Source organism: Anabas testudineus, chromosome 11, assembly GCF_900324465.2.
Source record: "Anabas testudineus chromosome 11, fAnaTes1.2, whole genome shotgun sequence".
Classification (NCBI taxonomy): Eukaryota; Metazoa; Chordata; class Actinopteri; order Anabantiformes; family Anabantidae; genus Anabas; species Anabas testudineus.
Genome location: NC_046620.1, coordinates 20,209,190 through 20,323,373, shown reverse-complemented (window position 1 = coordinate 20,323,373; position 114,184 = coordinate 20,209,190). Strand labels below are relative to the sequence as shown.

Sequence of the window (114,184 nt, the reverse complement as noted above, 5' to 3'; positions counted from 1 at the left end):
TGCAGTCTCCATGTTAACCCATAAAACATTATTATATATATATTTGTTTCGCAGCAAGCCTTGTATTCCGCTAGGAGAATTGACAAATGCGGTTTCACACTGCATTTAAAGGCTTTTGGAGCATTACTTACCTGCTACAGTGTCAACATTTGCTCAGAAAGTCGCTCCGTCTGACGCTACGAGCTGAACTGCACACTTCCGTGTTACGTTGTTTGTTGAGCAGCAGGGGGCGTCATCAGCTGCGCGTGTTAAAGGGGAACGACCAGTTCAAAACATATATTATATTATATTATATTATATTATATTATATTATATTATATTATATTATATTATATTATATTATATTATATTATATTATATTATATTATATTAAATTATATTATATTAAATTATATTATATTATATTAAATTTATGATATTTATATATTATTATATTAGATTAATTATTATATTATTTATTTAATTATATTATATGATATTATATTATATTATATATCTTTGTTATATTCTTAATTATATTATATTATATTATCTTATCTTCTCATTCTCATTCATTCCTCTTCATATTATCCTTCTATTCTCTCTCTTTATCTTATAGTCTATTTCTCTTCCCTTCTCTTATCTTTCCTTACCTTCTCTTCCATTCCTTCTCTTCTACATTTATTACCCTTCTCTTATCATCTTCTATTCTCTATCTTACTTATATTATCTTCCCTTCTCTTCCCTTCTATTCCGTTCTCTTCCTACCTTCTTTCCCTTCGCTTCTCTTCTCGCTTCTATCCCTCTCTTCCCTGCCTCTTCTCTTCCCTTCTCTTCTCTTCTCTTCTCTTCCTTGCTCTTCTCTTCTCTTCTCTTCTCTTCTCGTATTCTCTATTCTATCTTCTCTTATATTCTCTTCTCGTCTATTCCGTTCTCTTTCTTGTCTTCTCTTTCTCTTCTCTTCTGTTCTTCTCGTTCTGTTCTCTTCGCTTCTCTTCGCGCCCGTGCACTGCCTCATCCTGGTCCTCATCCCGTTCCGTTATTCTATGAAATCTGTCGTGCACCGACACCTCCCGTCCCCACTCATAGGTCCAATCAGCCTCCGTTTGTCTCTGAACTCTGGTGAAGTTCAAATATAAAGTATTTATGAAGTATAAAGTATTCATTTTGGCTACAGTGTATATCTCTCATTTATTCATTTAAAGCAGTTTTATAGTTTTCACAGGAGACATACGAACAAAATGATTTATTATAACATAAAGCAGTTGAAGTGGACTCCACTGACCTGCTGCAGCATTTGAATATGAAGTATAATATATGCTAATGCTTCTGTTATAATAACACACAACAGTGTACATGTAGTAACGTCCTACTGACATTATTGTAAAAAGTGATAATAGCTGATGACATTTGCCAGTAGTTAGAACTCTGAATTCAGGCCTTTTATTGAATGATTCAACATGGTTGTAATATACTTACACCAATTCAACACCATATGAGGATTAGGTCTGTAAAATATGAATAGAGTTACAGGCAAGACCAAATGAGGCTCTTTAGCACTTCCATGAGTTTTATGATTCATAAAAAGCATGATTTGACTTAAGATTGGACATTTTTAATTCAGTGTCAAATTGCTGCAATGTCTGGGTGTATGACTATTACCTAATTTAAATTGATTTTATAATGTATAATGGCTGAGTTATATCTACAATGGCTTCACTTTAATAGACGCCCATGTACCATGACCTATAACATAATATTTCTTAATAATTTAATTCCATAGTTAATGTTACTTTTTTCTTGCTCAAATAAAGTTAATGACAGTGCAGTACTAAGTAAATGTAAATTCATTGTGTGCTTACACTATCCACAGACTGGTGTATACTGTAACTACAGGAATGACTGAGTCCATACAGTTTAATTTATTCTATATATCATTGCTTTTCAGTGGCTGTTAATGTGAGCTTATTCACTGATGTTCAGTAGGTTAAACCTGAGATGTACTGGTAACTGAACTATATATAAAATGTAACACTACCTTATTTTAACTCCTAAATATCATCATATAAATGTAAAATATAAATTGTGATTTGTGTTGTTTAAAGATTTGATTATGGAGTGTGAGCACTGAGTCTGCAACCACTGCAATTAAAATAATTTGTGAAAATGAACGCTTGTGTCCCACATGAGCCAGAAGACGAAGCTGTGACAAGTGTGAAAAGCTGAGCTGCTTTCTCAAAGCAAAGAAAGTACATGTGTAGCCAATCAGGGACAATACGTCAGAGGGTAACAACCGTAGTTTAGATAATTTAAGGTCACAATTTAAAAAAACATCCCATTGCAAATGCAGTTTACCATTCATTACGTGTATCATATTATGGTGATTATTGCAACAAAACACTGATGTGAAAGCAGAGAACTGTTTTCTTTTATATTTCAGAATAAATCAAAAGCTTAGGAACATGCGGGCCATTCAAACATTTTTATTAAGTCTATTCAATGTAGGAACGGTGGAATAAACAATCTCATTACCCAGGACCACACGGAGAAGGGTACTCAAATGAACACCCCCTCAGTGATTAAAGCTATGATAGAAATGAGATGGATGAAAAATAGAATCTTCTCTAATAGTAAAAAACAGGCGTAATGTTGCCACAAAGCATGAAAGCTGGATATTTTTCAGGAACATATAATGTAAACTACAGTATGTACCTCAATAATGTATTTTTCTTCAAAGGAAGGAACAATTTGTAATTATCTAATTTTGGCATTTGCTCATTTGTCTGTTATAATACCTGGTCCGTAATATAATAACTGGTCCATACACCAGCTATTACCCATCTAAAAATCTGCATAAAAATGCGTTATTTATAATTTATTAACCTCTTTGTCATTTTCACACACCTTCACAAAAGCTATACTTGTATTTTCCAGCACTGTGGGAGTCAACAGATTACTGAATAACTGAATAATTCACATTTTCATTTTCTATTTCTCCCACACAAGTCAGTGTCTTTGACCCGAAATTGCTTTAGACTGGAAAAATACACAACCGATATAAAAATGAGATTTTTTTTTCTGAAGATACTGCTGTAATAGGTTTTCTTTTATGAATAAAAAAACAGAAGCTCAGCTGGATGGGAAAAAAATCAAATACAGTACAGGGGTGTGACACATTTGTAATTATGTCTGAACATTAAATAAATACAGTTAAAAAATCTTCAGTTAATACTAAGTCATCAATTCAGACAAGTAAAGGACAAATCAGTTCGTGTTAATACAGATACATGGTGTTGTCCACTAGGTGACAGTGTCCCCTGCAGAACAGCCGTACATCTCTGTGGCAACAGTTTATACTGTGTAGTAGATGGACGAGAAATCCTGTGGTTTCTCTCCTTGACAGCCTGCTCTCACACGAAGAGAAAAACAATCATGAAAACCCTAACTGGGCAAAAATCCCGCTGTGTTTCAAGGCACATGGAGCAAATCATATTTATTAGATAGCCAAGCTTAACTCCTGATGAGTAGGGAAACATTGACAACATTTCAGATCAGACGTGCTGGTGATGATGATGAGAACATGAAGGCAGGGTAAGTGATGCTGCGTTTGCTGAAGTCGTATTGTGTTCAGCATTCATACATCTATTCAGAAAGTTCAGCAAATGTAGCTAATACATTTTGCAAAAACATAGCAGTGCGAAAGATGTTGAACTATTAGCTACTCAACGTTTTGTTCAGTGGCATAAAAATAGGTTATGTGCAAATGGCTGAAGTGTATCTATCATGCAAAAGATGATCTTTAAAATGTACAGTTTACACAATAATATCATCTTGTAAAGGTTACTGACAAACGATAATGATAATGATTACACTACAATTTCATGGTATAATTAAGTCTTAAAACCCCAATTAAAGGCACTTAACACCTACTTTTCATTGAAATGTCACAAATATCCATGAAAACTGTACAGTACATTGATTTTATTTGTAAGGCACCACTGTAAAGGCTGTATCCTACTGCATGTTCACTGTCCATGATCAATCACTGTACAACTTGATAAGCAACCCGCAGTTTGTGTTACACCCTAAGCATGTAAAAAAAAAGAAAGAATTAATTAATAAAAATAAAAAATGACACTGAGAGATAAGAATGTGACTGACTTCTTCACTATAGAGCTACTATTAATGAATCACTGACTGCTTACTGGAATAGAATAGACGTGAATAAATAGAATTGGTAATTGACACAGCTTTAGGATTTGTCATCATTTCTTACGTTGTGCAGATCTGCTTCTACAGACTGCTTGTTCTGCTGTCAGCTGCCAGGTCGTGGGTAATCAGGACTTGCCACTAGCTACCTTTAAGGTCACTGAGGTCATGTCCTCAATACTGCTATTTTGGGCTATTGTAGCACCCTGAAGGGGTTTACATAGTACTATTTAAATCAAGTCAAATCGAGTCTGCAGCTACCCTTGTAGATCAGTGCGGCTGTACTTGGGCACAGCAGTGCTTTAAGCTAAATGCTATTGTCATGCTAACATGTTCACTATAGCAATGTTAATGTGGTGAAATTATTTTGGACTGTTAGGGTGCTAATGTTTGCTAATTAGTGCTCAACACCAAGTCCAAGCAAGGATAATTACATTTTCAGGCATTTGGTCACTAGCCAAGGTGTATAATTTGACAGCAGTTGTAGATAAAAGATTCAGTATTTCCCAACTAGAATTTCATATTGAGAAATATAATTTGTCTAATTTCTTTTTCAAACAAATTGATTAAATAAATATGGTAAATTTAGAGGTCTTTGTCGTGGCATGTGACCAGAGCGTTTAAAATGGGACTGTGTGTTACTTGGAGTCAGTTGGAGTCATGACCTCGGTATTACAAAACCCTCTGGGTAATATACAAATGTCACATTACGGTAAAATACTGTCTATTCTTCTGGGCTTGTGTTGGCTTGATTTAAAGTGTCCCTGGCCCCGTCTGAATATATTTTAAAGCTGCAATCATGCAAGCGAGAACTGATTATTTCTCATGCTTGTCATGGTTATAATTTTAAACCTTCATTGCTACATGGTAAATATAGTTTATAGTTTCAATATGATATTTATTTTATAGTCAGTGTGTTTGTTGTGACTTTCTTTAAATGCCTTTACTGTAAGTGTGTATCCTGCCAATTTTGGCTTAAAACAGCTCCCAGTACACAGCAATTACTGTACATCAAACAGCAAGCAAATCTTTCCGTAAAAATGACAATGATGAATTTTCCACAACCGTCTGTACAGGACATCAACACTGTAATTATGGCACTTTGACTACTGCTGTCAACAGACAGTACTAAAGCTTTATATATAGCATGCCTGCCCAACTGCTCCTATCTTCTTGTCTGTTCATATCTGAGTTGGGATTCCAGATTCTGAACCATGTGGCAGTGTTGACGATCTCTCCTGTTCCATGTCCGGTTACAGTGAGAAACTCTTGGTTTGTTAATATGATTGACAGGTCTCAAACTGTACTGTAGCTTAAGTGAGGAAGAGAAAACTGGACAGACCACAAGAAATCAGGAAAAATATGCTCTTTACGTGAGGCAAAGGAAATCTAAAGATCAGAATACTACTGAGGGTCATTTGGTGGTCACCCCACGTCACATGTGGGCTTGGTATCATCTGCCTTTAAACATGTGGATTTTATGCTTGTCTGCCAGCAGCAGGGTAACATTGTATTCATAATCTCCATCGTGGACTCCTGTGTGTCTAAAAGCTCCAGACAAATGGTTTTCCTCCCAGTAGTGGTGCCAGTTCCCGTACCGGTCTGCACCAAATCCAAACACACTGACCTGGAGCGGAACAAGGAGGACAAGCATGTCATGTCATGAGACACAAATTGTCATGCACATAAGCTCTATGCTTAGTTAATTGGAAATTTTGGTCAGAGTCACATATTTGTGATTCATCACTTTTCAAAATACATTTCAGTATTTTTTCCAATGTTTAAAAAAAAAAAAATCAAGCAAGATGTCTTGCTCGATTGCTTGTATAGTTAGTTAGAGTACATGATATTGAAATGTAACACTTCTCATCAAGGTGAAAAGCTGTCCCACAATATTGGTACATAACAGAACCAGAGCGTCAGCCAGCCAAAGGGTGACATTAGCATAGACGATGCCACTGCCACTTTATAATTGCTTATGTGGCAGCAGTTTAGGGATCCAGTAGAAGCTACACACACAAATACATGTGTGGCTAACACGAACATTATGCATGGAAGTGAGTCCAACAGTTCCTCTCTGCCATTTCACTGTGACTACTGTAAATGTTCAATTTGTGGGATGGCATTCAAAAGTGCCCCTGCATTGTTTTGCATTTGGTGACTTTCAGTCAAATAAAGGACTACTTTTTAACTGACATAGTTAATAATTGAAGATTTCCTGGTGGTAGAATTGAATTATGGTTCCCTACACTACATCCACAATACTTTAACTACTTCTCTGAAGAATTTTATTAACTTTTGTTTGTATCAACTTTAAATAAAGCAGTTCACTTTACCTTATCACATATGTGCATAGCGAGCAGCAAGCTGAGAAAGCCAGTGGAGGGGTATCTTCCATGACCCTCAAGCCAAGACTCGTAGACGTATTTCAAAAACGTTGGACTGTAAATTAACACCTGTAACAGAATTGGCAGAGAAAGATTCAGGTTTTAAATGTCTTAACACGCTGTAATTTTACTAAGCATTGAAAAAGCTGATTCAATATAAGCTTTATACAGAGTCAAAGTTTACTTTTAGCAACCTTGGTCAGGTGCTGTTTGGTTTGAGCTGAGACCATTAGGTTAAATTCAGAGACATACACAAGTACTGTAGTAAGATCAAAAAGTAACTGATGCTATGGCACTCTTGTTTTAACTCGCTTAAGCCATTTCCTCCATGAACTCCAGACAGGTTTACCTGGAGTTGCACTCCAGCATCTGAGATTGTGTCAGATGCTGGAATTACTTTGTTTGGCACCTTTAGTAGATTTGTTTGTGTAATTTCATATTAAGTTTGTTTTTATACATGCAATTCTTTAGTAAATCAGGCCCTTAATGGTCATGCTAACACTAGCTTTAAGAAGTAAAGGTGTGTCAGTGACCTCTGGACATTGACCTGCTCTTTTTACATATGCGCTCAATCAGAAATTAGAGGGACTATGTAACTGGCGGGGAAACTAATGCCCAGTCCAACTGCTTGGGACATTTCTGTTCCATCTCATCTGGGTAGTGGCCAGATAAGTTCAGGGTGACAGTGCGTGTCTGGAAACAGCTTTAGTGGTATGTCACTGGTGCACTGCTGGCTGATAACTCTGCTCACCACCATATGGTGATTCTTACTGGCATACATCTCTCACGTGGTACAGTTGTACTTCTAATAAGTGCCATCACTGTTCTGTTTGCTTCTGTTCTGTTCATTTTCTGCATTCGAGTATTTTATACTGCCATTTTCTTAGGCGTCAACTAAATAAAATATTTAATGCACCCAAATAAATCAATTTATTATAATAAATTGGATTTGAAATCAAATGAAGTGACTGCAATTAAAATTAAGTAGGCTACAGATTTAATTCAAATCTCTACTAGCTACAAGAAAAGTCTAGTTTACTGTATAACAGCTGCACACAATGAATAGTTACTGGTATCTTCAGTTAAAATGTATCACACAAGCTACAATTGTTTCATTGCATATGCCTGTAAAAGGGTCATCTGTGAGTAGGAAACAAATGGCATTTCATTTTTATGGAGCACAGCAGAGACAAACTATATTAAAGAACTGTCATATTTTCAGGGGAGTGTACGTGTCAGTAAAAAGAAGTGGCCTACTGTTTTAATGTGCCATATGCCACTTGAACTGCAGCAACATACCACTTGTGAAAGAGAAAAACGCAGTGCTGCAAGAAGTACTTAAATGCTTATGCAAAGTAAACTTAGCAATACTGTACCACACTCTACCCATTACAAGGGGAATCATGTGTTCAAAATATTACTCAAGAAAGAACACAGATGTTTCAGATATTTTGTGCACTACTTAACTGCATCACATATAAAACTGTATTATTGGATATACCACAAGTATTGTGATAGATTTTATAAAACAGAGTGCACTGGCAGACTAATAGTTTGTGCACATGCAACATAACTGTAACATACTCGGTCCAGCTGAGAACCTTTGTTGAGCCCTGTGAGGTCTCCAGGATAGTGGGATAGATGGATGGATGTTATGTATGTGTAAATTATGACTTTTGACTCTTACTCACCTTATCCTTGTTTGCCTTTATCCTTGACATCACAGGTACATATGTGCTGTAAAACAAAAAAATAGCAGGGACTTCACATCTGGCCTGCAACTGCAGTCTGAAATGTTGTTTTGCTGAACACAGTCCTGCTTGTTTATCTACACACAATAACAGAGAACATGTCTAAAAATAAAAGCCCAGCGCCAGGAAAGCTGATTAAATATCATATGCTCATGGTCAAATTTTTGCAATTTGCATCATCCATCACAAAAGGGCATGGAGTGTGGAGCTGTTTGTCACTTCTGGCTGGTGAAGACAAACAGTGCAAAGGTAAAGTATAAAAATGGGAAGTGGCAGTTTGAATAAAGAGCTGTGCAGCTCCCATAAGGTGACCATTCAGTTTGCATATGAAAGTGTTTTTAGATTAACTCAGAAGCTGGAGCCAGATTTTAAGGGAGTGTTCCATTCAAAACCTTTACCAATAAAGGAATTTGAAAACAAAGTGGTAATTTTAAGACTATGCATAAGCTACACTACAACTGTGTAGACTTTTTAAAGCAGTGACATACTAATGGGATGAAAAAAAAGAGGCTGCATAGTAACAGACAATCCAAACTAATGTTATCAATTGAAGAATATTTGGTTATATCCTGATTTCTAAGATATTTCTGACATCTTATTCACCAAATAATAAAACAAATTCCCAAATTCCCCTCTGCCCTCCAGCAATTGTTCGGGAAGCTGTTCATGATTACCTACTCCAGATTATTGGAGGCGTGGCTCTTAGTTTGCCCCCAATCAATCAACATATGACCTGATGAATAATGCTAATTCCATGACAGTGGGATGTCCAGCATGCTCTCATGCCAGAGCGAAAGAGAAATAGTGGTGTGAAGTGTAACAGTTCAGCAAGCATATGTTTATTCAGAATAAATGAAAACGGTCTGTCTTGTGTCCCACGTGCTACAACATTTTGCAACTTAATGGTAAGAAGTACACCTTTAACCCACACAGGCTTGACAGCGTGCACAGAGAAGTGTTTAAGTTTCCACACTGTTATTATTCAGGGTCAGGAGTGAACGTTCACCCTCTTCACACAGTCCTGAGCCCCATTTTATTTAACAAGGATAGAAAATGCAACAAACAAATTAACAACGCTGAGTTAAAATTTAATAGCTGTTTGGGCTAATGCTGGCAGTCCTGCAAGTAAAGTGAAATTTAATGATGCAGAATGATTACTTTGGCAGAGTTGGAAGACAACTCACTTATAGGAAACATTTGTTTGGATTTACTCTTCCTTCTACCGTCTAACATGTTGGCGTGTGTGAGTTATTGGCAGCGACATTAATTGGCAGTAGCTTATTTTTTTCTCAGAGTCCAGTAATCAAGCTAATGATTACAGGTCACTGAGAATGAAGAAGCTGAAGGTGAAATTTACAGGATGGTTAAAACCAAGTGATTATCCTTGTTAGGACAATCTGACAAGAGCACTGAGTGAATGGGATTGCTATGATCATCTGGTATTTGAAGAATGTAAATGAATCTGGGAGGGCATCATATGCATGATGCATCTTAATGCAGTTCTCTCAATCTCTCTTACATTTCAGGAACAAGAAAAAAGTTTTTTAAATTCTGAATTGAGTTGACACCCCATTGACAAATGGGGTGGTAAATGAAGCATCTCTTCTTATGTCTCCAAATGAGGATAAAAGTACATTTATTTTTTATAGTTTTGCCCAATGATGACATTTAATCAAAAATGAAAAATATAAAAAACGAGTCTCTTATTTTGAATGCAGAATTAGTGCAACTTGGTACAATCCCAACAAATATTTATTTAAAACTTTAAAAGAGGTCTTCTTTGAAATGTTTAATTCAATTATAACTTTAGAAACCATGCATCTAGTCCTGGGTGATCACTATGCATTTACTGTTGCTCTCTGTTCTTTTATATGATTTATTTAAGCTCTGTGCTATTTAATTTATGTTTTAATGCTGCCTGTTTTCATAAAATGTGTTTTCATTTGCTTTTGCTTTACATACTGATGAACCACAATGTTAAAGCCACCTGTTGGTGATGGACACGGCTCAGCATGGCCACTCACATCACAAGCTGTGTACAATCTGACACCTGTCAGTCATGGCCAGCATATAATTTTACCCATGCTGACCTGAAATATAATCTTATTAAGATGTTAGCAAATGCAACTATTTACAGTACAGTAGTATGTTGCTATGTGCGAACTTTATTTATTGTTTTGGTCTTAAAAGCTAATGTACAGTAAGTTTATATCACGTCTTATGCTCAAAATAGCTGGAAATTAGGTTGTTAAGAACAATTAAAGTCAAACAAAAAGGCAGAACTGTTCACTTTAAAGCCAAAACAACTTACAGTAAATGCTCAGTGCTACTAAAGTGATTTGCAGCATACCAGTAATTATTTATCAAATCTTCAATAGAAGTGCCACCTTCAATATTGAACATAGTCACTTCATCCATTTTAATATAAAAATGTTGATTATAGCAGCTTTAATGTTCAGTCAATACACTTACTGTTTAATAGTGCCTGTGGTCAGGGCACTGATGATCCACTGCAGATCCAGAGTCTTGAAAGGGATCAGAACCAGACTGGTGTTGTTGTCCAGATCTATGGCACTTTCTGGATACATGACATGATGAGTTGTTCTGGTGCCCACATCTCTTTCAAAGCCAGTAGTGGGAGCCTGGTTCATTCTGCAGGAATTGAGACGCAGAAATATTCGTTTCTGAGTTTTTGTTTTTTTGTCATTTCCTCCTTCCCAGGGTAGCTCAATTGAGTTTTTGTTTCCCCCACATATAGCAGAAACAAAACATTTTTTGTTCTAATAATCCCCATAATCTATAGCAGGGTTATAGTAATGGTCCAAATGTTTTGCTTTCACAAATCCCTCAACTCAGCCAGACCACATAGCAGCGAGACACGCAAAACCAGCTACAATAACTATTTTGAGAAAGACATTATACATAAAGAAAAAGAAAAAGTATAATTTGTCCAGCTGTTTGGACATCCAAACAGCAATTTAGAACAATCCAGAGTCTGTTTAGAGCACAACAATTACCACTTGGCATGCTGGACGAGCCATCCCTATTATCATGTCCAACAACACTCACTCAAGCTGGAGCAGTAATTGGCAGGGATATACTTTGACAGTGGCAGTTGGTTTCGGTCAGTGGAAGGGGGTGACACATGATAGAAAAATCATGAGGCCGACCTCCCGTGACTAGCATCACCTGTTTGGGTGCTCCAGTCTGAGCAATATCATCTTCCTCATTACTGACTCTGAGATGACAGCTATATAACAAGTTGACATTTTCAGCCTGAGCCTGTCAGGTCTCACAGTGACCTCCTGCACGAAGCACTTTGTGTCTGGGATGTGTTACAGTTGATGAGATCTTTTTTGCTATTTCATGTTACATGCAACTTAAAAAATAAGATGGAGCCAGTTAAAAAAGACTATGACCTTGCATATTTGGAAATAACTCCATATCTAAAGATAGTCTGAAAAAAAAATTTTTTTTAAAGTGAAATGAAACATAATTAGACATGTGGATAGACAGAATGATTAATAATCAATTCCTCAGTTTCCAGATGTTTGCCATTTGCGCTCTGAGCTAATTCTAAAAAGTGTTGCAGTGGTTCTCAGGTCTGTGACTCACCAAGCCGACCGTCGGCTGTCAGCCAGTTTTAGGCCGTTGGTGAGCATCTGTCGCCCTAGCTGTTGTGGTGTGTTCTGCACCACTGGCACTATTTGGACCTCCTTCTGCAGCTTTTCAGCTAATTCAACATGTTAAATCAGCAATGTTCCAAGTCAGTAAGAGAGACCCCTCTGATTGGCTGTTCAGCTTAGCGAATCAGAGCACAAAAAGGGAAACAGATGTGACGAAAGTAAGCAAGCGACGTAGTCAAGAGGGCACACACGGAAGGCTCTTCTCATTTCTCATCTTCATCTCATCGGCACGTTCTGATGTGACAACAGCTTGAATGAAGAAACTGAAGAGACTCGGGTGAAAATGTTAACAAATGGTTTGTATATGCAGACTCAAGTCTTCATCTTTCACTTATTGAAGGATGAATACAGACCACCAGCTGCTGTTATGGAGAGTTATTTCTCACACTGTACATATTATTTGACCGCTGGCTGTCGTCTTAATGCTCTGTTCCAGTGGCCACTCTTTGGCCCAGACGAAGGTGAGGTGAGCCGACCTACGAGTCTGACTTCATCGTCAGCTTGGTGTGTCTCTGGCCTTACACCATGAAACAGGTCACTTAGGATGGAATTTGCACTCTGCTAGTTCCTCTCATGCAATACAAATCCCATTGTTAACTCCAGAAACCCCATAAAAGCTAATATGTTTAAACTATGTCTCACTTTACTGAGCACAGTTAGACAAAAGTATTTGTGTATTTGTGAGTTCTATGATTTTCTACATACAACACTTTCTATTTATGGACTAAATAAGTACAAGTAACAGAATTAATAAGGCATCTTTAATAATTTTCAGTTGTTTATTTAGAAATGGATATTTGATCTTCCCAACTTTCTCTTTTAACCTTTCGTCTTCAAGTCAAAAAGACTGAATCCAGCATCTAATTAATAAAGAGACATCAGTGGGTTGACAAGTTGACAATCGGACCGAATTAAGCACCTGATTCAAAAACAGATACTGCATTTGTTCAATTTTATAAAAACAAGAGGGAAGTAGAGACATAATGTGGTTATTGGAACAGCTAAAGCAATGCTACAGCTGTGAAATGATAGAAAAGCCAGTGTCTCCCACAGGAGAGAAGTGTTGTCAACAGTCATAAAGCTGATGCACCAGATGTGTCTGTGGTTACTACAGACACCACACTAATTATTATGATGTGCCATCATCAGTTGTTGCATTCTGCAGTAAGTATCAGACTTTTACACAATAATCATGTGTCATTTTATGTGAACACATCTACAGAGCTCACAGCACAGCCTGTTCTAGCCATTTACCATCAGAAATGGAGAGAAAGGGGAGAAACAGTTATTGGATCCACTAACAAGTCAAAAGTGCTGTTTCTTCTGTCAGATGTTTGGGGAAGTTAAGCAAGGTTTTGCTCCTGCAGCATGTGGCTTTGTTGTTTTAAAAGATGAGCGGGTTTATCCAAACAAACCAGTTTCATGGCTTTGACTGAGCTAAAACTGCAATCCATAGAGGAGGAGACGGTTTGGTAAGAGGTTTTAGGGTGCAGTATCTCAGTAGGAAAGATTTTGACAGGACTGCATTGTTGGGTTCATGCCATAATAGTAACTGAGGCTTCTTGAAATATAACAATGCCCAGAAAGTGGATCTTTATCATCTACAGCAAATGAAACTAAGGCAGTGAGGGCAGAGGAACTCCATGGCACATATCAAATGGTATATCCATCACTTCTGTGGTGCATTAAGATTTAAATACTCAGTCTGTTGTAAAGAGTTCAGGTCACCTTTGTCCGCCTTCTGACCAGCACGTTCTCATCTTCCCATAATGTCAAATGTCACTGCCTTTTGTTACATTTGGAGTCACTATTTGACCCTGTGAGAATGATGGTGGCTGTTTGTAGGATGTGTCATCATGACAGCAATTAGAAATGCTTGGTAATGATTCTGGAAGCATCAAGGTTTGGTCGAGTTTAGGCACAAAGACAACTGAGTTTGAGTTAGACAAAAGAAAATCAGGATTAGGTTAAGTGAAAAGATAAAAAGTACCTCCAGGAACGGTCTTCGTTGTAATGCATAACGCGTCAAACCGGACTTAAATCCGTTGTCTGTAAGGTCCTGAGTATTGTTGACCTATTCAACCACTCTGGTCTCCTCCCAATGTCCCAGCTGAATGTTTGCCCTCCTGATTGACCAAACTACTGTAATCTACCATTTAACATCTTGTTCAACAGCCAAAATGGCAATTTTCCCTAACTGAACAGCACAAGCTGTTATTTTCTATAAAAGAACAGATAGATTTTCAGGAACATCTTGAGTTTCTTTAACCAGTTACTCGAAAGTTCCTCAAGAGATCTGTAATAGACTGTAAAGTTCTTGCCATTATTCACTGCACGGGTCAATGCTATGATAACACGAGTCTTGTAGGGGCACTTGACAAGTTAACTTGAGTTGTTAAATGGATTCTGTGGGCTGCTTGTTCATTTAATCATGTGGAGGTGTGTGGTGTCAACTGCTCAAAGATGGCGAATATTTCAGATTGGTCTAATCAATATTCAGCTTCTGCTCTCACTCCCCCCTGGCACTGGAATCTGTACCAGATGGACTTGAAACAAACTAAAGCAGATGCATCAGGTCTTTGAAAAGCCCATCTCACCAACTAGACCATTTGCTCATTCATTGGAACAGAAAAATAATTCTTTACTCGCGAACAACAGACAACAAAAGATAGAATAAGAATAGAATAGAAGTCTGTAAGTGGAATGATGTGTGCATCACACATCAAGCAGTGCGTCATGTAAAGATTGTGATGAGTCTCTGTGTTATAATAGATTTGGAGACTCGTGATTTAGACAGAGGGACACACAGGTCCGTAACATCTTTCCACACAAAGCATGAAACCACAGCAGATGACTCGCTCTGGATGGAGTCTGAGGATCACTTTACTGATCAGTGATTTCTTGGCCAGAGATATTTGGGGGCCTGGATAAAGTGCCGGTACTTTAAGCGTTAATCAAATTCACTTAACTTGAGGGACTGTTTAAGGCTTTAATTGCCGCTCAGGATAAAATATAGAAAAGGCTACAGCATTGATTTGAGAGAGTTTTCCTCCAAATGTTTTTCTGAGTTGAAGTATTTCACTGCAAACAGACGCACTGTTCTGTCTACATTTTCAGACGGAGCTTGACCACAGATAAACTTTCAAGGTGAATAATACTGAAGCTCTGCGTCAGATCAGACAGAGTGTACTAAAACATAAGTGAAAAGGAAAATTCAAGTAATGAAACATAGTTGAGGCGGAAGTTTGAGTTGTTTATTATCTTTGACATCAATTGATTATGGCTCGTTTTAGAAGATCCTTGTGAATCAGGCTAATCTCAAGTCCCAGAGAAACTCCTTCATTTGGAGCAAAAGTTACATTTAAGAAGGATTTAAAATTAAATTGAAATCTGAAATTTGAAATTCCGTAATCTACATCGACTGGTGCAAAGATCTCAGGGGAGGTCATGATTTGGATGATGTCCTTTTCCCTGCTTCTCAGTGTTTGAATCTAGTTTTACATTGGCAGCAGCTTTGCAAGCAATACTTAGCATTTGTGAATGCAGCTTCTTGCACCAGCACACGTGTACCAGAATGCATCTATGAACAGTGTCCTGTACAGCGATCCTCACCATTTTCACTGACACATAAACACACGTGCTTTTGTCACCATACCTGTGACCTATGCTCATATACATAATTGCAGTTTGTAGCAGTGCATGTTCACTGGCACAAGACGAGTGCCATTTACAACAGCATTTAGAAAGACTACTGACAATGTAAGACTAGATTAATAACACTGGTCCAAAACAACAAACAGCAGGAAAAAAGAGCTGTGTCTTTGGCTTTCCATTAAAAGGATGTTTTAACTCTTTTTTATCAATCTAGCATGTAAATTATGTGGTTTTGATGGCAGGTAGATCAGGGAAATGCTTATGGTTACTGGTCTATAAGCATTTGATGAGTGAACACATTTCCTTGCTGCCAGTTCCCTTCTGCCAGTGAAAGCAAGAACTGAAAGCCCTAACACTATCCACCACACACACCACTGATTAGCATAAAAAGCAAATCCATGAAAACAGACGAGAAAGACTAATTGTTTCATTGTAACAGATTAGATACAATATCTCACATTTGGGTTTTTAAAATATTTTTATTTCCTCTCATCCTGAAGCTGTCCATGGTTAAGGCACATTTTTTTTAACAACACCTCAACAAGCTGAATACTTGAATTTCATGGCAGTGTAGTCTGTTTATCAGTCCACTGAGTACTAGATGCAGTCTGTGTTGGCTAACTAATTAATGAGAGTTAGATTACAAATATCTAATCAAATTGTTAAATTGCAAATTTTGCCATTAAAACATGATCAAGATCAGAATAGATTTAGACCAACATTTATGTGTTCAGCGTTCTCTCGGAGAATGTCATCTTCTTTCTTTCCTCTTGCAAAACAGTGCAAAAAGCCAGAATGAAATGCTGATAAATGATTAATAGCACCTTTAATGTCAAGGCTGTTTGCCTACCAGCAGGTTTCTGGCCATTATTAGTATAATTATTCACTAGTTCTCAAAAAGCTCAAAGCCGAGAAGCTCAGTATTCCACATGCTTCAAGGTGCAGCCAGATCACGCAGCATGTAATAGCCCACTAACACGTTAAAGGTCACTGATATTTCTGTTCTCATTTCTTCACATGCTCTGTACTTCACTGCTCGCACTTACTCACCTCTGTGCAAGCTTGATTTTGAAAATGCCTTTACAGCCACAAGTGACTGACCATCACAATGATGTAAAACCTGTGTATATTTGTATTAAGTGAGGCAACAAATAAGACAGAGGCACTGCTTTAAAGCTTAAGGCTTTGTAATCAACTGACTAAATACTAAAGTTATGTGATGATCTGTGTGATACTCCTTCCTGTGAGCTATGGCTGATTTGAACCACAGCTGACATTATTCATCTGTTTTCTATGTGTGGACAGATGAAATACCAGCACCCTTGCTCTGTGGGCCAGAGAGAAAAAGATTGTCTAACATACTGTAAGCCTTGGAGGTAAAAAGCAGGGTGTTGCAATCAATTCTTGATCTAAAAGGTATCCAGTGAAGAGCTGGAAACAATAAAGCAAACCCACAGCAGGTTAAGTTCTTTGTCAGACTGCCAAGAAGGATAGGCAACAACAAGTGGCCCTTACAGCCTTTCTTCTTATTTCTGAGTAAACACACATTTGCATCCCTCACCACCCCTTACCTTAACCAGCTCAATAAAGGAACCCTAACCATGTACAATGTAGAAACACATTTCATGTGCTTGGATTCGTAAAGCGAGTGCTGAACAGTGCTCACTCATCTTGTAAGTTACAATTAAGCATTCAGTTAATGAGTAGGACGCTAACTTTGCTCATATTTTGGTTTCAGGTTCAAAAAAGTAATTTACTAGATGAGGTAAGACCTAGGAAGACTTATACTGATCCCAAAGGTTGTCGTAACATCTCTAAGGCCTGACGTGGTCACTCATGAGTCAAAGAGGATCATCATGAAGGTCCAATAAACAGACATTACCAGGACCTCATCTAACAATTTGGAGACATAGGGTGAGAAGCCAGTTAAGATTGGGCCCCTGAGTGTGAAAGATGCTCACAGCTATGGGAGCGATAGAAAGGAAGAGGAAAACAGCTGTTCGCAGGCTGGTGGAGGCAGTGGAAAAAGCCAGTTGTTGACTCTGGAACAGTAGGGAGGGAGGAGTTGAACAGGAAGCAAGCATTATCACTACCTGATGACATCTTCAGCAGGCTGAAAGCTTCAGTCATTAGAAGGTGACTGAAGTATTATTGTCTAGATGTATCTAAAAGTATACAACAAACTGTTGGTTTACTTTGTATTTTGTCATTATGAAGTCTTTTGGCCTGTAGCATTGGGTATTTGACAATGCTGAATCACATCTGTTACTTATTTTTAAGCACCGATTAAACTGTTTCCCACTTATTCAGACACATCAGAATAAACATTATTACAACAGCTGATGTCGCAGATGACATTTGATGTTTATCTACTGAAATCTTAGTGTGAAGCAGGCTGCTAGGCACTGACAAAAACCAACACCTGGTGCAACTCATGCCTCCCCACATCCAACTTACAGATGAAGGACCACTCTGGTGGCTGGATGTGTAAGCGTTACAGTATAACAATACAAAGATCTACATAAAAGTGCAATAACCAGATTACTGCACTCTACTGTTTAAATCCGTAGATTAGTAATTACATTTCAACCCTTATTTTGGAAGTAGGGTTCACAACTGTGCAGAACAGTATAAGAAAGATATATAAGAACAATGCTTCTTGGCTTTTTTGGAGTATATGTGTGTGTTCAGACTGTGTTGGAGCAGATTGACAGCACCATAAGAGAAAGACAGACAGGCCGAACAGCTCCTTTTCACAGTGCAAACTGTCAGAATTGAACAAATACGCAGTGGAAACCAACTTCTTCAGACTTCTAGAGTTTCAGGTTTAGTCTGATTTTGGATGAACTGATTTTAAATACAAGAAGGAATTGCTCCATGTAATCATCTCTCCTTTCATCCAGCCGCAGCACTCTGCTACCTTTCCTGAGAAATGTGCTGTACCTGGGTAAATCAGGTTTCTCTATTGCAATGCCCTGATTCTGTAACCAAATGTCTCATTTACAGTTTATGACAGTTAACTATTCAACTTACTGGAGAAGCTGATTGTAGTCTGGTTCCTTATGTAGTCACCAACTGCATAAATGAGAGAGCAGCTTCAAAATCTAATCATTGTACAAGGTTTCATCCACTTGATGTGCACTCACCATCCTACCTCACTCCATGTACAGTACCTGTGCTGTTCAGGTCAGTTGCATTTCAGAAGCAGATATTATTCACAGAAGCTACTGTGCTAAGCCTCCATGTTTTCTAGGACGTGACTGTAGAGAAATAAACATGGGCCAGTTCATTTTAATCTGTGAGAACCAAACTTTGAGCTAGCTCTTGTGAAGTGTGAACTTGCACAGCGCTGAAGCAGACGGAAGAAAGCATTGGTTAGCTCCTCTTTTTCAGTAACAGGGAATGAGTGAATGTAAACAAGGAGAACGCACCACAGTCATCTGCAATTCACTCTAATGAGACAAGGAGACACTTCACATCATCTCAAAGTGTTACAAATGGTATAAATGCAGTTACTGTGGGGATAATATTAAAACATGATCTGTCTACTTATGGTGCGTTGAGTGAAGTCAGACTTTGAAGTTTGAATAAAAAGCTGCACTGTACAGATATTTGACTCCCTTTAACCTCCTTTTCATCAAGTGTAAGCCCACATTAAGTATCTAGTGTTCCTCTCCTTTACCATACCTCATTTTTCACTTTGAAATGCTCAAAGCAAATTTTCCATGAAACGGTGTGGCATCCTTTCCTTCCTAACACCTCACCCAGAACATATCAGTACAAATATCCAGCATGATATTTTCCCTCATTGAAATCTTTATTTGAGCAGTGTATACAGTATACTGTGAAAGAAATATACTGTGTCTGAATTCATGACACAAAATAGACATTTGATAGATGCTCTTAGGTTTCTTACAGTGCTCTGGTGAGGCACATGGTGTGTGGGTAGCCCAAGAGGCACTCAAAGCCCTGAACTCCATTGTGCTTTCTGTCACACGAACAAATAGGTTCACTGAGCAGAGGACATGATTGATTGCAGAGTGGATTGGGTACACATGAAAATGAAGTATTAATTAGACACGTTAGGAAAGACGGATTTTTGAAAGCGCTATTTCCATCATGCTATAAGATGAATTACAATAAGCAGTAATAATAATTTGGAAAACAATCACATCCAATACTACAGCTCTGTTCAAACCTTAGGGGAGTGATTACAGACACAAATCTGCTTGTCTGTCCTTACACAGAGGTGGTTAATAGGTAAGAGGCACTTGTACCTGTGTGTTCTGGTTATTTGTGATTCCTCAGTATAGTAGTAGAGTACATCATTATGGTAATAACACTCACACAGAGAGAGAAAAGAGTTCACTTTCTGGATCTTGTGAAACGACCACCATTACTAGTTGCTAGGCAAAGTCAGAGGACACCTAAAGCTAGAAGGCTTGTGTATTAGTTGTGTGAAAATGCCTGTTTTAAAGCCAATTTCAAACAGGGATTTTGAGTCACAAATGTGATGTGCCTACTTTATTATATCTGACGACTCTAAGATCCATCTTAATGAAGTTATTTTCAAGGGCTTACATCATCATGTAGAATATAAGCTTGACTGATCCTCAATTCAACAGAGTAAATATGAATGATGAGACAATCACACATCCAAGGCAGCCCAATTCTTTTCGAATGAAATGTGCTGGTGCACCCATGGAGCATATAGGAGTACTGAGTACTGGTCATATTCAATATTCTGTGCTCAAAAGAGATGTGAGTTATTATAATATGAATCCGATCTGGATCTTGAGAGGCTCACATTTCATATTGTGAACTATGTATCCCACACCTTACCTCACCTTAACAGTGCTTGTTTTCTGCTGTAGCTCAGGTGACCTTTTGACTCATGCACCACTGTTTCCAATCAAGCATGACTCCAAATGTGATGCTCAGGCTAAAATAAAAATAATCATAAAAAAGAAAAGAAATTTCCACACAACGCCTCTGTGGCAAATGATTCTGCTAATAGCGAAGTAATAACTCTTGTCTTGGTGATATCCCTGTCATCTGATAATTGAATTGGTAGACAATGCCATGCTGCTGTCACAGCAGGAGCTGGCAAAGAAGATAAGTGCAGTAATGTAGCTTTATACAGAGGCAACATTTCACAGCAGGTTGATTAAGCCGTGCTGTGATAAATTAAGTTCAAGACTACTGCATGAAATTTGCTTTTGGACATTTATATGGCGGTCTGGTTCCTCTCTTAATAAGAGTTTCCAATTTTCCCACAATATCAGTTAGGCAAGTTTTGTTTTAGTCCCCAGGGTCATGTTGGTTTATCCAGTGTTGAGACAACACCTGATTTAATGCAGTTTTGCGTTGTATCATTTCTATTTTGCTTCTGCATTAATGCAGTATATTCAGTGTGGAAACATTTTGATGTCAAATTTCTGCACTTTGTAGTTCCCCTTACAATGATCAAACATCAAACTTAACGAATTGTGTCCATTGAATGAAAATGAACACTATGCCTGTCAGTAATGATGAAAAATGATCTCTGCAGGCGCCTGAATTTACTCTAATAACAAGGGCCAAAAACACTTTGTCAGCAAAAAAATAAAAAATAAAATAAATCAGCTACCATGGATACAGTAGAAGTTTTTATGGCAAGATTAGAGGTAAAGGAACTTTAGACTGTTGATCCTCTTCTCGAAACTCTTTTTGTTTGTTGTTCTTTTATAACTAAAATAAAAGCATAATTTTGGTCTAAATTCAGCTGTATCTCTCTTTCTGCTGTGTAAAGTGTAAACCTTTTTAACTTTGCCTGTATATTAGCCTGCTTGCTTATGGGATTTGTTCCAGATATCTCCACTATTGAAGACTAGGCTGGAATTGACCAAAAAGTACAGAAATGAGCCTCAAAAGGTTTTATGGACTGATGAGACAAAGATGAACCTTAACTAAAGTGATGGAAAGGCTAAAGTTTGGAGAAAGAAAGGATCTGCTCATCAATTAATTACATTTATTTGATAAAATCATTGACCATATGTCTAAAATGTCCTTTATTTTCACTGCAATGAGATACAAATTGGAAATTGATAGAGTGTGCACTTTTAGGATAAAACTTCAAAAAAGAAATTCCAAAAATGGACCTTTTAGCTGCCGTTTGTATGCTTTAGAAGAATAAACAACATCATTGAAATCTAATTTTAATAACCATGATAACTCATTAGGGCTCCAAACAGCATCTCCTTTAAAATCTCCTTGTTCGCAGGGCACAGAACTTTCTTTTGTCAGTAAAAGGCAGATGCAACGGCTCTTTTTATGATTTAAATCTATCGTGCCACTTTTGTCTGCTGAGCAAACAAAAGGCTTTAGCCAACAGGCCAGTGCTGTTCAATATTCATAATAGTCTATAAAGAAGGCTTTAAAGGATCTTTAGAGAATTGCATTGTGGAAAGCCACTGGGTTTTAGTCTCTTCTCACAGCTACAGGACCGTGCTCCCACATATTTCTGAGCTGATATCCTATCAGTGCCATTGCTTTGAAACATTTAGGTTAAAAATGACTGCCCTGTGCTGTTGCTCACATTGAGTTTACGCTATAAAAAACATTTGTGTGCAGAAACAATCTTAGGATACTGATTGAATTTTTATTTCTTATACTATGCTTGAAATTCATTGGAATGCCACTCCACTCTTTACTGCACAATCTACAGATCAGTATTTTTAATGAAAGACAGCCAAAACTTGAACCTGCGATTTGTCCCAGCGTGGATGCCACATGAACATTGAATTGAATTTTGAAAGACACATCCAAATTAGTTAAAATATATATTTTAAATGATTAAAATTATCATAAAGCCAACAGTTTTGCAGCCGAAAGCACTTGCATGACCCCTCGGAGGAAGTCTTTTTGTCATGTTTTCCATCTTTTTTTTCTATTTGTTCTAAGCAGAGCTGCAAGTGGTGTGACAGATCACAAAGTCCTCTCTTGCCTCCTGCTGCCCTTAGGCATGGGGTAAACATTTGACTACTCAAATGTTTGTTGTTTTAATCTGCTGCTTAGTCAAGATAATTTTCTCAAATGTTTACTGAGTGCAGAAAGAGGAGCTGTGAAAGCAAATTAACCAACCAGCTGATGGAAGGCTGGGATGCAGCAGAAAATAGTGTGGGAGAGAGACAACACCGAAAGAAAAGAAAAACCTTGTTTAACACCGAATTAACAGGTTATTTAAAAAAAAAGGTTTATATAGTCACTACCACTGCGACAGTACACAGACAAAAAAGAACCCCACACACACCATCAAGAAATACTAACTATAACTGCAGAAAGCCAGGCTCAGTAGAGAACTGAAGTCATTACCTGATAACTAGACTACCATCTTTTCCTGTAGCATCAACAACTCAGTCGGTCTTCCATTAATTATTTTCCTTTTCACTTCTCCATCTTCATCCATTTACTCTATAAACCTGTTTGCATTTGGTGGTAAAATGCATCTTAGTTGATACACATCACTGTGTAAACATGTCCACATACATGGATCTCCAAGGTGTCCAGCAGAGCCGTTGTGTTCAGATTTCATTACGGCTGTGTCTCTTCTGGTAACATATGACTTACAGTTAGTCATTATGTAATGTCCTTGCATCAGGATGCATTAGCATTTACAAAACATATGTGATTAAACGCGTCCCTGATCACCTCGGCACTTCCGCCTTGGTGGTTGTTGTACACTTGCATTTTGTGCTGTCCACTTGTGGGCTGATAGATAGATGAACATTTACACACACATTCACACTTACTGTATGAGCAGAGTAACCAGTTAACCAAGTTACATGCCTGGACTGTGAGAGGAAGCCAGAGTATCCAGAGAAAACTCATGGAGGCACAGGGAGAACATGCAAACTCGACACAGAAAAGCACGTGGTCAGTTAGTGGATTCAAACCTGGGTGAACCACGGTGCTCAACAGACTAATGACATATCTACATCCCAGCTTCCCAACCCCCAATATATTTTTGATAACCTAGTAAAAATGTTGTTTTCACCCTTTTTGTGTCAATTCAACTACTGTGCAACTACAACCAGTATATACTGTATTTTTTTTAATTTTATTTCATCCATTGAAGTGGTAAACTAGATCTATCTTCACTAGATTGCTTGGAAAATCTCTTTTAGCATGAAATAAGGAGGTTTAGATAATGTGGCCAAAAATGTGTAAAAGGTAGCAGGATACTTTACAGTGATGTTTTCACTGTAAATGTCAGAAGTATGTGACTGTGACCAAAGACTGAACAAACTAAACTGACCTTATGATGAAATCACAGGCATCGATGATGCTGCCGTACTGGGAGCCCTTCAGGTTCCCCGAGTTTCCCACCACAGCACAGGTCCTGCAGCGCTCGGGTCTGGAGTCCATGTAAAGCACCTCATCAGGGATGACTTGGAACAGTTCCTCCACCACTACATTGAAGTCAGCCGGCTCCCTCTCCGACTGCAACCACTGGTGACACAGCAGATACATGCCTCAGAGAGAGCCACGGCTCCAGGGCCACTTTAAGTAGAAGTGATTGAACAAGGGTAGTGGAGCTCGAGACACCGAGCACATTTCTGAAATAACCTAAGGGGCGGCTTAGCTCTGTCTGCGGGGGCTCGTTTGGCCTGGCCTTCTTCTGGTGGTTTTGAACTCGAAGAGACAGTAAATAAATGCAGCAATGTGTGTGTGCACTGTAGACTGTTACATAGTGTGTTGTGGCAGCTGTAAACAGAATAAATGTTCAAAATGTTCTGCTAAAATCTCAAGTTTTAGTGACTCATGGTCTAAATGTCAATACTTTCCTTGCATGTCACTGGAATTCTGGGGGAACCATTCCACATTTTAAAGCTTTTACAGTGTTAATATGGACAATAAGCAACTACTTATAGAAATACAGCTTTTAATCAGACTATCAGCTTTTAATCAGACTAAATCTCTGCTTTCGCAGCAGGATTAAAAAAAGTGTACTTCTCCTTTACTGAAACATGAACATGTATGCTTTGAAATCTCGTTGGAACAAAGAGGCCTGGTACACCTGGAGGTCATGCCCTTGCCTCGCAGCAGTGTGGGCCGAACCATCTGGCCAAGTTACTGTTGATATCTGACACTTGCCTCATCAAGCTCCCTGTGAGAAGCATTTCCTGGAATGAGCAGTGACAGGAGGCAACCTTGCAGTAATTTTTCTATTCTTGTCTCTAATTGGACATGGTGTGAGGTGAATGTGGGAATACGTAAGGCACTGGATGCCTTCCAGACATCTAGACAAAGGTAAGATAATTGTGTGACATAAATTTAGTGAATAGGCTTTTCTAATTTAGAGGGCTGTAATCTAATAATGGGATATGCCAGTAATACAGTATATAATGCTTTGAAAGAATTAAAAAATGTTCGCATGTAATTGGGTACATAGCTGATATGGCATCTAACTTCCAATATAGTTGATTTAAACAAGGAATCCTCCATACAACACTTTAACAGCTATTCTATCTAGTAGGTCATTTGCAGTTTCCGTTAACCCTGACACTCAAAAAACACCCAAGTGACAAAATGCATCATGAAAGAGAAAGCGTTAACCACTTCCTCCTTGACTACTGTGTCAATGGGTAACACTATTTTCAAGCCACTTGTTATTTTTATATTCACCTATTTAAAGAGTGTATTTACATTAAAATATTAAGGCACTCCACCTAATGAGTTTTGTAGTTCCATGAAATTAAGGGACTTCCAGGAAACACATTAAATAGGAAGGGTCCACATGAAAGTAGCACAGGCTGAAATAACCTGACCCCTGGGCCTAAACATGTGTCAAGCTCCAAAACTACACTTCCCATAAATCTAGCTGATTTGGATAGTTGGTTAAACCCTTCCAGACAAAACATTAGTAAACTGATCTTAATGCATGACTGATAAGTTCTCTCTGTATGTTCTGTATATCCATGTATCAACCACATCAGATTATGCACTGAATGGCTTACAGTACTTCAAGCATCGATAAAGCTCATTATACCATATATACAATATTAAAACTGTAGATTTATTTATTATTATAAACAGTGATAATGTTATTTTAGTCTTAGACTGAATCAGTTGATTGATTGATGATTTTCCAGTCATTAGTAAGAATATGCCAACGTTATACCACCTTCTGAATATGTTGGTGGCCCAAATTAAAGATTGTTAAATTTAACTGGCCACCCCTTCCCACACCTCTGCCCCACCCCTGACCTGGTTATTGATTTAGAGCAATAACCAAACTAGTTGGTATTCTGTAAATGCTAGTTGTTAGTTGGTGTGTGTGTCCTGATATAGAATAAGACACCTACCAGACAGTTAGTAATAGTATTAACTGGCAATTATCATGGATTATCAACGGTGTAACAAATGAAAAAAAAAAACAGAAAAAGCTAAATACTGTAAGAAATAAAGGCAAGATAGGTGGAAGCAGAAGCAGTTTGTGTGTTGCATTATAGATTGGAAAATGTTTAAGGTCACTAAAGTCTACATTTTATTCCTTAATAGACATGTAGGAATAACTGTGGTCAAAGCACATACTGTACTGTACATGAACAGAACCTGTGTAATGTTTGCAGGAGGAATGATGCAGCCGAAGGAAAGATTTTAGTAACCTATACATTTAAGTTATGATGAAAAAAAACTGGCTTCAGTCACAGATTCTGGAGAGATGCTGAGTGAAAAGAACAATTTCCATATCCACCATCTCACTGGTAAATGTGAACAAATTGTGCGTGGGAGTTTGCATCACAACTTGATCCTGGTGAAGATCCCTTGGATCTGAAACAATCAATGTGGCTAAAACAATCCGCTTCATGGAAACATTACTGCAGCCTGTGATCTCTGTTCTACATTCATGATCTTTCTTTTCAGAACCTCGTCTGCTCTCAGAAGCTGAATGTGCACGTTTCTTTTTTTTTTCGTTTTTTAATCCGATGTGGGCATAACACTGCAAATCCTCTAAACCCAAGCTCTGAATCTTACCTGCCACCATTTAAAAGTTTCATCAGAGAGGATGCTGTTGTCCCTGGTCATCAGAGGGTGGATGGACTGATTGAAGTGCTCGGCAAACCAGGGGTCGTCCTCCAGCTCTGTCATACACTCTTGACAGGCGCACAGGCCTTTGGTGAAGAAGTTGTCAGACAGGCGCAAAGCGTACTTGAAGAAATAGAGTGAGGGGATCGGGCAAGTGTAACTGAACAGAAGTGTTGTAAATGTAATGATGCAAAAGAGCACAGCAAAAGTCCTGATTTTCCTCCGCTTAGGTAGAGACATGTCGTCACAGTCAAAATCAGTTGGCTGCAAGTTTTCTGAGTGCAAACGACAAAAATAGCATCACGATAAATCTAAAGTTCCCAAAGTGGGAGAAAAAAGGAACCTTGCTGACCACGTAGCAAAAGTGGTTCAGGTATATATCTGCTATAACTGCTGTCAAATGAATATGCCATGGTGTTCATTTGCAGGAAACACAGTGTTTGGTTAATGAATGCCCTTAATTAAATCCATCCATACGACGTGTTTGGAGATTTACATAAAGTAGGTGGATCCACTGTGTAGTCGTGTCAGCTCGGTGACTCCTGGTTAATCAGATACAAACTGTTTTTCTGACTCCTCAAATGTCAGTGACTGAAGTTTCATCCATTCTTTTATGATCCACCTAGAAAGCAAATGAAACGACATGTTGGTGACACATTCTGGGGAGTAAACAGACAATGAACTCTGAATACTGTTGAAATACACAGGTTCAGTGCAGCTCGGCGTTCTGAGTAATTTCACAGTACTAATTGTTCCTAGATGAACGTTCTGTGTTTGTAACATGCCTCTACACCTTTATATGATGGTTGGTAATTTTCAGTGTTTTGTTTATTGCTTGTTTCTTTTCTTTGAGATTTCCAAACTCTCAGATCCTAAAGAGACGGTGACACAACAGAAATTATTACAGCACTAACAAAAGCAACGGCTTCATCCTCCTCCCTGTCCAGTGTTGAGAAGTCAATAATTGAAAACAGCCTTTGTTAATTGAGACACGATGACAAATACAAATGCACAAATCAATAACAGTTTGCAGTCATGTTGATCATTCCTTTGGGCTCTAACCCAATCAGCCACTTCTAATACAGTCATTTCAGGTGAAGAAGAAGAAGAAGAAGAAGAAGAAGAAGAAGAAGAAGAAGAAGAAGAAGAAGAACAGGATGCAGATCGTCTAACTAGTCTTGTAAGATGCTCCCCAACAATAGTAGGCTGTGTAGCTCATCCCAACCAATTCCCAACCAGGAAGGTGCTTCTGTAGCTACGAGGGATATTGGAAAGATTGAGATTAAAATGTAATAGTTTAATTAGATGTAGGATAAAATGAGCCTTCACAGTGTTGTGGTTGAGACAGTGTTCAGGAATGTTAGTAAAACAGAAAAAAATGCAGTGAAGAAGAATTAAGCAGCTGCTTACATACAGTAGTTGAAATCCATAGCTAAAAATAATAGTTACATTACTGATAGTCGACCCACCTTTCACTAGCACACATGTTGAAATCATGGATAAGTGGTTGAAGTAGAAAGCTAACGTATTTCATGCGGCAGGACTGTGGGGACACATCGGGAACCACAGGCACGAAGCATGTTACACCTTCTATAGAAGCTATAGAGTTAGTCAGAAACCTACTGGTGAAAAAAAATCCGCAATAAAACAGAGTAGGGGGTTATTTTTTCAGAGCCCAGCTTTTCACAACTGACAAAGCAGGCACACCTCCTGGGGTTTCATTTTCAACATGAAAAGGCCACCTCTGCCTTTAAACAGGGTCTGGGTTTTCATTTTGAAGTGCAGCCGTGTTTAGGACTCCGTGAACACTTCTATATTTAGCTAAGCGCAGCTCCACATTGGAACTAAAGTCCTATCATAGCCAGGATGAGGAATATCTCTCAAAAATGAACCCCACAAACACGCTACCTGCCCTTTGATCTGAGTGAGTCGTCCATAGAGAAGATTTGAGGGAAATTCCGTTACTACAAGAGAAAGGCTGCAGGTCCTTGCTGATTAGAAATTGATCGGGTCATTCAAATTCCACCCTGGAGGGAAGCAGAGAGGATTGGGTTTAAGACGGGCTGACAAACACTATGCAGCGACGCAGGTTTCCTGTTGAAGTCATTCTTAGTATCAGTGCAGGAAAAAACAACCTGTACAGCCGTTTATCAGTAATACTGACACATGCCAATGCACAAGAGGGATTAAAGTGATCCGCACTGCTGTGTGGAGCTGCATCACTCACGGCACACAGTGAATTTGCATACAGTCCAAGGTTGGTTAGCGCACCAGGTTTGACAAGGATACCTGGGGACACTTATAACGGACATTTCACTGCATAGGTCAGCTTTCATAAAGCAGGCCGTTGACTCCACTCAGTTTGAAGCGTTTTGGCATCAAAGGTCCAGGTAGATATTGGAGCACGCAGAATCTATTCTCAAACAGGTGGCCACTTGCCCACTTTTGACAACAAACCGACCATCAGCTCATTCTCCTGACCTTGTCCGACAGAAGGCTGAAACCCTGCGCTGATCAAAGTTTGCCACGCTGAGACAGCAAAGCGTCTGTTCACACTTCACAACTTCACAAGGGAACAGGAGAGGGGAGATGGCAAGAGAGGACGGGGGGGTGGTGAGGGCAGGCAGCAGCGTGTGAGCTGTGAATTTTCACCCTAATCTTCAGTTTTGAGAAGTCATCAACTTCGCAGGGTGTAGTTACAGTAAAAAGGTTTTCAGTTTGTGTTGTGCGGAAATTGTTTTTCTCACCGGATTACTTCTGCTACTTTCAAGCAATTTAAGAAATCAAAATTCTGCAGTTTTGAAGGCTCCTATGTATTATATACTTGAGAGAGGTGCAGTGTCTGTGCGGCGCTGAGAGAGCACGGCAAGCCTCTCAGGGGGAGTTAACTGTCAGAGAGGAACCTTGACAGTTAAGACACGGCGTTACATTAATGTGGTGGCAATTTAACATGTCGGCATCATGGCTGAATAAGTGGCACTTCTACAGAAAAGTCACAACACCATCTTACCACGTTGTAGCTCGCAGCAATGCACGCCTCCACTGAATGCTGTCATATTACTGGTAAGAGCTATAGCAGCATGAGGCAGACGCACCAATAGAAATGACACGCGTGTCTTAACAAGAGCACTCAATAAATATATATCCCAGAAGACAAAATCTTCAGTAAACCACTAAAAGGATCATCTTCTCATGTTGTCAATTCATTAGTTGTCCTCGCCATGCAGGTTAAAAATACCTTAATAATACTCTCACTCTGTTTATAGTTCAAATTGAAATGATTCATATGCAGCATGTGAGGAATGCATCAAAGTGATCTGTTAAACAATGAAATGATTGTGGGAGCAAAGCGTGAGGTCAGCTTCTCTGACACACACACACACACACACACACACACACACACACACACACACACACACACACACACACACACACACACACACACACACACACACACACACAGTGGCGATCGATTAAACAGTGCAGTAGGATTTCTAATCCATCAGCTGATGCAGGTTGTCAGACAAAAGAAAACACTCATCTTCATTCATATCATTACTTTTACAGTTACAGTTTACCATTCCTGTCACCATTTCCACAACAGGACCTCAAACCTAAGTAACCATATATAGCAGGGGGCATCAAGTGAATTTTACCAGGGGCACTATCTATCTATCATCTATCTATCTATCTATCTATCTATCTATCTATCTATCTATCTATCTATCTATCTATCTATCTATCTATCTATCTATCTATCTATATGTCTGAACATACACAAGATGGCATAAATAAGAAAATACTCTAAAGGCAACCAAGGAGGAAAACAGAGAGATTTTCAGTGAAACCTCTGCTCCACAACTAATAATATCAAGCAGAGTGTAAAATAATAATAATAATAATAATGAAACAGCTCCAGATGTTACATCTGATAGCATCACATCTATGACTCTTCATGCTCTAGTCTGTGGGCTTTGAAGAGGAATATTTCATTTTCACTGATATTGGCTTCAAGTCAGTGCTTTATTTTAATAAAAAAAAAAGGGAGACGTGATTATGTTTCCTGCTCAAGCACATAAAGAGGATTCTAGTGAGAGTGTGCCGTAAGATTGAAAGGTGCAGGCAAGGTCCCCATGCATGATCCACATAAACGGAGAAAAGTCAATTCACGGATATGAACGTAAGACTGGGTCAGTTTCCAGATGTACTTTAGCGAATTAAAGGTGGACAGTATGAAATACAGTGGGAGCACCATTACTTTTTCTCTGCTTACAGACAAACTATCAAAGAGCAGTCTTTTATTTTTATGAATAACAGAGGGTTTATGTGGCTTCTGGAGACCTGGAGACAGGTCAAAACCAAGTAAAAAAAAGAAGAGATGCAATGTGGTCAAGTTACAAATGCAGTTGTTTGTGTAGCTTCTTGTCTGTGTTATTTTCCCCATTTGTAAGCTGAAATGGAGTATGTGCTTTTCTAGGTACTGAGGCTCACGTGTCCTGATCTGTGTGTGTGTGTGTGTGTGTGTGTGACCAGCATCCTGACCCAGGTTTTCAGAGGGAACAGTCCAGCCTTTACATGCATGATCAAAAACACGGACACCGCATTTGCTGTTGTTTCCACTGACATTTAGACTGAAGACCACTGCAGGTATCTGGTTATATGTTAAAGATAAGAATAGTATTTAAAAAAGGCTTCTCTTCTATGCAACAATTCTCAAGGACGGATCAAAACAAATAAAACTTTGATGCCAGTAACAAGTACGGTCTTTGTTTCACATGGGTAATACAGCGTATTCCTCTGTGCCAGACGAATCGAGCTCCATTGTTGTCCAAAAGCAAACAAAGACTGAGGGAGTCATGCTTGCAGTTTTATACGGCTGTAATTAGACTCAGTGGTGCTTTGGACCAGTGGAAACCTCTAGGAAGACAAAATGCACATAATGCAAATGTTAAACTGGGAGCATGTAACGTTTCCAGTGTGCATGATGGGGCTTCCTACAACATACTGGAGTATAACACTAGCATTAGCCATCGTACAGATGTTAAGTCATTGGTCACACCAGACCAACTCCAACTCCTGTAGCCTCACTGAAAATGACTGAAAGTAACCTGTCCACATGAAACAGGTTAGGAAGATGCAGACAAACACAGAAATGAATTGAGAAATGACAAATGAACATATGAACATATGAAGCCCAACACTGCTCTGTGACATTTTCAAAATGAGACCACGCTCTCCCTAAGTGCATACATATACTGTATATGGTCACGTGTTAGACATGCTAATACCTCATAGGCTGAAACTATTTGTGGTTTTTGATGAATGCATTTTTGTCATGTGCAACGGAGGAGGTGGGGGCTGTGTGCGCTCAAACCCCTGCCCTTTTCACAAATTAATCAAAGGTGCCCCAACGTTAATTAACCCCAGAGGGTTAATTAACGTTGGGTCATTTTTTTCTAGTGCTGAATCCTCAACTCTCTTGCTATACACCTTTTTAAATTCAGTTCTGTGAGCCACAAGCAAGTGACCAATAGCTGTTTTTTTCATCACAGCATGGGTTATTTATATATGTTTGCTATAGTAATGTCACATTGCATAGTACAATGTGAAAAATGGAGGTAGGTAGACAAATAGTAACTTCAGACACTTTTTTCCAATCATATCACAATCAAGGATGTTTCCTAATCTATGAAAGAGATAATAAGAAGTATTTCATATTTGTCAATAATTATAATATTGGAAAATAGTTGAAATCAGTTCTGTACTGATAGGTGCCCCTTTTAAAAATGTGAGCCCCCGCCCCAGAGAAAGTCTCTGCATGTCCCTGCACAATACTGCACACCAACAGCAGGTTAGTAGTTGGTTTTGTGCTCCTCTCTAGATTCTCCATTTACATCACTCTCTGTTTCTTTTTTGTCCCTGTTGCTGTTAGTTCAAATGTTATTAGCATAATTCTAGTGAACCTTTGCTCATTTGCTCTGGCTTTGCAGCTGACTATATCTCTAATTTCATTATTGCAAAATTGTATTATCCACTAACTTAGACATCGTCTCATTGCATTTCCACTGATTACTGCAAACTCTTATTCGTCACGTCCTTCACACCCATCCATGTACCTGAAGTTGCCAGGAGCAATAAAGTTAGTAAAGCTGCCTTATTCACTTCAGGCTGATGTCACTGAATACAAGCACAGAGCAGTGCAGTCTGACACAAACCTTTACATTATTATTCTGAGCAATTCCCTCAGCTCATGCTTAGCAGTTTGAATCTTACTTGTTTTCCCTTCATCAGCTCTAATATTTGAGAATAACAACACATCACATATATTCTTCATCACCTGGTTTCAGCTCTAGGTTTATGATGTTAAGTTTCCCACATTCATGATACACGACTCACTGGAAGACCAGTCAGCTCAAATGTCAATAAAAAAATTAATCTCAAGGAAATGAAGCCTTGAGCTTTCGTCAAAGTTCTAATTCAATTTTTAAATCACGAGGGCTGTTTTTTAAATTGCAACTTAGGCAGCATGATTAACAAGCTAAAAACGTCTTACCAACGGAAGCAAGTGACTGGTTCAATCAGCAACTGTTGCTTTTTTCCAGCTATAATTATAACTGTCACCAGCAAATGTATTAAACTGCAGCAAACATTAACATTAATTCTATGATAGAGCAAAGCAACAACAAAAAAATCAATTTGCATTTTTTTAACCTCTTCTGTGTGCTACTGCAATTACTAATTCACTATTGTGTTAATTTCCACCTGAATACGTTTTCTTCTGACAGCACTTGGTTAAAGTCAGTGTACAGTTGTGGGCTGACTTAATAAAGAAAAATGCACTTCCCACGTAATGTCTTTATTAAATTTAAACAAACTTTTTCTTGCCTAAACCTAACTACACATGGGACTCTGGAGCTCAGGCCTGCGGTTTATATGCTACCTCCTTACACATCGCTTTCCCGTAATAAATGCAAAGATTTATTCATTCAGAAATTATTGTTGTATACATAATTATTACATTATCACATTTACTACAAACAAAAAGAATAGGAATGTAATTATCACAATAATCATAATGGCATAATGGCAGGTACAGTATTTCAATAAAGGTAGCTGCAGACAAGGTCAATACAACAGTCTGTGCTATTGTTGTGATGATTCAAAGCTGCAGAAATGATTTGATACTGTCCCACTGGTCATATGCAGGACTGTATTTCATGTAGTATTACTCTCTGATGATGTACCCATCCACCTCCCAAATCAATATACATGTGCAACATAATGTCAGTTAAAAGTGAGTATATCCCCGGCCTTTCCATGTCCACCACCAAATCCTGTATATAGACCACAAATACCACTTTAATTAAATTATAAAATACAATGATAATTTAAATTGAAATCACTATCTTGGTCAGGAAAATCTAATTTCTCTACTGCATTTTAATTTTTCTTAGTTACTTAGCCCAACTTGTTGTTAGGTATTCAAAAGAAAGGCATAAATACAACACAGGAATATGGTAATGAATCCCACAGATGCATATAATACACATGATCCAAGGTACAGCGGCACAGTATGCTCTTCTCAGCTCAGTATCAGCCAGCTGATGATTTTCAGATTGGAAAATCATTGAAGACCATGATATAGTAAAACTAAACTTAGGTAAACGTAGCTGCAGCTCCAGCCTCCCTTGAAAATTGGTTTTGATGTTTACTCTGCAATAGAAAAGTCATTTTGCATGCAGTCAAATTCCAATTTTTTCCTGCACTTCGACTGATAGCGAGGTGGACAGAATGTAAAGCAGCGGTGATTATTGATGTGTGTTGTCGAGCATGTTCTCTATCCAAAATGAAACGCGTCTCCCATTAATCATTAACAAAGCGAAAGGGCTGGGGTGTCTTCGATGGTATGAAATGAGTAGCCCATTTACATGTTTGTTTATGCAGAATATGTGTTCACATGACATTTGTGTGTGTGTGTTTTTCCATTTCCTGTGTTTTTATCTCTATTTTTTGATGAGGTCATTTTGCATGCAGACAAATGTTTTCCTGCACTTCCACTGATAGCTAGTTGCAGCCAGGAAGAGAATGTAAAACAGGCCTCATTATTAATGTGTTTTGTCAACGAAGTTCTCCATCCAAAAGGCGATGTCTGTCCCATTAATCATCAACACTGGGGAAGGTGTGGGAAGCCTGGAATGAAATAAACCAGTCCATTTGCATTTTTGTCATCATAAATATTTCTATGATGATACTCATGATTCTCTATGTTCTGTGTTTGTGAGCATAGAAGATTGTTTACAGCACTTTCACGCAACAAAACATTTTCCTCTTTGTGTAGATTTGAAAATATGAGTCACATAAGGAGATCAGATGCCGAGGCAGTGTGCTTATTGAAGATCAACTACACGTTGCAACAAGGTAGTTTAAGTGTGGAAGAATCCTCCGGGGATTTCGAAATTATGGCACATAGCCAGGAACCACGTTTCACACAGCATATCTCCAAGTACAAGTGTTCCTATTCAACTGCATGTCACAATGATGCCGTCTTTGTTTAATTTCTGAGAATCTTTATTCAGGCATCAGCCGTGATGACAGAACCGTCAGCATACTAACATCAACAGGGCTTTTTCTGTATTGGATGATTTCTCTATCAATGAGTGAGCCAGATCCACTGAGGAGTTCCGTCTGTCTCTGATCTTGTTCCAGATCCACTTGTGCGTTTGGAAAAAATCCACTTCTGTCAAGAACAACATGAGAAGGAGACCGTCCTCTCAGGAGATCAACAGCTTTGGTTGCTTGTTCAAACCTATATTTATGTTCAGCCGCACAGCACAGCAGGAAGTGGTGTCATGTCGTGATAGCACATAGAAAATTAAGCTTGTGGACGTCTGGATGGATTGATTTTCAACTCAGAAGGCCATGTTTGTCTTCTACCAACACTAAGTAATGCCTCCCATGGTAACACTTTATGGTGAGGGTTCATATATTTTCATAAACTCATGCATGACCTGATCCATGATAAATCATAAATCCATGACTTCGATCAACTATCAAAGTAAAGCTTTGTCATACAGTGTGACGTTCATAGAGAAAGGCCCAAGATATATAGAAATTGTGTGAGATGGAAATTTTGTTGAATTCCAAGAGTTGTAATCATGATTAGCTAAACATTACTGTATCATGACTCCATCATGTTTGTGGCACTTGAATCTGCTTATAGACCACTGAAGAAGACATGAACATCACTAATAACTTACAGTAGAAGTCATGATGATTCAAATACCTTAGTTGTAGCATTAATGAATGTATTGATTTAGCATTAACACATGCAGGAGATGCTGTTCATTTTTTTGAGTCTGCGTAGTAATATGTGCATGACTTCATAATTTGATGATTAACACACCATAAAGTGTTACTCTTTCTAATAACTACAGTTTATCCCTTAACTCTGACCAAAGGGTTTTGTTGCCCAAAGGCTAACCACATGGATGGCAGATCAGAAATACAGCTCATGGAGTCTATTTGCACGTAAGCAGTCAAGAGAGTCAATCAGTTAATCCTGTACTGTATATCTGCAAGGAATATACTGTAAATCACTCTAATCAACACCAATCAATACAAATTACTACAGCTTTGGCTCTCACTGCTCAATTTCTAACATTTCATCTGTTCTGGAACAAAGGCTCTTTTCTACCCATGATCCCAATCTCCTGTCTCAGCCTACTAGCAGCTCCACACTGGGAGAGTGGACATAAATGAGAAACACATCTGTAAAGGTTAAACAGCTTATAAGACCTGGCTTGTGTGTTAAATTCAATCATACAATGTGAACCCACTGAGGATCCACTCATACATGCATTCCGTCAGCCACATTTTAGATTTTCTAGGCATTGCAGCGTCGGTCAGTCCATTAATTTGGTTGGACAACCAGCTCGGTCCAGACTGAAATATTGACTATAGAGCTGAGACTTAATTAGTTCCACCATGAACTTGACATTGACATTTTAAGTTTGTGAAATATCTCAATATTTACAAGACAAATTGGCACAAAGTTTTGCATGGTCTCCTGACAGTTATAGACTAATGACCATCATAAGGTTGACGTTTTTTGTTTTATAGGAAAAATGTATTTACTTGCTTTTGCTGTAGTTTTTTGTTTATGCTAATTGGTTGATGTTGTAATGCTAACACATTAAAATAACATTGTGAGCACCCTAAAGGCATCTGCATGATAGCATTGTGAGTTCGTGTATGTGTGTGTGTGTGTGTGTGTGTGTGTGTGTGTGTGTACAGTATGTGCTTGTTAGCTTTTATGTTCAAAATACAACTGGGCCTACAGTAAGTACGATCTAGTAGAATGTAGTAGTACAACAGAGTAGAATCAATGATTCTACAAAGTTTTGTTATATTAATACATAATCAACCTACTACCTACTACCTTGTGCAAACAATGAGTGTTTATTAAGGAACCTGTGTTATATCTGCATTGTTTTGTAACAGTAAGGTCTGTTATGCAGGTTGGCTCCATACAATGCTGGTCTTTACATAACATTTTATGACGTATGGATCCTGGGCCACAAAAGCAAACAGCAAAACAGTTTGAGTTGCTGTTCACTGGAACGTTTGGTTGAGCCTCTGTGGGTAACTAGCTTCTTTGTCTCTGTTATGAAAATGTACACTTAATGTGTGCCAGTAACAGAGGGAGGGATGGTGGAGACAGTGTGGAGGCTTGTGTAGGTGGAGATATTTTCTATTGTCACAAATTGTATTGTTCCCCAAGAGAAACTGATGAAAACCATAAAAAGAGACGTTTTCAGTATATTGACCATATGTTTTGAGAATTCAAACTTACTTGTGGCAGACTTACTTACCTCATTGTAGAGCCATTAATCTCTAAAGAAACACAGATGCTCTTTTTATGCCCCTATTCAAAAACATGAAAGCACCCCAAAACTTCATAAAGTCCCAGAACTTTACAGATTGGAGTCGACTATATGCAGGGAACAGATGGACTTTTTTGGCAGACTTTTCAGTTATAGTGTGTGGGATTAAGACAGGCTGCATTAAATAACCTAAACCTCCTCGGCAAGAACAGCCAGCTCTGCCCTGTCTAATCTATTGCCACAGTGTTATCAGACCACTGCAGGTTGTTAATAATATGAACCCCCCAAGTAGTTAGGAGTAGGGCGCCATGTGGACTATTGGATGGACTTGGAGCCCTCTGGCTGTGTCAAAAATCTACCAGCAGCTAGTTTGTTTTAGTCCCAGCATGACAGCAGTGCTGGAGACAGTAAGTGGTGGAATCTGTCTATGTCGGTCGGTAATGAAATCAGTTAGTCAGAGTCTAATGAACAGCTCATTAACATCCATTATGACATCTGCTGATCTTTACCGACGAGTACAAACCACAGCAACAATATTCCATTTTATCCAACTTGTATCCCCTCTTCTGGGTTAAACATTATTACAGCAATGTACTTTATCACTTTTAAACCACTGAATATTCTGAGGTATGTACAGTAAAGGACCTCTAAAGGATTTCTTTTAATTTCAATTATTGAAAATAAGACATGCTGCACTATTATTGATAAAGATGTTCCAATGAACAAATGAAAACACTCAACCACATACATAACTACACACAGGTCCTGTACATGCAGGATGCACAGTACTGGAAAAAATCTCCAAAGATGCAGAAATAAAAAATATGCTAAAAATGCTTCTTTAACCTAAACAAATTCAAACCACACATCAGCACTGCAACCTGAAATCATTTTCTGCTTACACATGCAAAATGAATAAAGCCTCTCCAGGTAGCTGTTACTCAAACCCAAAGCCCTGACACATCAAAATGGCCCCAGATTAACACAATAAAGAGTGATTCTGTCTGGACTATTCTGTGCTCTGAACATCTATTACGTTACTGTGCAAGTACTTTTAGAAGATTCATTGTTAGGGAAACGCCCATTGAAATGTGTAATTAGTTCTTTAATCATCAAGCTGCTTGGAAAAGCACAACCAGATCATCATGGTTGCTAATGAGCATGATTACGGGTACGGGTTGGCCATCTAGGGGACAAATGTTCTACCACTGAACATATTTTAAAAAGATTCACAGACTTACTAATTCGTTTTAGTATTTAGTTAAATATGGATCTTCTAAATGAGACTGTGTCAGCTGGTATAAAGTCTACAGTGTCACATTTCTTATATTGAGTTCAGGTTCAGAAGTGACTGTTGACTGTCAACAACAGACACACTATATCTGGTATTGTGGTAAAAAAAAAATCAATCAGTGAGCCCAAAAGGCCTTTCCTGGAATACTGTAGAGAATAGTAATGGCATAGGGCCTGACGTCCACGTCTGAAAAAACAAAGGACAAATAATGCATGGACTCTGTAGATATTGAATCTGAGCTGCATAACCTTCCTTCTTCTACAAGCTCCTCTCAGCCCACGAGTATAATTTGATAAGGCTGCCGCGAATGACTGTCATGGCACTATATTTTGTGTCACCACAATCTTGGTGTTTAATGTGGCATGTACTGAAACTATAGGACCTTAACTACATTTCACTCAGTTCACATAAAGTGCTGCTAAAAAAAGTACAGTTCATTCACTACTAAGTATTTATTATTTATCTGTTCTTCTTTCACTTCCAAAGGTCACCATCATGTTTTGTAGTGCAGTGTGGAACATGTCTCATGCACACAATTAAATAGAACATGATTTACTTTTACTCGTAATCTTTTAAAGTTTGCAAATAAGACATTACTGGAACTGAATTACTAATATAAAACAAAGGATAAACTGTAACTGAGTAAATATTAAAACTTTGAACACTTCTGATGAGATTATTGCTGTATTTTTATCTACTTGTCATATTGCACTGCTCTGAACTGCCTACACACCATTAAAAGTTGGTATTCATGCTGGTGATTGAAACACAACTTAGAGGTAACTTTATAAAACATCTGGAACATACTTTCATTCTTTGACTCATCATTCAGCCCATCTCATTTTTTCCTTCCACAGATCTAGTTTGAACCTTCTCTGTGTATAGAATAAAACAACATTTGCTGCTTTACTTTCATTTTACTGGTGCATAAGCTTCTTTAATAAATAAATGATAAATAATACAATTTGACCATTCAGTAAAAAAGTTTAAAAAGGGCTGCAAATGCAGTGCTGCAATCACTATTATAGTGTTTTTTTAAAACTAAAATCATTTGAGGGCTACAGTGACTCATCCTTAATCACATTTTTGTTTGTCATAAGTCATGGTGCTTCCATAGAGACAGAAAATACTTAACTGAAAGCAGACTTTAAGATGCCATTCAACCATTTAATAACCTGTCTACTGCATTATTTGTAATTGTGACATCTTTTCCCCTTAGATGCTACTATGAATGTACAGAGACACCGCCTAAAGGCACCCTTGTTCTTATCAATGTTAAATCCTGTGACTGAGGTTTTATTAGGTATCTTTAAGGTGGGGTGCCATAAAGCTCAAATCAGAGATAAGAGGACAAATGACAGATAACAGGATGCCACCTTGAACTGGCCCCTGAATTCGAACCAATTGTGGCCACTTGGCAAAAACAGTCTGTAATCCAGGACACTGGGGGGGCAGGCACCTGCAACGCCTGTGGCTTATCCCCATACATGGCAGCGGTACATTGTTAAAAGCACAGGGAGAAAAAGAAATGATCCATGCAGTGCTATTACAGTCATCTAAATTGGAGGAAGAACAGTGGGGCAGCTGGGTGATGGCACCATCCACCAGGGAATATGCTTGGAAGTCAAACTAAAGGGGTGGTGCAAGAGAAATGCACCACTGGCCTCCAGTTGCTGGGTGGATTTACATACACTCAAATAATCAATACCAACCTAATAAAAGTCTGACTGCAATATCATCATTTAGAATTCTTTATCTGATTAGCTTAATTAGAGTAAGCGTTCCATTAAATTCACAACTTCGTTTCTCTCAGTCATTAAATACCCAACAAGATAGGAACGCTCCTTATTAATTATCCCTACTTTTCTGTAATACATCTGTGCAATGCTATGAACAAAAATAAAGGAAAACAAAGAAGAGAAAGTCCTGGGGAAGCTGATTTTACTGTTTAATGTCTTTTCAGACCTTTAGAGCCATTACTAGGACACATTAGAGAACCCAGTCGATGGATTAGACATAACATTGATCACAATGATTCCTTCTAATCCAATGCTGTGCTTGTATAATGGCACTGATGGAATCAATAAAGGTACCTAAAACACTGAGGATGTTTGACATATCTTTTTACAGAGCGGTCTGGTTTCATATGAGACAACATGAATAAGAGGTTCCTGATGATATATTTTTAAAACTACCAATAAGAAAAGCCTCGGATGCAACAGTCACCCGGACATCCACTCGTCTATCTTCATGCACTGGGTCCATTTTTGCCTGAACAATATGTGTCCCTGTAGCTTAAAGTTCATTTGTGAGCATATTTCAGTGCAGATATTTATTGGCAACTGGCACGACATTATTATTTATTGATGTGTTTCATTTGTCACTGGCGTATCTTTATAGACACGTACCACTCCTTGTTTGTTTGTTCTAGTTCTCTTCCAAAGTCCATAAAGAAGGGGATTTTTTTTCCTTTGATAGTAAACACAAGTCAATAAATATAAAACGTGAAGACGTCATGTTCCTCACAGTAATCAATACAGTGCAACCACAAAACAATTGTGAACAGTCTACTGGCACTGTATGTTACTGGTAAGGACTTGGAAGGACTTTTTGAAGGTGCTATACTTTCTGATGTTGAATGTTTACCATGCCCACCATCCTAGTTTAGCATGTTAACATGTTACGTTTGCTAATTCACGCTTAAAAACATGATGTAGCTAACGTTATTGCTCTTTAATTTTGCAGGTACTCAATCATAAACCAAGTAATACAGATGGTTACAAGTCCTTCTGATTGATGATGACATTAACGTCTGCAACAACTTTCATGACAGTCCATCCAACATATGTTATGATGAAGGATGAATCAGAGGATCACTAAAGTCACTACAGTCAGGAAAGCATCTTGGTATTGAACTGTGTGTAAATGTATCCAGTGTATTTTTAATTTGTCAGTCTGGACCAAAATCCACCCAATTAGCTGTAATCCCTAGATAAGCATGTCTAAAAGTGCTTGTATTAACTTAATAGTTATGAATTTGGATCTCCAGTGGAACAGCAGTATTTCACACTGCCTGAAGTACACAAACACTCTACAGCACATGGAAAATTCCCTAAACTGAGCTGGTGTAACAATGTATAGCAAAGATCAGCAAGTGCTACAAAGTGACTTGCCAGTGAGCCACGTCAGCCCATGTGGAGTGGATGAATATTTCTGCCTGTGTTTTTCTCCTTTCACCCAAATTTCTTGATTCCCCCACTCAGCTCAGATAGAGTACTTTGCATAAATGTCATACCAAAAGTCAAATAAATGTATTTCATTCTGTAGCACAAGGAAATGTGCAAACAGAACACTTTTTATGGTTGCGCTGTGGGACTGTGAGTGGGGGCTACAGGATACATTTTCACCCATTTGATTTCTTGAGAGGTCTTGTTTTTTGGCAGACACATGTCTCGTAAAATGGAGGATCGGGACAGGCTGATAACTAAAAGGGCATCTAAATGTTGCATGTGTTGAAGACCAGTGTGCTTTTTACACATTTCTGTTTTACACTCCTGTCCTCTTATTACTTTGGCTTACAAAATAATTCATGATGAACAGAGAGTGAGTTCATGTTCCTTGGTTTTGACTAAGTAATATTTAAATGTCTTGATTTCATAAATGTTCTGACTTTTCTCGTCCTTTAAACTTTCAAAGTGCTCACGGCAAGACGGTGCCGAGGCTTTATCTGCTGTGCACTTTCAAAACATTTTCTTCTTTCTTGATTGTTTTATTGCTCTTTGAATTTTATTGCTTTATATTGGACACTTATCAAAGGTGACAAGGCTGATGTTGATAAGCATGGATTATAATGATGAGCATATAAAGCTGGTTAATAATGACTGAGAGCTGTGTTGTTCTCTCTAATATCTAAATACAGTAGCTTCATATGGCTGACACTCATACTGGTTACATGTGAATCAAAGTCTAACTATCCATCCATCCATACATTACCATCTATAAACATGGGGGCACACTCATTTTAAATCTCTGCTCTCTAAACATGATAAGGATTTTAATGTGGAATCCACAGACAAGCAAATAAATAATAAAAATCCTTCTTTTTCACCAGATTCTGTGGACATACGCTCATCTCACACCTTCTTTCAGCTGTAATTTAGCTGGAGCAGAAGCATAGAAAGAACATCCAGCATGAAGCCACAGTTCTATCAGCACCAACCAGGCTTATATTTGATCACAACATAAAAATACCATCACCTGAAGTTGAACAGAAATGGCATCACCCATCATTACATGATTACCTACGATTTAACAACAGGCACTCGGTTGGTACTGGAGCTCCCCAGGGCAAATATAAGGTCCCTCCTGACTCCCTTTCTTCCTACTTTGTACTTTCCATTTACAGTCTAACACCACTCTATGTACCCATTCAGCACCATCGACACAGCTGACGCTACATGGCAGCTTTAATATATTATATTACTTTTGCTAAGTGTTAATGCTAATTTTGATACATAGTTGATTGATTAATCCTTGTATTCATATGATTCATATCAAATATAATTGTAAAAATTTTGATGATATGTGGTCCTTTCACAAGAAACAAGCTCATGTTTATACTGTAGTCTAATCAATACTGGATTTTTAACAATAACTCTATTATTGACTAATATGTTACTTTTTTAAAATTATTTTTCGTTTTCTTTGCTTTATGCTCCAAACTCTATTGTGATGTGAAAAGGTGCTGTCAAAGCCTCCTGTGATCCAGACTCCCTAAAGATCACTACACGCAGTGCAGAGAAATTGGTGCTGAAAAAGTTTTAAATCAGACTTGCTCTTCTAACTGGTGGCACTAAAGAAAAGGATTAGGCATCACCAAAGGATTCACCCTCTGGAAACCACGACAGTTCTGTACAAAATCTTTTCTGGTAGCTTTTGAGATAGTTGAACAGAAAAGTGAAAATGTTGATCAACTGATGGAGCTAGTGGAAAATAATAAGATCAGTAGGTGAAGTCAGTTGAGTAGACCCCCTTAGGACAATGACTACTGAGCAGCACTTTACGACAGTCCCCAAAGTTTGTATCCCATATGCTGTATCTATGTTCAGCACATTAACTTGTCGAGAGAGTCTTAGCTGAAGACTTGGGTTTGGAGTGTGTTTATTTTACCTCCTGTAGTCTGTATCCTCCAGATAAATGTAGAGCACAGAGTGGGAGGCTGTCTTTGTTTGGATTTTTATTCGTCACTCTTTGCTGTGCCTGCAGGGGGTGCTATTTTGCATAAATCTTACATAACATATCTTTGAGCTGAAAAAGGGAATTTGTGGGGATTTCTTCCAGCAACAAACTATCAGCTCTTATCCTCTGGAGAAGAGAGTTTTAATATTTAGAAGGAAATTTTATTTTTCCACTTTTTTGTAAGCAATCTCTGTTTGGCATGCTGCACCTTTCCGGAGCTCATATACTCTGTCTAAACGTATCCCTCAGTGTACTCTAAATAAGTATGATGCTTTTAGGGTGCTTCAAAGGTTTTTGAGGGCTTGTGAAGGTTCCAACAGGAATCCTCTGAGGTAGCTCTCCAGTTGTTTGAAGAATAGCTTGCCTTTCTCCTTACCTTTCCACTCACATTAACTTTTAATATAGCTCCAAAAGGCATAGGAAATATTTTTTAAATATATAGACTACAGTTTATTATGAGTCTTCAGCACTGAGCTGCATCAGTTTCACTGTGATGTACAAGGGTAGGGCATTTTCACATTAAATTTGCATCTGTACCTGGGTTTTAGGGCCTTCAAAAATCCTGTCCAACTAAAATATTAACCACACGGATGTATGCTGTAATTTTATATTATGAATCTGCTTGAAAAGGTGTTAAGTTGGATTCAGCACTTGAAACGCTGCGTTAATGTGAATTTAGGGCACATTCCTGCCACATGTGCTGTATGCACAACAGTCTCATTTTATGCATCCACTGACAACACTTCAAACCCCGTCATGTGCATCCCAAACTCATGATCAATACAGTAAGTAGTCACGAGAACCAGGGAGCATTTGACAGGTTTTGATCATGCTGTAATATTTGTCATCAGGCCTCGCGTGTGAAAAGAAAGGATCAAAACAGTAGAGTGTCTCAGTATCATTAAGGCTTGCCAAGTGTCTAGCAGCGACAGGAATACTTTAGAGATTCTGATGGATGTAAATGCTGCTCATTAGTTATAGAGTCTGTATTAATGAGAAAATGTAGAAGCAATTTATTTTTTGTCATAGATTAATCAGTTAGTATCAGTTGGTTCTTAGTTGAATTCAAAGATGAAGCGAGGCTGAAAATTGATTAATGTTTCTTGCTCTTGGATCAACATCTGACCTCTGTGTGTTGATGAATCTGATTAGCAGCACTTGACACTATACGGTATGCAGGTTTTTTGTAGTGCTATAATGCATTTTAAATATGGACAAGCCTGCTAAAGAACTTGGTATTTTAAACTAGGCCGATGTTGTAATTCATTTTATTAATTTTGTACTATGGAATTTGCATGCTAAATACATGCCAGTTGCATTGCTCGTTTTGGTCTTTTCATGGCAATTGTTGCCAATAATGAAAATGGTGAAAGTTTTATTGTTTTAATTTTACACCACCGCAAATCCTGTATTGAGTCAACACTTAAAAATATAGTTTCTACAATACATGTATCTGTAAGTATACAGTACTATGATTAGGTGGTTATGATTAAGGGTAAAAAGGACACTCTGCTTCCTGGATTGTCACTGAACATTGACATTGAAGGTAAACTACATTTAGAGCAGAATGACTGGATTAAATTTAAATCTTGATCCTTTTTACTACTTTAGTAATAAAAATTGAGCAATATATTTCTGTCTTTATTATTTATTTATTTTTGCATTACATATTGTCCTTATAAAGACAAAACAAACAATACCATCATTACTGAAGTGGAACTGTCTGAACTATGATGTGAACATTAACAACTTAAAACAAATGGTTTTCTGTGTGTGTGTGTGTAAAACACTGGAAAATAGATGTTTTCTTGGCATCCCATTTCTAGTTTATAGTCATTCAAGGCTAGTGCTAAAAACTGTTTGTGATAGAGAGAACGGAAGACATGGTATCATTTACAAACAGGGATAAGGACGCATATTTTCATACAACTCTCTCAGTGGTTTACGTTAAAAGTGCCACAAACGATTAAGTAACAAAGTACAACGTCCTGCTCTCTCACCTATGTCACTTGTTGAAAATGCTTATAGGGGGAAAAAGCTCTTGGTTTGACGCAGCAGATTTCACTGCTAATACAAACTTTAACAGAATCACTGTCATCTAAGCTCAGTGAATCAAGATCAGTTCTGACATAGGTCACATGGGAAATCCAATCACAACACTGCTGACACTATAAGAAGACCTACCAAAGATTCAGACTTGTGGGAAAGCTGATTGTCAATCTCATTGACCATTCAAGCAATAATTTAGATGATGCTCAGTTATGACATTTTGTTTTAAGACACTAAACTATACTATGCTGTATTGGATTTAATCCACAAAACACACTAATGACATGCCACGACATTCATTCAGTCAGCCCCACATGTCCACTGCCTGATTCTATCACTGTCAGTATATTAATTGTCACAGTTATTACAGCATATTGTATAATACAACAGTAATTCACCCTCATGTCATGTTTAAATGGGAAAACATCTTTCACATGGGGGAGGTGAGAATGTCCACGCTGCATGTTCAGGCAAAGCCCAGTTGATTGATGATTTTCATTCTAGCGAATAACTACAAAATATTATGTCTGTTCATGTTCTCAGGAGGAAATGGGGACAATAAAAGAAGTCAATATAAATTTGTAGACAGCAACGTGAATTCATCAAGGGTGGGTACAGGCGATCACTATCCAATGGAGATAAGGAAAAACCCAATAACGGTGGCATTATCCTTTAAGCTGATTACTAGCCCCTATGTGATGGCTTGACCTAATCCGACACAGACTGTGTGTGTTTACTTGGATGAAGAGAAAGTTAGAGGTGTGGTTCACATCTTTATTGATCCAACAGTAAAGAAACATATTTTCTTTTTTCCTTTTTAAAGGGTTCAGGTCATTTGATTAACCGGGGGTGAGGATGTGTCTGTTTCATTTCATTGGCTCTGTGTCCTCTTCTGCAGCTTGGCTTTGATAAGCAACATCTGTGACACGAGCTTCACAGACAAATTTAGCTGTTTGATCAACGAAAATGAAAACTTCACAGTTTAAAAGCCACACATCCACTAGTTTGTGCTTCCATTTGTAAGAAATGAGATGAAGTCTCTCACGCTGTGAAGCTCAGTGGGTGAGTCCAACCCAACAGTGAATCAAAGGTGTAGAAACGCCTGCTGCAAATTTCCTCACTTACTTTCTTACTTTGTGTCTTAAGAGTGAAAGTCGGAGTTTTTGTTCACATCTTGCGGGTATAACATTTTTGTATATATATATATATATATTTATATATATACACAGTATAATTATATATATACTTTATATAACTAGCAAAAGCAAAACAACAACAAAGGCGACATAACAAGCATTGACACAGTGTAAAATGTGTAAGTTCTTGTGATACTTTCATTGTACAACAGTTCTACAACAACAGTGACATCTTTGCACTGATGAGTTAACACACATGTCCAAATTGAGTTCAAGTTCAAAATTTAAAATGAGTCCATGTTGATGTTTGTACCAGAAGTGCTGAAATTCCTTTCAAGCAGTTCTGAGATACATTATTAATGAGAATGGGACATACATGAGGTCACAGCCACCTTGACCTTTGACCACCAAAATCAGTTCATCCTTGACCCCAAGTGACAATTTATGCCAAGTTTGAAGAAATTCCTTCACATATATATCTTCACATAATTGGATCAATGTGAAATCAGTGTGACCTTGACCTTTGGACACCTCATTTTCACTGATTCATCAACGAGTCCAAGTTGACAGATGTAGGAAATTTGGAGGAATTCCCTTAATGCTTTCCTGACATAACGGTTTACAAGGATTGGATAAAGGGGTAGTCACAACAACCTTGACCTTTGACCTTTGGCCACCAAACTCATATCATACATAAAAATGTACCTTTCTAATATAAATTATAAATGTGGTCACAGCCGTGGCCAAAAAATCTGACACTACATAGAAAATATTTTTATTTAAACATGCAACTTATCAGTTATTTGAGGATTCAGAAATTAGCTTCAGAGACACTGGTTATGAATTGAAGTTATATCACAAAATGAAGAAATGAAGAAGAAACATTTTGAGCTATTTATAGATCAGCAACCAAAACACTCAGACTGATTTAATCAACTCATCAGAAACTAAATCAACTTACAGCTGTTGATGATGAAGTTTAGATTATAACAAGGCCCAAACTATGTTCACATTTTACATATTGTTTTTAAAAGGCTTTGATTGACTGAAGATGGGAATTAGAATGTTTCTAAATCCATTAACAGTGAAACACAATAAAAACTTTAATCACACACTCAATACAGCAGTTCTGAGGTTCCCCTGAGAGGGATGACTGTGCAGAAAGAAGTTCACCAAGCAAAGAGGCCAGCAGCAATATCAAGAGCTGCGGTTCGTATGGTGTGCTGGAGCCTTCTCGCTTCATGGACAGAACAGCTCATTTGCAAGATTTCTGAGCTGTGTGGTCAGGTGGCCAGACAGACACCACTTTCCTCTAAAAATAACATACAGTTTGTCTTAATTATGCAAGAGGATGCACTCAGTGTCTCAAAATGATGTGGAAAAGTATCTTATGGTCGAATGAAGCTTTGACTTTTTGGTTTTAATTCCAAAAGATTAAATGGTAAAGCCAATGTTGCTTTTCACTTTTTCAAAGCTGTCTTCAAACATTATTATTATTATTATTACAATTGTTCCTACTATTAATTTATTTAATTTTAAGCATGTGGTTATAGTCAAAATCTTTGGTCTACTTACAGTTGTTGAAGCACCTTTAGCACCAATTACAGCCTCAAGTCTTAGAGTATGATGCTAACAGCTTGGACCTATTTTTAGGCAGTTTCTTCCATTCTTTTTTGCAGCACCTCTCAAGCTACATCAGGTTAGATGGGGCTCATCGGTACACAGCCATATTCAGGTCTCTACAGAGATGTTCAATCAGGTTCAAGTCTGGACCACTTAAAAACACAGAGTTGTCCCATAGCCACTGCTTTGGTTTTCTTCAAGTACTCTATATCTCCGTACATTGCTGCATTCATCTTTCGCTTTATCCCCGTTCCTGCCACTGAAAAACATCCCCACAGCATGATGCTGCCACTACAATGGTTCACTGTAGGGATGTTATTGGCCATACAGGCCTGATTGGTGGAGTGCTGCAGAGATGCTTGTTCTTCTGTAACGTTCTCCCCTCTTCACAGTGAAAAGCTGGAACTCCCTGACTAAGGCCCTTCTCTCTCCATCACTCGGTTTGGCTGGGTGACCCGCTCTAGTAATAGTCCTGGTGGTTCCAAACTTCTTTGCTTTATGGATGATGGAGGCCACTGTGCTCATTGGAACCTTCAATGCAGCAGAAATGTTTCTGTACAGTTTCCCACAAGTGGACTCCAGTGTGAATACTTATGTACATGTGATTATTTAGTTTTTAATTTTTAATACATTTGCAAAGATTTAATAAAGAAAAACGTTGCCCTTGTCATTATGGGGTATTATTTGTAGAATGTTCAGAAAAAATAGATTTTTTGACAACATGACAGAAAGTGCTGGGAATCCTCTCTGGATGAATGTGTGTTGCTACAACAAATAGCTGAGTAGGGTTGGAAACAGGTGGAAAAGATTGACTGGCTCTGTCCAAAAGTAATCGTATCCACCAAGCAGCATCTCTTTAGCCCACTAATTAACATGTTTAGTGTAGTTTGTATCTTGTATCTGTTTAAAAGTCAGTTTAAAAATGACATGAACTTATGTGCTGGGCTATTTTGACATACTTGACCCGAGTATAAACATAAAATTCTCAATTTAACTTGTAAAACATGCTTGAGGTTGCGAAGCCACTGTTACCTTGTTAATTATGAAAATCCCAATTAAACTGTGGCATTTGCAGTTTGACCATTGCGCTGAGTCCAGATTTGAGTAAAGATCCAGTTGATTGTTCAGCCCCAGGGCTTTCATCCTTTTATTAAGCTACTGTAGGTTTGACAGTGTTTGTTCCAAACAGTGATGACATACAGTATAATGCTACAGACAGCAGGCGCACTACACACTACGCACACACAATGTTGCAAAGAGAGGCTGTGTGAATGTCCTTGATTCAGTGTGTCATCTATAGACTTCTTCGAACGTAACTATATAAATGGGCGAGCTAACAAATGAATGATTGCATGAAATGACTGAGGATAATCAACTCCAACTCCAGACACCAGTAATCAGAAGACACTGGTTTTGTTCAAGCATGCTGCTGCCACTGCACCACGCTACAGTGAAAAGCTGTGGTCAGGGAAAAGGGGAAGATAAATGGCTCCAAATACAAAGATATTTTGTATGGGGAAAAAATCAGCTGCCCCTGAAAGAAAAACACAACGCTCGAGTCAAAGAAGAATTCCATTTTTCAACTTGACAGCACACAAAAGTGCACAGCCCAAATCAACCCAACTGACCACCAGCCTAGAGCCTGGATTTCTGCTTTTGTATAAAACTCTATGGATCAATCTACTGAGAAGTGTGCATAGAGAAATCTCTTTCAGTCTAAAGATAGGAATGAGCGACAATTCAGATTGCAAACACTTAAAAGGTCAAGGGTGCAGTGACACCATTACACAAGCAGACGTTTCGTTTTCCACTTTAAATATATTGTCAGAATTAGTTGCTTCTATTTTTTCCACCTTTTACTTTTTACTTCGGCATGTCCAAATGAAAATGGAAACATCAACTTTGATTTAATAGCTTTTCATTTCAGCCTTCAGGGCAATAAAAACTAGAAAATTAGAAAGAGCCTGTAGACTTCTGATATTCATGGTATATCCACACAGAGGCCAGCCACATGCAGTGCTGATTAAAGAATTACAGACAGCAATTATTCATAACCATTACAGAAACCAACTAGCATGTGTGTGGTGCTCTGATGAAGACCTAACCCCATTCTGATGTGTTTCCAGGACTGTTATTGGAGGTTTTAGCAGAATACCCAAATAAATGAAATGAAAAATGATTAACTTCTAATATGTTTCTGGGTAGTTTGACGTAATATTTATTAGCAAAGATCTGAAAACAACGGCCTCACTGCAAATGGGTATATAAGATGCATTCACAGATTTTTGAAACAATTATTTCCATTCATCCAAGAGTGAATTGAGAAAATCAATATCAATCTGCCATCAGTGCACTAATCGATATTTTCATATTTTCAAGAGATCACATGACTCCGTGTACATGGGTTCAGTGGTGGTGATGATGAACAGAGCAGTATCACATGACTCCACAGTTCCTTTTAGCTCAACACGACCATTTAGCTTTTAAATCCACTTCAAACAAACAAAAGCCAAAAGTCAAAAAAGCTTCCACAGCATTTGGGAAGTCTTCTTCTTCTTCTTCTTCTTCTTCTTCTTTTGATTTCAGCTGTTCCCTTTCTGGGTTCGCCACAGCTAATCACCTGCCTCCATTTAACCCTGTCCTCTGCTTCCTCTTCTCTCACACCAACTAACTTCATGCCCTCTCTCTCTCTACATCCACAAATCTCCTCTTTGGTCTCCTCTACACCTCCTGCCTGACAGCTCCAACCTCAGCATCTGTTTACCGATATGTTCACAGTTTCTCCTCTGAACATGTTCAATCCACCTCAGTCTGTCCTCTCTGACTTTATCTCTAAAACATCTGACATGTGCTGTCCCTCGGATAGACTCATTCCCGATCCTGTCCATCCTTGTCAAACCTAAAGAGAACCTCACCATCTTAAGCTCTGCTACCTCCAGCTCTGCCTCCTGTCTTCTTTTCAGTGCCACCGCCTCCAAGCCGTACAGCATCGCTGGTCTCCCCACCTTCTTGAACACCTTTCCTTTCATTCTTGCTGATAGTCTTTTATCACACAACACGCCTGATACTTTTCTCCACCTGTTCCTTCCTGCTTGCACATACCTCTTCTCCCTTTTCTATACTCTCCGTTACATCCATGGCATTTGAGAAGAAACTGTTTAATCAATAAATGGATGTTGCCTCAGGTTTTGTACATAAACTTTTAAAATTAAAAATAGAGACTTCACAGATACATTTTAGGATAAGAAAGTTGTTTTAAGTTAAGTTGTTTTTGCTTTTTTTCTAAAAGCCCACAATACATTAACTGCACAGCATCACTCACTGCATGTTATCGCATCGTTCGCGTTAAGATAGTTTAAATGTGAAGCTCTCTCTATATGTCGCCTTTATATTTTTAATGTAAGTGTAAAACAAATAAGATAGAATTGAACCCTTTCTTGCATTTCCCCTGACACTACAGAAAACACATGCAGCTGAAAACTACACTCAGTGAAACATCATTCATAAAAAAAGATTTTGTGGCATGAAAAGTCTTATTTTCACTCCGCTAATGCCACTTACATTATAATAAGCTGCTCATTATGAGGCTAAATCGCAAATGTGGCTTGTCTCAGGTAGTCTAAATGCTCCAGCAGTGAAGGAACAAGGGGTATTTACATTTCTCTGGCTCATTATTCCTAGAATGACCTCTAGAGTTATACTCTGTAACTGTGCTGGTCCAGTCAAGGAGAAGTCCCTTTCACAGAGCAGAGCTACTGTTTTCCATAGTATGTTTAATTAATGAACTGTTATTAACGATGGTAGCAGTGGAGCATTAGGGGAAGTAATGATTATGCTGTCAGTAATTACAGCAGTGAGAGGCCTGTTTATTATGATTAGTCTGTATAAACCAGTCATCTGCTATTTTTAATATTCTTCAAGGTCTATCTATTATTCTCTCTGTATCTGTTTAACAGTCATTTGCAACTCAGTTATTACTTACTGCTGCTGCCGAAGTGCTGATTAAACTCAATCTGTAGCTGAAAAAAATGACTCATTTTCTCTTGGGTAATATATACTGTACTGTCTATACTATATTTGTAGGTTGGAATCAGAAAACACATGCTGCTGAGGCTCTGGGCCAAAACACAAATGGCAGCAGCAGCAGCAGCAGCAGCAGCAGCAGCAACAACAACAACAAATCACACAGATCCAGATCATCCCCTGCTCTGCTCTACAATGTCAACACATTCTGCCTAAGGTTGCTAATACAACACAGTCACAAACCACTGCTGTCTGCCCTGCCCATCAAGATACAGTGTGTTTTCCAAATCCCCTTTACGTTTGAAAGTCCCATTGTGATCGGAAAACAAAGGGTCGGCACATTTGGGAATTAGTGCGAACTTGGGATGCTGGAGAGACAAAACAAGGCCATTGACTTTGTGGTGCGAAAAGACAAAGCTCCTTTGTCCTCCTGCGCAAAGCGATGCAAGGCACATTTTGTCTGCGCTCTGTTTGTGTCATGCACAAGGCACACCTGCCTCACGAACGAACAAAACATGAAGATTTTCATTGGACGAGTTAGTTAAGCTCCGTGCTGGATCCCAACACGTGGGAGACTCTCATCTCACATTATTTAAGTTACTCTGTGAGTTCCCAGTGTTAGTTTCCAAGTCATTGTGAAAAGCAGCTGCACTATCTCTTGATTAAATCACCGCCCTTTTTCTCCACAGTTCCCAGCTTAGTGCTATAACTGCACTGAATGAAGGACTTAATGTGGATTCTCTTTTAAGGGTGAAAATCTTTAGCCGGAGTCCATTTGAGCATTTAAATCTTCTCTTGAAAGGCAAAATTAGACTTAATCAGATGATTGTCTCATCAACATTTATTTAGGCCGTATAGGCAGATGATGAGGCCAACACGCCAGCCGCTCCTCACATTCATAGCTAAACTTCTTTTTCCCACAAAGTGCAGGTAAACAAACCTGCACAGGCTGTGGAGTGTTGATGTGCTGCCACCTCACATCCCCTACGGTATTAGAAATGTGAAACAAAGAGGTGTGATGTATGACTATGTGTGTATCAAAGGATTACACTAATTTCTCTGAACCTCTTTTTCGTCATGCCGCCTTCAAAAGGCTTGTTTAACTACGTAGCATGAAATAACCTTTTATTGCTGTTTTGCGGTGCCACCATTTCGGCAAAGTTGGCCATCGTGTCACACACACAAACGCGCGCACACACTTCTTTTCTTTTCCCTTCTCACTTCTCCCCATCTCTCTCTCTCTCTCTCTGTCTCTCTCTCTCTCTCTCTGGCTGTCTGTCTTATTTTAACAGGCCATACCCACATAATGCCAAAGCCGACGGTTTTGCTGGGAGCACCTGGTGAGTTAGAGGCTAGGCCAGGTGGTACACAGCTTTGACTGCCAATTAGAGCGGTGACCATGTGAGAGCTGCCCGAGATAACTTCTAATTACCAATGGACCTCTGAGGCATAACAATTAGCCTTTCCTTCAAAGAAAACCACAGAATGGATGCATGTCAAGCCCACTGACAAAATCATTTTTCCTTTTCCGCTGCCAAATAATACCCTGCTGGAGACAAACAAAGCAGCTAAAAAAAAAGCACATGCGAGACGTAACACCAAGCTCAGCAAAACCCTGTGGAGAGAGAGCGGTATGTATGCAAAGCATATATACTGTGAGTCTAAATGTGAGGTAAAGAATGAAGGCGTGTCTTCTGACAAGGTCGTAGACGCGGCAGGCCTGTCAACGTGAGTATAAGGAGAATAAAAGGTAAAGAAGGATGCTTTCCATTGACGATTGATGCTGAAGAAGTGACGCACATGCTCAGATTAACACCACAAAACCATCAGTACAGCGAGGGGACAATTTGTGGAGAACAGCTCAGGTTGACAGTAACTTGATGAAACTTAAGGAGGATGCATGTGCTCGTCACAAATGGGGGTGGGGGTATCACCACAGAAAGTGGTGATATGGAGATGTATGGTCATGAACCTGGGAGGAAACATCTGCTGCACACTACAGTATGGTTTTACATAATGCACCCATCCCACTTGAAATGCAGCAGCTGTGGATTCCCCTTCCCCTGCTCCTCTCCAGGCACCTGCCAATAAGCATTATCAAACAAGCAGATAAAAGCCACGCAGTCATTTGACAAGGCTAATTGCAGGAGTGATGTGTAGTCTCGATGACGCTGATTGCGCTGGGGAGCGATTGCGAAGGCAATCACAAGACGCCTTTCTCTGTTGTGTGAGACGTACGGTGTTGTTTGGTAAATGCGCGCATGCAGCAAATGCCAAGCGTTCTCCTCGTGTGCCGAGAGTATAAGAAGTCTGCTCATGCTTGAAAAAAAAAAAAGGAATGGCGCTGAGGTGTTTCTTGGAAAATAGCCAAGACTGTTAAGTGGAAACAGAGGGCAAATCAAAAAGGCAGAGAGAAGTCCACAGGGACAGCTGGGAAGAAAAAAGACAGTGTATGGCCGAGCCGAGAGGCCTAAACAAAAGACACGAACTATTAGTGAAATATACTTGTACATGCTGCAGACACATGCAGAACACCACCCGAGGGATTGACAACATTTTTGCTATGGCTGCTTGCAGACTTGGTCTCAGACCTTGCGGTAAAGCAGTGTACTTAAAGGGTCTGATTGAGTCTGTGGTGAGCCACGGGGATTCCTCCGTCTGGAGTCTGAATGCCAGAGCTGAATAACTGATTACAGTAAAACCTGCGCTGCCTTTTGCACCACAGCAGCTGAAATCTAAAAAAACAAAAAACAAAAACCCGAAGTTGGATCGTTAGAGGAAGTGGTACAAACTTTGAATGATCGTTAGGCACCCTTGTGGAACGCCATACATTTCTGTTCGGCACGCTTTGAAGTGGAAACAGCAGCACAAGTGCGACTGCAGTTTCATCACACTTTCCTTGCAGCATGTCTTCATCTGGCTGGCAGCTGGTGAGAGTTGCCATGATTCACAGTGACTCATTGCTTCTTCCATGCTCCATTGTTAAAAGGAGGCCACAAAGGACTTCCGCTCAGAGGAATCACACCAATCTTTTAAATTACAATGTATATTGAAGTCTGACTGAAGTGCATATTATCAGGGTGATACACATTTTGCTCAAAATAGCTGCACAAGCTCATATAGTGCAGCAACTGGCAATTGCAACTACAGTTTCCAGATGTAATTGGGTTCCTTGATAATAGATGTCACCAAAGCAGCCCATCTCCATCTCTGCCACCCTCCTCTCTAAATACTGCAGCACGGTCCCCCAAGGTCACGCCATCCAATCTGATTGGAGATGTGATGAGGAACCGGCTGAGCTAATGTATTCTACTTGCTTATTATTTATAATGGCAAGGAGAGGTTTCAGTGGAAAATTAAACGGTGCACAGCAGCAACAGAAACCTTCAATAGGAAATGAGGTGACATCTCATCTAAAATAGACATCAGAGGGGATCATTACAAAACTCATAACCCAAAAACCTGGAGTTGACTCACGCTGGGGTATGACAAACAACAGGATTCATGTTTACAACCAGTTCAAATGATTTCTGTCAGAGCACACTGTTGTTTTACCTAATGGGACGACTTCCAGGACGCCAGGCGCTGTGCACAATACAGTGTGCACACAGGCACGTCTGTTCAACAGTTGCTCAATGCACAGCAGGGCGTCCTGCAGAGGACGGCACATGTATGTACTCTGGCCTTTTTGAAGTCAGAAAGCTGAGCAGTGCATGATTTAGCCAGCAGCCCTCTACCAAAGAATCCAAAGCCAAGAAATGCTGAAAAAGAAGAACCTGCTTTTTTCTCAACGTGAAGCTTCAACATGTTCTGCTTTCACAGAAAACATGAATAAATAAAGACTAATGCGCACAAACATGCTCACATCGACACCTGTCAATTACCAAGTTCATTGGGAGCACTCCTAATCCTGCAGGTGGGATTTAAACATCCCAAACTCTTTCTGACACATTAAAGCATGCTGCAGATTTCTATTCCTCATCCCAGTCTGTGGGTTTGTGCTGCAGAAAGTTACCGAGCAACACCTGGTCAGCAGCACTTTAAGACTTTAAGCCCGCATGTGCGCTGCTCCCTTTAAAATACTCAGATTAGAAGCTATAATTAGAATAGGAGGCGACACTGAGGTGTTCAAGCTGTTCAAAGCATGCTTTGGGTTTTGATACTCACTCAAAGTGAAGCCCGGGATGCGCGAGTGAAGTCCCTTTATCTCCGGTGCCGGTGCGGCCGGAGCCCGCAGCTCCGCGGAGGACGAACATGCGAGCGAATCAGCCCCAGTCACAGCGTGAAGGCTCTTGTTTAAGGGGAAAACAGGCTCCAAACTGGCAACCTCGCACCGCTGCCTCTTTGAATAGGAGGAGGTTTTACTCTCTCTCACCTCAAGGAACGAGAACATCCAGAGGAGGAGGAGGAGGAGGAGGAGGAGGAGGGGAACAGCCTCGCGTTCACCGTTACCCGCTTCCAGGCAGTGAGAGGCGCGCGTCTGAAGGCTGAGCGCTGACCATGAGGAGCGCAACACTGCTACGCCCCTCAGCACACACACACACACACACACACACACACACACACACACACACACACACACACACACACACACACACACAGACACACACACACACACACACACACACACACACACACACACACCAGGATTTTTTGGCATGCCGTGACCAGGTCCCGCTATTACCCCCCTACCTATGGCTGAAGGAATGAACAATAAGTTCCTGTAGACTACCAGAGAATCCACCACCATTGATTGACCACCTTCATAATCTCACATCTTTTACTAATTGCAATAGTCTTACTCAAACTGGGAATAATTAGACTTTTATTACAATCTTTACTGATCACGTCCAATATTCGACACCCCCTCTAACCCTACTGGTGCTGGCTTTATAACAAGTGACACACTATTTAATCCATAAAATGGCCGTGTTTGTACAGTTTCCTTCTAAATTTGCACACTGAATCACTAAAGGTCCTTTCCATAGGTGCTGCAGACTAATAGGATAACAGAGGTGACTGGTAGCTTAACTGCAGTGATTCTAAGCAGGGTGAATTCATCCCAAGCTAAAGTTCACTCAGCCATAGCAGCCAGAGGCAGCAGAGACCTGTTGGTCAGATTTACGCCCTTGGCTACGTGACTGCTCACCCTTATCCCCTGAGATGAGGCATTTTGTGCCTTTATATATAATGTGGCTGCTCTATAAAAACTGGCAACATTTCGAAAGAGTGCCTGCAAGCATCCAAAATGGTTTGTTGCTGTTTGGTTATCTGATGAGTTCTGAATCTAAGGAAATTACCACATAGTGATCAGCCAGTAACTGGTTCACAGAGTCAAATGAAACTGCAACTAAACAGAGTGAAGCAAGTTCGAAATTTGAATAGAATTACCTGAAATGTACTACTAATCTAATCTAATCTAATCTAATCTAATCTAATCTAATCTAATCTAATCTACAACAATAATCCAGAGTAACAAAGAAATGACTTATGGTATGTTGATACTAGTAACTTCCTAAAATCATAGTTCTAATATTGAAGGAACGTTAATTGTTGGTGAATGTATTGATTTTCTTTCAGAAAGTGTCGAGGTACTTATAATCAAAATTGTGGTAGTTTGATAATAATTGTTTTTCAATTAACAGGTAATTATATCATTATGATATTTCAAATCTGGTCACAGTAAATGGTTGCCATTTTATTTAATTTGTGGAACAATTGTTGGGTGATTATTATGTTATTAGCAGGCAAAAAATTACTGGGCTACCAAAAACATTGTTCCCGTGTCCCTGCAGCGCTTGTGATTGTTGACTGGGCAATTTTAAAAGCAACATGAGATAGAGTTCTTTGAAAAATAAGCAAGCCTGCAGCTAAAGATGTTTTCTGAATGGACAGCCCAATGTTGGTAATTTGAATCAATTACCATTAAAAGGATACTCTACTTAGAAGATTATAGCAGTACATTAAGTGCATGGTTTGCTTAACAAAGGATGAAGCTGGATTTGATCTGTGCAACTGCATTGCCACAACATGACACTGTCTGCATTTCTGGGCCCTGGACACCACAGGGACCAGGGAGCTGCTGTTTGCATGCAGATAAGTTCATCATTTGATAGAACAAGTCCTCTCTGGTCCATATTTGCATGCTGTCTTAGGTTCAACAGATTGGTGGGCACTTGGCTGGATTGGGACTTGACAGACCAGCTGAACATACAGTACAGGAGGAGTGATGATTGCTGGCAGTGTGTGTGTAGGGGGCTGGTGGGAATGGGACGTGTGGGAGTGGATGAGGAGGTGCAGACAACATGGCTAAAGCGGGAGCAGGGTAATGGAACAGAGCTCGATTTAGAGCGATGCACTGTAAATTCTTGTTTTTCCCCTGATTTTGGCAACATCTGTGCTGCTGGTGGTGGTGGATGGGATGCCATTTGTTGCCATGGTGTTTTAGGCCAGATGCAGCAGCCACCGCCTCATAAGCCAATACTATCATTAAAAATGTAAAGCCTCTAATGGCTTCTCGCATTTCCCTAGCATTTTCTTGTATTTATGACAAAAATACAATAGAAAAGCAAAATGAGAACTCATTGTATCTGAAGAGTGAAAAAGGTTAAAAGACGGTAACCAAGGTAAAGACAAAACCAGACTCTTTTATTAATTGTGACAATGTTGCTATCTGAAATTGAAAGCTGTCGCCACCACATTTTGCTAGCATTAGCATTAGCACCATAACCATGTTACCAACAGTTTTAAAATGAGAATCATGTAAATGGAGGTTTCAATATGCAGTGGATGAATGTATGTATCATATAATACTGAAAGACTGAAGCTACATCTGAAAATTGCTAATTGCATCCATATGTGAGCAATTAACACGGCTTACTGTGGAGGATTAAATCTAATCTAATCTCCTGCTATTTATGCATAATGTCATTTGGAAAAATACTCCACAGTTTTTTCCTGTTTTTCTCTAGAAATGGTTACTGGTCCCTGCTAGAGGTGCAGAACACAACAAGTGAGTGTCACTTCTCTGGAATCTCCACGTTCACCGGAGATACAAACTGTATGCAAGATTCAAATATATCTAAAGATATATATGAAAAGAAGTTGTAGAGAAATATCTTATCCTATATCCAGTAATAAAAAGAAAGTAAAATTTAGCTCAAAAAGACATTGAAGCAAATTCTGAGCTACACGTGAAGGTTTTGCTTGTTGTTTTACTTGCATGGGTTAAAGTGGTTTTCACTTTTAATTTTGCTCAAATAAAGGTTTGTGAGATGTGGATTAATGCTGTCTTCAATAACAAAGGTTTCTACAATATGCATGTGGAAAGGGGTAGGGAACGTTTTGCGTCCATGTGTCCCCTTAGAGGGAAGGGTTACTGGAAATCAGCTGTTCAAAGCTGTTCTGAGTGGTCACCTGATGAAACATTTCTAACCTGATGAAAGTGGTGTCTTCTAGGATGACAGTGCCCCCCCTGTAGGGTCACTCCAAATGTGATCCAAGTGGATCCAAACCATGCCAACAAAATGGCCAACAGCTCAACGGAGCACCTGAAAGCTTTAGAATTATTAAATATATTGTGTTGATCAATATACAACCACTTTCTAAGCAAATTGTGGCTACTTTCCATTGACAAAGGTTGGTACCCCTGCAGAGTTGCTAACATTAATGGATGCAGTCCAGAAGCAGCTTTCACACAGTGGGGAAGTACTAATCGGTGGATGTTTTGTTTTTCTCTTTTTAACTAACCTGTAACTGAACAATGAAGGTCATTCGTTAATGGTGTGTTCCTAGGCTTTGGAAGTAATGTTGAGGTATTATTGCAGGTTGTGCAACAACCTAAATGGTCCAACCTAAACATGCATAAACTACTAACTACTAACAGTCCCACCCAGCACCACCTCTTCAGCATGTGGAGAAATCCAAACCTTGACAGGCCTGCTGTGCCTAGTTTAGGGGAGGGATTTATTTCACCATCAACTAAAACTTTATATATGAGGCAGAATTGCTTTGATGGTTACTTTTTCAGAAGTGTTTGGAATTTAGATGAACTCATTCGTTCTCTGATCGACAGCCTCGACTGATTTCTTTTTGAATGGCACGCCTTTGTCCCCAGGTCATGGAATTTTAATGCAGGGGATAATGTCAGCTTGTAATTACAAAAAAAGGGGGCAAGATTGGATTTGTGCACCTTCTGCAGCGCTGCCACTCTTACTCTGAAGGGCTGGTACGGGCCAATCAATACTATGAACATTAACAATTCTCTCCAAATGCTAGCCTGGAGACGTTCAATTAATGATGAGTGAAAGATAAATGTAGTACCTCCGAATGAGTTTTATTTTTTTTATTGCATCTGTCAGCTGTGAATTAGTGTGTGTTTTACAGAGAAACAGTACAGCCTGCAGTCAGTATTTTCATGATTTTATTTTGCCAATACACATCATAGATTAAAAGCCAAGACAATATATTTAGTCTAGTCTCAAGTCACTAATGTGGAGGAAAGCACTGAAATCTACAATGTATTGGTATAGCAATAAGTTCAGTTTAGCCGAGCCTTGTGAGACCAATCCTAAGGAAAGCTGGATATATATTAAGAAGACTTGCAGAAAAAAGTGAAGGTACAAGGTATCCAATTAATTTTAAAATGCTAGCTACCTTTCCATGTCTGAAGTTAGTACAGTGTCTGTCAGGTTAAATGAAGCATATGTTAATTAATTTCTAAATCTGGGGCGGAAATTTTGGCTCACACGGGTTTTGAATATCCTCAGAGTGGATGGAAACATGGCTGGTTTTCACTGTGGGAGAATGATAACAGATGGAAACTATAAATGATCCTTTCCATTGAAATAGTATTAAATATGAAAACACTTTCCAGGTTGTATACCATGAGAGACACCAGAATAAGAGACTTTCACAAGAATGTGATGCATGCTGGGCTTCAGCTGCACTATCTGTTCGCCAAATAGCAATATCTCCCAGCATGAGGCATACAGCCCTCTGGCAATATCCTTCTCACACAGAGCCAAGGTCACTTGGCTAACTACAGTATCTCATCTCACAATGCAGGAGGATTACCAGTTGGGCTATGCTCTTGTGGAAAAGCACCCTCACTATCGCTTTTCCTCAACAGACCCTCCATGGTGATGGCCTGCCGACTCTGCGTGCCCTTCGTTAGTTGGTGTGGAAAGCGTAGCTCTCATTCTCACTGTTTTCTACATGCACACCTAATTACACCTGTGTAAAAAAGGGAGCGGGATGTGTTTTGGCTCTTCTCCATGAACGGGTCTTTCACCTCCTCCCACTCGTTTTTCTCTCCTCCAACAGTGCACATTCAACTGTAGGCTACTGAATTCATATCGATTCCCTCCTTTCACTAGTTTATGCTTAAGTGCTTAAGTTTCCCTTCCAGTGCAGTCAAATAATATAATCAGTCTTGGAGCTGGAATGATAAACATGCTCTCTGAGGAGAGAAATCCACAAGGCAGCCTTTTCCAGAGATTACTGAGGAGGCAAGTAAGCTTTGTTGTCACGACAGTGCAACATTTCATCAGTGATCCAGGGAGAAAAACTCTCAGATTATCCAGCAACATTTTCAGAGTTTGGTCTCAGTCAGACTTGCAGCAGCAAACTTCTAAAGATTTGTGGATAATGTACCAAATAAATTAAAGTTCATGTCATGTAATTAATTGAGTTATTGGCATATAGCTGTTTTGTGGCTATGCAACCATGGGTGCTTTGGATTAGATGATGCGAGATGTGGAGAATTGAGTGTTACGGCCCTGAACGCTGCCTCTACCAATTCAGCAGCGCCTCCACATGAGAGCAAGAACCTCAGGAGTATTTTACAGAGCAGATTATCAATTCACTGCTGCCAGAAGGAAAAGTCTCTCTCCACTGGGAGATGCTGTTATTTCAAATCTTTGTCCAATTATATTATGCTTGCAGGGGCAGCGTGTAGTGTTTGTGCGTATGTGTGTGTGTGTGTGCCTGAGTGTGTGTGCATGGAAGATATGCAGGTTGATTGTGCAGCCTAGAGAAGAGGACACTGAGTACTGTGGATATAATCAAAAGTCATAAGTGTCCGCACTCAGTAAAAATAGTTGGAGCTACAAAGCTTGTGAGGAGAGATGAGAAGCGGGGTCTCTAAGGGTGATGTTGGAATTTGTCTTGTTGATGGAAAAATCATAATCAAAAGAGCACAGGGGGTGAGGACGGAAATTCAGCAAGCAGAGGTCATCAAAAAAAGCAGTTGTACCTTTGTGTCCTCTTGTGAAAATTGATTCAAAGAGACCCTTGATTTTGATCCCAGAGTAGTTTTGTGTGCCTTAAGTCTCCTGTTGTCGATCTGTGAAAGCGCCTCGGCATTGGATCACAGCGTGGGCGTCAGACGGGTTATTGGCGTGGTGTGACACTTGCCTTGTCTCATCCTCTCAGAGCCCGGATTGATCGTGCAGTGCTGCTTATTACACTGGAGAGCAGAGTTCATGGAAACTTTCCAAAGACTTATTTGAAAGTGACGATAAAATGATACGAGTTTAATTCAAAAAGAAAAAAAAAATCTTACTAAAAGTCAGTTGAGGCTGCAGTGCTTTATTGGATCTAAGATGTGATGTTTGCCTTGCAGGATGGAACCAAAATAAGGAACATGGCTCAAAATAAATCAAAAGAGTTGCATGGATCAAAATGAGAGCTCGAATCTACTCACTGTTTGATTTTGACTTAACTGTGTGAGAGGGGGACATTGGTGGTGCTAGAGGCAAGCTCAGAGACTTTCCAAAATGAATAGGTTTAATCCTTAAGGAAGCTCCCCTGATGTTTGAGAGGGAGAGAGAACAAACACAAGACTAGAGCCATGCTAGCGGCTACTGTATGTGAGGCTGTACTTAAAGGCACAACAGTGGCTTCAGTAAAACGCTAATGTAAAAAAGCTAAAGTGCTCATGTGAAGCGGATACGATATTGACCATGTTCACTATCCTATTTTAGCATGTAACACTGTAGTAAACTTACCAACTATTGAGTATAGACTACACAGAATTTCCATTTTAACATACATCATGTCAATTGAAACATTTAAGTTGGCATTTCGTAAACATTTTAAGTTTTTTGGCAACTTAGAACATCCGGGTTGTCTTTACTATTTAAACCAATTGCCTTAAAAACACCAAACTACTTACTTACCCCTACTTACTTCTCCCTCTTGCTTTTTCCTAATCTTTATTTTACTTATTTTTTATTGCCTTTACCTTAAGCCAGTGCCAGTAAAAGGACACGAGACTCCAGGGGCATATGCACATATAGGATTCTGACATGTGAACAGCACATAAACCTTATATTTAAGGTATTTAGATAAGGCAAGATAAGACATCTTTATTTGTCCCACAGTGGTTTGAAAAAATTACAGCAGCAGAAAGGGCAGAAGTAACAGAAGAGAGAACATTACATATGAACAGGACAGTGCTAAACTATATCAGTACAGCTATGTGCAGTGTGCAGTTAAACTATACAGTGTAGTTAAACCCCAGCAACAATAACTAATAGGTCTACAGTCAAACAATCAATTGCACTAATGTTCATTGTTGTTGCACAGCTTCTAATAAGCAGTAACAGAGTGTACTATGATGTGTATCGGTTCACTGGGACAGCTCTGATTATAAGGTTACAGATCGCAGCAGAGAGAAAAGACCTACGGTGTCTCTCCTCCAGACACTTAGTAACAGTCTGTCACTAAAGGAGCTGCTCAGAGATGTCACTGTGTGGTAAAAGGGGGGTGGGAGTCATTCTCCAGTAAGGATGCTAGCTTGGCTGCCACCCTCCTTTCTGCCACTGGGTCCAAGCTCAGCTGGCCTTCCCGATCAGCTGATATCATTCATGATAAATCATATGATTGTAATTTAAATCCTGTAATATTATACAACTATACTACTACTTCTTATATTTATATAGAGGTGTACTTATACTTACTAGTTTTTTTATATTAGGTAGAGTTTTGTGCATTTGTTTGTTCCTTTGTTGCGAGTGTATTTTATCATTTCATCTAAGTAAGTACATGCTTCCACCCTGTAGTCAACTCTAACTATTATCTAACTTTGTTAGTGTGTGCACGTTACATTAGCATACATGCAGTCATAATTTAAACTACTGCCAGTTCTAGAGAAGGGGAGGAAACAAACAAACAAAAACCAGTCACACTGTATCAAATAAATGGGAGCAGGCAACTCTAGCATCCTTGGAAAGCGAGAGTGATGCTACATAACTGAAGTGAAAGGTGTGTTTAACCGAGCACAGTGGGCCAATTTAGACATCTGTCATTCCAACATCTGAATTTGTAGTTGGTTTAAAGCAAAATGTCTTGAGGTTCCCGCCTTGTGAGCACAGTGACATCACATTAACATCGGGGCAGCAGAGTTGTTTATTTTTCTATTTTCTTTTATTGATTCACAAATAAACTACAGGGTTCCAAAAGTGGCAGGTTATTCTAGCATCACCCCCTGCAGAGCGTCCTGTCTGTAGTTTTCTCTCAGGTGTTTGGTGAAGGGTTTTCTACTACTGTGCAGGACGAGGACCACACTGGATGCCAGTAGCAACAAATAGATCAGAAACAATTACTAAATATTTTTCCCTCCTTTTTTTGGCTCCCCTCCTGCTGGTGATGCCCTAGGCAACCACCCATGTCTAAAAAGAGTGGCATACTGTAAATGTGATTAATAATACCAGGCAAGAAGAGCTGAAGACCCACATGCAGACACACTGACAGGATGGCAGCTACAGTTTAGACAGTTTATTATAGAGACATGTGAGCTGGATCACCGGGACTCCTGGTAACCACAGGGGGAACTGGAGGCAATGGCCAACATCCAAAACACAGGTCAAAGTCTGAGCAGGCCGTCTTGAACCGAGTATAGGAGAAAGGAGAAAGTCCAAACAGTTGAATAACCCAGAGGACAGAGGAACTCTGGGAAAACACAAGTTAGGCCTTGGATGCTGAAGCCAGGAAGCTGACTAGATGATCTGGAGGGACTGAAGGAAACAGAACAGGATAAAGAGTCCGGAGGTCACTGGGGAAGTGAGCACAAGTGAGCAGGAGGGTTAAGCTGCCGGAAATCAGAGCAGGTGAAGCAGGAGGGTGGTGGGCAGGTAAACTGGTGAGTAGAGGTTAGGAGTGGATCTGGTGGGTGTTTTAGACACTTACATACAAAATGATGAAACTCTGGGATCATGTCTGGAGAGAACATTCTGTCTTTCCCACACATATGTGTGGATCAAAACTACTTTGTGGGGGTTTTCTGGGACTAGATCCCCACACAATCTCCCATCGCCCTACTCTGTCTCCTCTTCCTGTTTCCTTTTCACGTCACTCTCTCAGCTTCTTAGCCGCAGTGTTGCTGAGGTACTAACAGGCTCTTTTGCCAGATTGCTAAGAACTTCAAAGTGTGTTTGACATGTACACTTGGGAAGCCCGCACTGGGAGCGAGTGTGTCTCACGCTGAGACCTGAGGAGTGGGTCTTAAAAAGAACTGTGTGTACCTACACTATTAACATTCAAAAGGGCTCGCACTTCACTGGCTCTTGCACAACTCCTTTGAATTAAACGTGTCATCTCTGTCACTGCAGCTCCGGTAATATACTGTACGGGTATACTGCAGCGTTAGACTGGCGAGGTTTGCTAAGACAAAGGTTGCATGGCCTATATATCGTTTCGAATCACATTCAACACACTTGCGGTACCTTTTTGTCGTGGCTGCCGTGTTTGTGTCTGTCCTTTTTAATTTGAAGTGCCTTTTCTCTTAGGAGAGGCGTACAGAGAGCAAGCTTTAATTTTTCCCGACAGTGACTGTTTTAAGGGGAGGGATGTCTTTTCAGTATTTAATTTAGCACTTCTTCCACAGACATGACAAGTCTGCATAGAACAAGCATTCAATCCTCTCAGAGCACTTGAGAGCTTTTCGTTTCATCATGATACGCCAGGGTTTTTCGTTTTCTTTTTTCTGGTTTATCTTTTTATCTTTACAGCCCCCACACTGACTAGTCACAACACTCAATTTACAACAATGCTCAAGAGGGTTTTTAAAATATAAAAACTGCAGAGAAATGGATTAAAAAATGAGAGGAAGCGTGTACGAGTAATGAATTCACTAAACACTGAGAAATGACTTCAATAAAAATAAATCAAGAAATCGTTCCTGTAATTAAAGGTTGCTTCATACCACATACACAGGGAAGAGAAGAGAAACGGTTTTTTTCATGACTTGAATGAGTGCGGAGATGGGTTTGGATGTTAAGGCAACAAAAGTGTGTTTTATATATAGCACATATGTAGAGCAGTGTTCTCAGTCTGTCAATACTTCACAATGCAAATGTGAAAAGATTGTGTAGCTTCAACTGTATTTGCATTATATAAACATTATTTTTTAAATACTGTTTTCCTGAATGGAGTGAACATGGAGTAATGGATGCCTTTTTGTGCTGGACAGTTGAACTTTTGCAAGTGGACTATGTGTTTTTACCCATCACGTGCAAAAACACGTCAATAGCCACACACACATCACAAGCACGAATCACCATGGCATGGGGAGGGCCACGTAGTCCATACATGACCACGCCCAGCCCCCCAGGAGAAACAGGAGCAGCCACGGAGAGAGACCTGTGGGGCCAGCCTGGGCCACAGGGGAAAACCCCCCCTGGACAACTGCATGGATGAAGTAGAGCCCACCCCAACGGCACAGCAGCAATGCCCCAGAGATCACAGTTGACCTGCCCCGAACCAAACATGGACAGACGAGTGCCCACACACACTCCCACAGACACCTGCCCATCAATAGATCCACACCACACACACGTACACATTAGTCATTAGAGAGCAAGCTGCCGATTGGAGGCCTGGGCTGCTCCAGGCAGGACCCATGCCCCCCACCCAACAACGGTAGGGGGCAGTGACAAATATATCCCAGAACTGCCCTCCCCCATCTTGTCTGTGTGTATGATGGAATATGTACAAACATGTGTGTGCATAAAAATTGAGGTGTCTCCCAGGCAACCCCCCAGGCCCTAGACATCTACTATGTAGTTGAAATTGTAAGGCAATCATCTCCACCAGGACTGGTGAGTACCCCGAACCCCGAGAAGCTTTGAGTTTTTTAGTGGAGCACTTGAGCTGATTCTAAGATGAGACTCTCAATCAATTCATCCTGCTCTGCTCGGCCCTCCCCGCTCCCTGCTTTTGCAAAAAAGAATCTAAAATGAAGAGTTGTTGATTTGCATGTAGCTGGAAAGGTTCAAAGTGTAATCTCTAAGAGTTAGACAAACTGTCTATAAATGGAGACAGTTTGCTACTGTGGACACTTTGGAAGAGGGCATTGAGTTTTGTGCCTTGGGAGCCAAATGCAGAACACAATGCTCAACGAGGTAAAAGCAAACACTGAAGAAACAACTAAAGGCTTGAGGGAATCATTGGAACCAGTTAACATCATGAACCATAAGCAAAATACTGAACAGGGATGGTGTCCAAAGTAGGACATTACAGAAGTTGAGTGGCGCTAAAAGACAATTCAATTCATCTTTTTTTAACGGCCCAAACCTCAATCTCATGGATGCTTTGTGGAATGAGAGAGAGACGTTCACAACCACATCCTAAGAATGTTCTCTGAGGAAAAATGGTCCAGAGGCTTGATTCACTTCTTCCACTAGCACAGTGAATGACAGAACATTGTTTTATACACTGATGAGCTACAATATTAAAACCATCATAGGCACCCTAGTTGGTCTGCAGCTATGGGCAGCCTTGTACACAGCAAGCTGTGATGCACTGTAATGATCATACGAAGCGTTGCATTTTTCAGTAATTTGTGCTACTACCTGCGTGTCTCATGCAGCACTAAAAGCATTAGAGAGGGCATCAGAGCAGATGGGCTACCCTTTGCTCCCCACGTACAAAACTGAATCTTGGGTACCCATGACCCTGACACTGGTACACACTTTTTCCCGAGCATGTAACTACATCACCTAACTCTCTCCTTTTCTTGGGTCACACTGTAATTATGGCCAGAAGAGTCTACCTAATTACAGCATGTTACTGTTGGTTGTACTGTAACAACCTGCAACATATACAAGCAACAGATACGAACGGTCTCTACTGAATGTATAGTGTGTCATGTTGTGTCAGCCTTCTGTCTGGCTATTTATTCTCCACAGATGATCAATATTCATCGTAACCTTTACATTAAACAACGCCTGAAAAGCCACTGAGCGGAGCATCCATTGATTTTGGATGTTAAGGGTGAGTGGCGGCGTTTCATACATGAAATAAGTGAAGAGAAACACCGTCTTTCAGCATGTAATCAAAGCTGAGGCCGCTACGTCCCTGGAAGCAGAAAACGTTTGTCTGAGCTCTTTTCTGGCCATTATTTATCGTGCTGAACACCTTACTCTGGAGGACAAACACTGCAGGATAAAATGGTCAACAGACTATTTGGCTTGATCCTCTTTTCATCCCTCTAAACACAAACATGACAAGAAAAAAATGTTGAAAAAGCTTTTTAATAGTGGGATTACCACAGGTTTCAACAGACAATGGACATCATTTTGTTTGGCAATAAAGCTATAGCAAACATTATGACATTATGACTGTTGCAGGATTAAAATCCTCCAAAGTGAAAGCTGCTGCAGAGTTTTGGTATGTATACTATTTTATTTATAGATACACGCTCTTGTTGAAACTTGTTGAAGTATTCCTTTTGAGATCTACAGTGCTGTGTGATTACTATCTTAAATGGATTTTAGGAACCAAACTGACTGATACTTCCTTGTTCAGCCAGCAGCGATGGTCAGTCAGCAGGGAGCATCTGGTCTCTGCTCACCATCCCGCTGGATGAGATTTGCACAGAAGCTAATGACGTGTGCATCACCCCCCACGTCTCGCTGTGCTAACAGCATTGCAGAGAGGGTTGGACTAACCTGATGGCTGCTGGTCGTAATGTTTTTTGGACCAGTGTGTCAACGTGATCGCCTCCCACCTAACAAGATGTGATAAACCAGCAGGAGGAGATGCTCAGTGTGTGGGAAGATCACTTGGAAATATTCTCCAATTAGAGAGTGTGGGCTTTAGGAATATCATTTAAAAAAGAAGGCTGGTAATATTCAAAACATTTTTCTTGTCACTAAATCCTATAAAAGCAACAACTGTGTGTTAGTGTTATCTGTGTATTCAAAACTCAACACAACCCTGTTCCTTTGTGCTGTAAAGCTGTTGTCCAGCAACTATTAAAAATACACCAGTGAGCTAGTGAGCCATTGTTGCACTGGATGACATTGTCCTTCACCCCAGTGACCCTGGACGCATCCATTTTGAGTGAGTGAATACTTCCTATTTCACCAAATGTGTCTTCATCCACACCTGAAAATAGTCCCTTGGAGCTATATTTAGATCATTAAAATACTAAATAACTAAGTAAGCATTTTTAGAAAACAAACAAACAAACAAACAAACAACACCTAAAATCAAAATCCACTCTAGACAGTTTTTAAAGGTTTTCATCTTCAGCAGGAACCAGCCTGAGGGCGAGTGTGCCGGACAGCAGGGATTTATAAAATACTGAGAGACAGACAAACTCATTTTTGCTTCTGGTTTATTTATGAGAGCCCCTGAAAATAAGAAAACAATGAATAGTGGAAGACTCATCTTTTATTATGTAAAACTTAATAAAATAAAGAAATACAAATAAAGAAATAAAAGAATAAGAATCGGCTTTACTGACTGAGATCATCCATTTTGAATAGGATGTCCTGAAATGTTTCGTTTTTTGTGGTGTTGAGCAAAATGTCCTGACAAATATTTGATGGATCAGCACACAATCCCATGAAAGACAGGTTCACCATTATTCAGGTGAGTTAAGTCAGATGCTTATACAACATTGTATGAATATTTTTACGTTTAAAGGCCGGTGGAAACAAGAATGTTTACACACCTGTATACCCTGTATTATTCCTACTCACAGACCTTTGTTTGGTAGGAAATATAATTGCCTTTGGATTGTGTTTACTGATGCTATGTTCATAATTCATGTACATGGCAAGTTGCTAATGCATTGATGCTGATGATCGCCGTGTGGACAGACAGCAGATACTTTTGCCTCCAAAATTTCTGATCCTGCAGTACAACTTCCAATTCTGTGATCACGGCATCATTTCACTTCTTTACTGTATAGTTGGGTCTCGGATGTAACAGTTCTGCACCTTTCATTCCAGCCGCCTCCTTATGAGTCACTTTCCATCAATAAATGTAAGACTTTCTACGAAAATGCGCTGGCCACAAAACTGCATTTGCAGTTTAATTGCAGGGGAACGTAACAGTCTCAGCTGCACTCTGTGTCGGTGGTACATTGTATATGTTATATCTGCTAAGAACTAGTGGCTGTAGACTCTTCTTCTGCTTTTTATTTTTCTAAATGAATAAGTAACAGTTGCCCTTCATTGTGTTTATTTTACAAACGAGTGAATCAACCAGAGCCGCTGCAGGAGAGCTCGGTGTCAATCTTTCATTTCCAATTTGAAATGAACAGAAGAAGAACTGGGTGGGAAGATGTTATGGCCTTGGGCACAATGTTTGATTGACAAGTGATCTCTGGGAGGTGCAGTGCACAAAGGCCACAAAAGTCAACACTATGAGAGGAGACTGCTGGAGAAGACAATAACAACAAAATCCACTTATTTCCATTTGTCACGACAGCTGAGCTGCAACTTATGAGCTGTTTTCTTGCTCCATAAAATTGTGCTTATCGGTAACTCACCTTGGAAGTGTCTTTTTGTAAACACTGTTATGCCACTACAGTAATTAGAGCAGGCTTTGAAGGATCCAAGACGCTTTCTCCTCAGATGCTTCCATCATGGGCATGTCCATTAGAGGTAATTGGATTATTTCTACTCTGTTTATCTCGTAATTCCTCACATCTGTAGTTGGAAGGAGGGTAGACTGGTTGAAGGAGAGGCAAAGGATCTCATCAAACATTTGTGGTAGTCTTCCAACAGTGGGATTTCAGCCTTGTCCATCTCCAGGGGATTACGCCTGAACACATAAAACCACAAACCAACACAACCATGTATTCTCCATTATGCAGCACAAAGCAGGGGCAAGTTCACGCTTTAATATGACTGTTTGTTCCTTTTCACATAACACAAACACAAACACAAGACAACATTACTCTGCAGTCTAACCAAAGAGCTTTATGTGTCAGACATGAGGCAGTGGATCGGTAAAGTGTATATTGTGAGAGAGTGCAATATAAAGCCATCGATTTTTCTCGGTTCCACATTGATCTGCTTAAAATAGCTTTAGCTTTAGCATGTTTCGCAAAAAAAACAGCCAATTGTGTTTTGTCTGTTAGGCTTTTCTTTAGCTGCCCCTCCTGATGCGATAGAACACGGTGTCTTCTTCCCCTTCATGAGTGTGTGTATTAGATTTTGGTACACTTGCATATTTCAGCTGCAGGAGCACAAGTGTGACAGTTCCCACACCCCCCGACCCTGTAGCCTTGTCACACTACTTGACTTCCTCTTTTTTTTTACTGGACAGGAAGCTGTGCAGCAAGACCTCAGTTTGCAAATAAACTGTGGTTAGCAGACTATGTCCAAAATAAATGCGTAAAATGAATGCGTAGTGTTGACCTTTCTCCTCATCCTCACTATTTGATTTTGATACTGTTTGCACATTGCTTGTCTGTCATTAGCCGAACAGTTCCTCCAGTGCTTCAATGCCACTGATTAATTATGCATTTAGGCACAACACTACATCACAACAATGAATTAAAGATCTGCATGTGACCTACATTTTTCCTGTGATTGTTTTTTTTCTAGTTGAAGCTTACGAGGATAATTATGCTCTAGTGTCTGTTCTTGCATTAAAATCGATCCTCGGTGTGATGTGCTGAGAGATTGCGGCAGCACGTCACGGTAGGGAGAACTGTGCTTCAGGGCTTGTTTCTCAATCCTTACACAACTTTCCCAAACGGTCCTTTTACACAGCTGTCACATAAACAGTAGTCACTCTACCTCTCCTCTTACCCCACCCACTTCCTTTGCTACTTCCCTCCATTTCATTAGTTAGTTTGATGTCATTGTCACTTATAATAATGATTCAGATCTGTACGTATCACAGAGCACTCTGGTGACCTTTTCTCAAAGTGTGCCATGTATGACAATGCTGTGTGATTTGTGCATGCAGCGCTGATCTGCCCATTTGTAATGGTGAAATTAAAGGAGATTGCAAGGTTACACACATTGTCAAAAGCGACAAAGAAGTGCGGGAAAGGCTTTTTACATCAGCTACATCTTTTGCTTTCAACCTTGGCAGACCTTGAAGTACTATCCCTGCATGACTGGCAGCAAGAAAATAGTCTTTGGTTCAGGGTGCCAGTCTCAAAGAGATGTGAAGGTGGGTGGTATCTGTTCTCCATGAGGTCCTTTTTGCATAGCAATGCAAAGCCCTGTGAGTCACAATGAAAGCCCAAGACAGGTATTGTTTGTTCAAGGGTAAACAGAAATCAGTTTTGATACAGCTTTGTATTTACCAACGTTCAAACAGAAGTGATTTTTTAATAATATGAAGAATCAACTCCAGCCCTGGTCTACAGGCTACACCTCAATGAAAGTGAGCGATGTCATTCTGATTTATTAGAAATAGCGTCTTCATCGGTTCACCACTCTACTAATTGTGTGAATTACATTCCCAGGAGCAATGAAGTCATTTGCATCGGCCTGGTTTACGAAGAGGAAAGTCCATTTTTGCTCTCTCGCTTCCTGCTGCGCTTCTGAAATGCATCAGGACTTCCCATGAGCCCTAGCACCATCCTCAGGCACCACAGCTGTCCCCATCCCCCCTTCCACTTTGTCAAAGAACTAATTCAGCAGCCACAGTTGACACTTGGCTACTGTGGCCCGTCTCCTAACCTGATGAAATCTCATTAGCTATCAAAACACTCCACAAACAATGTGAACGTAATCCTGTCCCATCCAATGTATATCTTTGGCTGTGTTTTCCCGTTTGCTCCCAAAATGGCTTTTGCAGCTGGCGAGCGCCGAGGAGTGTCAGCAGTTGTCTTTGAGTTTTAACTTTTGCAGCGATTCAGTGTCAGCACTGGAATAAATGTATGACTGGAGGCACAGGTGAGCCAGACAACAAGAACTGTCAGTGCAATCCACTTGATGTATAGTGTGTGGGTGTGAATGAAATGTATAATTCAAAGTGCATATTGAGATAGCCTCTGCCTGCTTGTATTGTTTTTCTGTTTGATAGAAATGAGATTCACAGTCCATTCATTTGTCTTGCTCTATATCTACTACATTTTAGAGCACATGCAGTAAGTAAAACCTTTTATACCTGTAAGTAAGTAATGTGGGAAATGTCGGAAAGGAATAGCTTTACTTCATGTTTATTAATTATAGGCATTGTATCCTCAAGCTGTGAGAGGAAAAAAATACAATTTGCTGCACCACAGGACAAGAAATTCATCCTTGGGTGCTGCGGGTTCAGTCTTGTTTGTGGATTCAAACTGTGTCTTTCATTTTTACAGAGCGCAAACCGTGAGGGAGGAGGATCTGAGATTCAATTTACGAACAAGATGGAAAGCCAACACAGATGTCAGGAGTGAAAAATAGTTTCAATTGACAAGAGAAAGAAGTTTGTGAATGTTGGGCTGTGATGGTTCTGGCAGATGGGTTTCTGTCTTTGCCAGTGTGTTAAAACTGACATGCAAGGCCTCGACTGGTATCCCTGGATTGTTTGCTCAATTGTTTTTGTTTTTTGTTGTTGTTTTTTGGGGGTGGGGGCTTGCTTGAAAATCTTACAGCCCTCCAACACTACAGGTTGGAGGGACGAGAGGAATAATTGATGTGTAGCATGTGCATAATTTATTCCTCAACCGTCATGATCAAAGCAGTCGCTGCCATTCCCACTGCATCACCAGGTGACGGCTGTCCTACCTGTAACTGCACATTGTGTGACTGACACAGAAGCTCTAATCCATCAGCACCTGCAATTCACTGATATTCAAAGGATATTGCATAAGCATTGCTTGTTCAGCAGGAAATGAATAGCACGCCTTTTTTTTTTTTTTTTTTAATTTCAGACAAATCAAATGGACCTTGAACGATTTCCATAAATGAAACAAACATTCTTAGGCATGCAGTCCCCCCTCTTTACCAGACTTACTGACTCATTTGCTCACCTGAGAATACAATGTACAATGGAGTGGCAGGAAGCATCATCTACCAGCTGCAGGATTAATGCATAAAAATCAAGAAAGGGCACTGCCTTCTTCAAAATAAAACCAATTACTTGAGCGAATTTTAAGTCACACAATGGATGCAGGTCATTTCATATATACCGGAAATACGGTATATAACTACTTTGGGTGAAGGCACTCACTAAACAGCAGAGGCCAGAGAAGAGACAAAGGCAGAGCAAGCAGAAAGCATGCAGCAGCATAATTTCAGCCAATTTTTGAGGATTCTTTTGCATCAGTGAATGCAGCACATGGTGGCAGCGCCCTCATTCACTGTTGTTTTTTTTAGCCTCTGTGCCGGCTACAGCTTCAAAACGTGTGCCTGATTCACACTAAAAAGCTGCGTTGTCATACGAGCAAGTCTGTATTTAAAGCTACATCAACGGATTCTTATGGCCAATAGGGGGCAGCAGATCACATGTTTGCGAACAATTACCCATTTACCTACATTGTGGTCACTTTGTAAAGCCGATTTTATAACATCAAATTGTTTAGAAATATAGTAAAAACATTGTTAATGTAAATGAGTACTGTAGCTGATAACAACTAGTGGAATATCAGTATAGGTGTACATTATCAACAACCATTCATTCTGGGCTCCAGTGGAACATTGTGTTTGCTAATTGAAGTTTACAGTTTAAAAGAAACTTTTAATTATTTGATCACAACTAAAAACTGTTGGTTGGTTGGATGCTGATTAAGGAGGCAATAAAATTAGCTTTTTTGAATATCAGAATTGGGTTTCATATGACTTAATGAATATATTGCAATACCAATTTAGTGTTGAGAGCACTAAAAGCGAATCAAACCAATCCTGTCTTCTATAAAACATCCTAATATATTGCAACATAATCTAGTTGCAATTACATTCTGCACAAAAATATAGTTGTGGTTGCAGTTGAGTTGTATATAATGGTTTTAAGGAGACATGGAAGATTCAGAAACACTCTGTAGAGCATAGGGGAACAGTGGGGTTCAGTGATTATTCTAACAATGGTTTGTTGCTACTAGAGACCTATTTTATGTTACAATTATTTGAACAGTTGTTAACATTAAACCTTGATTACTGCAGCTGAAAGTGTAGCAGTGTAACAAGCTAATAGCAAATCATATTGCTAGACTTCTTGACTTGAGCAACATTAGCATTCACTTGGACTCTACAGTTGAATATTTAAATTTTCCCCTTTATTTCTAATGTTAGAGGTCTTCCACAAACTGTACTGATATTATCAATTATCAACTATTTTGGTTCTGATGCCATTCAAATCCTCCAAATACACATTGTGAATTCAATTACATACAGTAGATCCCAGAAACCATGTTGCAAGGCTTTGACCTTCACTGTCCTAAGTGATAGAGTCACTCTGTAGATGGCCCCATTCTGGCAAAGAAAGTCAGTGGATCATTAATCATCTATCAGATGGGACTTGGCTGAGATATAAGGTTATAAAAATGCAGCCAAAGCCAGTGTAGTGCTGAATGGTTAAAGGATGAAACAAACCATTTCATTTCATCAGAAAAGGGCATGTAAGAGACATTCAAGGACTGAGGGTAATAGTACATTTCCACCATCAAGTGATAAGTATCTTGGCCTTATGCAATGACAAGCTGTGCAGCTGTTCCATTTTTCACAATTTCATGTGAATGTGACAAATGTTTTTTATTGAAAAAAAAAAAAAGATTTAGTGCTTACTTCTGGAGAAGCAAATGTTCAATTAAACACTTCACAGTTGGAAGGATTTCACAACTTATTGTTTAAGAATTTGCCATGAGGACTGTAATTTGCAACAGAAATGACTGTGTATTTCCTTAAGCTATTATTGAGCTTTGTTGAGAAATTCAACAAGACAACCAAGTGTAAAGTTCAGAAAACAAGCTGCTAATACCTAATTAGGTAGTTTTTTTGTTTGTTTGTTTGCAGTGCATACCGTGAGTTAGAGTTGATCACAGGATAAAAATTCTACCATCCAGGAACGAATACGTCCACGTCATGCCAGTGTTAGCCCAGTGAAAAATAAAGGCGCAGCACTAAAATAGAAAGTAAACACGATCTGATATTTAAACTGGATGATATGGGACTTTTAATGTGAGTACAGTTTATGACTAATATAAATAATATGCAACAGTAATTCAGGAGCGCTTTAAATGTCCCCTGAGTCTGGAATTAAATGTGCTCTTAATAACCTGATGATTAACACATTTATGAAGCCTGACTACAGGCTCCTTGCAACTACATAGCATAAATACCCATTTATGACTCGTGCCAGCCTCAGCCTCAAATGAAATAATCATTTGTGACGGAGCATGGAACAGTGTGTCAGAAGCGTTTGGCTAAGTGAAAGAGTAAAGGTCTTCCTGTCCGTTAACATTTCCTGCAGAAAAAACATAGCTTGAATTTAAATGTGTTTGTAAGATGAGTAATTCTCTGGTTTTCCACTGATCAAAGAGTTGCTTCATCTTTGCAACAGTGCACAACACTCAGATGCATGTGTGTTCTTTAGTAGAAAGGGAAGATCACAACTAAAAACTGTTTCCCTCAATGTGTCCTGGCAACAAATGACAGCAATGTGGTTTTCTACTTATGGCCACTGAATGTTGATCATTAAAGGAGCAAAGAAATCTTGAAAGCATCTTGAAGTGCTTTTAATTTCACTTCAGTCGGTCCACTTTTATACAGTATGTGGTCCTCCGGCAAATGAAACTGATTTGTGTCAGTGTGACCTCAGTCTGAATCATCGGACCTGTGCTTTTAACAGAAAAAAAATGCAACTAGTCCTTGACACCCTGAAATACTGAATTAATTCTACTTCTGTAAAAGCCATTGATGTATTGGTCACAGCACTCCTGGCTCTGACCTTGCGTCAAGTGTCTTTCAGGACAGAAGTAGCCACTGCTGCAGCTTCACACTTATTAAAATCTTTGCCTTGTCAGCCTCTATTAGCATCATTCAGTGTGAACGTTAATGTACAGATGACAGCATGCAGCGGTGTTAGTCAAAGTTGACTCATTTTCATGCCTTTGCATATGCACAAGCCACTGCAGTGTCTTTGTGCTTTTTCTATGTGAGTTCTTAGGATTTGAAAGCTGATGTGACTTTTCCAACGAAACATGCAGAACACAATGTGATCGTCCTAACATTACATTTTAATTGTGCACGTATCCTGTTGCCTTTAAGTACCTGTCAGAGACACTGGGTGACAGAATACTCTGCATTTTGCCCACGCATTAAATACAACTACAAAACACCAAGCTGTACTTGTAATGTAGATGTGCTTTGTGGCAGTTTGATGCATTGTGGGCACACAAACTGTGTTCTTGTACTTTCAATTTGCATAAGCAAATGTGTTTGGAGAGAAACATTAGCTGCTCTAATAATGTTTTTATCAATGTAATGAGTAAATGTGTTTTTAAAATGCAGAGTGTTGGCTGACATTCATTTGTTTTTATATTTAGGCATTCGCAGCACCTGCAGCTTAGGAAATGATTGTGAATGAAATAATTGTCTTTATGCCCCAACATTTACCTAAAAGCACAACCTCATTCCCCTAGTTGTGCAACTGCATCACACATTGTTAAAATACTTTTCACAATCCAATACAGTGCAAAAACTTGGCTGGCTATGGAAAAATCTCGCCACTAAACATAATCAAGCCAACAATTCCTCTGAAAATGCAACATACTGTAGTTTCTACATGCAAAAATAATAATATGTTACTATGTTAAGTTATCCTGCAGCTTTTGGGAATCAAGCAAACGGTGGCAGGGTCAAAATCAGTTCACTCTCCTGCCTGTCCTCCCTCTCCCAGCATTGCCAGCTCCATCATGCTCCACTCAGCCTTTCAGGGATTAGTCATTATAACTATTTCAATGCATAAGAACAGAAAACAGACATAAATGGCCTTCTCTGATTGGTTAAAAGGGAGAGCCTCACTGAAAAACATTTAGTCGGATGCATTGTTATTATTATGATGATATAGTCTTGATCATTCATTACACATCAGTCATTTCAATTTCTCCAAAAGGAAGTTACAGTGGTTCAAAAAAAGCATGAAGAAATGATATGACAGTGGGTTCAGGTGTTTTCCAATGTTGCAGTAAAACCTGTTTAGCTATTACTATTAGTCCATAGGTGAGAAATAGAGTTTGGTGTGATGTCAGGTTACTCATTCGATGACATTTAGAAGGAAATATCTCTGCAGAGCTCAGTGAGTCACAGAAGCTTTTGACAGCACCTCTTCACATGAAGATATGTTATTAGTAAGAAGACACTGGAAAAAAAGTGGAGCATGACAAGAGGTCATATGTACTCGTAGTGCCTTACCAAGGGACGTGCTTTACATTCTGAACCAAAATGATGAATTAGCCAATGAACAGATCAACATCTATTTCCTTCAAGGAAAGACAAACTTCTGACAGCTCTTATAATTTCAGCTGATATCATGCTTTAGTTGTGCATATTTCACAGAAAAAATGCAATCATCAAACTCTAACTGCCTTAGACTGAACCCTGGGACGTTGAGACACCAAAGGGTCTGGATCCCCTGGTTATTGCCTACTGGTCTTGTCAGCAAAAACATAGAAGCAGTAAACACACAGATGAGCAGATTTCCCTGGAATTTTTATGGCAAAATGAAAACCTTTGAAAATACACAGATGAATGCATTTACTTTAGACTTGTCTTATGCTGCGTTGAGAGACAGAAGCGCTTTCAGGTGGTGCACTGGTTGAGTTAATCACGAGTGTTTGAGAGAGGGGATGGAAAGCACACAGTATGGACGTCTATCATAATAATTCACATGTCGTGCCGAGATAAGAAAAGAAGGTCTCACTTTTTAATGAATATGATTAGCCTTACAAGCAACTCTCGGTTAAATGAGATTAAATTAGTCAAGTGTTCAATCAGAACGATGAAATCAGCCGCGCAAACATGCACCGCTGCCATGCCTGAATTAAGCGGACACCTGCATACAAAGCTAGTTCCCTTGATTGTTCGCTTGATTGTTTCTTAATAAAACAGGAAGGGAGCGGCCTGTCTCGTCATTTTCAGGCCCTTATTTCTTACATTTCTGCTTGTTATCGCCTTGACTACAAAAGAAGAAGAAGAAGAAAAAAAACTGAAACATTAGTGTGATGAGTTCCTGACTGCTCTTTAATTAAACACATTCAGGCTTTAACTGGAAACTTGCACTTTAAATGGCAATAGTAAAAGTCCCAGTGCTTTGTAATTCTCAGACAACACTATCAGCGCTCCCTCACATTACTTTAATTAGAATTTTAACTCTTTACGTGCCACAGATAGGCCACCTCTTTATACAGACATCAAGCGTCCCTTTTCCAATGAATTCCTGTTTAGCACAGAGGCAACAAAGCAGCAGAAAACACAGTTGTCACTGTCATTCTTGAAGTTTATTGTGCTGTGACAAACGTGCATGTTGTAAAGGCTTATTTTTTGTGACACTGATGACACTGGCTACAAAAGCTGCTGAGGCGAGATGGGAGAATGAGGGGACAATGAGAGGGTGAGAGAAATGACAAATTCTTGATCACTATTTGGATTCACTTTGTTGTTGTTAACTTGTGTGTCTGTGTGCATTCACTGCAAATTGACAACTTCCTTCCCACCAGGACCCAGGAACTCTGTGTTCACATTGCCTCTTTGGAGATGCTTGAAACATCTCCTGTAGTTTGAGTGCTCAACTGCACGTATCTGCTCCAGAGAGTAAACTGCATGATTGGTTGACATTTGGAAGGTAAATACCCTGTCAAATGTCATAAATCCTGCATCCAAGCTCATCAGTGAAAAAGGCACAGATTATTAAAGATGCAAAGAATAAATTCCTCAAAAAGCTAAATGCCACCCTTGGAAACAGTTTATGATTAACTGTGTTTACCCAGAATGCCTTTAAAAAAATGCCTCTGCACAAGGGGTGGGGACCATTAGAGGTCACAGCATAGTCATAAATATCCATGTACTGCTTAAATTGGGCCTGTTTACACAAGAATGAGTAATGCTGAGAGTATCTAACAACGCTTTATTGATGCGTTCTGCTGAGGGAAGCAATTAACAAGGCACTGTGTTGTTGTGTGTACCCAGAACCACCAGGGGGCACTGTCAGCATTTAGAAAAAAATGATGAGCGTGCTTCATTTAAATAATAACTGAAACACATTTCACATAATAGAAGTCATAAATGTAATGTAAATGTAAATGATTGTCAGTGGCTCTGCCTTTTGTTAACTGTATAGTTCTATCACTAGTCTGACCTTAGTAACACAATATTTGAACTAATAGAGGGAAGAATACATCCACCTGAGCTATTCATGCACAAAAGGGGAAAATTATAAAGAGAAAAAAAACCCAAATGTGCACAGAGTTGAGTTGCATTACAATTGTAACAGTTTGTTTACCAGCTGAAAAAAGCAGGCGTTGAAGGGGACAGAGAGCCATCCACTCACAAATGACTTCCAGCCTTCAGTACACAAAGCCTTTTGGAAAAGGACAATAAGCCTGCTGCTGAAAGATACCCTGTTGTGATGATGGTACCGTATGAGAATGAAATTAATAAAAACCAAAAAAGGTAAATCCTCCCCAGAGGAAAGTCTCATAATGACAGTCAGTAAGTCAGTAAGTAGCAAATATTACTGTAATATAAAAAATGCCAGACAAAACTTTCCATAGATTCATCAATAAAAATGAAATAAATCAACAATAAATGAATGAAGAAATCCCATCTATTGTATGATCAACTGCCCAGTTTTACTCAGTTGCTGCTGTGTGCTGGGTCAGAATTGCAAGTTGTACTAGGAAACCACAGGCCTCAGATTGATCAGCTGATTATTGTATCACCAGATGTGCATCAGTAAATCTTGTCCACTCAGCTGAAGAGAGGGCGAGGAAGAGTCCAACTGATCACCCCCAGGTGGAGACTGAGAGTGAACTGGGAACAACTGGCTGAAGACAAGACATGCTCCAAAAGGCCTTTTAACTCCACCTCCAGATGAATTTGGGGAACTGAGGACCGGAAAACTGGAATGGTGGTTCTTTGTGATGAAAAACAAATCTTATGCCAGAAGAAACAGTGCAGCTTAATCCCTGCTGAGAACATTTAACAGTGAGGTCGCCCTTTATTAAAAGAACATGTCTGAGCAATGATCATGATCCACAAGTCAATATAATATCTACTGATGATAGTTTTGCTCAGTGAAGTGATCGCTATGTTTGTCAGGTAATAATAAGAAGTTCACTAGACACTGGGACAATCCAGCAACGCCACATCATGATGGACAACATGACAGAAAGCACATTTTCACATTAAACCGCATAATTCAACCTGTAGAGGGAATTAGGGTCTAATCCATAATGATCAGCTGATGGTGCAAAACGTAAAGTTTACAACTGGTTTTCTTTGGTGTCTGGGGATAATACATGTATGTGTATGTGAACACAGTGTAATGACAACCAGGAGACATTATTGTCTTTACCAGTGATGAGAGCAAGAACAATACAACATTTCAGTTGTGCCACATGCAATACAAATAGTGCATTGTGTGCTGTAGAGTCATGCACACAATGCAACAGTCAGTTTTGTCACGGAGGTGGACTAACGTCTGATGGCTTCCACTCAAGATAATCATTTTAAATACAGACCCAGGATGCACCAGGATAATATGACATGTAGCACAACTGAACATAAAACAAATGCAAATGTACATAAGTAAATTCATTTTATAGTCAAAATGTGCAGCAGGTGAATGTTTTGGGTCATTTACCAAAGTTTAGTGAAAGTTTTTAACGTTTCATTTTTAGCTTTGTTACATTCATGTTACTTTACAAACTGTTGGCATGACATCAGATAACTGCAGCGCAAACATTTACTTTGAAAAACCTACTGCCTCCGAACCCACTGCTATAATACATCTGTTTCTGACTGCAGACCAAGAGAATCTAAACCCATCACACTATCAGTTTATCTCGGAGGCAGCAGCACTGCCACACAGAATCACAAAGAGCGACAAAGAGCTGGCAAATGCACCTCTCAGTGGGGAGGACGGAGCCAGACTCTGAATAAGGACCCATACTGAATGCTGACAACAACTATTTATTTCTTTGGAAACGACAGCCTCTATTTCATATCATCCACAAAGCTGTTGTTGCGTTCCTGAGTCACTGGGTAGTGGTGCCAAAAAACAGTCAGTGAAAAAGCAGGTAGTTTTCCTCAGGTGTGAATAGAAGACGTTATGTCAAACCAGTCTTTTCACAGCTGCACTCTGGACTTGTATGGACAGTATGATGTCATGTCATCATAGGTTGATATTACATACAGATCTCGGCTTGGGTAAGACAATGACTGTCAGTATTTTATATTCACCATGTCAACAACAGATCACGTCCTAAAACAAGAAATGATTAAAGAAACATGCTGAGCCCGAGTCAAAAAAACCCTCCACGACTGCCGTGCTGCGCAGTCTGAGAAATTCTCAAACAAACTGTGACCAGCTTTGTGAGATGAGAAGGTACAAAGGCAATCACAGGGCAATTATTGCCACAAATGGACTTCACTGGGATTTCAGAGTAATTAGCCAGGACTTCTCTTAACCAGGCCCATGCTGTCTAATTCCTTCATCCACAGAGAGCAAAAGTGGTGACGCACTCTAGTTTTAATAGCAATCTCCCAGTCCAATCATAAGCTTTAGATTTTCATTAGCATCTTGTTACTTTCAACAGGGCTGCAATTATCATTTAATTGTAGTTCATAATAATCCAGACTGCCACTGAGCCCAGACTTAACTGGAAACTGGTACATATCGGAATGAAAGTATGAACTGAACCCATTAAAAACCTTTGCCAAGTATTCCATTACAGCTTTTGAAGAAATGCATTACACTTGTAGAAGGCAGGTAGCATTTATTAGTTTTGCAGGTCATAAACCAATTAAAAACTTGATAATGGCCTGATAATGGCAGTAGCATGATGATTTAGTTGTTAGCACTGTCACCAGCAACAGTGTTCTGGCTTTAAACCTGCAGGATGATTGGGCCTTTTCTGTGTATCCCCATGGGTATGCTCCTGTAGTCCAAAAACATGCTCATTAGGTTGACTGACAACTCTATATTGCCCAGTTTTTGGTCTCCATTTGTCCAGGATGTCAGCTGGGACTGGTTCCAGCCTGTGGTTGTAGCTAATGAACAGATGGACTTTACGATGTGTGCTCAAAGTGACCTGTGGTAGGCACGAATATCGAGCCTCTGACCTACTGAGCAGCAGATAAACTGACCTTTGCCATTTACATAGTCCCACCGGAGAGAACAGTAGGAACAATGTTATGTATTGCACTGCATACAATACAAATAGTGTGTTGCATATGATGCCACCAGCTCAGCCATGTCATGCAGGTGGACCGACTTCCTCCTGTCATTCCAGTAAGCTGAATGACATCTCCTCAGAGCTGTCATTCAGCTTACACCAAAAAGACGGTTTAGCCACTGGATTTCCCAACTTTCTACGCATTATGTACGACTATAAAAATACGAACAGTCATACCAGTGCACTTGGCAAAGCAGAAAGAAACAAGTAGGCTTTTACCCTGGGCTCTGTTCTAAATGCATCCCATAGATCAGGTAGACAGGCCTGGAGCCAGAACTAATTGAGCACGTCTGGTTCTACTGCTGGACTTAGGTGAATTGGACTGTATGACTGATGGATGTGTCTCAGAGGAAGAGCCCTCCTGCTACTATCACTCTCACTGATATCTTAGAGACAATATACAGTATATGTTATGTACATTTATATAATTTAGATTAAATGCGGTTTTGTTGAGGGGTAAAACACACAATGAGTCTCCTCAGCATGGGGTCGACTCGCTGTCCCTATCCTGTTTTTCAACAGGGCAATAATTTAATAAGTTACTGGTTTCACCTGTAGAAAGACTATTCTTAAATAAATGGCACTGACTAATATCTAAGAAAACACCAAAGACTGACTTCACTGTTCCTTCATATAATCTGTTGGACGATGCTTTTGTGACCCTGTGGCCCAGTTGCATTGCTATGTAACAATCCTATGTGGGTTACAGGTGAGTTGAATGAACAAACATTATATGATGATCCACTGCAGCGTGCAGAGTCAGTGCAGTAATCCCAGCCTTTACTTTCCCTTCCCTCGATCCCTGAGTGTGCACACAAAGCCACCTGACCACTCCCCTCCTATTCTCCACTCACCTGCTGAGTGTGTGTGTGTGTGTGTGTCAAAGTTACTTTTTTGTCACGTGTGCCAAATCTTTTTTGTGTGACATACCCACTACTTTCTAATCACACTGTACAGCTATTCCTGAGCCGAGTGGCTGCTAACCTGTGCTGGTAGGGTAGTACAATGTGACAACAGGGCAGACAGGGACGTGCTTTTTGTTTTTGTGTGGATTCTTGTTTAATATGGACACTCATTATCTCAAAATCTAAAGACTCTGACTGGAAGAACTGAAAACGATCATCCTGTGGTGGCAGTGATGCACTGGAGCAGTAAGCTCAAGATAACTGTTGCTGACAGGATTCATAAAAGAACTTTCTCATTTTCTGGTGACAGGAGGACACTGGATATTCCCACCTTGTGAATAGAAAAGAATTAGAATGAACAGCAATTCAAATATGTATTGGCTCATAAAACATGACGGGGACCTCACTGAGTGAAATATCTCATATTAATAACACTTGCTCCACGCTGCCAGTGAAGTGCTTGCATCACAGACATGGCTACTCAAGATGAACAGTGAGCTGGATAATATAATCATACAGGATATTAATAACCCAGTTATCTCCTATATCATGTCCAAAACATGCTTTAATCCAAGATGATAGTTCATGTTGAGACACTAACCATAATCATATATTATTAAAAAATTCTAATTGTCAAAAGATACATTCTCTAAGTGAAACATCTAATGTAGGACACAACACATGTGCAGGAAGGACCTGCTATTTTCATATGGTGCATGTAGAATAACGTGCATTTGGCAATTTGGCAACAATAGACTGATGTGACTGATGTCACTGATAGACAGATCTGAAACAGCGGTCTGTGCCTGTACCTCCAGGCCAATAGCAGAAACCCACAGAACAAACATATGCTGACAATACAGCAGAGAGGACACGGACAATGATCAGGTGCAGTGAAGTGCATTCAAGATGAGTTTGACTCTGGTTCTATAAGTGTTACAGTACATTGTTATACACCACTACTGTGGTGTTGCACTAAATACGCAACTGTTTGTGTTAGTTATGGCATAAATTCTATAAGTCTGTAATCAAATGTGAGCAAATCTGTGGTACTGACCATGTTAGCACCATTGAACAAAATGCCATAGAAAGCAGTCCTATCAGAAGAAGCTGTCTAGTAGTCATATCAGACGTCAAGTGTCAGATGTTAGAACCTCCGGGATCTGATCACCAGAAGCCTGTAAATCATCTTCTTCTATTTATTTATGCTTCTTGTCATTATTTCACCTGCAAACTGCTACTATTGTAAAACAGAAAAAAAACAAGAACCATAAAACTTAATTCCAATCATAATCAGTTATTTGTGGCTCAGAAATAATTGTAGCCCGAAGGTGCAGTGTGTAGAAATGAAAGAAACTTCCAGTAAAGCAAAGTGAAAAGCTTGTTTATCACCTAATAAAAAGTTGTCATTGTATGTCTGTGAAGAATGGCCTCAGCTCCCTACAGATGGCCGTGCTCACTAAACCTTGATGACAACTCCATCAGTTGAGGTGTTCGTAACGCCATCCATCAGAAGTGAACAATTACCTTACCTTTCACCTCCACAAAAGAAATTACATCCCCAGTTATTCAGGAAGAGGCTTAGTTTGTCATCCATGTCCAGGACCTGCAAGAATTTAGTGTAGCAGGGAGGTGAGTTTCCAGGGAAATGGTTTCTCTGCAGTGGCCTATGGGGAAGTGCAGTGATACTGAGGATGAGGTACACAATGAGGATGATGAGGACGATGAAAGACACTTGTTTTCAACTTCAGCAAACAGCGACTGTGTGTATATAATGAGTGTTGACAAGCTGCAGATTTGAGACCAAAATCCTGGAGAAGACGGGTACTAAGATTAAAATTAGAGAAAGAATCCATGTTCAACTGTCTCTGCCACGTTTAGTATGAGAGTCCAATGTGTATTTGAAGTCTAATTGCATCACCACGAGTACATTAACAGCTTAGATGTGTTCAAACAAGTACTTAGATTACTTGTGTGTGTTTGAACGAAGTGCTGTGGACAAAAAGTAGACTGGTTCTGCTGTGAAGAACAGATTATTAGATGTGACTAAAAATAATAATTAGAAGGTTTATGTTTCAAATACTGTAGCTCATATTTCAAGACACAAGTAGCCCAGTAAGCTCTTAAGGATGCTTATTACACGAGAAGAATAAAAAACAAACCTATGGATTCACATGGCCACCTGGTGTCACAAGTGCTGCCACTTGGAAATATGTGATGCATTTTAGTAGTTGGAGATGGTAACATGTTTTAAAGATAAAGATCTGTCATGAAGGTTTGTAAGTATTGTGGAGAAAGATGTAGGTCTGCTTTGTCACTTAAACTGTATATGTGTATGTGTGTGTGTGTGTAATAGCACATTGTCGCTCTCTTACACATTTTGGACATGTGCACATTTTATATTTAATCTCTAAGTTAGACCTTGTCTAAAAACCGTACTGTTCCACACAAACGTGTCTGCGCGGAGCTGAGCTCTGCACGGTGCCGTGCGGAGCTTCGGTGGGAGCACGTCGTGAAAAGTGGTGCGTAATTGGAGCGAGCGTGGCGACGCAGCGCTACAGGGAGTAATGGTGACGCCCATTCAGTAACATTAACAAACACCTTGTGCGGCGCCACGGGCCGGACCTGCCTCATAGGATACTTACATGAAGAGCACGACTGGAACCATAAGCCTCTGCAGGAGATTTCATGTTCCTGTTGGGGCTGTAGGAGAGAAAGGGCTTCAATATTTACTTTACTTCATGGAAACTTCATTGGGGGGACTAGTTTGTAAGTATTTTCTTTACTCTTAAAGAAGGAAAAGGAAAAATACAAATATAAAATAAAAATGTTACCAGATCCACATCTTTACCAGATGGATGATGGATAATGACTAGAAGCACATTTACTCACAGGAAACACAGGTCAATTTGAAGTTTCTTCTACTTTTCTTCTGTATTTCCGTGTTGTGTATTTTCTGCCTACTTCTGCTTCTCTTCAGAGTCAAATATAGTAGCTACTTTGAATAACTCACATTTAGATAAATAATACAAAGTAAGGTAAAATCTGAAAAACAGCGTATTGGGCAGTTACAGTGAGTGAGGTACATGATGAACACATTAATGTATCAGTAAATCAGTTATATAATATTACATTATATATGCAGTGAGCTATTCTGCATAAAGATTATAAACATTAAGACAGTTCTGAGTGTTTAAATTTACGCGTACTTCATGTCTTTATTAACTTTATTTGACGTCTATAGTTACTACTCTTTAGGATTTGATGGATAATAAACGGTACAGTATATTATCAAGACTCTGTGATCTCTGGTGTGAAATTCACAAGCTACCTAGAGATACTGTACATACAGTGTATCTGCACATAAGGTAGTAAAAAGATTCATTGTCATTCATTCATTGTCACCAGCTGTAACATTAAAGTGCTGAACACATTAATGCAAAATTACCCATCTATTTTATACTTTAAAAGTAAGCTTTGTATAGTATAGATTTTTATATATTACAGTTAGTATTATGTGATGGAAAATCTGGCATAACCTAGTTAGAGTATGTAGCCCTAAGAGTCGAAAGGTGCCAAAGGTGTATAAATAAACATAACACAAAAAAAATAAACACTTTAACAAATGATTTTAGTAATAATAATAATAATACATTTTATTTAAAGCGCCTTTCAAAACACTCAAGGACACTGTACAATAAACAATAAATCATCACAATAAACCAACACAGGAAAAAATACACTATACAAGTACAAAAGTAGAAAAAGTAGAGTGTGTAGGCAATCTTAAACAAGTAGGTTTTGAGCTTGGATTTAAAGATACCAAGAGAGTCAGTGTTACGGATGAACTGTGGTAATGAATTCCAAAGAGTAGGGGCAGAACGGCTAAAAGCTCTGCTCCCCATGGTGCTAAGACGGGCAGGGGGGACAGTGAGGTGGATGGCAGAGGAAGATCTGAGTGAACGAGAGGAGGTGGCAATGTGGAGGAGATCAGACAGATATGGGGGGGTGAGGTTGTGAATAGCCTTAAAGGCATACAGAAGGATTTTAAAGTCAATTCTATATTTGACAGGAAGCCAGTGGAGTTGTTGTAGAACAGGGGTAATATGTTCGGATGTGGAGGTTTTGGTGGTGATTGGCTGAGTTCTGATTTTAGAATCAACAGCAGCAAATACGAGATGCTACTTTATCAAGAAACAAATATAATGTTCCTAAAATGATAACACAAAAAAAATCATATATTGAGAACAACCATAAAAAACTGATAGCTAATAGGAGTCAGGGGCGTGATACCTGGAGTCTTGTTGAGAAAATGAGTTTGGATGTGGACTAGAGCTACTTTGACAAATACCACTCAAACTTTTTGAAGAATGTGCTCATGTGAGCCATGCGTGACCAAAAGGAACCTAATTGTTGATTTACATAAAGCTGGGGAAACCACATACACTTCCATGCCATTCACTTGTCTCAGGAATGTACTTGTATATGTTCATGTATATATGTTTTGTTATGAGTACTTGAACTTGAACTACAACTGTAATGTAAGAAAGTGTTTTCATTAACAAATTAAGAACAGTATTCAGTTGGTGGTCCCTCTTTTTTTGTTGCATTTCAGTTAAGACAGTGTTTCAGCATATATTGTATGAAATATACAACATGCCAATAGAATTTCAAGACATTTCAATTAAATGCTGCACTATACCATGAATTATTATAACAGTAATAATGTAAGAAAAATGGCAAATGTACTGGCAGTAGTGTGGAATCAAGAAAACACAGAAATATACTGGAATTCAGTACATGGTATTATAATAGCAACATAGTTATAGGTAGTTACAGTAAGTGCTAAGTGATGAACACATTGATGTATCTGTAAATCAATAATATAATACCATATATGTAGTGGGATATTCTGCATAAAAAGAGCATTCAGACAGTTACAGTTGTGGGAAGCAACCAGGATGTACTGTAGTATCTAATATGTTGTTTAAACACTTCAACCACCACTGATGTTGCCTTGTGCGTCGTTTTAATGTGGACAGTGTCAGCACACAGCAGGGGCACATTTCTGTCAGGAGGTGCAAATGAATGTAGTTATTGATATTTTCAATTATAAAACTCATCATCACTAGTCATCAACCAGTCTGTGTGAAAGGCATCACACTGATCATAAAAAGTGACTTAACTCTGTTCTCCAGGTAAAAAGATGAGACGATGATGTCGGTTCTTTATCAGCTGCCTCTTTGCTGATTGTAGCTTCATCAATGAATCTCACTTGTGTGGTTCACAAAATTCTGTGTCCACAGATTGATGCTGATTCCCAGTCTCCATGGCCCACCTGATGTCAAAATGGCAGGTGTTGACCATTCTGCTGTGCATCACTGCCATCGGTGTGTTTTTGAGACATCCCAACTCTGGAATGTTTTCACATGACTTCCAGAAACCGGTTGCGAACTCCTGTGCTTGTGGAAAATGTTTATCAGAAAACGACACGTGGTTTATAAAACGCTTCAACCCATCTGTGAGACCGTTTTTAGCAGCAAACTGTCATCTCTCCAAAAATACGTTCAACTGGTGGAAGGTAAGTTGTCTCAACATGCAGTTGCTAAATCGGGACGTGAAGTGCAAGCACATTCCCCCATCACTGGGGTCACAACTTTGTGTTTCACTTTGCTTATTTGTAACTGGTCTAATAGCAGTTTGGTCTGTCAGCTGTTACAGAATGAAAGGCGCAGCTTCACTACATACAGAAAAACAGTGCACATGCTGTTTCAGATCTTCCCACCTAGTCCAGATCTCTTAGAACCCAGGCCTCAGCAATGCAGGACTTGTGCTGTGGTGGGGAACTCTGTAAATTTGAAGGGATCTCACTATGGCCGTCACATAGATGTCCATGATATCATTATAAGGTACTGCTTTTTTTGTTTTGTTTTTTGATAAGGAAGCTGTTTAATCTTTGGTTTCCTTTTGAACAATTGTCAGAGACAATGTAGGAATAACTCATACTTTTCCCTAATGCCAGGAACAAACTCAGTTGATATGAAGGACAGAAACACATAATATACTGTATATATCCCTTTGTGCTGTTTAGGATGAACTATGGTCAAACCAAAGGCTATGAAGCAGATGTTGGGAACAGAACAACTCATCGTATCATGTATCCAGAGAGTGCCACGGACTTAGACAGCACTACTCACCTTGTGCTGTTCCCCTTCAAGATACAGGACCTCGAGTGGCTCAGCAGAGCCGTCACGTCACGATTTCCTGGAAAGTGAGTAATAATTTTATAGACTATGAAAGTCATCATTTCTCTCCATGTGTACACCTGATTGTACAGATGGCACCAGTAATGACAAAAGTGGGACATGATGAAACAAACGATCCAATAAAATACAGAATATACTTTTCAATGTGTTCTAAGGCATTTAAAATCTCTACACTTAGGCTAATTGGAAATGTCTTTTATTTTCTATCTCTATTAGTCAATGGTTAGTCTTCTTGTTGGCAGGAGTGTCATGCCAGGATCTATTCCTCATATTCAATCTCAAACTATTATTCTTGTTGGCTTTGTTTAACTGACCATGAACATTCCTCGTGTTTGAGACAGATCCAGGAGAAGAGAAATAACACGTCAGAGAATGCTTTTGAATGTTGGACCATCACTTGCCTGACAAAACCATGCAAAGATGAATGTTCAGTTTGACATTTTCCACTCTTTCCCACAGGAAATACGGGTCAGTGAAATCAGTGATCACAGCTAACAAGCATTTGGTCAGTATTGTGAGGATTCAACAGTAAAATCTATTGACTCACACATAAAAATAGGTCAAGGTCATTTAATTGTTGGGAATTTAATTCTGATTTTTACCAGGTGATGGTGTTGAATCCAGCTTTTATGAAGTATGTTCACGAAACGTGGTTGGACAAGAAGGGGAAGTATCCATCCACTGGCTTCATGGCTGTGGTTCTTGCCCTTCACATTTGTGGCAAGGTACGTTCATTTTGTACACTGACTAATGTCATCAGTGTTGTTGCAAATAATTGCTGACTGATAGGAGGTAATCCAGTGATATTTTTGAAGTGTGCCTAAATGACAGATGCCTTATACAGTTGTCACTTTAATGGTAGAGATAGGGTTAGGATCACACACAAACTGCAGGTTGTTTCTAGACTCTGTTCACGTGCCCTGGACTAATACATGTACTGTACATCCACCCTGGCTTCTGAGACACAGCAGTGACAGTTTGAAAAGCTAAACGTAGTATGTTTTAGGTACTCAACAAGTGACCATTCACTGTGGTTGTTGTGCCTTGTTATCCAACAGATTTAATTTAATTACAGTTTATAGTGTTTATGATTTGAGGGACTTTTAGAGTCAGAGAAGTGTTCATGCTGATGGGTAGTAATAATAGACTGATTATTGGCTAGAGAAACAATTTACCCACTTCTCTAAAGTCAATGTTAGTTTTGTCAGACTGGGGGTTAGCATCCCCATGGAAGCCCACTATTTATGTTAGATGATGTTTTGACCTGAGTTTAGGAATATACTGAGCTGTGACATCACCATCTGTTTACTGTCTTTTTAGGCTTGTTCTACATTTGCTGACCCAGCTGTTGTGTACTGTAATCGGAACGTTGTGACCCACTGAATCGTCATCAGTGCTTCTTTGATTTAATGCTTTTTATTTTGGTTTCCTCAGGTTAATGTGTTTGGTTATGGAGCAGACAAAGATGGAAACTGGAGTCACTACTGGGAGAAACTGACTAAGAAAAACTTCAAAACGGGAGAACATCCTGGATCGTATGAGTATGAAATTATCCAAAAGCTAGCCAAGAAAAGAAAAATCAGTTTTTATACACGGTGGTGATTTTTGACTTAGGCTCAGGTCTTGTGCCTGAAGAGTTAACAGTAATCTGAACAATTCATTTGTCAATGAGTCAAATTAAGGATCATCTATGGTCTGTGCAGAGGAAAGTCTACAACTGACAGAGTTGTTAGTTCAGCTACTCTCTAGGTTATCAGGCTAACCACTGTCTTTGTCATCTTCAAATCAATTTTTGCTGATTAACTTTTTAACAATTTGTTTTTACTGAATTATTATAATTAAATCTCTCTCTCTCTCTCTCTCTCTCTCTCTCTCTCTCTCTCTCTCTCTCTCTCTATATCTATATATATATATATATATATAAATTTACCATTTACATAATTTAACATGTAAGTGACTGGGCTAGCAATGTTATCACTTTTGTGTTATGAAATCTTGTGGAAAGTATTTGTTCAGCATGTGAGTGCATCTGATCTTCTTGCATGCTGTATGTATTATACAGTAAACAGATACCCCCTTCAGAAAAGTGGTGAACTGCTTAAACGTGTTACTGCCTGTTAGTTATGCTGGACAAAGGAAAAATTGCCAAATGTACACACCGAAGCTTTTACCATGAACTGCAGTGAGACTTCTGCCAAATTGTTCTTTTCTGTCTTGAATGTATAAGTTAAACAAATTGTTTACATGAGAAAAAAGTGTTGGGGTAATATTAAAGCCTAAATGTTATGAAATGTATTTAATTCATGTGATATGGTATTTGGAGCATAAGGAGCAAAAACAACGTATTTCTTTACACCAGGTTAAGTACGACATAGTGTTAGTGTGAGAAAATATGGTTCTCATCACTTTTCTATTTAAACGATGATGATGATGATTTCTCTGTGACAACTGCATCAGCACATTCTAAAGAGGAGATTGTTTTTGCTTTCGGTGCACTTCTCTTGAAATGTAATCCTTATTTATTTTTCTTTTGTGTGTTCCTGTTACTGTCACTTGTTGCTGTAAACTTGTCTATGTAGAACACTGTGAACTGATATGATACATCAATAAAACTCATCACCCAAATGCATTTTGTGTCACAGATACTAATATGGTAACTTTCATAGATAAATAAAATGAGTTCATCAGATTGTATAACATGATATTCCCATTTTATAATATGTCATTGATTATTACGAAACATGAGATTAAAGGTATACTGTAAACAGTAATGATGGTGAGCATTGAACCTATTTAACCTAAGAGAACAGAGTAGAAGTCATGTACAGTACTTAGTATGTGTGGTCTTTGCCATGCTCCTAGATTGTTTTCCTGTTAGCCTGTTTTCCTCTACCAGGTGCCTGGGTTAACAGATGAATTAACAAATGCTCTAACCTGGGCACTGGGCCACCGACTGAAATGAAAATGACCAAATGTGCAAAAAATGAACACAATGAAACAAAAACAAACAAAAAACAAAAACAAAAGGTTTCCCATGACAAAGATCATGTAGCTTTACCATGTGATAAGGTTCCACATTAGGCTGAGTCCAGTTCCTGTTATATCAGTAGTGCTTCAGTGCTGGAAAGCAAAACCATCCAATCCAAGCGAGACAGTCGCAGGATGTGTCTTTCCCTCACCTGGGGTAGGGAGCTAGCTGGCTCCACTGACAAAAGAACAGTGGTTTAGAGTGATGTTAGGTATGTCTAATAAAACAGCGTGATACCTGAGACACATCTGCTAAAAGATAAGAAGTTTTTCTGTTCCGCAGGATTAAGGCAGCAGCATGCAGAGTCATAGGGGTTAAAGCAAAGTAACCACAATGTCGAGTGACGCAACATGAGCCTTCTTAGCTGTGGCAACAGCCCGCACGCAAGCAGGTAGGCCCGCAGCCACAGCATCTAATTTTGAGGACAAGACTGCATTAGGGTGGAGCTTTCCTCCATGTTTCTGAGTCTGCTTAGGTCACTTCATCATGAGCTCCCTTATGTTGGCCTTCCCTCTTGGTTTGGGATTGGGGCACTATGGCAGCCTATTGGTTTGTGTATATGCCATATAACTGCAACATCCCATCTCTTTTGCATGGACAGTCTCTTTGACCATTTAAGTTCATTTTCCCCCTCCCCTCACCTTGGCAGTAGCTGAAGTTGTGCAAGAAATGTATCAAAGTAAGGCTAAAATGCCAAAAAGAATAGTTTGGCATATACTGTTTGCAGTAAGAGGTCATGCCTAGGAAGCTGAGCCTCTGTTTGTCTGTTGAAGGTTTGAATCAGCTTGAAGGTTTTCCTTCAGAAGGTATACTGTAACAGGTCTAAGGTATACACAACAACTTGGAGAGGCTAAACGTGTGACCTTGTTCTGCTACATATGCAGTGCCCCAGAGTCCTGTTTGCATGCTTTTTCTGATGGGGCAACACAAGAGCAAATCGTCTACATATATATACAATATATGTATTGTACTGTGCATACTAATGGAGGGGAGTAGGTGGACCCTGCAGGATTTGATTAAAGATGTAATGGAAACAACTAGGATTTTGGACGTACCCCTCTCGAAGACAACGCAGACAACACTGGGCACAGTTAAACGAAAAGGCAAACCTCTACTGAGTATCTAGATGATTTGGGACATTAAAGCAGGCACTGGCCAAATCAACAAGAGGTATATCAACAACTGTGGTGGAAGCACAGTTAGAGCTGTGTGTTGTGTGTATGGATTGTGAAACTATTACTGCTATTCTGCTGATGTCATTAACTTTGTGTCTTCTCTCTCTTTTAGTTGTGTTTCCTCCTCTCTGTCTCCTTCTCTCTGTACTTTTCTGCAGGTATCCTCGGCCTGGAGCTGTACATCTCCAGAATCCAGTTCATCTGCCCAATGTTCTTGATGCTTGTTGTTGTCTTTATTGCCTGCTGTTCTTTTCTCTCTTTTCTCTCCACTCACCCGAACCGGTCGAGGCAGATGGCCACCCACTATGAGCCTGGTTCTGCTGGAGGTTTCTTCCTCTAAAGGGAGTTTTTCCTCTCCACTGTTGCCTAAAGCTTGCTCAAATGGGATTGTTGGGTTTTCTCTATAATTTTTTGTATAAATATTTTCTGTAAGGTCTTAAACCTTACACTGTAAAGTGCCTTGAGATAACTTCTGTTGCAAATTGGCGCTATACAAATAAAATTGAATTGAATTGAATTGCTCTGTATACATCCTTGTTTCTGCTGCATTCTGTTTGGGGCTCTACCTGATTTTCTGTTCTGTACCACGCTTCCTCAGGCAACTGGTTTCTGTATTGTGTTGAAATGAAGATGGTGACACTGGGCTTACAGTTGGAGTTGACCTTTGTTAATTTCTGACATTCAAAACTAAATTAAAAAAACAAACTGAGAAAATATGACCTTCCCAGAGGAGAGTTAGGTGTATAATAGTACACCTTTTGTACAATAGTACAATAGTACAAAAGGGCAAAAGTGACACGTAAGAAGACATAAATGAGGAACTAACTTTAGACATGTTCTGGACACGTTTATTATTCTTGTGTGCCAGAAGTTGGCTTAGTGGTGGTTAGGCCTGTTTACTCAACTGAGTCACAAGGTTACAGGTGATGACCAAATAACGACTTTCAAAAACAAAGAATGAATTATTATCATTATTAAATGCACTTGCTTTGATCAATCACAAAGTAGGGCCAGAAGAATCCAGTAGATGCTGTGATGTTATTGGTAACTTGGAACTGATGGATCAGTCATTCTAATCGGTATCCCGATGGTTGTACTGCTGAGAGATCAGCTAAACTCACCTTTGTGTTCCTGTAAAGGCAGGTGATCCTTCTCAGACTACTAGGGATGGAGCACTATTCTCTTTTGATGACGGTGGTGTAGAGCTAGAAATCTGGTAATTGCAAAGGTCAAAGTTATGATTCACATTATTTTCATGCTCAACAAATCATTCAGTGACGCTCATGCTCTGTGAATCAGGGTATTGTCACCCTAGAAGAGCAGAAATGGTTCATCATAGTATAAAGGTGGTAATTCTGAACAACTTTGTACTGATTTACCGTGTGTTTTCTCTCTAAGGAGACAAGTGGACCCAAACCACCTATAAGGATTTATTGAATTAGTTTTCCCCACACCTCTGTATAAATTATCAGAACCTATGATAATTTAAATAAAAAATCTGACGTTGCCATGACATTAAGTGGACATGGGATATGTTGCATCTTCTGCTTCTGAAACATTTTGAATTTTATGTATAAAATGAATCATCATTTTCAAATCTCTGGGGTTATTAATCATAATCATGATTTCATTTCCATGCTTTAAATTTTCACCCTTTTGAACAAATATAGACTAGACAACAAAGGACAGAGGAGTGGTTCACCTCCGTGTGACGCTCCGCATGATGTGGTTGGGACAACAGAGGACTCTTTATCCCTGTCTCAACAACAAGTTACATTACTGGACTGCGGCCTACTTTTTTCTTTTGGGCTATTGATTCCACAATAGGAATTATGAAATATTGTGGTTGCTTAGAGCAGCACAGAAACACACCCACAGACACATAGACACACACTAGATATTCTTTTAACTCTTTAGATTACCTGTCTGAAGAATATCAGATGTTTTTCATGTCATGACAGTAGACAGATACAATCTGAACTGTAAAACAGTGTGCAGCAGTTTCTTTCCTCTCTATTTAGCAATTGCGCCATCATGTGGTTATTCATAAAGGTTTAAATTTGATGCTTTTTTTGTTAAATGCATGCAATCTAATACTACAGCGTGAGTAATATTTTGCACAATCTGTCGACATACATCCTTCCATCCGTTGGACTGTTGTGGATTCCGGGAAACACTGTGGAGAGGAAATAGGATATGTAAAAAAAAAGATGCAAATGACAGGAGATTTCTAAAAGAAAACAGAAAGTGATTAAGAACTGAGACATGTAGACTACAAACTCAAAGAAAACTGTTATAATACAAGATTGGAAGCCGGGGTAAATAACAAAAGGTTCATCAGTTGGTTTGCTGTGGTTCAGTATCTGTCAATGTTTGACTTCTTGAGACAGCGTCACTCATTCCTTAGCCTACATTTTGAAACCATGTTTTTTTCACTGGTTCATTTTAATGCATAAGTTGCAGAAAATCCTGTTACAACTCATCATATTGAGTGACTATTGTTATTGAGTTTTGGCCTTATTAGGTGTTGCTTCCATTGCATGATGCATACATAACATAAAGACACTAAGAAGAATCAGAAACATGTGGCAGAGGAAATGCAAAGAAACCAGCACATGTTGGTGCTCTAGGTGAACTAGTAGCTTTAACTTTAGGTCTGCATTTAAAGGTGTAAACCACATTAACTATAGAATGTTTATCCAACTGAACAGCGCTGCATTTAGAGATCATACTGTGCTTGTTTTCTCTGACATTTTGTGGCAGGACGGTTTGAAGTTGTGAAAAGTTTAAGCCAGTTCTATCACATTTGCCTCTACAGTATGTCAGCATTATCACTGTGTTCCTGAAAAACCTGTTTTACACTATCTCACAATTACATGGTTGGTAAAATTTGATAGTGCTGGCATTCTCCTGCAATCATGTTTTTTACAAATTGATATTACTGTAAAATGTGCCAGTCAGTGACGGCCTGTTTTCTGATTTGTGATTTCTTTCTGCGGATTTAAATACGAGCATCCCATGGCCCGCAGGTCGTCTAGAATTAGGGTGCTCACTTTCCTGCTTTGTGTCACTGCCATTTGTATGCTTTTTAGAAAACCCAACTCATGGACATTTCCAAAAGACTCATTGCTATTTAGAATGAATCGTGGGCAAACCAAAGGCTATGAAGCAGATGTTGGGACCAGAACAACTCATTGTGTGATGTATCTAGAAAGTGCCATGGACAACAAAACTCATCTTGTGCTGTTTCCATTTAAGATATTGGACTTTGAGTTGCTCATCAATCTTCACCAGAAGATTTTCTTTATATTCAACAAATTCACAAAAATAAAGAAACACAATATTGATCTTTCATGTCTATATCATAAGCATCAATTATACACACAAAGGGAAAAGATGGAAAGTTCTTAAAATTACAACATTTTCTCTTTAAAGTTGAGAAATCCTAGTAAATATAAAAATGATTCACAAAGCATCTTAAAGTGAAAAACTGTTTCTATAGCTTCACAATATGAAGCTATGGAAGTGCTGCAATAGTTTGTCTGAGCACTCCAGTTTGAATGCCTGAAGTTAGACAAAAAACACTTTGCCATTAAAAAGATAAATAGAATTGCAGAATTGTTTATGCAGAATTGAAAAGTTTCAACCGAACAAGCTAGATGTGAAGACATTCATCTCAAGATGTCATCTTAAGTGTATTTAAATGCATTATGTCTCCTCCAAAGGGCTTAATCTTATGCAACATGGACAATAACGTAAACCTCTTCCGTGATGATTGACACATGCAAACTTGTGCCTTTCAGAGGAATATCCTTAAAAATTTGCATTTAAATCACTCAAGTATTGAGTCCAGTGCAAACATAATGTGTCAGTACTAAAGTTATTTGTCTTGCATTACATGTCCCTCCGCCAAGGCTAAAAGATAAACAGGCTTCCGTGCCAGAAACTGGTTTGTACCATGTTTCTGTTGTAGGTTTTGTTAAACCAACCAGAAACTCCACCCAAAAAGTTCCTCTAAGATTTAATGCTGTTTTGTACAGGTCCCACATGTCAGTCACAGCTAACAAGAATTTGGTGAGTATTATTATGAAGACCATTGAAAAGCAAGAACTCTTGCCAAAAGTAATGGGTGAGCAAAACAAAGGACAGTTCTGATATTGAACATGTGATGGTGTTGAATCCAGCTTTCATGAGATATGTTCATGAAACGTGGCTGGGCAGGAAGGGAAAGTATCCATCCGCTGGCTTTATGACTCTGGTCTTTGCCCTGCACATTTGTGACAAGGTGAGTTGGAAAATTCCTTGTGAATGTTGCTGCAAATAACAGATGGCAGAAAACCAAGTAATGTGTGCCATTTAGCAATATTTAAACAGGCTTTTACTATGTTGTCAGTTTCTGAGTACGTCCCTCAAAGTAAACTAAACGCGTTGGTAGTCTCCCATTTTGTTTTTAGTGTTTGCCTTCTAAAACAAATCAAAACAAAAAAAAAACCTTTACAAAGCTACCACCTAAAATAAAGGGATGTCAGCAGTCTGAATTTGCATCTGCAAATGGCAGCCCTGTCAGCGATAGGCAAATCTAGGCTGGTCTAGGTACTTGACGAACTTGACTGATCCTCTATGTCCTGGGTCCATGTACCATCAAACAAGCTCAACTCAGTGTGCCTCTCTTCTACTGACTGAGCTTCGTCATTGCGTGTACAAAGCCTTGGATTTCCCCTGGTTATCAGTTTTAACTTAGAAATAGTCCTGCCAGAACGGAATATTTTTCTAAAATTACTAAAGAGGGTTTAATATTTATTTTTAAAGTAATTCACACAATCGTCACCTGTCCCTTCATACGTCTTCTGATTGGAACCATTACTGTAACTCTGATCTAACATACCTTTAAACTGCCTTTGAATCTATCACCGAAAACAACAGAGACCTGGCAACAGGGCCCCACTGTATATCTACAATATATATTTGCTCAGGCTAAATTAATAATAAAATGAAATTATCCAGAGACTAGCTAAGCAACAAAAACTCAGGGTTTACATTTAGTCATTTAGTAGATGCTTTTATAAAAATCAACTTATGAGGGTAGAAATGGTGTAAAGACCCCTACTGGAGGTAGGCCACAGCTGGGATTTAAACCCCAGTCTGGCTTGTCCATTAGGCCACGTGGTCTCACACAGTTTAGAAACTGTGGGGATTTTTCTCTCAGCATTTAAAGTATTCAGGCCTTGACACCTCTGGTTTCTCCTCTTACACACTCATTGATGCTTGATAGAATGAAGCTAAGTGAAAGAACTCAAACTACATGTTTACAGAATGCAAGTGATCCTGTTGAGATTGGTTATTGAAACTACTCAACGGCTGAAATTCATTTACAAAACAAATGCTCACTGTTTTCAGGGCTGCTAAAAAATGCATATGCACACATGCACAAATAACCACACAGAGGAAGGAAAGTGGGAAGTAGGTAAGAAAAGGACACTTGGAAAATGAGCTTAAAGAGAAGAAGCAGCAAATATTTTGTAAGATCTATTTTAGGTGCGTTACATATTTCCATGGCGTCTTACATTGAATGAAAAGAATTTTGCCAAACGCCTGAGAGGAGACTAGAGGAAGTGTAGAAAGCAACAGCTCACGCAACCTGAACACTGGGTGATACGATGCATGCAGTACGAGCGTCTATTTATACAGCACCACAGAAACAGGCCTACCATATCTCCATTGTTGAAACACTTGGTGACAATTATGGAACCATAACAGTTTGTACAGACACAAAAAGTACTTCCTTATTATTTCAGCACCTTTATTATTACAAAAGTAAACACCGGCTTACATGTTCAAACAAGATTCCACACAGAAATCTCTGGCAACACTCAGGGTTTTTTTGTTTTGTTTCTTAGCTCTTTATAATACATAAATATTTGGTATATAAACCTACTGACACAAACAATACGTTTTAAATGCATAATTTTTACTTGTAATGGGGATTTTGTTTCCTTTTACTTTTGCACAAAGGTTTTTAAAGGGCCCCCTCTTAACAATAAGTAATACATAATTAGACTGTGTTCAATAAATTGATCTGAATTCAAATGAACATGCACAAAACAGTATCAAATACTTTATTTGATTCTGTACTCACTCAGATACCTTGTAGTATATGTTGATTGAAATAATGAAAAGTGTTTAACTGTAGTCCATGATGGAAGATAACAAATAGGAAGTTAAGTTATGTGGATATTCCCTGCTACCTCAACGCAAGATTGGCATAAATACTACTGTTGCATTGTTTGTCTAAACTAAAACTAAAATTACTTCCTGGAAGAGAAATCTCCCCTCACTTGCATTTCCTGAAGAGTTTGATATGCCAATGAGAAAATGATGTTGGGTGTTAAAATCTGATGTGACAAGATATTTATTTAAAAAAACAAAAAACAACATACAGTGTGCTTTTATCATCCATGAAAGTATTGTTGGAACTGGTAACCTGTTCCCACAGGCCAAAACAAAAGTGTTGATTATTGTCTTTTATTTCTGGAGCATAGACGGACTTTGCAGAACAAATATATATACATGTATATATATCAAAGCATAGTTCAACAGACTACGTGTTCTGTTGACCCCAGGAAATACTTTTATCGCTTTAGCTGTTAGTTTGACATTTTCCCTGCAGGTTTCAGGTGAGCTAAGGCAGCTCACCGAGGGTCAATAAACAAGCTTGGCATCAGTTAATGTGAATGTACATATGTTGTCTGGGGCTTTGGAATCTGAGCCTCAGGCTCTTTAAGAGAAAAGATTTCTATCCCCTCGTAGGAGTTACTTAAATAGTTTGATGCACATGTCAGCCTTGATTTTAATTCACATTTGGGCTGTTTTTAAATTGGCCGTCATGTCCTACACCATACTATAGATTTAGCATAAAGTTCAAGTCCCCTGATTCCAGTCGATGGCTGTTGAGTTTAGGTTTTAAGAAATAATTCAGGTGAAGTGCACTCATCATAAATGAAATATTTGCATTATTTGTCTGCATTTCACCGTGCATATAGATTTTTATTCTGCTGTTTCTGTGGCCCTGTAGGTGCTGGTGCCTGTACTGTTGGTTTAACAAAAATAAAAAATACTGAACCTCAGGGTGTTGGACGTATACATACAGTACCTACGTAACTATTTGCTTAATTCAACTCCAGTGCACAGTAATGTTGACTATATGCTATAGGTGTGTTGTACTCAGTACACATCTTCTGTTTGTCAGTTACAGTAGATCCCAGTCCATGATTTGGAAAGACTGTGGACAGTTTCTTCTGTGTAATACAGTTAGGTCTTAGCCTAAATATTGCAATACACAATTGGTTGTTTATTGTTTGATTGTTATAATAAAAAAATGTTAATATAAAATTGTGAAATATTCACTCAATGAATTGCTTTTACCTTAGAATACTATTTTTATAAAGATAAGATATTTATGTGCCAAGTGAGTTGAAGCACCAGCTACAGTACTAGAATTACCACATTGTCATTGTACTATGCCTCTGCCAGTTAATGAGGGTCGACTTCTTAACTTAAGTTATTCTGGTGATGTCACATGCATGACAACGTAAATGGGAGAGTAGGAGGTGGATGGTATGGACCCAAGGTCACAGTCACCTTGACCTTGACCCTAGACTCTTGACTGGCAAAGTCATTCATTTCATTTCATTCATTTTTGAAAGTGGACATTTGTACCAAATATGGACAGAAATGTGACAGATGATGAGATGAAGATCCCAGAGACAATTCATGTTGAGGCAGTTTTCAATAACTTGGGAAAGAGGCAGGAAGGAGAAAGAGAGGCATTTCTTTGTTGCTACCATTTGCTAAACTATTCCCTTTTTGCATGTTGTCTTGCTTTTACCTCCCGAGCACCTGTTCTCACTTTCCTTTGCACCAAAGCAGGTGAAACAGAGTCACAGTAATATGTGCTTCCTGATTTTTAACTGAGTTGATATCATACTGCAAAGATGAAGAGTTTGTTTGTTTGGTTGTGTCAGGTTCTTAAACCATAAATTATAAAAGTGCCTTGAGATAACACCTGTTGTGATTTAACTATAAATCAACTGAGCCAAATTTGTTCGATTTGTGTTTGTTTTAAAATGTATATTTACATTTAGGAGACACTTTTATCCAAAGCTACTTACATATATCAGTACAAGGGTAGGCAGGGTGAGCGTGAGGAGGTCTTGCCTAAGGACACCTACTGGTGGTAGGCCACTGCTGGGATTAAACCCCGGTCTCCCACATGGGAGGTGGTGATGTTACCGCTACACTAACCAGCCGCATATACACATAACGCCTCTTTTCTGTAGCTGTTTTACTGTATAGTATCATCAACCTTTGGTTTATGGAAAATAATATATATATATATATATATATATATATACACACACTAGTCTCCGTTTTCTTTTCCACAACCACAGGATGTGTCTTCTGACATGGTTGTTTGAGAAATAAGAAGTTATTTAACCTGCATTCGTTGGGGTTAAATAACATAAACATAATCATCCTTAGAGTAATTATCCAGTGGAAGGCTCATAGCAATTGCTGAGTTATATCAAGGTGGGGTTTTATTTTTTTGGATGGTCTGTGTATTTACAATACAGTCAAGTGTGCTAAATGTGTACTTCCTGAAGCCTAGTACTGTATATACATAACAAACATTAAGTGACAATTACTGTGACAGACATCTCTGGAGCATGCAAAATGTAAACAAGGCGTTACACTCCACTGCCATACATGCCCCTCTTCCAATCCTCCTAGGCTCATCAGCTAGTTTCCTTGCTGTCATGTTGGGTTCTTTTACTTGAAGGTTCATTTTTCTCGCCCTCCTTATTTTACTCACTCTCTTTCAAGGTAAGGCACAAATACTGCATTTCAGTGTTGATGTAATGTGCTGTGGTACATTGTAGTGATTTATTGGGTTGAATGTTTAATTAAGTGCTGATCCGATGAAATCATGAATGTGTTTTATTTACGTGCTGTTTTCTGGCCAAACACTGACAAAAATATACTACTGACAAAAACTAAAAACTAAAGCTAACTTAAATTTTGGATAGATAGAAAATATATATTTTTTCATTTTTACATTTATTAATCTATTATTATTCAATATTCATGTTATAATATAGCAACGAATAGTGCATTATATATAATGTTGGGACATTAATATGTTGACTAAGATAGATTAGGTAACATTATGATCATTCATTTCACCCTTTTAAGGTCTCTGGTGTAATGCTGTCCCACCTCACCTTTATGTTTCACCCTCATTTAATCCACAGACTGGATCTCTACTCCACTGAAGCTGCCACCATGTTATCCAGATTGACAAAAAACAGCATCCCAATTTACCTTCTATGTATCACTGGGACTGCTGTGTTTTTCAGCTTTTCGTGGAATTTGTCTGTATATTTCTTCAGTGCCCAGAAGTCTAGTCTCTGTGGCTGTCACACATGCTTAAAAGAAGGTAATCCATGGTTTAGGAATCTTATCAGTGCGTCTCCTGAGCCCTTTCTGTCAAGAAGAAATGAAACATCAAAGGAGGTTTTCAACTGGTGGAAGGTAAATGTCAATATAGAGGTCAGATTGTACATTCTTGTATTTTAAGGTTTGAACTTCACTTTTGTGTTGTTCTTTGTCTAAATAAGCTCCACAATGTGATCTGTCTTGTATTTGCTTAAACCTATAAGTGTGCATGTAGTAGGTTTATTCCTCTCAGCTCAAGCAGCACTGAAGAGAATTGGCAGCACCCACCTGGTGTGTGGCCTCAATTATGTCCACTTGCTGTTTTCACTAACATCTGAATCACACTGAAAAAAGACACTGACACCGGTGGCTTATGTCCTTTTTCTTCCTCATCAAAGAAGGTAGCTAAAATAATTCCTTGCTAAAGAGCTATTCCTGATGTCTACAAAGAAGAGGTGTGAGAGAGATGTGCCAGATACTGTAGGATTTATCTTCATAATACATTTGTCAGCTGCCCAAAATGAGCTGATGTTGCCACTCTCCAAACACCATATTTGGCAGGTACAACTCAAAACAGGCATTTTGGTCCAAATGCGCCCAGCCCCAGTTGTGATGGTGGTGGTGGTTCAACCTTTTTGAGCACCAGTAGAGCACATGCTGAAATTTGTAATCTCCACTTACTGTATGTACCTATCACTAAGATGAAGGTCTATTTGAAAACCAAGTATAAATCAGGTCTAAGAATGACTGCTGGGTTCTTGGTCACTTCACTGTGCCTACTTGTCCTCCCAAGAAAGTTATTTAGGTCAAGTTTCAAATACATCTAATGAAGAACTAAAAACAAATAGAATGCACCTAACTACAATAACAGGAGTGCCGCCTGTCTTTACTGTTTATTACATATAGATTAGCAGGAAAAAGTAGCATTTTTTTCCACTGACCATTCTGCAGCTATGCGGGCCCATACACAGCTTTTTACAACTGTAACAGGTTTACTGACCTTGCTGGGTTTGTCGTAGGGTAAACAAAGTTTGTATTTTGTGTACACTCAGGTAGCTTGTATAATCATGGATATCTTCTAAAGTGTTTGTCCCATGAGCTGCATTACTGTGTGTAGTTTGCATTAGATCTAGATAAAGCTCAGGCAGTGAAGTCTGCTTTACCGTATACATATATTTTACTGCACCAAAATATGAACTCATCCAGTTACCTTTATTCACACTGAAGCAGTTTTCTGTAAAGTTACTTGTTTATCGGCCAAGACTTTCTCATCCATCTGATTGGATAGAATGCAGCAACCAAATGACCATACTGTGTATGTTAAAAAAGATTGTTAAAATAAGGCCTATAGTTTTACTGTGAAACGTTGCAGTCCAGATATAAGCAGTGACAGCTGCACTAGATAGTCAAAATGGCTGGATTTCATGAAAATAGTATCCCACTGCTAGTATGTCCACATGTGTCCATATGTGATTCAACTTTGGAATTCCGTTCTTTTCACTTTTTGTGTGTCAGCGCCTACAATCAGAACATCGCAGCTTCACTTTCTACAATACAACAGTGGAAAACCTGTTTAAGATTTTCCCACCCATTCCAGACATCATTCAACCCAGTCCAGACTTCTGCAGGACTTGTGCTGTGGTGGGAAATTCTGTTAACTTGAAGGGATCACATTATGGACCTTTGATAGATGTTCATGACATTGTAATAAGGTAAATCAATCAATCAATTATCACATGTATACTACAAATTCAAACATAACTTTCGCCTAGTCAGATTCCGTCTACCCCATATAAGGCAGCAACATTTTATTATGATTCCCATGTACAGTAATGTGAACTTTAATCCAGAATCAGAATCAGAATCAGAATCAGTTTTAGTTTCCAAGTATGTTGACCTGCACATGAAACTTGATTCCAGCACATTTGTTATAGACAAGACTGCATACGCATAGTACATACACAGTAAGTATACAGAATTCTTAAACTAAATAAATAAAGTTCAAGTAACCATAGTGTGCATCAATTATAGTGAAAGAAATAGTGCAAATAGCAGTCATGTGCACTAGATATTGAATATTTGTCCCCCTGCACTGTTTAGAATGAACCGCGGCCCTACCAAAGGCTATGAATCAGATGTTGGAACCAAAACAACTCATCATGTCATGTATCCAGAGAGTGCTGTGGATCTGGACAACACCACTTATCTTGTGCTGTTTCCATTCAAGATACAGGATTTACTCTGGCTTCTCAAGAAGTTTGGTCCTGGGTAGGTGTGCAAGGTTGTTCTCTGTATCTGTTAGTGGTAACTGGATTGCATAGATTTTCTTGTATGAATCTTTTGATTTTAATAACTAGCCAACATCTATGAGAAAGTTTGAGCTGTTTTGGATGGTCACTACAGTAATCAATGTTTTTTCCAATGAACTTTAAATGTTACTAAGTTAAACCTTTATTACATCTTTAGCTCAGTGTTAAGCTGCCTCTTCTCGACAGGTAGAAGTGGTATAACAATAACATTAGTAGCTGTAATTGTGTTTCTGGCCTTTGTCTGTTATATTCATCTAGGTAGGAGATGGAGGTAGTATAATGTCAGTTCATCAGCACCTATCTATACAAACAAGATTAATGAGAGCATGAAGTTTACATCAAAATAAAAAAAAAGTGACAGCTGTAAAAGCTAAACAATTACATGAAATAAACTAGAAGAAATGACAAGACCAATATCTCAATAGAATTTTTATGTTAAACTTTACTTTTAGCAAAACAAAACAAACAAACAAACAAATGATACTAGTGACAGCAATAACTGCCTGACAAATCTGTGACGCCTACTGACCAGTTTTTGTAAATACCTTTGTGTGATCTCGTACCAGGTCTCCTGCAGCACTTCCAAAGGTCTGCTGTAATGGTTAGGCAGTGTTACCTAAACTCTTGTGCTTAAGCTTTTCCCACACCAGCTCAATGTGGTTCAGATCTAGTGACAAAGAGTATTCTGGCAACTGATTTCTTCTCCAAATTAGTTCTAAACTACTGGGAAGCTTAGGGTCAGTCACTCATTAATTAAACTGAATGGCATGACATGACAGAGTCGTATCCATGCTGAAAAGAATCAAACCAAAGAATCCCCACATCATTACATTCCCACCTCCATGCTTGTGTCAAGAATCAGTCAGTGGGTAGACTAGTAAATTACAGCTCTACTAAATAATCACTTTCAATAATTAACTGCATTTTGTGTAAAACGATTTGAAATTTTAATATAATTTTCAGGCAATTTGCCCAACATTCAAGTTAAATTACAAACATTTAGTATGAAAAAAAGTTTACGATTTTTATGTAATTACCTAGAATTGTGTGTAGTATTATATATACATATATTATAAGATAAATTCACCTAACCTACTTTGCCAAAATATCCAAAATTAGAAAGCAATCACATTTACTAACAATTAGAGTAAGGGTTAGAAATGTACCTGAAATAATTTATAACTTATTTGGGCTTATGGAAAAAGAAATGTAATTCTTTTGGGTTTATATTCTAAAGTATATGGTAGGTAAACAATTATATTTCAAACTGAGTCCTGCATACATTTCTGTTGCCCAATGATTACAAAAGTATTTTGTAAGTTATAGTATATACATACATCACAATATCCATCAATATCCATGTCTCACAAACTACTGATTTTCTAACACTTATCATGGCAGTTACCTTACAATTCCAGAGCAATTTACACCAAACACTTACAGTATAGAATTTCTAATATGGCTGTAAGCACGTTAAAATAGGCAAAACACAAACTCAGCTTCATACCTCATAATTGCACAGAGTCTCCTCTTTTAGACTGTTAACCTGCTGACTCATGATATTACATTATGTCGGTTGTTCCCTTTCAGGGGTCGTCACAGCGAATCATCTGCCTCCATTTTACCCTATCCTCTGCATCCTCTTCTCTCTCACTACATCCATAAAGCTCCTCCTTTTTCTTCCTCTAGACCTTCTGCCTGGCAGCTCCAACCTCTGCATTTGTTTTTCAATATGTTCACAATCTCTCCTCTGAACATGTCCAAACCACCTCAATCTGGCCTCTGACTTTATCTCCGAGTCTCTAAGCCGTTCAGCATCGCTGGTCGCACCATCTTGAACACCTTTCCTTTCATTCTTGGTGATACTCTTTTATCACACACCAACACTTTCCTCCACCCGTTCCATCCTGCTTGCACACGCCTCCTCACCTCTTTTCTACACTCTACATTGCTGTGAACCTTTGACCCTAAGTACTTAAAGTCCTGCGCCTTCTTTACCTCTGTTCCCTGTAATCTCACTGTTCCACTTGGTTCCCTCTCATTCACACACGTATTCTGTTTTGATACAGCTAACCATCATACCTCTGCTTCCAGAGCACACCTCCACCTCTCTAGATTTTTATCTGTTCCCTGCTCTGGCCAAAAATCACAATGTCATCTGCGAACATCATATTCGAAGGAGATTCCTGTCTAACCTTATCTGTCAGTCTATCCATCCCCAGAGCAAACAACAATATATGTTCTACAATACTTCAACATACTTCTCTGCCACTCCAGACTTCCTCTCACAATACCACAGCTCCTCCCTCAGCATTCTGTCATACACTGTATTTAGCTCTACGAAGACACGATGCAACTCTGTGACGTGACGATTTGGGCCAACCAGCTAATAAGAGGACTTGACAACACCATGAATTGTAAACAAAGGTTTATTTTCAGAGGCTCAGGAAACAAGGAGGAAGAACAGAGAACTAAATATGAAACAGGGACAAGAATTAATGAGCCAGAGATGAACAGGAAACTACACAGGAAACAGGAACTAGAAACGATGAGCCCGGGTTTCTGGCTAACAGAGTCAGGTATAGAGACAGCACCAAACAGGGCCAGGGGATGATGGGAACCGAGCAGGGCATACTGAAGTCCAGCGGCAGGGAAGTTTAAAACAAAACAAAGCAAACTGAGGGAAACCAGAAGCGGTATAATGGAAACGAAAAACCAACACAGGGGTACCAAAGTAGAACGATACCAAAACACAGTTTGAGAAGGCGTTCAAAGTCCACAGCTTAAATATCAGAGATGTGGGAAAACAGCAAGGCCAGCGGACACAGCGATCAGAGCCTCAGTCCACAGTCCAAAAGGCTAATCAGGGACAGAACAGGGTCAGAGTCAGAGGTGTTTAAGCAGACTTACAAATCCAGACAACAGGGCAGAGGCTAAGGTCAGGTTCAGGTTCAGGTTCAGGTTCAGGTTCAGGGTCTGGTGCATGCAGGTTAGGAATAAATGCTGGAAAGTGGTTTCTTGTTGGGAACAAAACGGCACAATTTGGCAGGGGAGTGAAACGAGGGAGGTGAAACTCCCATCTCTGTACTTGATCAGCTTTGTTCCTCTGCAGTCGCCACAGCTCTCCACATCTCTGTTGTTCCTTAAAATTGGCACCAGTACACTTCTCCTCCATTCCTCTGGCATCCTCTCACTCTCTAAGATTTTGTTAAACATACTAGTCAGGATCTCTTCTGCCACCTCTCCTAGACACTTCCATACCTCTAAAGGTACGTCATCAGGACCAGTCGCCTTTCCACTCTTCATCCTCTTCAGTGCCCTCCTCACTTCACGCTTACTAATCTTTGTTACTTCCTGTTCCACAACAGTCACCTCTTCTGCTCATTATTTGAGTGTTTAATTCCTCATTATAAACTCTTTAAAGTACTCCTTCCAACTTTCCAGCGTGCTCATCCTGGCACCTGTCAAAACATTTCCATCCCTATCTTTAATCACCCTAACCTGCTGCACATCCTTTCCATTCTTCCTCATTCCACCACCAGGTCTCCTTGTCTACTTTCCATTTACCTGATGAAGCCTATGTGTGTATACATTCTCCTCAGTCATGTGAAAACTTTCTTTTTCAACTTCCACCACTCTGTCCTCTTCATCTTCCTCCCCACCAGAATCATTTAACACACCACCATCTTGTGCTGTCTGGCTACACCCTCCTACCAATACTTTGCAGTCATTACATTGTTATGTATTGCCACAATGTTGCAGTTGGTAAAGATCGATATAATTTTAACTACATTATATGTGGTTTTAGATTTAATAATTGATATTTCTAAAACATTGTCATTTGGATTTGGACGTTTTTCTTTTTTTTTTTTTGTACGAATCTGAAAAGTAACAAACGGAGTCAAGTAAAAAGTACAATATTTGCCACATGAAGCACATACCAATAACCAAATAACTGTTCTTGGTGACCTTTAACCACAGGTAAACAGTTTATTGTCTGCTTATTTTCAACAGGGAAACTGGTGCTGTGAACTCAAAGAGGATAGCCAACAAAGATATGGTGAGTACGTTTAACAGCAAACACTAACATGAAAGCAATATATGTGTACATTCACTACCAGAAAGCCAGGTTAAGCATGAACTCTGATTCACAACAGGTGATGATCCTCAATCCAGCTTTCATGAAATATGTTCATGAAAAGTGGCTGGGAAAGAAGGGCAAATATCCCTCCACTGGCTTTTTCACGGTGGTTCTCAGCATGCACATTTGTGATGAGGTAGGTTCACATACAGTGCTGCCAGGTTTGATGCTTCAGTGTAGTAGTCTAATGTACGATGTGTCAACAAAGGAAATAAACGAGGGGTTTCAAGATTATAAAAATGAATTCTTCTTTCATAAGAAAAGCAATGCATTTGTGTTTATTATGCATAAAGGAGACACTGTTGAATCATACATGTTAATACAGACATCCAACAGGTGTCACAAAGAACTGCATAAAAGCCTTTTTCTGTAACAACTTTGCTACTTCCTATTTTTGTTTAATTTAAGTATGAGCTACTCTATATATCTAAGAGGAGAGCGTAATTAAACTATAACATTAAACTATTTAAAAGGCAAATAAATATCCCTATAGTAAAAGGAGAAGCTGTATTATATCACAAATATACAGAAACTTCACTTGTGGTACAGTTGAAGATTTTCATGCAGCATTTATACATTTTGTATTCTTTTATGTTATAATCTATTATTTGTAAATTTTTTTGCTCAGGTTTGTTTACATTAGCACTCACAAAATATAAAATTTACAAACAATACAATAGTTTTAAAGACTATTTGTATTTGTATTTTTTTCACTGTAATGTTTTTGTTTTCCAGATCAGCATTTTTGGGTTTGGACCTGACAGAAATGGAAACTGGGACCATTATTTTGAAAAAGTCAAAAACAGCATGCTGAGAACTGGAGTTCACCCCGGAATACATGAACATGCATTAATTCAGTACCTACACAAGATTCAGAAAATAGAGTTTTATAAAGGATGGTAGCTTTTGTTACAAGTGCAACAATATGGAAAGCTCTGAAGCAGGCCATTTAGTGCCTTTACAGTTTTAGATGTGCATGAAAGCATATGCTGTATTTTGAAATAAATAAAAGAAAAGGAGGGCACACTAAACCTTTCAGAGCTTTTCCACATGATCAACTTTGCTCTTGAACTTCTGCTTGAGTTCCATTTGGGTCTGACCATTGGTCAATATAACCTCTACACTAAGAGCTATAGTAAATAAAAGCATTGTTACATATTCATTCATTAGATTTTATCTATTTTTATAACCTTCAGGTGTTACACCTAAACTACACGCTAAAGCTGGGAAAGGTAGTTAAGAAGACTGTTGTCTCTGGTTAGTAGTAATATAATAATATAAACACTACACACATAATGACATGTACTATAACTGGAATCATGAGAAAGTCAATTGTTGACAGGGTTGTATTATAATTAATGTTTACACGTGCTAGCTAGATGTCCTTTAAATGGGGAATTGTACCAGGGGACTTGGATTTTCCACTTTAATGTTACGTTGTACTTATTTGACATAAAAATGGTCACAATGCTTCCTTTGTTCCTTTTGTCGATAACAGGTAAGCAACAGAATAGAGAAAGCTACGGTTATGTCCATCTGCTCTCTACTGGCACCCTGCCTGTGTATTTTTAATGCTACACTGCAACACTTTGGTCACCACTGCAGCAGGTTATACAGTGAGAAAGTAATACATACACAAACTTTGGGATTCTTCCCAACTTGTTACTCTTTTGCTTCTTCACTAAGGAGAGAATAGTTTTATTTGCAGATGGTTAATGAAGAACTTCCCCTACAACTGAATGTCACTGAATAAAGGTTTATCAAACTGATTTTGTTTTGAGTGTAATAGATGATATTTACAACATGGAAACTTAATGTGTCTCAATCTGCCTTTTTTGGCTGTCCAAACATTAAGGAGCTTTAAGGTTATTTTATTGTTTCGAACTCCATATACTGTTTGTCAGTCTCTTCCACTGCTTTGTCCACAAATTAATCTTCATAACAACAACAACAACAACAACAACAACAACAACAACAACAATAATAATAATAATAATAATAATACATTTTATTTAAAGTGCCTTTCAAAACACTCAAGGACATTTCATCATAACCCCCCCCCCTTTAAATATGTAAATGTTCATGCTGTGTGTGTGTGACCTGGAGGATTCAAGGTGCCACATCATGTGTGTAACGCGTACGTCACTGATAAGGTGGCATTGTCTTGTTTTTAATGACCTCTAAGGCAAATGTTGAAGCACTCCTGCTGTGTTGTTGTGTTTGCTGATGTGTAGAAACACTAGTTTCAAC

The 114,184-nt window shown here is 39.1% G+C and overlaps 3 protein-coding genes across 3 annotated transcripts; 2 read left to right on the top strand and 1 right to left on the bottom strand.

Annotated features, from left to right (window-relative positions):
* Nucleotides 1-5,169: 5,169 nt before the first annotated feature.
* LOC113153202 (CMP-N-acetylneuraminate-beta-galactosamide-alpha-2,3-sialyltransferase 1-like) lies at nt 5,170-57,445 on the bottom strand. The gene is made up of 7 exons (XM_026346703.1): nt 57,150-57,445; nt 26,686-27,358; nt 23,963-24,156; nt 10,799-10,978; nt 8,267-8,312; nt 6,525-6,644; nt 5,170-5,815 (listed from the first exon to the last, which is right to left on the bottom strand). Exons 2-7 carry the CDS (start codon nt 26,974-26,976, stop codon nt 5,642-5,644), a joined length of 1,005 nt encoding a protein of 334 aa, XP_026202488.1. The 5' UTR covers nt 26,977-27,358; nt 57,150-57,445; the 3' UTR covers nt 5,170-5,641.
* Nucleotides 57,446-88,134: 30,689 nt separating this feature from the next.
* Nucleotides 88,135-94,418, top strand: LOC113155373 (CMP-N-acetylneuraminate-beta-galactosamide-alpha-2,3-sialyltransferase 1-like). The gene is made up of 7 exons (XM_026350067.1): nt 88,135-88,292; nt 90,830-91,104; nt 91,236-91,432; nt 91,615-91,794; nt 92,249-92,294; nt 92,395-92,514; nt 93,224-94,418. Exons 2-7 carry the CDS (start codon nt 90,853-90,855, stop codon nt 93,389-93,391), a joined length of 963 nt encoding a protein of 320 aa, XP_026205852.1. The 5' UTR covers nt 88,135-88,292; nt 90,830-90,852; the 3' UTR covers nt 93,392-94,418.
* A 10,319-nt stretch (nt 94,419-104,737) lies between these two features.
* LOC113153726 (CMP-N-acetylneuraminate-beta-galactosamide-alpha-2,3-sialyltransferase 1-like) lies at nt 104,738-113,703 on the top strand. The gene is made up of 7 exons (XM_026347475.1): nt 104,738-104,872; nt 105,301-105,580; nt 107,000-107,196; nt 107,585-107,752; nt 111,808-111,853; nt 111,951-112,070; nt 112,670-113,703. Exons 2-7 carry the CDS (start codon nt 105,332-105,334, stop codon nt 112,835-112,837), a joined length of 948 nt encoding a protein of 315 aa, XP_026203260.1. The 5' UTR covers nt 104,738-104,872; nt 105,301-105,331; the 3' UTR covers nt 112,838-113,703.
* The last annotated feature ends 481 nt before the right edge of the window (nt 113,704-114,184 follow it).

Bases quoted from the DNA above. Each gene is read 5' to 3' on its own strand.
- LOC113153726 (XM_026347475.1), top strand. From the start codon at position 105,332: ATGTTATCCAGATTGACAAAAAACAGCATCCCAATTTACCTTCTATGT. The intron at 111,854-111,950 runs GTGAGTACGTTT...GATTCACAACAG, and splicing joins GGATAGCCAACAAAGATATG to GTGATGATCCTCAATCCAGC. The intron at 112,071-112,669 runs GTAGGTTCACAT...TTTGTTTTCCAG, and splicing joins GCATGCACATTTGTGATGAG to ATCAGCATTTTTGGGTTTGG.
- LOC113155373 (XM_026350067.1), top strand. From the start codon at position 90,853: ATGGCCCACCTGATGTCAAAATGGCAGGTGTTGACCATTCTGCTGTGC. The intron at 92,295-92,394 runs GTCAGTATTGTG...GATTTTTACCAG, and splicing joins TCACAGCTAACAAGCATTTG to GTGATGGTGTTGAATCCAGC. The intron at 92,515-93,223 runs GTACGTTCATTT...TGGTTTCCTCAG, and splicing joins CCCTTCACATTTGTGGCAAG to GTTAATGTGTTTGGTTATGG.
- LOC113153202 (XM_026346703.1), bottom strand. From the start codon at position 26,976: ATGTCTCTACCTAAGCGGAGGAAAATCAGGACTTTTGCTGTGCTCTTT. The intron at 8,313-10,798 runs GTAAGTGTATTG...TTTGTTTTACAG, and splicing joins ACCACAGGCACTATTAAACA to CACATATGTACCTGTGATGT. The intron at 5,816-6,524 runs GTAAAGTGAACT...GTTCCGCTCCAG, and splicing joins CTATGCACATATGTGATAAG to GTCAGTGTGTTTGGATTTGG.